This window comes from Aquarana catesbeiana, linkage group LG02, assembly GCF_042186555.1.
Source record: "Aquarana catesbeiana isolate 2022-GZ linkage group LG02, ASM4218655v1, whole genome shotgun sequence".
NCBI classification, from domain to species: domain Eukaryota; kingdom Metazoa; phylum Chordata; class Amphibia; order Anura; family Ranidae; genus Aquarana; species Aquarana catesbeiana.
This window is the reverse complement of record NC_133325.1, coordinates 771528877-771638444: the sequence shown is the minus strand read 5'-3', so window position 1 is coordinate 771638444 and position 109568 is coordinate 771528877. Positions and strand designations below refer to the sequence as shown.

The following is a 109568-nucleotide window of genomic DNA, read 5'->3' as shown; positions in this document are numbered from 1 at the left end:
TCAGATGTCCCCAGTGGAGCCCCCCTTACATCAGGTGTCCCCAACTGAGCCCCCCTTACATCAGGTGTCACTAGCGGAGCCCCCTCTTACATCGGATGTCCCCAGCAGAGCCCCCCTTACATCAGATGTCCCCAGCGGAGCCCCCCTTACATCAGGTGTCCACAGCAGAGCCCCCCTTACATCAGGTGTCCCCAGCGGAGCCCCCCCTTACATCAGGTGTCCCCAGCGGAGCCCTCCCTTACATCAGGTGTCCCCAGCGGAGCCCCCTTACATCAGGTGTCCCCAGCGGAGCCCCCCCTTACATCAGGTGTCCCCAGTGAAGGCCCCTTACGTCAGGTGTCCCCAGCGGAGCCCCCCTTATATCAGGTGTCACCAGCGGAGCCCCCCCTTACATCAGATGTCCCCAGCGGAGCCCCCCTTACATCAGGTGTCCCCAACGGAGCCCCCCTTACATCAGGTGTCACCAGCGGAGCCCCCTCTTACATCGGATGTCCCCAGCAGAGCCCCCCTTACATCAGATGTCCCCAGCGGAGCCCCCCTTACATCAGGTGTCCACAGCAGAGCCCCCTTACATCAGGTGTCCCCAGCGGAGCCCCCCCTTACATCAGGTGTCCCCAGCGGAGCCCTCCCTTACATCAGGTGTCCCCAGCGGAGCCCCCTTACATCAGGTGTCCCCAGCGGAGCCCCCACTTACATCAGGTGTCCCCAGTAAAGGCCCCTTACATCAGATGTCCCCAGCGGAGCCCCCCTTACGTCAGGTGTCCCCAGCGGAGCCCCCCTTATATCAGGTGTCACCAGCGGAGCCCCCCCTTACATCAGATGTCCCCAACGGAGCCCCCCTTACATCAGGTGTCACCAGCGGAGCCCCCTCTTACATCAGATGTCCCCAGCAGTGCCCCCCTTACATCAGATGTTCCCAGCGGAGCCCCCCTTACATCAGGTGTCACCAGCAGTGCCCCCCTTACATCAGGTGTCCCAAGCCAAGCCCCCCTTACATCAGATGTTCCCAGCGGAGCCCCCCTTACTTCAGATGTCCACAGCGGAGTCCCCTTTACATCAGTGTCCCCAACAGAGCCCCCCTTACATCAGGTGTCCCCAGCAGAGCCCCCCCTTACATCAGCGGAGCCCCCTTACATCAGGTGTCCCCAGCGGAGCCCCCCTTACATCAGATGTCCCCAGCGGTGCCCCCTTACATCAGATGTCCCCAGCAGAGCCCCCCTTACATCAGGTGTCCCCAGCGGAGCCTCCCCTTACATCAGGTGTTACCAGCGGAGCCCCCCTTACATCAGCAGTCCCCAGCGGAGCCCCTCCTTACATCAGGTGTCACCAGCGGTGCCCCCCTTACATCAGGTGTCCCAAGCGGAGCCCCCCCTTACATCAGATGTCCCCAGCGGAGCCCCCCTTACATCAGGTGTCCCCAGCGGAGCCCCTCTTACATCAGCGGAGCCCCCTTACATCAGGTGTCCCCAGCAGAGCCCCCCTTACATCAGGTGTCCCCAGCGGAGCCCCCCCTACAGGTGTCCCCAGCGAAGCCCCCTTACATCAGGTGCCCCAGCGGAGCCCCTCCTTACATCAGGTGTCCCCAATGAAGCCCCCTTACATCAGGTGTCCCCAGCGGAGCCCCCCTTACATCAGGTGTCCCCAGCGGAGCCCCCCTTATATCAGGTGTCACCAGCGGAGCCCCCCCTTACATCAGATGTCCCCAGCGGAGCCCCCCTTACATCAGGTGTCACCAGCGGAGCCCCCCCTTACATCAGATGTCCCCAGCGGTGCCCCCCTTACATCAGATGTCCCCAGCGGAGCCCCCCTTACATCAGGTGTCACCAGCGGAGCCCCCCTTACATCAGGTGTCCCCAGCGAAGACCCCCTTACATCAAGCGTCCCCAGCGGAGCCCCCCTTACATCAGCGGAGCCCCCTTACATCAGGTGTCCCCAGCAGAGCCCCCCTTACATCAGGTGTCCCCAGCGGAGCCCCCCTTACATCAGCGGAGCCCCCTTACATCAGGTGTCCCCAGCGGAGCCCCCCTTACATCAGGTGTCCCCAGCGGAGCCCCCCTTATGTCAGGTGTCCCCAGCGGAGCCCCCCTTACATCAGGTGTCACCAGCGGAGCCCCCCTTACATCAGGTGTCCCCAGCGGAGCCCCCTTACATCAGGTGTTACCAGCGGAGCCCCCCTTACATCAGGTGTCACCAGCGGAGCCCCCCCTTACATCAGGTGTCACCAGCGGAGCCCCCCTTACATCAGGTGTCACCAGTGGAGCCCCCCTTACATCAGGTGTCCCCAGCGGAGCCCCCCCTTACATCAGGTGTTACCAGCGGAGCCCCCCTTACATCAGATGTCCCCAGCAGAGCCCCCCCTTACATCAGGTGTCACCAGCAGTGCCCCCCTTACATCAGGTGTCCCAAGCAGAGCCCCCCCTTACATCAGGTGTCCCCAGCGGAGCCCCCCTTACATCAGGTGTCCCTGGCGGAGCCCCCCCTTACATCAGCGGAGCCCCCTTACATCAGGTGTCCCCAGTGGAGCCCCCTTACATCAGGTGTCCCCAGCGGAGCCCCCCTTACATCAGGTGTCATCAGCGGAGCCCCTTTACATCAGATGTCCCCAGCGGAGCCCCCCTTACATCAGGTTTCCCCAACGGAGCCCCCCTTACATCAGGTGTCACCAGCGGAGCCCCCCTTACATCAGATGTCCCCAGCAGAGCCCCCCTTACATCAGATGTCCCCAGCGGAGCCCCCCTTACACCAGGTGTCCACAGCAGAGCCCCCCTTACATCAGGTGTCCTCAGCGGAGCCCTCCCTTACATCAGGTGTCCCCAGCGGAGCCCCCTTACATCAGGTGTACCCAGCGGAGCCCCCCTTACATCAGGTGTCCTCAGTGAAGCCCCCTTACATCAGGTGTTCCCAGCGGAGCCCCCCTTACATCAGGTGTCCCCAACGGAGCCCCCCCTTACATCAGGTGTCACCAGCGGAGCCCCCTCTTACATCAGATGTCCCCAGCGGTGCCCCCCTTACATCACATGTCCCCAGCGGAGCCCCCCTTACATCAGGTGTCACCAGCAGTGCCCCCCTTACATCAGGTGTCCCAAGCCGAGCCCCCCTTACATCAGATGTTCCCAGCAGAGCCCCCCTTACATCAGATGTCCACAGCAGAGCCCCCCTTACATCAGATGTCCCAAGCGGAGTCCCCCTTACATCAGGTGTCCCCAGCAGAGCCCCCTTACATCAGGTGTCCCCAGCAGAGCCCCCCTTACATCAGCGGAGCCCCCCTTACATCAGATGTCCCCAGCGGTGCCCCCTTACATCAGATGTCCCCAGCAGAGCCCCCCTTACCTCAGGTGTCCCCAGCAGAGCCTCCCCTTACATCAGGTGTTACCAGCGGAGCCCCCCTTACATCAGATGTCCCCAGCGGAGCCCCCCTTACATCAGGTGTCACCAGCGGTGCCCCCTTACATCAGGTGTCTCAAGCGGAGCCCCCCTTACATCAGATGTCCCCAGCAGAGTCCCCCTTACATCAGGTGTCCCCAGCGGAGCCCCCCCTTACATCAGGTGTCCCCAGCGGAGCCCCCCTTACATCAGGTGTCCCCAGCGGAGCCCCCCTTACATCAGGTGTCCCCAGCGGAGCCCCCCTTACATCAGCGGAGCCCCCTTACATCAGGTGTCCCCAGCAGAGCCCCCTTACATCAGGTGTCCCCAGCGGAGCCCCCCTTACATCAGGTGTCCCCAGCGGAGCCCCCCTTACATCAGGTGTCCCCAGCGGAACCCCCCTTACATCAGGTGTCACCAGCGGAGCCCCCCTTACATCAGCTGTCCCCAGCGGAGCCCCCCCTTACATCAGGTGTTACCAGCGGAGCCCCCCTTACATCAGATGTCCCCAGCGTAGCCCCCCTTACATCAGGTGTCAACAGCAGAGCCCCCTTACATCAGGTGTCACCAGTGGAGCCCCCTTACATCAGGTGTCCCCAGCGTAGCCCCCCCTTACATCAGGTGTTACCAGCGGAGCCCCCCTTACATCAGATGTCCCCAGCGGAGCCCCCCTTACATCAGATGTTCCCAGCGGAGCCCCCCCTTACATCAGATGTCCCCAGCGGAGCCCCCCTTACATCAGATGTCCCCAGCGGAGTCCCCCTTACATCAGGTGTCCCCAGCGGAGCCCCCCTTACATCAGGTGTCCCCAGCGGAGCCCCCCCTTACCTCAGGTGTCCCTGGCGGAGCCCCCCCTTACATCAGCGGAGCCCCCTTACATCAGGTGTCCCCAGCGGAGCCCCCCTTACATCAGGTGTCCCCAGCGGAGCCCCCTTACATCAGGTGTCACCAGCGGAGCCCCCCTTACATCAGGTGTTACCAGCGGAGCCCCCCTTACATCAGATGTCCCCAGCGGAGCCCCCCCTTACATCAGGTGTCAACAGCGGAGCCCCCCTTACATCAGGTGTCACCAGTGGAGCCCCCCTTACATCAGGTGTCCCCAGCGGAGCCCCCCTTACATCAGGTGTTACCAGCGGAGCCCCCTTACATCAGATGTCCCCAGCGGAGCCCCCCCTTACATCAGGTGTCACCAGCAGTGCCCCCCTTACATCAGGTGTTCCCAGCGGAGCCCCCCTTACATCAGGTGTCCCCAACGGAGCCCCCCCTTACATCAGGTGTCACCAGCGGAGCCCCCTCTTACATCAGATGTCCCCAGCGGTGCCCCCCTTACATCACATGTCCCCAGCGGAGCCCCCCTTACATCAGGTGTCACCAGCAGTGCCCCCCTTACATCAGGTGTCCCAAGCCGAGCCCCCCTTACATCAGATGTTCCCAGCAGAGCCCCTCTTACATCAGATGTCCACAGCAGAGCCCCCCTTACATCAGATGTCCCAAGCGGAGTCCCCCTTACATCAGGTGTCCCCAGCAGAGCCCCCTTACATCAGGTGTCCCCAGCAGAGCCCCCCTTACATCAGCGGAGCCCCCCTTACATCAGATGTCCCCAGCGGTGCCCCCTTACATCAGATGTCCCCAGCAGAGCCCCCCTTACCTCAGGTGTCCCCAGCAGAGCCTCCCCTTACATCAGGTGTTACCAGCGGAGCCCCCCTTACATCAGATGTCCCCAGCGGAGCCCCCCTTACATCAGGTGTCACCAGCGGTGCCCCCTTACATCAGGTGTCTCAAGCGGAGCCCCCCTTACATCAGATGTCCCCAGCAGAGTCCCCCTTACATCAGGTGTCCCCAGCGGAGCCCCCCCTTACATCAGGTGTCCCCAGCGGAGCCCCCCTTACATCAGGTGTCCCCAGCGGAGCCCCCCTTACATCAGGTGTCCCCAGCGGAGCCCCCCTTACATCAGCGGAGCCCCCTTACATCAGGTGTCCCCAGCAGAGCCCCCTTACATCAGGTGTCCCCAGCGGAGCCCCCCTTACATCAGGTGTCCCCAGCGGAGCCCCCCTTACATCAGGTGTCCCCAGCGGAACCCCCCTTACATCAGGTGTCACCAGCGGAGCCCCCCTTACATCAGGTGTCCCCAGCGGAGCCCCCCCTTACATCAGGTGTTACCAGCGGAGCCCCCCTTACATCAGATGTCCCCAGCGTAGCCCCCCTTACATCAGGTGTCAACAGCAGAGCCCCCTTACATCAGGTGTCACCAGTGGAGCCCCCTTACATCAGGTGTCCCCAGCGTAGCCCCCCCTTACATCAGGTGTTACCAGCGGAGCCCCCCTTACATCAGATGTCCCCAGCGGAGCCCCCCTTACATCAGATGTTCCCAGCGGAGCCCCCCCTTACATCAGATGTCCCCAGCGGAGCCCCCCTTACATCAGATGTCCCCAGCGGAGTCCCCCTTACATCAGGTGTCCCCAGCGGAGCCCCCCTTACATCAGGTGTCCCCAGCGGAGCCCCCCCTTACCTCAGGTGTCCCTGGCGGAGCCCCCCCTTACATCAGCGGAGCCCCCTTACATCAGGTGTCCCCAGCAGAGCCCCCCTTACATCAGGTGTCCCCAGCGGAGCCCCCTTACATCAGGTGTCACCAGCGGAGCCCCCCTTACATCAGGTGTTACCAGCGGAGCCCCCCTTACATCAGATGTCCCCAGCGGAGCCCCCCCTTACATCAGGTGTCAACAGCGGAGCCCCCCTTACATCAGGTGTCACCAGTGGAGCCCCCCTTACATCAGGTGTCCCCAGCGGAGCCCCCCTTACATCAGGTGTTACCAGCGGAGCCCCCTTACATCAGATGTCCCCAGCGGAGCCCCCCCTTACATCAGGTGTCACCAGCAGTGCCCCCCTTACATCAGGTGTCCCAAGCGGAGCCCCCCTTACATCAGATGTTCCCAGCGGAGCCCCCCCTTACAGCAGATGTCCCCAGCGGAGCCCCCCCTTACAGCAGATGTCCCCAGCGGAGCCCCCCTTACATCAGATGTCCCCAGCGGAGCCCCCCTTACATCAGGTGTCCCCGGCGGAGCCCCCCCTTACATCAGCGGAGCCCCCTTACATCAGGTGTCCCCAGCGGAGCCCCCCTTACATTAGGTGTCCCCAGCGGAGCCCCCCTTACATCAGGTGTCCCCAGCGGAGCCCCCCTTACATCAGGTGTTACCAGTGGAGCCCCCCTTACATCAGATGTCCCCAGCGGAGCCCCCTTACATCAGGTGTCCCCAGCGGAGCCCCCCTTACATCAGGTGTTACCAGCGGAGCCCCCTTACATCAGATGTCCCCAGCGGAGCCCCCCTTACATCAGGTGTCACCAGCAGTGCCCCCCTTACATCAGGTGTCCCAAGCGGAGCCCCCTTTACATCAGATGTTCCCAGCGGAGCCCCCACTTACATCAGATGTCCCCAGCGGAGCCCCCCTTACATCAGATGTCCCCAGCGGAGCCCCCCCTTACATTAGGTGTCCCCGGCGGAGCCCCCCCTTACATCAGCGGAGCCCCCTTACATCAGGTGTCCCCAGCGGAGCCCCCCTTACATCAGGTGTCCCCAGCGGAGCCCCCCTTACATCAGGTGTCCCCAGTGGAGCCCCCCTTACATCAGGTGTTACCAGCGGAGCCCCCCTTACATCAGATGTCCCCAGCGGAGCCCCCCCTTACATCAGGTGTCACCAGCAGTGCCCCCCTTACATCAGGTGTCCCAAGCGGAGCCCCCCTTACATCAAATGTTCCCAGCGGAGCCCCCCTTACATCAGATGTCCCCAGCGGAGCCCCCCTTACATCAGATGTCCCCAGCGGAGCCCCCCCTTACATTAGGTGTCCCCAGCGGAGCCCTACCTTACATCAGCAGAGCCCCCTTACATCAGGTGTCCCCAGCGGAGCCCCCCTTACATCAGGTGTCCCCAGCGGACCCCCCCTTACATCAGGTGTCCCCAGCGGAGCCCCCCTTACATCAGGTGTTACCAGCGGAGCCCCCCTTACATCAGATGTCCCCAGCGGAGCCCCCCCTTACATCAGGTGTCAACAGCGGAGCCCCCCTTACATCAGGTGTCACCAGTGGAGCCCCCCTTACATCAGGTGTCCCCAGCGGAGCCCCCTTACATCAGGTGTTACCAGCGGAGCCCCCCTTACATCAGATGTCCCCAGCGGAGCCCCTCCTTACATCAGGTGTCACCAGCAGTGCCCCCTTACATCAGGTGTCCCAAGCGGAGCCCCCCTTACATCAGATGTTCCCAGCGGAGCCCCCCCTTACATCAGATGTCCCCAGCGGAACCCCCCCTACATCAGATGTCCCCAGCGGAGTCCCCCTTACATCAGGTGTCCCCAGCAGAGCCCCCCCTTACATCAGGTGTCCCCGGCGGAGCCCCCCTTACATCAGGTGTCCCCAGCGGAGCCCCCTCTTACATAAGCGGAGCCCCCTTACATCAGGTGTCCCCAGCGGAGCCCCCCTTACATCAGGTGTCCCCAGCGGAGCCCCCCTTACATCAGGTGTCCCCAGCGGAGCCCCCCTTATGTCAGGTGTCCCCAGCGGAGCCCCCCCTTACATCAGGTGTCACCAGCGGAGCCCCCCTTACATCAGGTGTCCCCAGTGGTGCCCCCTTACATCAGGTGTCCCCAGTGGTGCCCCCCCTTACCTCAGGTGTTCTAGTAGGAGGGGGTATACAAAATGTCTCCCTCCGCCGGCCGCGTGGTTACAATAGAACCCCCATCCCTTTCTATAACAGACCGGCAGCGGGGTAAAGAGCCTACACAAGCACCTGGCTGCAGGTAGCTATACTGTAGCTGAGACTGTGCGGGGTACACAGTACAGTAACTGGAAATACTTCAAAGACCCTACACAAGCACCTGGCTGCAGGTAGCTATACTGTAGGTGAGACTGTGCAGGGTACACAGTACAGTAACTGGAAATACTTCAAAGAGCCTACACAAGTACCTGGCTGCAGGTAGCTATACTGTAGGTGAGACTGTGCGGGGTACACAGTACAGTAACTGGAAATACTTCAAAGAGCCTACACAAGTACCTGGCTGCAGGTAGCTATACTGTAGGTGAGACTGTGCGGGGTACACAGTACAGTAACTGGAAATACTTCAAAGAGCCTACACAAGCACCTGGCTGCAGGTAGCTATACTGTAGGTGCAACTGTGCGGGGTACACAGTACAGTAACTGGAAATACGTCAAGAGCCTACACAAGCAACTGGCTGCAGGTAGCTATACTGTAGGTGCAACTGTGCGAGGTACAAAGTACAGTAACTGGAAATACTTCAAAGAGCCTACACAAGCACCTGGCTGCAGGTGTAGCTATAGCTATACTGTAGGTGAGACTGTGCAGGGTACACAGTACAGTAACTGGAAATACTTCAGAGAGCCTTCACAAGCACCTGGCTGCAGGTAGCTAAACTGTAGGTGAGACTGTGCAGGGTACACAGTACAGTAACTAGAAATACTTCAAAGAGCCTACACAAGCACCTGGCTGCAGGTAGCTATACTGTAGGTGAGTCTGTGCACGGTACACAGTACAGTAACTGGAAATACTGTAAAAACACCTGCCTGCCTGTCAGTATATTAGGAAGAGAATAACAGGATCTAGCTAAACTGAATACAGTGTATATATATATATATATATATATATATATATGCACAACACCTGGGATGCATATATATACACAATACACTGTAACTGCAGCTAACTGACTCGACCTGCCTACTCTATCTAACTTAAATCAAATGACACTGTCTCTCTCTCTCTCTCTCTCTCTTTCTCTGTCTCAACGCCAGAACACACTACACAGGGCCGACGGGCAGCCTTATATAGTGCGGGGCGTGTACTAAACCCCCTGAGCCATAATTGGCCAAAGCCTCCTTGGCTTTGGCCAATTACGGCTCTCTGTACACACAGCGCTGTGATTGGCCAAGCATGCAGGTCATAGTGCATGCTTGGCCAATCATCAGCCAGCAATGCACTGTGATGCAGCAGTGAATTATGGGCCGTGACGCGCCACTCGATTTGGCGCGAACGGACCATATCGTTCGTAATTCGGCGAACGACCGAACACACGATGTTCGAGTCGAACATGGGTTCAACTCGAACACAAAACTCATCCCTAGTGCCCATCAGTGCAGCTTCATCAGTGCCCATTAGTGCAGCTTCATCAATGCCCATCAGTGCAGCCTCATCAGTGCAGCTTCATCAGCGCACATCAATGAAGGAGAAACATTTCTTGGTTACTAAATTTTCTAACAGAAACAAAAAAAATTTTTTTTAAATGTTTGGAAATTTTTCTTTTTTTTTTTAGCAAAAAATAAAAAAAACAGCGGGTTGAGAGGTATGTTAAGTATTTTGCAGATCTTGCTTTTTGTCACAAATTGAAAAAAGAAAAAAGAAATTTTCGTTTTCTTTCTTCATTTTCCATAAAATTGTGGCAACAAATGAGATCTGCAAAATACTCACCATGCCTCTTAGCAAATACCTTGGGGTGTCCGAAACTGTGATAGATAGTGAGGAAGTGAAGTGGGCAGTCTACACACTCTCACATGAGGTATCCTCATAATCAGGAGAAGCAGCAGAATGTATTTTGAGGTGTAATTCCACAAATAATCGTGGCATGTGTGTTATATATGTAAATAAAGTGACAACTTTGTGCAAAAAAAAAAAAAACAAGTGTAATTTTCCAGAAACTTGTGGCAAACAAAATATTCCATGGACTCAACATGTCTCTCAGCAAATAGCTTGGGGTGTCTACTTTCCAAAAAGGAGTCATTTGGGGGTGTTTGAACCGTCCTGGCATTTTCTACTCTTCTATCCACTTGGAGACCAAGCCTTCTCTGCCACTTTTTGTTTCCATGAAAAAAATTACTTTGAACCCCCAAACCTTATATTTTTTTTTTAAAGCGGAGGCCCTACAGAATAAAATAGTGGGTGCTTTTTTTTTCACACAGCATTTGCGCAGCGATTTTCCAAATGCAATTTTTTTGAACAGAACAACACTTTTTTGAATTTTAGGGCACAAAAACACACTATATTGCCCAATTGTTTGGTAAGATGTAAAAAAGATGATCTTATGCCGAGTACATAGATACCAAACACAACATGCTTTAAAATTGTGTACGCCCGTGCAGCGGCGACAAACTACATACATTTTAAAAGCCTTTACAGGTTACCACTTTAGATTTACAGAGGAGGTCTACTGCTAGAATTACTGCCCTCGATCTGACATTCATGGTGATACCTCACATGCATGGTGCAATTGCTGGAGCCTGATGGGGATTCACAGACATGGTTCTCCATCAGGTGCAGTCCTTTGTGGTTGACAGCAGGCAGAGGGCAGATCCTTAGCCAATGGACAGCCTGCTATTGGCTATAGTATCCGCCCACTGCCTGCAGTTAATCACAGGTGTTTCATCACATATGGCGACCTTTCACATTTGGCTACCCATGACGCCGCCATATGCGTTCCAACACTTTTAGGACAAAAGAGCACACTAAAACTGTCACAGAAGTGACGTTCCGTCGCCGCCATCTTGCTAGACTCCGCACTTCTCCATAGTAAGGATACACTGAGAAGGGGGAAAGCGGACATCTTCTTACACCCACCAGAGTCTTGCATCTTACACTGACTTTTAGCTGTAAAGTGAGTTTATCTAGTGAAATACAATACTTACAATTCCGTCTGACTTGTTAAATGTTGAATTTTAAAAGCAGCGTCAAGCCTGCTTATGTCATAGGTTTGCTAATCTGACAGAAGTTCGCTGCTTTCAAAATTCAACATCTAACCAGTCAGACATAGTTCTAAGTACTGTATTTCACTATATAAAGTCAGTTTACTGTTACAAATAAGTGTAAAATGCTAAACTCCGGTGGGTGTAACAAGATGTCTGCTTTCCCCTTCTCAGTGTATCCTTACTATTGAGGAGTGCAGGATGTAGCAAGATGGCAGCGACGGAACGTCACTTCCGTTACACATTCTGACGGGTCGCCTAATCTGACGAAACAACAGTGTTGGAACGCATATGATGGCGTCGCGCATGCGCACTCCAGTGAATAGCCAAATGTGATGGGTCGCCATATGTGATGAAAGGCCTTGTATCTCAGCTTCCCTATCAGTCTCCTCCCAAGCACTCGGCTTGTCTCTGTACACCAACTTGAAGTAGGTCTTAATTAAATCCAGTTTTGTTATATAAGAAATGGGAGATCATTATTTTTTATTTACCCAATAAATAGCGCTAGTTTGTAAAAATTGTTTTTTAGAAATACCTGAATTTGCCGCATGTGTTGGTAAAGTTACTGAAATGTCGGCATGGATTGGCACAGGCCATTTTAAAGAGCCATACTGCCAGAAAATCATTGTTATTGAATTTCCCCAACCCAAATGTGTGGCCAGCTCAAACAGGAAAATAGGAGGCACTCAACTTTTAGCAGATTAACAAAGATAAAACATAAATAAATACATTGAATGCTCTTTTTTTTTTGCCCTGACATACTCATTTACGTAAATAATTTGCAAATCCTTCTTTCACTCGCTGTTGTGGAGAATTCATACCTGTTTCAGAGACATCACAACTGCACTGATTTAGAATAAGCAAACAACTATTCTCTGTCCTTTATTACAGATCACTAATAACTGTGCAAAGTAGTATGTAGGCTGCCAATGCTGATGCTGGCCTACTTTTGAAAATACCAGTTCCTGTCCAACATTGGCTTCAAGCATTTGTAAACCTGAACAATAAACGTCTCTTATTTGTTCCTTTTTGGTCTGTTAACCACTTTAGCTCTTGCACCTGTACACCCCATATGGACCAGAGCAATATTTATAATTCTACTATGGGCCTGTTAATTCTAGCATAACAACATTGTCATTGGTAAAGATTAGGGATGAACTGATGGTGCAAATCTAGGTTCAGACTGAACTTTAGCTGTTAAGGTATTACAACTTTTGCCCATCTGGCCCCCTGTTTGGCAGGGGCTGATCATCATACTTGTTTTCCCTTTCTGTACATCACCATACCTCCCAACATTTTGAGATGGGAATGAGGGACACCTACTAACAAATGTATGTAGGCATAGGACACGCCCCCTGCCACACCCCCTTAAAGGAGAATTAACCAAAAAAAAGGTTAATTAAATCCACAAGGACTTTTTTTTACCACTACTATTCCTTTAGATTGGCTTTTAAAATGTACAAATGAAGCAATTTAAGAAATTGGATGAAAGGTTTAGTACTGGGAAACACTTTTTGAAAGATAAAAAGTGCATTTTATATACATCTATATAGATCAGACCAAAATGAGGGACAAATGAGGTGGAATGAGGGACAGAGGCTCCAAATCAGGGACAGTCCCTCGAAATCAGGGACAGTTGGGAGCTATGCATCACAGAGATGCATGCCTTCACAGACAGGATTAATACAACACCCTAGACATGTTATTTAACCGTTTGCTGACCACCCGCTGCAGTTTTACTGTGGCAGAATGGCACGACTGGGTGAAACGACGTTACCTTACGTCGCTTCACCTTTTGGCCACTAGACACCCACAGCGTGTGCCCGGCGGGCGCGATGACCGCCGGGCTCCCGCGACTGCTCGTGACAGAGCGAGAACCGGGATCTGTGTGTGTAAACACACAGATCCCGGTTCTTTCAGGCGAGAGGAGACAGATCATGTGTTCATGTATGAACAGCGATCTCTCTCTCCTCCTAGACAGTCCCATCCCCCCACAGTTGGAAACATACATAGTGAACACAGTTAACCCCTTGATCGCCCCCTAGTGTTAACCCCTTCCCTGCCAGTGACATTTATATAGCAATCAGTGCATTTTTATAGCATATTTATAGCATTGATCGCTATATAATTGTCAATGGTTTCAAAAATGTGTCAAAAGTGTCCGATGTGTCAGCCATAATGTCACAGTCCCAATAAAAATCGCAGATCACCGCCATTACTAGTAAAAAAAAAAAAGTGCCATAAATCTATCCCCTATTTTGTAGACGCTATAACTTTTGCTATATATATATATATATAGGTATAGGTATATATACTTTTTAATGAAATTTATAGACAAAAATGTAGCAAAACTAAAAAAGTTTTTTTTTCTATTTTGTTCAACGTTACTGTTAATTTAAAAAGAGTGTTACTGCAGATACTAAATACATACATTTTATGTTTACAATTTTTTGCATGTATAATACGAAGATTCTGGTTCAGAGAAGTGCAAAAGTGCTTGCAGTTGCCATGGATGGCCGCTTGAGACTGTTGCTCTGCATCAACCCCAGCGATTAGTGGCTACACAGCATCCTGAGAGGATTTACCACCCGACCTGCACCCCAAGACACTCAGCTATCACTTGGCTACGATGTTGAAATGGAGGAAGCAGCTAAGACTCCCTCAGAAGTTGTCAAAATTCTTCCCCCCAGCAGGAGCGGGCTGCAGCCAAGATGGCCCCAACAGCTCACACAGGCATGCTGCATGGCTTCTCTCCTCACAGCACGGCCACAGCAGAGCTCAGCAACTGGACCCTGCATCTCACATAACCGCTAACAGTGAGTGCTCTCCTCCCTGTTCACCCTCCATGGCTAGCCCTGTCAAATCTAAACCCAAGAGGGATGGAGCAGCTCCTGACGAGGCTCAAACTCTCCCATTTGTCCTCCCCTCACCTAGTCCACAGCAGTCTTTAGCCATAGACACCTTTCCTGCCTCTGATCAGTCATTGTCAGAGCAGACTTTTCATCACCAACAGCGATCTGGTCGACGCATATACAGAGCATGAGGATGATCTACAGCTCATTAAACTTAAACTGGCAGACCTCGAAGATAGGTCCCGCCGAAACAATATAAAGTTCCGCAATGTCCCCGAATCTATAGAGCAGCCTGAACTGGTACGCTTCTTGAAGTCTCTAATGCATGCCTTAGTGCCGGATTTAACAAATAAAGTGTAAGCTAAACCGGACCTCCACCACTAAAAGGCCAGTGCGGATACTCGCTCATGCTCGTACACATTGCGCTTGTGCTAACAATCATAAGTAGGGATGGGCTTTACGTTCGGGTCGAACAAGAGTTCAACTCGAACATTGGCTGTTCGCCCGTTCGCTGAAAAGCGAACAATTTGGGGTGTTCACGGCAAATTCGAAAGCCGCGGAACACCCTTTAAAAGTCTATGGGAGAAATCAAAAGTGCTAATTTTAAAGGCTTATATGCAAGTTATTGTCATAAAAAGTGTTTTCGGACCTGGGTTCTGCCCCAGGGGACATGTATCAGTGCAAAAAAAAGTTTTAAAAACGGCCGTTTTTTCGGGAGCAGTGATTTTAATAAAGCTTAGAGTGAAACAATAAAAGTGAAATATTCCTTTAAATTTCGTACCTGGGGGGTGTCTATAGTATGCCTGTAAAGTGGCGCTTTTTTCCAGTGTTTAGAAAAGTCTGACAGCAAAATGACATTTCTAGAGGGAAAAAAAAGTCATGAAGTAATAGCGGCTATAGTGAATTGTCGGCTATAGTGAATTGTCTATGGGAGAAATCAAAAGTGTTCATTTTAAGGGTTAATATGCAAGTTATTGTCATAAAAAGTGTTTGGGGACCTGGGTCCTGCCCCAGGGGACATGTATCAGTGCAAAAAAAAAAGTTTTAAAAACTGACGTTTTTTCAGGAGCAATGATTTTAATAATGCTTAAAGTGAAACAATAAAAGTGTAATATTCCTTTAAATTTCATACCTGGGGGGTGTCTATAGTATGCCTGTAAAGTGGCGCATGTTTCCCATGTTTAGAACAGTCCAAGTGCAAAATGACATTTCTAAAGGAAAAAAGTCATTTAAAAGTGCTAGCGCAGGCTATAATGAATTGTCGGTCGGCAATACACATAAAAGTTCATAAAATTGGCAGGTCTGGCATGGATTTTAAGGGAAACCCCGTGCCAAAATTTAAAAAAAATGGCATGGAGGTCCCCCTCAAAATTTATACCAGACCCCGCACCAAATTTTTTTTTTAATTTTGGTGCAGGGTTCCCCTTAAAATCCATACCAGACCTCAAGGATCTGGTATGGATTTTAAGGAAAACCCCGTGCCAAAATTAAAAAAAAAATGGCATGGAGGTCCCCCTCAAAATTTATACCAGACCCCGCACCAAATTTTTTTTTTAATTTTGGTGCAGGGTTCCCCTTAAAATCCATACCAGACCTCAAGGATCTGGTATGGATTTTGAGGGGGACCCCCACGCCATTTTTTTTAAATTTTGGCGCGGGGTTCCCCTTAATATCCATACCAGACCTGAAGGGCCTGGTATGGAATTTGGGGGGACCACCACGCATTTTTTTTTTTTAAATTTTGGTTCGGGGTTCCCCTGTGGGGAAATCCCATGCCGTTTTATCAATGAACTTGTGTATTGCCGGACCGACAACTCATTATAGCCGGTGCTAGCGCTAGTACTTTTAAATTACTTTTTTTCCTTTAGAAATGTCATTTTGCACTCAGACTGTTCTAAACACGGGAAACATGCGCCACTTTACAGGAATACTATAGACACCCCCCAGGTACGAAATTTAAAGGAATATTACACTTTTATTTTTTCACTTTAAGCATTATTAAAATCACTGCTCCCAAAAAAACGGCCATTTTCAAAACTTATTTTTGCACTGATACATGTCCCCTGGGGCAGGACCCAGGTCCCCAAACACTTTTTATGACAATACCATGCATTTACGCTTTTAAAATTAGCACTTTTGATTTCTCCCATAGACATTTAAAGGGTGTTCCACGGCTTTCGAATTTGCCGCAAACACCCCAAATTGTTCGCTATTCGGCGTACAGGCAAACACCCGATGTTCCAGTGGAACGTAACATCGGGCTCATCCCTAGTTTTCACCAACGGTTGGTTATAGTTGTAATTTTAGTCACATGTTCCCCTCCTTTCATTAGTTTCCTTATTTGTTCACACCTCACTTGGTATGGACCCTGACCATCCTTAGTATTACTCATATTTGAGTCACTTTCCATTTCACACTCTCTTTTATAGAGATTATGGACCTCACAATTGGAGAATTCTAATCTCTGGGGATGCTTTGGGGGTGGCCGCCTCATCTGCAGGTTCGCTATCTCAGTTCCCGGGACAGACTATTCCTGGTGGCCTTTGTGTTACTGTACCATATACCTGTAAACTGTAACTCCATGTGAGTAATTAGGACCAGATAATTCATTGTTTGGTTAAATTACCTGTTAATTGATATATGAGTTTTAATAAGAGCTAACTGGTACTCTGTTTAAAAAATTATTATAAATTTTTTTCAGACATATGGATGCATCCGCCCCTGAAGAAGTTGCTTTGCACCACAAAATGCGTAGGGAATTGTAGGATACACCCAATTATCTATTATATCCAATTACTGCATGCACCTGAATAAAGATAATATGCATATATGAAACTTTATAAACTTTCTGCTAAATTATATAGTTCATATGGAGTTTTAATTTATAACTGGTAACTGGAATGCTTTGCTATATCAAATCTATGTATATATGGGAATTGAGGATAATAAAGTGATCTTGCGCAGTCCTATAAAATCACCCAAAAAACAATACACAATACCTCAATGTGTAAATACTAATGCCGCGTACACACGGTCGGACTTTTGGACCGGACTGGTCCGACAGACTCTCCAGCGGACTTTCGATGGACTTTTGACGGACTTCCGACTGACTTTTTAACAAACGGACTTGCCTACACACGATCACACCAAAGTCCGACGGATTCGTACGTGATGACGTACGACCGGACTAAAATAAGGAAGTTGATAGCCAGTAGCCAATAGCTGCCCTAGCATCGGTTTTTGTCCATCAGACTAGCATACAGACGAGCAGATTTCTGGGTCCGGCCCAGTTACTACGTAAAGATTTGAAGCATGTTCCAAATCTAAAGTCTGTCAGATTTGCGACAGGAAAAGTCCGCTGAAGGTCCGGAGAAGCCCACACACAATCAAATTGTCCGCCGGATTTGGTCCGTCGGACCAGTTCGGTCAAAAAGTCCGACCGTGTGTACGCGGCATTAGAGTGCTAATAAAAACACAATGTAAATAGTGCAATATAGAACACAAGAAAAAATATTAAAAAAAAAATATTTAAAAAAAATAAAATAAAAATAACAATTAAGTGCAAAGTGGAATAACTCCAAGGGGATAAGTACTCTAATAAGTCTCTACAGCTATTGTAGTAAACTGTAAAGAGGTGAAATCCGAGGTTAATGGGCGGGAACAGTGAAGAAATAGTCCTTCCTCGAGACTAAAGTTCAAAAAGAGGGGTGTGCAAAAGGTGGCTAAGTGCAGAAATGGTGAAAGAAGAAAAGTTCCTGGGCAACTCCACCGGTGGTCTCCTAGTGGCAGTGGTCTCTTAGAACTCTCACCTCATGTATATGAAGAAATCAGCATCAACAGATACTGTATCTCCCGGTAAGTGGGTCTTTTTGCAGTATCCAGATAGAGCCCAGGCAGATTTTCATACATAGACCATGGCTCTAACGGCTTCTCCTCAATCTCTGTAAATTTCCATATTTCTGTCCTAATAGACTCCGGTATAATACAAGTAATGCAATGATATAGAGAAGAGAGAAAAGATTCCAATAGTGTAGTATGTTAAAATAACCTAGGGTTTCATTTATTAAAATGCTGCAAAATGGACTCCTACATTTAAAAACAATCAAAAAGGCAAATAAACAGAAGGATCGGCGTTCAGAGAGCCTTCTCATGTTGTTTCCGGTATACGTCTGCTTACAGCCATGGTCTATGTATGAAAATCTGCCTGGGCTCTATCTGGATACTGCAAAAAAAAACACTTACCGGGAGATATCTGTTGATGCTGATTTCTTCATATACATGAGGTGAGAGTTCTGAGAGACCACTGCCACTAGGAGACCACCAGTGGAGTTGACCAGGAACTTTTCTTCTTTCACCATTTCTGCACTTAGCCACCTTTTGCACACCCCCCTTTTTGAACTTTAGTCTCGTGGAAGGACTATTTCTTCACTGTTCCCACCCATTAACCTCGGATTTCACCTCTACAGTTTACCACAATAGCTGTAGAAACTTAAATAAAATAGGATAAAATAGATCTGTCACATAGAAGATTCAAATGTAAAGAGATGCACTCTATCGAAGCGGCGTTTCTGTCAAAATAATAACAAATTAACACATCTGCATTCAAATGGATACAATGCAAACATATTAGTTAAGCAGTGAGCTGCAGATCTAACAAGTGAATGGAGATAAAGGTAAAGTCTGTGGTTGGCTTCATGTTTGGATAAGGAGGGAAGATAATCATATAGTGCACCGATCACCCTATTCCACACCCCGTGCTTCACACGTCCCTCTGGGATCAAACTCACCAGAGAAATGCAGATAATAAGCATTCACAATCTCCTACAGGTTAACTGCTCGGCCACCAGAGATTTGCAGATAGTAAACATTCACGATCTCCAACTGGTTAACTGCTCGGCCAACTCGGAAGTCCACAGCGTCAACGAATATAGGGAAAATAAACTTCACATAGAGTAGTTCTATTTTCCAAACGTTTTATTAAAAGCTGTTCATCCAAGATATAAAAATTTTCTACTTCATACAGCTGCCACCAATACTCATTCATCCACTGGCTTGTTGTCAAGTTCAAAGGACCAGAAATGTCAGAAAGCACTGCGGGGGACACTGAAAGTCAATTTACCGCTCGGTGCTGATCTTTTCTGGGACCTGAACTGGGCATTGGAGTGCTGTGTCTGAGTGAAGTGTTCAGTACGCCGTAGAATCACGCCCTGATCGATTTCGTCTTCCCGACTTTCTCAAAGGGGTGTGACACCACGGCGAGGCATGTCTGAATATAAAGTACTGTGTTCAAGTAATTAGTGTTAACTCTTTGCAACACTCTCAGTTTCCATTTTAAATAGGTGCACTCCGGAGACTGAGAGTTCAGAGAGAGAATGCTCGTTATACTGCTGAAAATAAGCCTGATATCAAGTCAAAGGATCATTAACCAACACTTTTACAACACTAGTGACAGTGTCTCTCTCACTTAACACTGATAAGCAAACCGCAAGTTTGATGAGATAGATCATTGCCAATATCTCATCTAATCCTAGAAAAATGTACTAATTAACTAGGAGCAGGCATGATATAAAAATCTAAACTACAAAGTAAGACAACCTTATTATTGTTTGAATTAATTAAAACAAGGAAAGGTATAAAAGAGATGAAAAATCAGCAGCAGATTTGTATATAAATCCCGCTGCATTCAAAACCTCAAAATATAGCTATAACAGCAAAAGAGTATATAGATAAATAAATAGCAGCTAGCAGGTTAACATATTCATAATTAAATGAAAATAAAGTAAGAGGATGGGAGATGGGCGGAGCCTAGCAGAGCAGACATGCATTGTTAGAGCTCCACACCGCTGAGGAGAGAAGAGAAGGACAAAGCGGAGCCTGCAGGCTCAAAAGGTATCCATTTGAACCTTTTTGCCCCAGGGAACAAACTGTGAAAGTTTGGGCAGGAAATATGGTACTGGGAGGAATCCGTGGCAGAAATAAAAATCACCTCACAAAGAGCTCACAGGCACTCACTGCAACTAAAGCAGCTCCAGTAGTCACCTCACAATATACAGCATCAGGGCGCTCTCACAGACAGAAAATGTCACAGCAAGACTCTCCATTTGAGTCAGATACAGAACAAATCCTCTCACAAACTTCTCCACAAGCCTCCTCAGCATCCCCAGTAATATTATTACAATTTGAAAAGATGCTTCATAAGGCTTTAAAACAAACCTCAGACCAAATAACAAAAAGCCTAACCAAAGAAATAAGAGAGCTGGGAAACCACACCGCAGCCTTAGAAATAAAAATAGATGAAATTGAAATTACAACCCAAGAAAATATAACAGAATTGGAACAATTAAAAGAAGAGAATTTAATACTTCAAACTAAGCTCAAAGATTACGAAAATAGAGCCAGACGTTCAAACTTGCGCATAAGGGGAATACCTGAAACTGTGACAGACCTGCAATCTACTATTACTGCTCTATTACAAGAACTAAAGCCAGAAATCCCTATTGAACGTTTAGAACTGGACAGAGTACACAGAGCCCTCACAGCCAAAAAGAAAGATGGACCCCCACGTGATATAATCACAAAATTTCATTATTACAGAACGAAAGAACAAATACTAATTGCTGCAAGAGAAAAAAAGGAACTTAATTTTCAAGGACTTAATTATCAAATTTTTGCTGACCTATCCCAACTTACTATTACTAAAAGACGATCCATGAAACCCCAACTAATGGAACTGCAATGCCACAACATTATGTATCAATGGGGCTTCCCCTTTTCAGTCAGATTTAACTACCAAGGTACAATTTACAGAAGCAGATCAGCAGATGAACTACAACAGACCCTTTTAAAATTAAATCTGACAGAACCCACAAGCAGCAATTCTCCCACACGCAGAAGAATGGCATCATCTTCACCTTCAGGCAGCACCCAGAAAATTTCAGAACAAAATGGGAATCATCATTCTCACAAAAGAGGCCGTTATGCCACATTATCCATGGACCAAGAAGATTCAATGGACTGACATCCTAATTCCTGATATCTCTTCATTTATTATACTAAGAGATGGTTCTCTATAAAAAACCTGTATTTATAACTGAATGCAACTGCATTCTGATAGTCACACACTGTGTGGGATCATGTTACATTCCAGTTATATTTCTTATTACTTCTGATTCATATAGCCTTAGAATATATAAGTGAAATAAGGAAATTCTTGTTCAGTTATATATTATCAGGTAATAACAATAGATTTATTACTTTTTAGGACAAATATGTTCAATAATCCAGAAGTAATGGAAGCTTTTTCTTTCTTTTCTTAAAACAAATATATTATTACCTAACTAGTTCCTAGAATTATGTTTTTGTTTATTCTAATCTGAAGCAGTACAACCTCAATTTTATGAGTTAACATATCTAAACAGTTACATATGAATAAAATATGTAATTGTTTACTCTAAAAGGGTTAAAATCCCAAAATAATTCAAACTATCTTCATCAATACCAAAGTTATTAACAGTATCTTTCTAACTGAATTATTTAGCCTAGGGCAAGACTAACCATATACAACCACCCTGGAATAAATAATTTCAACAAAAACTATATTCTGCACTCCAATTAATGAAACATCATTTTGATGTCTTTTGACATAGCACTTCTCTCCTGTAAGCGGAAGATCCGTGTACCCCCATTAGCCCTCCTCATTCTCCCAACCATATTATGTGGGAGTGTGACGAAGGCACTTATTCCCCTGAGAGAGATATTTATTCTCTTTCACGGGTAAATTGTGATTACTTGCAAAAAATAATTTATACAATGTATCATCTAATCTTATATGTTTTTTGTTTACTCTCTACTCCAGAATTCACTGGTTTCTTTTCTATCTTTTCATCTCTTCAGTCCACACAGGTTCATCTGCGCAGTCAGCTCTGCATAACAAAAAGTAAGTCAAAACTATTTGATCTGTTGCCATGGCACCACTGAATATACTTTCCCTGAATGTTCAGGGAATAAATGTCCCTCAAAAAAGGACCAAAGCCTTCCGTACTTTCCATAACAAGAAGGCTCACATAGTATGCCTCCAAGAAACACACTTCACCAAAGATTCTACTCCAAAATATATTTCTCCTTTTTATCAACAAATTTACACGGCTTCTGCCTGTACCAAACAAAGGGGAACTCTAATTGCATTTCACCGATCCACACCATTCACCTTATCATCAGAAATTAAAGACCCAGAAGGTAGATACCTGATACTCGTGGGTTATATAATGGATACAGCAATCACGGTGATTTCCTACTACGCTCCTAACAAACAACCTACACCATTCCTCTCACATATATTACAAGTGATTAATACACACAAAATAGGAACAGTGATAATGTGCGGGGATTCGAACCAGGTCCTCCTCCCATTTCTAGATAAATCACCTTTTACACCACCCAAAATAACCTCTAGATTACCTTTTTCTCAACTTCTTTCCAAATACAATCTGGTAGATTCGTGGAGAGAAAGTAACCCAATGAAAAAGAAATTCACTTATTTCTCGCACCCTCATCAAACCTTCACCAGAATAGATCATATTTTTCTAACAATAGGAATGATACCAGAAATTATTGCATCAGATATAATTCCGATTCCGTGGTCTGACCATAATGCAGTATACACTACTATAGCCTCAGCCATACCAAAAGCGCATGACCCAACGTGGTACTTACCGGACATAATGCTCAAACACCCACTACATCAGAGGGCCATTGAACAAGCTTTAAAGGAATACATATCAATTAATAATACAACAGACATCTCCCCAATAACACTGTGGGAAGCTCATAAGCCTGTCTTGCGTGGTACAATACAAAGACAAATGGCACTATTTAAACGGGAATGCAAAAATCTAGCAAAAAAACTAGAACTCAATTTTAATGCAGCCTACATATCATTCCAAGATAATCCATCTCAGAGTACAAAATCTCATCTGGAAAAATCTAGATTGGAATACGATCTATTTCTCACTGAGTCAGTTGATAAATCCCTCAAACGCTCCAAACACAATTTCTACATGAATACAAACAAACCAGGTACATATTTGGCTCGGGCATTAAATTCAACTAACAAGTTAGCGGCAGATGTAGACGGTCGCATCTCTCTCCTGCTCCGCCGAGAATCCGGACAAAACATCCTATAGAACATTGTTGCAGGTCCATATTGGACCCCCCTGTGGATCGGAACTGATCAGGCTGCGATCGCGACCCGTACCGCGGATTTACCTGCATGAATCCTGTCATGACAAGGGGGAAAAGTAAAGAATCCAGAGGCCTCATGGAGGAACTCAGCCAAGATGGCGCCTGGGCACAGAGATCTTCCAAAGAGAAATACAAGGAGGCTGCACAGAAACTCCTATATGGAGGTAAATTACCCAAAGACCCTCAGACATCCTCATCGGCACAAGGAGAAGCTGTGGGAGGCCAGTCTGAAACAGATGACACAGCCCCACTGGAAGATGTCGATGGATTATCTCAGGCCTGGGACACAGTGAGTACCCCCAGAAATGTGTTCACAGGGAGTCAGAATGTATCACCGGTTACAGATGAGACAGAACCCACTTTAAGGGATATATTGTCGGCAGTGACATCATGTAATATGTCCATCACTGCTATGGCTGATGAACTTAAGGGGGTGAAAGCTGAAATATCGTTTGTGCGCCATGATATGCAAAAACTGAGGGAACGCACCTCCGCCATAGAGGGCAGAATAAGCACAATGGAAGATGAAATGACCCCCATGAAAAGAGACTTACAATATAATTGTCACCTCACAGATCAGCATGCGGCACGTTTGGACGACCTAGAAAATCGCATGAGACGTAATAATGTACGTGCTATAGGTATTCCTGAGCGGGCTGAAGGCAAGGATCCTGTCTCTTTCATTGAGCAATGGCTGATAACCACCTTTGGCAAAGAGGCCTTCTCTCCACTTTTTGCTGTGGAGAGGGCGCATAGGGTGCCAGCACGTCCCCTGCCACCGGGTAATCACCCACGTCCATTTCTTTTCAAGCTACTTAACTACAAAGATAGAGACGCTATCCTGTCCAAGGCTAGAACCATGAGTGGCAGCCTGGCCATTGACAACTCCAAGATCTCTCTGTTTCCAGATTTCTCTGCAGAGCTGCAGAAACATCGTGCTAAATTTATTGAAGTGAAAAGGAGGCTCCGGGATCTGGGTGTTCAGTATGCCATGTTATATCCTGCGCGCCTTAGGGTAACAGCCCTGGGAACAACACATTTCTTTGACCGCCCGGATATGGCTGCACAGTGGCTGGAACGAGAGGAACGTGCAATTAAGACAGCCAAATCGCAACGTCAAGCACCGGTCTGAACATAAAAATGTCTTTTCTGATGTCAACTGAGAGACTCCCCATTTTTCATTGACTTCTCTTTTTTCAGGAGACACTGATCGCAGGTTTAGAATATCTATTTCTTTTTGTTCGGTTACCCCTAGTTAAGGCGGATTGCAAAAGGAGAACACTGGAAGCATAATCGCACGGTACATCCCACGTAGTATGCAGAGGTGAAACCCCCTCCACTATCTTAACGGGAGTTTCCACTGCCCTCCCCCATCCATGGCTAAGCTATGGAAACTATACACTCGGAGGCCTGTTCGGCCAGGAGTCATGTTGGCTCTAACAGTTTGCTCTTCTCTTTTTTTTTTTGTGTTTCTGCCTCTTACAAGACTTACGCTACACCATTGGATGCTGCTTTAGCCCACCAGGAAATACACGAAGGACCAAACCCATCACGAACTGTAAAGTCACTCTATGCGTATTCACATGTACTTATGGTAAAATTGGCTTAGCAAATGCAGCTCATTTATATCCATATACTGAGTTAACGCGAATGCTGGAGGGGGATTGTGCGGCAAATGTGTGGTTATTATTTTTATTGATGGATAGACTTCCCTATGGCGGCTAAATTTAAATTTAAATTTATGTCCTGGAACGTTCGAGGACTGAGCAACCCAATAAAAAAAGTGGCGGTTCTCAGACACCTTAAATCTGTGGGGGCTGGAATCGTGTGCCTACAGGAGACGCATTTTTCTCCAGATCCGGCGCCCAGTTTCAGCCCTCGCATCTATAATATTCAATTTCATTCGACTTATACAGCATACTCCAGAGGAGTCAGCGTTCTGATCCGCCAGGATGTAGAGTTTAAATGCATACGTAAACTTATAGACCCAGGAGGGAGATATGTGTTCCTATTGTGTAAAATATTTGGTTTTTCGTGTATTATAGCAGGAATATATATACCGCCGCCGTTCACGGCGGGGGTCCTCAGGTGTCTGGCAGGGTTTATGGCTCAATTTCCTGATACCCCGCTACTAGCATTAGGAGACTTTAACAATTACTTACTATATCAATGGGATAAGCTTCCAACTCCCACTAATATACCGATGGGGGGTGGGGGGTTTACACCCTTTGCCAGGTTGCTTGGGGAACTCGGACTGACAGACATATGGCGGCAAGGTCATCCACACACAAAAAAATTCTCATGTCACTCAGCATCACATGGGGGACTGTCCAGAATTGATTTAGGTCTCGGCAATCTCGCAATGCTGCCATTGGTGGTGGAGTCAGACTATAGTGACAGACATATTTCAGACCACTCCTCATTTTGGGTGACTATTTTGCTCCCCGGCACAGAGAAAAGGACAGAGTGGAAGTTAAATCCCTTCTGGCTTTCACTGTTCCCGGAACAGGACCCCATACGGGTCTCACTACAATTTTTTTTTAAGGACAATCTGGGTAGTACTACACGTAGTATAGTGTGGGATGCAGCAAAAGCATATTTACGTGGCCAATTTATCAGAACAATAAATCGTATTAAAACAGACACTAAGGCATGGGAAAAACTGGTAAGAGAAAAGGTCACTGAGACTGAGGATAGATTTATTGCTGACCCTAATGAAGACACAAAAAGTGCGTGGCTGGGAGCTCAGTCCATGTCCGCCCAATTGGCGTTACAGCTGGCCGAAAACAAACGTTTTTTCCTACAACAGAGCCATTTTGAGGAGGGTGAGGCAACTGGGCACATGCTAGCTGTGATGGCGCGTGCGCAGCGGCCCTCTTCTCTGATTTCGGCCGTCTGTGACGAGCAGGGATCCCCTCAATACCAGACCACAAACATATTACAAACTTTTAAGTCATTTTATGCCTCCCTTTACACCTCTCAGGTACAACCCACAGGGGAACAGATAGATGATTTCTTAGGACGGTGTGAACTGCCTCGCTTGTCAGCCTCGGATGCTAATATGCTTAATGCGCAACTGACTGAGGAAGAATTGTCTAATGCTCTAACACAGTCGCATAATAATAAATCTCCAGGAATAGATGGTCTCCCATCCGAGGTATATAAGCGATACGCAGATACATTGCTCCCCGAATTGTTAAAAGTATACAATGAAGGATTGAGGGAAGGTAAACTCCCTGATTCCATGAATGAAGCGATTATTATCGTACTATTGAAACCAAACAAGAATGCAACATCCCCAGACTCATATAGACCTATATCCTTGCTTACAGCGGATGTGAAACTGTTGGCTAGGATATTAGCAACCAGACTCGCTAAGGTTGTACACAAACTGGTGCATAGGGACCAATCAGGATTCATTCCAACTAGATCCACGGCCCAAAATATTAGAAGGCTCTTTCTGAACCTGCAAATTCCTGTGGATAACCCTGGCAATAGAGCAATATTTTCGTTGGACGCAGCTAAGGCCTTCAACAGCGTCGAGTGGCCTTACCTGTGGAAGGTGCTTGAGCATATGGGCTTGGGGGCAACATTCATTAAATGGGTCCAACTGCTATACGCAGCACCCTCAGCTAGGATCAGGATTAATGGAGAATTGTCGGAACCATTTTCCTTGTTTCGAGGCACTAGGCAGGGGTGCCCTTTGTCGCCCCTGCTGTTTGCCTTGGCACTGGAACCTCTGGCAGCAAAGATAAGGGGGGACCCAAATATAACAGGATTCAAACGAAATACGGGTACAGATATTGTCTCCATGTATGCGGATGATACTTTACTGTACTTGGGTGATACACAGGATACATTGAAGCATGTTATGTCCCTTATTAAAGAATTCGGAAACCTGTCAGGCTTTTCCATTAACTGGAACAAGTCAGTGCTAATGCCGGTAGATCCCATAACTGAACCATTGCCACAGGGAGCTGAGATGATACAAATAGTACCAACCTTTCGTTACTTAGGTATACAGATATCCCCAAACCCATCCCAATATATAAATCTCAATCTAGTCCCTTTGCTTAGTAAATTCCGTGAAAAATGCACGTCCTGGTGCAAACTACCACTCTCAGTAGTAGGAAGAATTAATTTGATAAAAATGATATGGGCACCGCAGCTCTTATATATATTTAACAACTCCCCGGTTTGGATCCCTAGAAAGTGGTTTGACAGGATAGACTCCCAATTCAGGGAATTGATTTGGAGCAAAAAGACAGCAAGGATAAGCTTAAAAACACTGCAGTATAGAAAGGATGGAGGCGGGTTGGCGGTTCCTCACTCCAGGGCCTATTACCTAGCATCCCAACTCCAGCAACTTGGGGGCTGGGGGGTGACAGATCTAGCGGACCCTATCCGCAGACTGCTGGCTGTACAGGATGGGAGTGTGACGGCTCTGGAGTGCCTGGAGGCTGGCTACATGCACCTTGACCCTGAGGCCCCTACAGTGAGAATGCTTAAAACATTATGGGCTCACACGAAAAAAATAGTGGGGATCAGAGGTTTCATAGCGCATACACCAATATGGCATAATACCAATTATAAAGAGTTATTAAAATTAAAAGGATTTAGAAACTGGGAACTGTTAGGAATCCGATACCTGTCTCAACTGTTTAATGGTCCAAATTTTAAATCTTTCATGGAAATGCAGGGGGAATTTAATATCCCACGAACCAATTTTTTCAAATATCTACAGTTGCGACATGCGATACAAACACAATCGCAACGTACTCCATTACATCGGACTGACCATACGCTGATACAGGGGATCTTCATGGAAGACGATAAGAAAGGAATGATCTCCAGAGCATATAACATACTTCTTAATGCCATGCAGGACCCATCTGGTCTTCCTTGTCGGCGGGGCTGGGAGGAGGATATTGGGAACATAGATGGAGAGACGTGGAACCTGTGTCTATCCTCTGCACCCTTAGTCTCGGTATCCGCATCCCAAAAGCTATCGCATCTGTATCTGCTGCACAGGGTTTACAGGACTCCGGCTAGGCTGCACAAATGGGGGATTAGAGAGACTCCATTGTGTCCGAAGTGTGAGGGTGCCCATGGGGACCTACTCCATATGATATGGAGATGCCCCAAACTCTTTCGGTACTGGAAGGAAGTCCTAGACATAATATCACAGGTTTATATGTTCAATATTCCACGAGAGCCAGTAGTGTGTTTACTAGGAGCATTGGATGAGGAGGCTCTAACCCCTTCGGCACATACAGCGGTCCTTCGACTATTATACATTGCACGTAAACTCATTGCTCAATTATGGATCACTCCCAGGGTACCCACTGGAAAACAATGGGTGGAACAGGTGAACAAATTACTAATCAGGGAGAAACTAACATATCAACACAGAAAAGCCCCACGTAAGTTCTACTCATTGTGGCAGGCATGGCTAGATGTTCCGGGTTTGGCACCACATCAGCTGATTAAAGACAGGCTATTACAAATGTAAGATTTTAACTGCATTGATAAGGAGGTAATTAATCACTTGGCAAAAAGAAAATGTATGATTCCAGGGGGGGCACCACACCATGGTGGGCTGAGGCAGCTTTTATGTGGATTTGTTGCCCTGTGCCCTTAGGGTATTGGGGAAACTTGGGTGAGAAGGGGGCAAGAAGAGAGGAGGAGGGGGGGGGGAAAGAAAAAAGAGAAGAGCTTTGTTTTGTTTGATTGTTTTCTCTTTGTCTCTGTTTTTACCCATCTATATTCTTCTCTTTGCGCTCTTTTTTTTTTTCTTTCTTTTTTGATATATATGACTATGACAATGTAATATGAAAACGCACTCTTAAGGTCATTGATATCCGGTAATACTCGATGATGTGTTGTTGAAGATGTATGTTCCATATTCCCATGATATTGTAGTACATCAACTGTCATATATTATGTAATGTGAAAGTCAAAAAAAATAAATTTTCTTTTCTGATTTAAAAAAAAAAATTCAACTAACAAATCTTTCAAACCAATACGTTTGAAATTATCAAAAAATGTTTATACTTGTAATCCAGTTAAAATAGTCCATAAATTTCACTCACATCTCGCAACTTTATACAAGACAAACAATGAATTTAATCCTACAGAGGCTGAATCCTTCTTCTCAAAAATAACCTTACCTGAGTTATCTCAGAATCAAAAAAACAGTTTGGATGAGCCTATAACTATAGATGAAGTTGCTAACGCCATAAAAGACCTAAAACTTAACAAAAGACCAGGCCCAGACGGCTATTCGGCTTTATAATATAAAACATTCTCAGAAATACTCTCTCCCATTCTCACTGAAACTTTTAACAAACTTCTAGATGGACATTCTTTTCGGCAAGAAACACTAATGGCAATTGTTTGTATGATCCCAAAACCCCTTTCTGATGATACTTCCTTTGTGAATTATCGGCCTATCTCTCTGTTAAACCTTGATATTAAATTATTAGCAAAAATAATAGCAAAACGCCTCAATAGCATTATAGGAAAATTAATACATAGAGATCAAGTAGGCTTCATGCCAAATAGACAGGCAGGCGATAATATACGCAGGGCAGTGTTATTGGCACATATTGCTAAAAAACGGAAAATCCCTTTATGTTTTCTATCTCTCGATATTAAGAGGGCATTTGACACAGTATCCTGGCAATATATGCAATATTCATTACAAAAATGGGGTTTTGGACCCCACTTTTTAACATGGATCAAAGCATTATATAATAAACCCAAAGCCTATATAAAATATGCTGGATACAAATCTGATGCCTTTAATATCGAAAGAGGTACCCGACAGGGTTGCCCATTATCTCCCTTATTATTTGCCCTTATACTCGAACCCATGGCCCAATACATCAGAACAAACCAAACTATAACTGGCATTGAAGTAGCAGGTATTACACACAAATTATGTATATTTGCAGACGATATATTACTTTTTCTATTATCACCACAGGTCTCTGGTCCTAACTTAATACCAGCTCTTGATGGATTTGCAGCCCTATCCGGCCTTATGATTAATCCTAAGAAATGCCTAGTGCTTAATATTTCACTCACAAACATGGAATTGATCCCGGCTAGGGCTGCAATCCCATTCACATAGGCAGAAAAATCAATCCCATATCTTGGAATTCATTTAACAGCATCTCATTCTGACTTATTCTCAACCAATTATCCTCCTCTATTAAGACAGATCACAAATCTAATAAAACAATGGTCGCAACTTCCTTTATCCTGGATAGGGAAGATTAATGCAATCAAAATGACTATTCTACCCAAATTGCTTTATCTATTCAGAGTCCTCCCTATTCCAATTCCTTCCTATTTTTTGAGAATAGTACAAAAAAGAGCAACTTCGTTTATATGGGGCTCTTCTAAACCACGTATACCTATACACACACTACATCTTCCCAAAAATAAAGGAGGCCTGGGATACCCTAATTTTACTAACTACTACAGAGCAGCACATTTGGCCAGTCTGTCCAAATACCATGCAAAACAGGAAATCCCATTATGGGTATTTATAGAGGCTTCAGAAAATGACCCTCTATTAATATCAAACTTATTATGGCTTGATCCTAAAGACCGCTTTAAAATTCATAATCCCATAACTAAACACTTCTTATCTCTCTGGGATAAACTAAAAACCAAATATCAGTTACAATCTCCACACAATCCTCTCCTTTCTTTTATCAGAAATCCGGCCTTTTATCCGGCATGGATCTACCCAAATTCTTTTAAAGCTTGGACAACATCAGGCATTCAGACACTAAATGACTTCATAGCATCTAAATCATTCCTTTCATTCCCATCGCTTAGAGAAAAATATGATCTACCAAACTCTGAGATATTTAGATATCTCAAAATCAAAAATTTCTATACACCATTCCTAAAGGGGGATACACCATTATCCCAATTATCCATTTTTGAATCAATCTGTACAAAAGATCCATTTGCTAAAGGTACAATTTCATCACTTTATAATCAATTATATGGAGTAGCAAATCTTAATAGACCCTCTTACGTTCAGAGGTGGGAGGAGGACCTGGGACGAACTTTAGAAGACACGGACTGGTCTAACATATGGCTCACATCTAAGTCATCTTCACCCAACAGCTTAGCACTGGAGACAAATTATAAAGTCCTAACTCGCTGGTACCTTGTACCCGCTAGAGTGGCAAAATATTCACCTAATACCTCAGCTCTTTGTTTTCGAGGATGCCCAGAAATAGGCACACATTTACACATATGGTGGACGTGCCCAGTAATCCAAACCTTCTGGAAGGAAGTCTTTGTGATTGCATCTAAAATATTTTAAAAAATAATACAACCAGATCCATATATAACTTTACTTAATCTAAAACCGGAATGGTTAACACTCTCTCAATTCAAACTTATGATCCAACTAATAACGGCTGCAAAACAAACAGTGGCCAAGGCATGGAAATCTCCTACATTGGTACTAGCAGAAACAATTCACAGAATGAATAATACAATGTCCCATGCTAAGATGGTAGCCATCGATCAAAATCAAATTCCAAAATTTGAAAAACTTTGGCATCCTTGGATAAAACAACAGTTCCTGTCAAACTTCAATGACTCTGTCCTGTTGTCATGGTAACAGATTAAATGACTTACAGAGACACCCATTCTAAGGCTTCAAAGAGAACTAAAAAGAATAATAAACTGACGAGCGGGACAACCTTGTGGACCATACCTCTACCTTTCTACCCCTTTTCTTCTTTCTCTTTCCTTTTCTCCACCTTACGATTAAAGCTCATTATCAGAATTTATTTGACCTATATACACTCTACCTGTAAACAATATGTATAGTAGGTATAAATCATTTAAATACCTACAAAAGTGACTAAGGAAATGATATATATCTTTAATTTAGGTTTACGTGAACCCAATGTTTAATATTTGAAATTTCATGATATTTACCTATATAAACCCTACTGTAAAACAATGAGCTTACTTTATAGATCCTTGTAAACTTACTTTATGTATCTTTATAATATTGTATACTCAATAAACTTCTTTTGACAAGTAAAATAAAGTAAGAAAACCAAAAGTCACACAAGAAGGGGGCTAATGATGACCAATAAAAATTATAAAATATATATAAAAAATATATGAAGATCACAGGATCTGATCAGTAATCATCAGTCAAATGAAATAAAATAAAATGGTGAGCTATCCAGGAATAAGCATAATAAATAAAATTGTGTGAATAAAGATAAAAAAATAAAAAATAAATAAAATTAAAATAAGATGAAACTAAATAAATAAAAATAAGAAAAAATAAAAAATAAAAATAAGAATGACTGATAATCACTAATAATCACTGTTGTACAGTGATTTAACCCTTTAGAGGCAAGTTAAATAGATCCACTGCGTTTCCTTTTTAGACAAATCCCTCACCAAATTGGAGCCCCTCCATGATGGTTTAATATGGTCTACACACCAGAATAGTAGACCAGTAGGGTCCTGATTATGATGGATCTTAAAGTGTAGGGATAAATTGTGATCTTTAACGCCAATACGTATGTTATGGATATGCTCAGCTACATGTATTCTTAACAGGCACTTAGTCCTTCCAATATATAATAAACCGCAAGGACAGCTCAGAGCATACACTACATGGGTCGTATTACATGTGATGAAGTGCTTAATATTGAACTCTTTATTGTTGGAAGGGGAGACAAAGGTGTTTATCCCTCTAAGGGGTCTGCTCACATCTCCTGCAGGCAAAAAACCCCTCTTGATCCCAAAAACTGAGGGGATGACTCGGGGGGGTCAAGAACCTTTCTTACAACAGCTTCCCCATAACTCGGACCTCTCCGGTAAATAAACTTAGGTTTAACTGGAGGAACTGAAGCCAACGTTCTGTCCATAGATAAGACATGCCAGTGGGTGTTAAAGATATTTTCAACCTCTGTAAACTGAGAGTGAAATGAGGAAATAAATGTCCACTCATGTTCTATATTTTTATGACCTGAGGTTCCCTCCTTCGAACACTCCTCCCTAGGAATCTGTCCAATTTCTTCTAATACTGCATCCAAGTGGTGTTTTTTATATCCTTTTTCCAAGAATCTATCCCTTAACACCCCAGATTGAATGAGGTAATCCTCAGGTGTTGAACAATTTCTCCTAACCCTCATCATCTGGCCCTTAGGGATATTCCTAATCCATAGAGGGTGGTGTCCACTGTTTGTGGGGAGGCAACTGTTCCTATCGGTGGATTTGAAAAACACTTTGGTCTGCAGTCTATCACCTACACGATAGATAGTCAAATCAAGGAAATTAATTTCTTCCTTACTCCACTGGCTCATAAGTTTTATATTATTCACATTCTTGTTCAAATGTTCCAGGAATGAACATAATGAAGGGTCAGACCCAGACCATATCAATAGGAGATCATCGATATAGCGTCTGTAAAAGAGGAGTTCCCTCCTTCTGTTATAAAAAATGGTTTTATCCTCCTACTCCCCCATAAAAAGGTTGGCAAGACTGGGTGCAATATTTTGCGCCCATAGCCACACATCTTTTCTGGGTATAGAATTTGCTGTCAAACCAAAAATAGTTATGACATAAGCAAAATTCCAATGCATTTCTCAAAAACATTTTTTGGGAGTGTGGGAGATCATCCCTCTTACTCAAGGCCCAATTAAGAGCCAGGAGGGCATCCTCATGTTGAATGATTGTGTACAAACTTGCCACATTAGCTGTTACCAAATACACTTCATCATGTCCTGTTAATGTTATCTCCTGTAATGATTGGAGTAAATTTTTTGTATCCTTAAGGTAGGCCTTGGTATCTACCATGCTTTTCTGTAGAAATATATCCAAATATTCCCCCAATCTCTAAGTAACGGACCCTATCCCATTCACAATAGGTCTGGGGGAGGGTTTTGGGGATCTTTATGAATTTTGGGAAGGGTATAGATGGTAGGTATTGGGCATTAGGTATCTTTTCTCCTTCACATTTAAAACGTGTGATTGATAACCCATTGCAATAAGTGCTTCCAATTCTGTTCTACACTGCATAGTGGGATCACTATTTAATTTCTGATAGGTGTTATCATCCGATAATAATTCGGACAATTGATCATTATAGTGTTGTTTAGCCATAATAACAACACCCCCCCCGTCCGCAGGTCTAATCACTATATCCTTCCTGGACTCAAGGGATTCTATTCCTTCTTTAATGTATCTGGGATTTACATTTTTCTTGGGAACCAGTGTCTCCAGATCACGTAGCACTAGCCCCTTGAAAACATCAAGATGTTGTGTAGCTGTATTTGGTGGGTTAAAGAATTAAACAATGATTTATTTTTTAGTCCACTGACAACCGCAACAAACATATTGCTATTTCTGCTTATTGGATTTGAAATTTTGTTAAGGAAGTATTTTTTAATACTGATTTTTCTGATAAACTTCTGTACATTGATATATACGTCAAATTTACAGAGGTCTCCTTAGACCACATTTCAGACCTTGATGCAAGATATTCATTTCTTTATGAGAGAGTGTAGCTCCACTAATATTAAAAATACCTCCTACTCTATTTCCCGCCTTCTTTTTCTGGACCCGAGATCCTGCCCTACAACCCCTGCCTCTTCTCTCCTTAGGCTTTGAGACTGTAGGTGTTGTCCTGCCCATTGTGAATAGTTTCTCCCTTGGCTTTCTTTGTGTACTATATTCATGGGGGGTAAGTTTGGGGTGGTCTGCCCCTGTATGATGAGGTGCCCCGACCCCTCCGTTGTGTTCCCCTGCCTCTCCCCAAAAAAGGACGAGGGGAATAGGATCCGTTTCCACTGTGATAGTCACTCAAAGGCTCATATCTGTTTGCAGTGGGTATTTGATAAGGAATTTCATAATTCAAGGGGGGAATTTTCCTCATTGTTTCAATCCTGCCTCCAGCTCCTCTATTCTGATTTTTATTTCCTCGATTAGGAGTTCTCAGATTTCCTTGATGTTGAGGATTAATCTTATTAAGAGGAATTTTCCCCTGAGCTTGATGTTGGGGGCCCGCAGAGGTTAAATGAGGAGCTCCTAGTTGAGTAGGAGTTAATCCGCTGTCCATTTGTTCATCGGTGGTGCTACTGGTGTTCATGGAATTCTGCCATAGATAAATACTATTAGATTGGAAATCTTTAAGGTCCCTAGAAAACTTTTTAACTTTTTTCTTTTGGGTCTCCCTATCTACCTTTTCTAATTTTTGGGAAATTCTATTTCTAAAATCTGAATATTTTTGGGATTCCTTAATCGGATCAAGTTGTGACTGTAGCTGCTGAATTTTAACTTCCAATTTAGTCATTTTCTTTTTTTTCCTCTGTAGTATCAAATCCTGAAGTTGGAGTCCTACCCCATTAAAAAACGCCAACCACTCTCACATGGACTCTGGGTCGTCCAACCCGTCAAGAGGTGTAACTTCCCACCTTAAGCTGCGTATAATGATCTTCTTTTTAAGTTAGTGTTCAATAGTATTGATATTCCACCATGTTCGGAGTTGTTTCTCCAAAGCATTGAAAATGGCTATCATAACTTTATCATAATTGTCCTCAGCCGTGGGTTGAATGTCAGCTGAGAACAAACTATCCAAGTCAATGTGTCTATTGTTGATAAATTGGAGTGCATCCATTGCAAGCTAGAGTAACAAAAACAGACAAATAAAACAAAAGGAAAAAGAATGTCGGCTCCCTTATCTCCTTCCCACTCAGCGCAATGTATTCCAAAAATATTCAACAAAAGATCTCAAATACCAATAGAATAAAATAAACTATAGCTGCCACTTACAAAAAAATAGAGAGAGTTACAATTGTGGAAAAATTCCCTAAGATCGGTGAGGGACGTGAGGGCAAGCGAGCAGCACCTACAATCAGGACATCAAATAACAGCACTGTCAGTGCTTGTTAAAAAAGCACGGATAGAAAATATAAAATATATATAAGGATTGATAAATATGGTGTGTGTAATTTTGGTTAGATTTAGCTGTTAGGGAATTCTTCCACAATTGTAACTCTCTGCAAGTCTCGCAGTTGTGCTCGGCTTCCTCCGGTGATGTGTCGGCTAACTGGTGACCCCTGCCGGTACCGAGTAGTAGGAGTTCTAGAGGACCTCAGGTTCAGGTGAAATGGCTACACATATGTGATTGATAACTATGCCTTAAGATGTTTACCAGTTTTTACATTAATTATTCATAACTGTTTATGTATTGTTATATTGATGTGTCTTTATACATGCAATTTCCCTACAGCTCATACATATCCTCTGAAGAAGACCTGATGGGGTCGAAATGCATCAGAATCTATCCAAGCGCTTGAATATTTTGTACAAATGTGTTTAGTTTCCCATATGTGGTTGTTTACATATCTTCTGTACCACAGCTCATATTTTTACTTCACTGTCATTCTTGAAACTATGTCTCATTAAAGTTCATTAATCTCATATCTTGTGATACCATTCTTCTATCGCTTTGCTGCCTAGAAAACCCCTTCCCATTTGGGGGACAATTTCCTTTTTTTTAACTTCACATAGAGTAGTTCTATTTTCCAAACGTTTTATTAAAAGCTGTTCATGCAAGATATAAAACTTTTCTACTTCATACAGCTGCCGTCAATACTCATTCATCCAATGGCTTATTGTCAAGTTCAAACAAAAGACAGAGTGCCGCCAAAGGGCCAGAAATGTCAGAAAGCACTGCGGGGGACATTGAAATCAATTTACCGCTCGGCGCTGATCTTTTCCGGGACCTGAACTGGGCATTGGAGTGCTGTGTCTGAGTGAAGTGTTCAGTACGCCGTAGAATCACGCCCTGATCGATTTCGTCTTCCCAACTTTCTCAAAGGGGTGTGACACCACGGCGAGGCATGTCTGAATATAAAGTACTGTGTTCAAGTAATTAGTGTTACTCTTTGCAACACTCTTAGTTTCCATTTTCAATAGGTGCACTCCGGAGACTGAGAGTTCAGAGAGAGAATGCTGGCTATACCGCTGAAAATAAGCCTGACATCAAGTCAAAGGATCATTAACCAACACTTTTACAACACTAGTGACAGTGTCTCTCTCACTTAACACTGATAAGCATACCGCAAGTTAGATGAGATAGATCATTGCCAATATCTCATCTAATCCTAGAAAAATGTACTAATTAACTAGGAGAGGGCATGATTTAAAAATCTAAACTACAAAGTAAGACAACCTTATTATTGTTTAAATTAATCAAAGCACAGAAAGGTATAAAAGAGATAAAAAATCAGCAGCAGAGTTGTATATAAATCCCGCTGCATTCAAAAACATCAAAATATAGCTATAACAGCAAAAGAGTATATAGATAAATAAATAGCAGCTAGCAGGTTAACATATTCATAATTAAATGAAAATAAAGTAAGAAAACCGAAAGTCACACAAGGAGCTATGGAGACTTATTTGAGTACTTATCCCCTTGGAGTTAGTCCACTTTGCACTTAATTGTTATTTTTATTTTATTTTAATTTGTATTTTATTTTATATATTTTTTAAATATTTTTTGTTGTGTTCTATATTGCACTATTTACATTGTGTTTTTATTAGCACTCTAAGTATTTACACATTGAGGTATTGTGTATTGTTTTGTGGGTGATTTTATAGGACCGCACAAGATCACTTTATTATCCTCTTTTTCAGTTGTGTGTATTGTGAACACTGCTAGGTTTTGCTGCTGGTCTTGCACATTATATTTACATACCCTTGTTATATGACACATTTTTATTTACTCAGATCAGCGTGAAGGACATTTTAACATATATATGGGAATTGGTTCTATCCTTATATGGAGCCTCAGCCAGCCGATGCGCTCCAGCCATGCCCCCTGACATGTTTCACCCCGCCTATCGATGCTTGGTCACACACCTCTGAGACCAAGTCCCCCCCATAGGCAGGGTAAAACATGTCAGGGGGCGTGGCTGGAGCAGCGCTGGCTGAGACCATACACAGCCAAATCCACATCTGAAGCACTGGGTTGGCTTTGAGCGTTGTCTTACCCCACAAAAAAAAAAGATTTCCTGTATAAAGCATTGTGAAAAGATAGCAAGTATTTTAAAAGACAAGCAAACTAAATTAAGATCACTTTCACACTGAGATGCTTTTCAGGTGCTTTCACGCTAAAAAAAAGGGCCTGAAAAGCTCACGAAACCTATTTCCATTAAAATCAATGAATGCTTTCACACTGGGGCAGTGCGCTGGCAGGGCAGTGAAAAAACGCCCCTCTCCATTGAAATGAATGGAAAGCTCTTCAAAAGAGCCTGAAAAGCTCTTCAAAAGCGCTTAAATGTTTTACTGGCAGTTTAGAAGCGCCTCAGTGTGAAAGGGGCCTTAAAGATTTGGAACCCCTGGAAGGAATATACAGTATACAATCCACCATATAGGATCAGGAGTGGAGAGGGGCAGAGGTGGGTTGGGATCTTAGCAAAAAGGAGCAACTTCTCTTCTTTTCTTATTTCTCTTTTTTCATCTTTCTCTTCTAAATCAGCAGTCCCCAACTTTTTTTGGCACCGGGAACTGGCTGCGTGGAAGGAAATTGTGCCAAGGCCCGGGGGTGGCACGCAGGGGGTATGCGATTTTTCGCAGGCAATTTGTCGGGGCAATGGCTGGTGTTAGTGCTTCAGTCATCATGGCACCATGGTTGATATGGTGTCAGGGCGATTGAAGCGCATTATTTCTATTATTACATTGTAGCATAACATGAAATAGTTCAACTCGGCATAATGCAGAATCCGTGGAAGCCCTGAGCATGTCAATTGCCACTGTCACCTGCCACCAGATGCAGCTTGTTTCTTGCCACATCGCTTGCCTTCAGATGCAGCTTGTCATTTGCCACCAGATGCAGCTTGTCACTTGCCACGTCACCTGCCACCAGATGCAGTTTGTCACTTGCCACGTCGCCTACCACCAGATGCTTGTCACTTGCCATGTCGCCTGCCACCAGATGCAACTTGTCACTTGCCACGCTGCCTGCCACCACACCAGATGCAGCTTGCCACATTGCCTGCCACCAGATGCAGCTTGTCACTTGCCACGTTGCTTGCCACCAGATGCAGCTTGTCACTTGCCATGTCGCCTGCCACCAGATGCGTATTGTCACTTGCAACATTGCCTGCCACCAGATGTGGATTGTCACTTCCCACATCACCTGCCTTCATATGTAGCTTGTCACTTGCCACGTCACCTGCCACCAGATGTGGATTGTCACTGTTGCAGCCTGCCACCAGATGTGGATTGTCACTATCCTGTCACTATCGCTGCCTGCCACCACACCAGATGCAGCTTGTCGCTTGCCACATCGCCTGCCACCAGATGCAGCTTGTCACTTGCCACGTCGCCTACCACCAGATGCAGCTTGTCACTTGCCACGCTGCCTGCCACCACACCAGATAAAGCTTGTCACTTGCCACATCGCTTGCCACCAGATGCAGCTTGTCACTTGCCACGTCGCCTGCCACGAGATGCAGCTTGTAACTTTCCACATCACCTGCCACCAGATGTGGATTGTCACTATCCTGTCACTATCGCTGCCTGCCACCACACCAGATGCAGCTTGTCACTTGCCACGTCGCCTATCACCAGGTGCAGCTTGTCACTTGCCATGCCGCCTGCTACCACACCAGATAAAGCTTGTCACTTGCCACATCGCCTGCCACCAGATGCAGCTTGTCACTTGCCACATCGCTTGCCATGAGATGCAGCTTGTAACTTGCCATGCCGCCTGCCACCAGATGCAGCTTGTCACTTGCCACGTCGCCTGCCACCAGATGCAGCTTGTCACTTGCCACATCGCCTGCCACCAGATGCAGCTTGTCACTTGCCACATCGCCTGCCACCAGATGCAGCTTGTAACTTGCCATGTCGCCTGCCACCAGATGCGGATTGTCACTTGCCACATTGCCTGCCACCAGATGCGGATTTTCATTTGCCACCTCGTCTGCCACCAGAAGCGGATTGTCACTTCCCACATCACCTGCCTTCAGATGCAGCTTGTCAATTGCCACGTCGCCTGCCACCAGATGTGGATTGTCACTGTTGCAGCCTGCCACCAGATGTGGATTGTCACTATCCTGCCAACAGGTGTGGATTGTCACTATCCTGCCACCAGATGTGGATTGTCACTATCCTGCCAACAGATGTGGATTGTCACTACCCTGCCAACAGATGTGGATTGTCACTATCCTGCCAACAGATGTGGATTGTCACTATCCTGCCAACAGATGTGGATTGTCACTATCCTGCCAACAGATGTGGATTGTCACTATCCTGCCACCAGATGTGGATTGTTACTATCCTGCCACCAGATGTGGATTGTCACTGTTACCTGCCACCAAAAAAATAGCAGGTTGTCACTAATTAGTTTAAATGAAAAATTCAAGTTTTTTTTCCCCCCAAACATTGCAGAGTACAGTACTTACATAGGGCTCACTGAAAGAGACCCAATACGATTTTCCTAGAGGGTGAAAAAAAATCAATGGTCCTAAAAAAAAAAAAAATCCCTCCAAATTCTTATAATAATATTTATCAGGAAGACAGATGCAATGCATGCCTGGTGTAGTGGTCATCTTACCCCCCCCCAAATGACCATTTTACTCCATCTCACTCCTCCCATTACCATTTGACCCTAATAACAGATAAAACACAATTTTATGATGTTGGAATAATATATATTTTTATTTCATTTATAGCTCATTTCAGGAAGGTGGCAAACTCATTTCAGGGAGGTGGCGCTCCGCACCCCCGCAGCGAAATATGGGCTTGGCTTAAATTGCGCTTCATATTGGGCATGGCTTAAAGGTCTGAGATGACTTACATAGTGCAGAATGCAGTTGAATGTTAAATAGGGAATGTATAATGCAGAGTGTCCAGCGGTGGGTAGTATGTGCAGGAGAGGAGTGTGGGGTGTATGGTGGTAGGTATTATGTGCAGAAGAGGAGTGCAGAGTGTATTTAGGTGGGTATAATGTGCAGATGAGGAGTGAAGTGAAGTGTACAGCAGTGGGTAGTATGTGCAGGATGTCAGCAGGCCAGTGGACGGTGTCAGTAAGTTCTTTATTTTTTTACAATTAAATTTTTAGTATTTTTAATTTTTTTTTCAAAATGCTTTTTGGGGGCCAGTGGACGTTGTCAGTAGAGGAGTGGATGGTGTCACTAGGGCAGAGTACAGTGCCAGTAGAGCAATGGACAGTGTCAGAATTTTATTTTAATTTTTTGTTTTTCACAATGATGGGGGTAGTGTACATTGTCAGGAGAGCAGTGGACAGTGTCAGTGTTTTTTGTTTTTTATTATTTTATCAATTGTTTTTACAGTTTTGTTGTTTATTATTTATTTTTTTTAATCGTTTTTTAATTTTTTTTTTTCACAGTGCTCCTGAGGAAGGGGGTGGGGTGTATGTGGCAGTGGACAGTGTCAGTAAGGCAGTGGATGGTGTCAGTAGTTTTTTATTTTTACGTATTGTTTTTTTTTACAATTTAATTGGTTTTTCATTTTTTTGCAATGCTTTTTGGGGGGAGGGGGTTGGGGCAGTAGACAGTGTTGAGTGGGCAGGGGTGAGTGGGGTCAGTAATTTTTTTTTCTTTTTTTTTTTTTTTTACAATTACATTTTTTATAATTTTTTTACAATTTAATTTTTTAATACTTATTGTTTTTTTTTTCTTATCAGCCCTGTTGGGGGCTTTGGTAATATATCAGGGGTCTAAACAGACCTCTGACATCTCCCCTTTGAGACAGGGAAAAGGACTGAGGACACAGATTACCCAGTCCCTTTATAAGCACTGAAGATGAATGGAGAGGAAACACATTCTCTTGTCCATTCATAAACTGAAGCAGAGTAATCACAGTTTGCTCTGCTCAGTTATTACAGGACACAGAAGCGATATCGTTCACTGTGTCCAATTCAGAAAAGGAAGGGTCCGGTAAATTACATATTTACCGGTCTCTTCCTCCGCTCTCCATCCTGACACATCCCCCACAGGCCGCGGGAGATGAGAGTAGGGAGCCGGCTGCGGGGTGTGAGAGGGGGATGGAGGAGGAGGACAGCGGGCCGGAGGAGAACGGAGGGGAGGCGGAGGAGGACAGCGGGGTGGAGGAGAACAGACAGGGGACACATGGAGGACATCACTGCCACCTAGGTTCAACCCTGCAGCAGGAAGATCGCAGGGCACTCAAGGGTGTCCAGGAGCCCACTACCAAATGTGGGAGACTCGCACACCTCACGGGAGACTTGGGATGTCTGACAGTCTTTGGTGTCAAAATCATACAAATACTAAAAGATCCCTTTTTGGCTGATCTGAGAATTTACAAACAAAATGTGCTCGATTCTACCAAAAATAAAAAACACCAACTTATTTTTGCCTGAAGCCAACACTTCCCCCAACCACTTACTCTGGTTCAAGAGCTTACCAGGTTTCAGTTATTCCAAAAAACCTGCAACAAATGTTAAAAGGCATAAGTGACATATCTAAGAAGACAACCTTTTTGATTCCCTTTAGTGAGCTTGATTTTGCGCCAATTTTCGCCCACAATAATAACCTCCAAGCTGAGCCACACCCTCAGCCTTTTTACTGCCATCTCAGCCAGCCAATGGACACTACTTGCTGTGACAATCACACCCACTACAGGAGTATTCAGAGAAATGTGAAGATTAGATTTTTATTCTATACATACAAATATACACACGGACATATATATGCACATAGACAAATGAATTAAACAAATAGAAAAAAGGAAAACATGGGACTGATGGGGACTTTTCTTCTGCTGTTTCAAAGGGTGGACATAGGTAACTTCCATTGGCAGGAACTCTAAAGTGACTCCTCCCACCGGTGCTCTTTATTGGACCCACTGCTTCATATGTTCCCGCCCACCGCCATGTCACACTGTGCTTAAAGAGGAAGTAAACCCTGATGGGTTTTACTTTCTCTTTTGCTCGCTGCTGCAGCCTGCAAAGAAAAGCATAATGGGCTAGCATGCATCGCATACTAGCCCATTATGTGCCACTTACCTGCAAAAGAATCCAGCGATGTCCCCTGTGTGGGCAGCGTCCATCTTCTGGCCCTATCCCTTCCGGGCCGCGGACCCCGGCTCTGTGATTCGCCGGAGCCGCGTGACGCCACTCCTGCGCATGCGCACAGGAGCCGCGATTAGCGGCATAGGCTAGGGAAGAAACTGCACTTCGTTTCTTAGTTTTTCGGACTACAAGTGAAATATCTCCTAAACGGCGCACGTTTAGGAGATATGTCCACTACCTATAGGTAAGCCTTATTCTAGGCTTACCTATAGGTGGAAGTCCAAAAAGTGGGTTTACAACCACTTTAATGGCACAGCATGACCCATTCCATCTATTACTAATTACTTTAATAATCATATTCCTATTAATTTAAAGAAAAATATCCACAGCTGTAGTTTACTCGAAGTCCAGTCTTTTTACATTGGTAGGTGTTCCAGGTATTTGTCGTTTTCTTTGGTTTAATAAACTGTTCGGGGATTCCTGAGGATAAGAAAGAATAATTTAATGACACAAACATGCAAAAATGGCACAAAGAAATACAGTGTCTTGAAAAAGTATTCATACCCCTTAAAATTTTCCACATTTTGTCATGTTACAACCAAAAACATAAATGTATTTTATTGGGATTTTATGTGATAGACCAACACAAAGTGACACATAATTGTGATGTGGAAGGTAAATGATAAATGGCTTTCAACATTTTTTACAAATATTTGAAAAGTGTGGAGTACATTTGTATTCAGCCCCCCTGAGTCAATACTTTGTAGAACCAACTTTCGCTGCAATTACAGCTGCAAGTCATTTTTGGGGATGTCTCTAAATATAGCATATATATGGCAAACTGCCATATATTTTTGCCATATATATCCTATATTTTTGGAAACTTTCCGGCTACTGCAAATCTGTACAGGAGGCCTAGTCCATTTGAAGGTATCTTTTCTGTTTGGTGTCTCTGTCTCTTCTGGTTTCTCGTGGATTGTTTAGCATATGCTTTTTAATTTAATATGATCCAATATGTCTATGCAATGTTTTTGTTTCTGTCTTTGATTTTAATGGGTATATATCTCATTTCAGATAGTGAGATTTGCTCTTTTCTTGTGTATATTACATCTCTGAACTTTGATTGGGTCCTGAAGAAGTCTCACGGCGAAACATGTAGACGCACAAGGGCTCACTGTACAAATCGTTTCTTCATGTTTTTAACCTTTTTTGAACATTGTGACATACCATGAACTTTTTTCAATAAATAATATTGTGATAATTATTCTTTCTGTTGCCTCTCCATTGTTTCCATGCCTTAAAAGTCAGATTTTTGGTTACCCAACTAGTACCCTCTTCTGGCTGTGATGGGGACACAGGGGGATGTGATAGGCTGAGGGTGACACAAATGTGCAGGGAGATGCTGATGGGGACACAAATGTGCAGAGGGGCTCTGTTGGAGACACCAGTTTGCAGGGATCCTCTGATGGGTGATGGAGACATAAATTTGTGGGGAGACTCTGATGGGGACACAGATTTAAGGCCCTAATGCTCACTGAAAGTTTAACCCCCTGCGTTTAGCTACAGGAGTAGGATACAGGTGCACCATCTAGCACCGCTTCCAGAAGCCTGGTATATTTTATTCTATTCTGCTGCTGCGGATTTATTTATAAATCATTTTTTTTCAGCCTGCAAGTATGTGTAAAATTTCTGATGTGGCCCTCAAAATGAAAAGTTTGGAGACCCCTGAGATAGACGAAAGCATAACATTGGGGGCTCATCTGGGATTTGCACTAAAAGCTCAACTCAAGCAGACCTGTTTTCTGTGGTGTGTTTTGTTGCTTCTGCTGGGGGAAAATGCAGCATACACTGTTTAGGAAGAGTAAGGCTGCAAAGGTTTCTGGTGTCCAGGAGGAGAGGGTGTGCACCTTTCCTACCTGAGATAGTCAATGGATTTCTGTTGCAAAGGAGCTGGCTAGATATGCTTCTCATTTGAACAAAGCTTGGGGGGGGGGGGGGGTCTCTAATTTTTCCTCAAATTTTAGTCTCAAAAGTTTTGGGTTTAGTAAGAGATGCGGGCAGTTGCTGTGTTTGGTTTGCACTTCCTGCATGCTCTATATATTGAATCTGAAAAGAGGGAACAGGCAGAATTAGAAAGAGATTTACTGAAGGAACAGCTTGCAGTGGCATCCAAGTGTTTGGAAGACACTGCAAGCAAGGCAAAAGATTTACAAAATAGGGTAATCAAAGTTAAACCTGCAGTGGCTTCGAAGTGTGTTCAAACCCCTGTAGGCAGAGCTGAAGATTTGAATAAGCAGTGTGCAGCTCTCATAAACAAGTCTAATGATGCCCTAACTAAGACCCTAAGCCTGTAAGCAAAAAGTAGGAAATGTGTCACTGTTGCATCCCATAAGCGGGAAACTGAGGATCTGATCAGCTCATTTATAGATGGCCGAGTTGAGTCAGATTAAAGGAAGGCAAGACCTATGGTCTCCAGGAGACACATGTAGACTGATTTATTTAAGGCTGGGGTCCCTAGAGAGGAAATAGATGGGATTCCTACACCAGCATTGCTTAAGAAGTGGAAGCAAGTGGTTGGGAATGGGAGATTCAGTTACATTAAGTGTTTCTTTTGCAATAAACTGGGGCATTTTGCTAGAATGTGCCATGCTGTAAATACTGGACAACAGCAGACCTGTGTTCCCAGGACAGCACAGAGAGACACGGAAGCTTATTAGTTCCGTTGGAAGTCATTTCCTTTCTGTGAAAGTGTTTCAAGGCAACAGAGGGCACCCTACAATAGTTTTGAAGTTAGAACTGGGGAGAAATGTGAGCAGTGAGCTATGTTTTTGGCACAGTTGGAAGGAACATATAATCTGCTTTTGTCTCTTACTCTTGTCAGGTACTGAGCATCGAGAGGTGGAGCAAGCAGAGCAGATGACCAGGCTAGATGGGCGGAGGCAGACCAGAAGAGAGTGAGAAAGATACGGATGATTTCCTGATGGTGGCTGAATTGGAGTGGACTTTCATCTGAGCATTTCCTTATGACCAAGAGGAGGACAAGAGACTTTCATCATCTGGACTTTCTTTCCACAGACTGCCAAGGACATTGCTAACCCTGCTCAAAGGAATGTTGCAGCCTTCTGAGACAAAAAAAGTCTGACCGCCAAGGGAATTTTTTCCTCCCATTTACACAGGGCCGCTGATAGAAATCATGGGGCCCCGTACAACCTACCTGACGGGGCCCCCTTCAGCTCACCCCTGGTCCCGCCCCTATACAGAAAGGCTAGGGTATACATAAAGGCTAAATTGTGGGCGTGGCTAATTTAAAAATATGCGCCACACGAAGCTGGAAAATGGATGTGGTTTAAATTACGCTTAATTATTGTGCATGGCTTAAAGGGTGTGGTTAGAGTCTAAGATGACTGTGTGTAGGATGCAGATGATACTGTGCTGCGTTCAAAACTGCACTGTCCAATTTCTCACAGTCAAACAGTTCTACATGAAAAAGAAGAAGATGCCATTTATGTCAGCTAAGCCCGCTTTTTAAAATAAAACATTTTTTCTAAACTTTTAATGAGAAGTAATATTATGTCTAAGGGCTGGTTCACACCATGCCTGCATCTGAATTGCGAAGGAATGTGCTGTGGATTCATGTACAATTCAACCTGCATACAAAACACACTGCTTTCGCGATATGCAGCAGGTGTGAAAAAGTTAATGACACCTCAAGCGCAGGTTGCAAATGTAGTGTGTTTGCCCTGCACCTGCCAGCCCTGGATCACCATGTGATCTGGTTGCAGTGCATGTTAAAAAGTAGTGCATACACTCCTTTGATGCATTGCAATTTTAGCCCATTCAAAATGAATGAACTTGAAATTGCACTGCACAGACCCACATGTGAATTGCACAGGAACGCACAGTGCGTTCCTGTGTGATTCAGCTCCAGGCATGCGGTGATCCAGTGATCTAAAAAATTTAGATAGAAGTAATAAAAAGTGGGGTTTGCTGACACTGATGGCATCTCCTTTTACATGTAGCACTTTTGTGAGAAATTGGGCAGTGCATTTTAAAACCCAATTCTTGCAGTCGGGACAGCTGTGCTACATGAAAAACATTAGACTTTACATTGCAGTTAATGTGACTGGGCTAACCTGGAGTCCCCTGAGAATCCAGATCTACTGCCACCATAAGGCAGCTCATGTGTGCACACCAGAATAACCTGGGAGCGATCATACTCGAAACCGGCCACACCCCCTCCCGCCCACTCAAACTACAGTATCTCACAGTCAGGCTCCGTCTCTCTGCCTCTGCGATGTTTAGCCCGGAGTGAGTGCTCATTGAGAGCAGCTGAACAGCTGCTGAGGGAGGAGCGGAGGAGGGGGGAGTTGGAGAAAGACTTTTTTTTTTCTTCTGCAATCTGTTCAGATTGCTCGGGACCCCCTTGGTGGCCAGGCCCGGTACAACAGGGCCAGTTGTACTGGCTTATCAGCAGCACTGCATTTACAATACGGTGGTTTATTTTGCCCTTTCCTGGACAAAGGCTTTACGAGCTGTTGAAGTTTCAAATTTTTCCTATATTATGCTATAAAGCCAAGAGGTGGTATGTATTGTCATTTCTATTTGTAGTGACTTTATAGCCATAATATGGAATTTGATTTTTAGCCCATATGTTGTTACAAGCTAAGGCTCCCCAGTTTAATGCGCAAATGTAGCAGTTGGACTGGTAGCGGAGGATGTTCTCTGCAGGATATGATGCAACAGGAAGTAGGGGGAGGAGATTGGGTTTTTTGAAACAAGCATGTGGAGAGGCAAAGGGAGTTGATTTGGAAGAGAGAGAGCAAGACATGGCTGCCAGAAGCTGGAGAACTTTGGAGACGTTTTGCGTTGGAGAAGAGAACTATGAAGGATATTACCTTGATTAAGTTGAGTAACTGTTTAGTTTACTTATTACATACATTTTGTACATGCTTATTTTGCTAGAAAGGATAATTAGCTTGTGCATGTTTTAGGCATATTTTGTTAATAGTTATGAATTGTGTTGTATTGCATATTCTACAGTTCTTTGTGCAGCTTTTCTGTGTATTAAAGTATTGATACACTAAAGAAGTCTAAGCTTCTTTGGTTTTACCGCAAGAACCTTTAATAGATAGGCGAAAGCATAACAATCAGGAAAACTTGTCAGAATTGATTCATGCTGATAGAGGAAGGAGGCAGCAGACAGAAATGACACTTAGTGCTTTGGTTTAAGACAATTACATACTATGGAGAGATGTGTATTGTTCAGATTTCAAGTCTGAGGTTTACAACCACTTTAACCATGACAAATGGCACTAGAATTTTATCCCCATGTGGGGCTTTAACTGAACAAGCTGAAGGAACAAGCTGATTGATTACTATGCACAGCTGCTCCAGATTTTTTCTGCTCCAGGTTTGGGCCGGTTCACACTGGTCCGACATACACTCCAACTTCCAGAGCACAAGTCACATGACATGTCAAAATCAATGATTCCCTATGAGAGCTGCCTTAACTGGTCCAACTCGTGTCGGTCTGATTTTGAAAATGCTCCCTGCACTACTTTGGTCCAACTTGGGCATGATTTCAGCCCATTGATTTAAATGTAAGTCGCATCCAAAGCAGATCATCATCTTAACTGATCTGACTTGTGGCATGTGACTTGTACATAAGAAAGGAAACGGAAAGCTGCGCTGCAAAAAATATTAATTTAAACAAACATATTGTGACAGTCTAAGTGCCGTGTGATATTGTGGTGAGTCCCCACATAAAAATGATGGATAAAAACACCAGTGACAGTGAACCTCCACCTTAAAAAATGCACGCTTACCAAAAGGCAAGCAATAGCAAGCCTGTGAATTGGGATCAATAACCTGACATCAGACCAGCGCCAGCAGTGGATCACTTGATGGTAATAAGGATATGCCAGATATTATAATAAGGATAATAAGGATTGGGACTCACAGAATGCACCAGCGATCCGCATTTTATGAACAAAAAGAGAAACACTTACATCAAACAGGAGTAAAACAAACTCGTAGGAGAATGCCAGCCGGCTCGCAGACACCCATCCACCAGTACATAGTACACCGCGATGACGTCAGCATGGCTACCACCCAACGTACATTTCGTCAAAGATTGACTTAGTCATGGGGAACGGGCGACGTGCTGACTCATCGCTGTAAATAGACAACCAAGCCTCGCTGTGAATCTTGAGCGGCTAAGCTGAATTGCCTGATTCCATAAAAGGAAAACATATAATTGTATTGATGTCTCAATGATGGCAAATAATAAAAAAATGTATTAAAGTACAATAAATAAAAATTGGAAAATGAGAGGACAAAACATATATATATATAAAAAACATGAAACACTCCATGTGAATCTGAAACACATGTTGTGTGTTCAAAACTAAGGTTTGATCTGTCAGCGGAGATTACAAAGACCAATAGAATAAATTTTATAAAACATTGTTTAAAACTAAAAAAAAATGTGTATATATATATATATATATATATATATATATATATATATATATATATATATACAAAACTGGAACAATCTGAAATAAAAAGTAATGAAATTGTTAAATGATATAATATTTAAAAATAAGATTGAAAAATCTATAATGGTGTTCATAGAGATTCATGTGAAAAATGACCAAAGGTAGTCAGAGTTGACCTTCCAACCAACATTGGTCAAAAACACACTAATCTCTAGGGAAATAATCGTTAAGGGGTGTAAACCATAAGGACAGGTGGGCTATAACAATAGCCCCACCACAATTTCCCAAAGGTATCGCTAAACATAGGCGATAAGCCAAATGGATAAATAAGCCACTGAGGGTTCACAGCAAGTTTACAATAAAAAGTTTACAATAAAAAAATTTATTAAGAATTGTCAATAAAAGCATTGAGGTCAACATCCACATTGAGTCCAAAGGGAGAATAACATTTGATTTTATGGATCCAGGACATCTCCAGTCTCAAGACACCATGTACTAAAGAACCACCTCTCCAGTGGGGAATATATCTATCGATTCCAAGAAAGATGGTTTTAGCCGGTTTTTTGTTATGAACCTCCAAGTAGTGTCGCGAGACTGGATGCTTGGGAAAACCATAAATAATGTTAGTTATGTGCTCGTTGAGCCTGACTGAAAGTGCCCGCTTGGTCCTGCCCACATATTGCAGCCCACATGGGCATTGAAGCAGGTACACAACACTCTTAGTGGAGCATGTAATAAAGGGCTTGATTTCAAATTCTCTAAGAGTGTTGGATGAAACAAACTTATGGGTTCTCCTATGTTAACAGCCACTCATAGAGCAGACCCTACATCTCCTGCATTAATAAAACCCAGTAAGGTTTTCAAAGAAACCCTTTAGAATAGGAGGGGGGTCAAGAACATTGGGAGCTAGTCTAGTCCTAAGGGAAGAGGCTCCCTTGTAGATGACCTGTGGCTTATTGGGAAGAACAGTATTGAAAACAACATCATTAGTTAAAATATACCAGTGTTTTTTAATAAGTCTGCCCACATTTTTATGTTGGATGGAATAAGTGCTGATAAAATGGACAGAAGGTATCCTGTCCCCAATGGGTGGTCTTTCTTTAAGTAGGTCAGCCCTATCTAGTGACGACACCTCTTCTAGGGTTTTAACTAGAGAGGCCTCAGGATAGCCCTTTTCAAGAAATCTTTTAGTTAGAACATTGGCCTGTAGGAGAAACTCGCCAAATTCGGAGCAGTTTCTCCTCAATCGTATGTATTGGCTTCTGGGCACTGATTTTAGCCACGATTCATGGTGGCAACTATCGGTAGGAATATATGAATTATGGTCAGTGCTCTTAAAGTAGGTGGATGTTATTAATCGATTGTGGGATATCCCGATTTTGAGGTCCAAAAAATTGATCCCAGTCTGGCTAGCCTCATATTTGAGGGAGATACCCCTGGAGTTGATGTTTAAATCGCCCATTAACAAATCCAGATCAGCTCGGCTACCATCCCACAGGAGGAGGAAGTCGTCTATATACCTGGCCCACAACACCACCTGAGGTTTATTGTTGGCATAGATGACATCTTCCTCCCAGAGGGCCATAAAGAGGTTCGCCAGACTGAGGGCATATTTAGCCCCCATAGCAACCCCAAGATCTTGCCTATAAAACTGACCACCGAACCAAAAATAACTCCTAGATGCCGCAAACCGCAGTAGTTCCATGATGTATTTTGTTTAGCTATTAGCGCAGTATTTCTTCTTTGTAAAATGTTGTTATTTGATATACATTTACCGCTGCTTTTGTACTAATTAGTTAGCACCCATCGTGGTTTCACATCCACCTAATTTTTTCACCACTGTAGTTTCTATTACTGTTGTTATAGAGGTAATATATATTTATTTTGTGATATCCCTTTCACCAAATTATATTTTTACCATATTAATTTATGTCCGGTGACATGGACATTTTTGATTATAGAGCTGCCAGGGTGGTCAACACCGAGGGTGTGTTTGAGACTTATAAGGAGAATGAGGGGGATCTTAGTGGTCTGTTCATGAGACTCAAAAATTTTACCCTCTCGGAAACCCACACACAGTGGGACATTGCCTTTCTTGAGACTTATGTCAGGAATGGGATGGTCCCCAGGAGTCTCAGGTGGGATGACTCCCACCTGAGTCACTCTGGTTCAAATATTTTAATACTGCTGGAGTGAATTTTCTTAAATTCCTCATAGAAAGAAAGAACACTAAGCTTACCCGGTTGGATGAGGAAATAAAAACTATTAAAGAGAAACTCTATCCTTTGAGGGAGGGGAGTGAATACAAAGATAGATCACAATCACTACTTAAGGTATTGGAAAAAGAGGACAGGGAACAGAAAATTAAAAAGAAGAAAAACTACAACAGAGATTTGACTGACTATCAGGGTGGAGTAGTTTTCAAATGGCAGAAAAAAATTCTGGCTGAGCAGGCCATTCCAACCACCAATAGTATGAAGGTTGTGACACCTGCTGTTAGCAATACAGTTGTTGCTCCGACAGGTTTGCAGCCTAATTCAAAGAACCCCCCTGTTGGTTATCTTAGGCCGCCTATGCGTGGCCAACAGGGCTCTTATCAATCTCCCCACAGATCTAGTGGAGGTACAATGGGTGGGCCACCACCTTATCCCATACCATTACCTCAACGTCGGCCCCGTGGGTCTGTGAGCAACCCTGGTGGGGGCCGTGGTCGTGGTGGTACCTATGGGAATAGTGGGCCCAACCAGGGCTGTCCCCCCCTCCTTCTGTCAGGACACAGGGATAATATGATTACCATCATGGTGGGAGATCATTACCCCCTCGGGGTCCTGATTATGGGACGAACTCTCATTGAAGTTACAATCCCAATTTTGAACCTAGGTACAATTCCAACTTTGAACCCAGGTATAACCTGGTCGATAGACCCAGATTTGAGCATTATCATCCTGACCCTTCAGGTTCACCTGAAGGAGGGAATGATTTTGAGTATAATGTTAATACTCGTAATAGCTTCTATCCCTTACGTGACATTGAGAGCCCTTCGGGTGAACCCAGTTGTCGAGTTGGTAATGGGCCAATCAGTCCGCCCCAGTACCCTGTGCCTGAGAATTCTAGTGATTTTGGCAACCCGGGTCCATCCAACCAAGATCACCAGCAGTGGGGTTTTTACAAACCCAGTCAGGGCACAAAGAGGTCAGGAGACCAAAGAGAGGATCCAGAGGTGGAAAACGGCTACAAGTTAAAAAGAAAAAACCTTAACAGAAGAAGGTATTTTCAATCTGAGTTTGGTAGTTCTTAATGACTCTGAAAAACTTGTTTTGAACAAAGGGCTAAAATTCGCACCTCACCATGGGTTGAATACATTTCAAACTTACATGGACGTTCACAGATTTATACGGAAATTGAACATTAAGAGATATATGGCTTCCAACCCTGCTCAAAACAGTAGAGCCATGTCTACTGACTTCCAACATTCAGGACTCTCTAACGCCTCCTTATTTAATCCTCCAGGGGCGTTGCCCCCTGCCCTTAAAGTGTTTAGAGATGTGGTCCTTAGGGACCTAGATTAAATGCCCGTCAAAAGGGTGAGATCCAATAAAGAAATGGTTGCTGGCCTTGACTCCCTTTGTGAAAATAAGGGGTTAGTCATTAGGCCCGCTGATAAAGGGGGTGGCATCGTCATTCTTAACAGGGAAGATTATTTGACAGAAATGCACAAGATCTTGGATGATCCCGAAACCTATACCCCACTTCCCTCCAACCCTAAAGCTAAATATCAAAGGGAATTGGAGGCTTTGGTGGAAAGGGGTCATCAACTTGGCGTTCTTGGTAAAAAAGAAAAGGTGTATTTGGTGCCTAAGGCACCGCGCACCCCGGTGATATACTACTAACCTAAAATACACAAGCATCCTACCTGCCCCCCGGGACACCCTATTGTGAGCGGCATAGATTCCATCACTTCCCGGGTGGGCAGGTATGTTGATATTTTCTTACAACCACTAGTGACCAAGATGCCCTCATATATCAAAAGATTCACGTCATGTGATTAATTTGTTTGCTGAACAAATCCCCAGAGCAGGATCATGGCTCGTGACGGTGGATGTCGCATCCCTTTATACGGTGATACCACATGATATGGTTTTTTTTGCCGTCGAGTACTTTTTGAGGCGTGACTCAGATCTATTCGATGAGCAAATCTCTTTCATCATGGAACTACTGTGGTTTGCGGCATCTAGGAGTTATTTTTGGTTCGGTGGTCAGTTTTATAGGCAAGATCGTGGGGTTGCTATGGGGGCTAAATATGCCCCCAGTCTGGCGAACCTCTTTATGGCCCTCTGAGAGGAGGAGGTCGTCTATGCCCACAATAAACCTCAGGTGGTGTTGTGGGCCAGGTATGTAGACGACATCCTCCTCCTGTGGGATAGTAGCTGAGCTGATCTGGATTTGTTTATGGGCGATTTAAACATCAACTCCAGAGGTATCTCCCTCAAATATGAGGCCAGCCAGACTGAGATCAATTTTTTGGACCTCAAAATCGGGATATCCCACAATCGATTTATAACATCCACCTACTTTAAGAGCACTGACCGTAATTCATATATTCCTACCGATAGTTGCCACCATGAAACGTGGCTAAAATCAGTGCCCAAAAGCCAATACATACGATTGAGGAGAAACTGCTCTGAATTTGGCAAGTTTCTCCTACAGGCCAATGTTCTAACTAAAAGATTTATTGAAAAGGGCTATACTGAGGCCTCTCTAGTTAAAACCCTAGAAGAGGTGTCGTCACTAGATAGGGCTGACCTACCTAAAGAAACACCACCCATTGGGGACAGGATACCTTCTGTCCATTTTATCACCACTTATTCCATCCAACATAGGAATGTGGGCAGACTTATTAAAAAACACTGGCATATTTTAACTAATGATGTTGTTTTCAATACTGTTCTTCCCAATAAGCCACAGGTCATCTACAAGGGAGCTTCTTCCCTTAGGACTAGACTAGCTCCCAATGTTCTTGACCCCCCTCCTATTCTAAAGGGTTTCTTTGAAAACCTTACTGGGTTTTATTAATACAGGAGATGTAGGGTCTGCTCTATGAGTGGCTGTTAACATAGGAGAACCCATAAGTTTGTTTCATCCAACACTCTTAGAGAATTTGAAATCAAGCCCTTTATTACATGCTCCACTAAGAGTGTTGTGTACCTGCTTCAATGCCCATGTGGGCTGCAATATGTGGGCAGGACCAAGCGGGCACTTTCGGTCAGGCTCAACGAGCACATAACTAACATTATTTATGGTTTTCCCAAGCATCCAGTCTCGCGACACTACTTGGAGGTTCATAACAAAAATCTGGCTAAAACCATCTTTCTTGGAATCGATAGATATATTCCCCACTGGAGAGGTGGTTATTTAGTACGTGGTGTCTCGAGACTGGAGATGCCCTGGATCCATAAAATCAAATGTTATGCTCCCTTTGGACTCAATGTGGATGTTGACCTCAATGCTTTTATTGACAATTCTTAATTAATTTTTTTATTGCAAACTTTTTATTGTAAACTTGCTGTGAACCCTCAGTGGCTTATTTATCCATTTGGCTTATCGCCTATGTTTAGCGATACCTTTGGGAAATTATGGTGGGGCTATTGTTATAGCCCACCTGTCCCTATGGTTTACACCCCTTAACGATTATTGACTTAGAGATTGGTGTGTTTTTGACCAATGTTGGTTGGGAGGTCAACTCCGACTACCTTTAGTCATTTTTCACATGAATTTCTATGAACACCATTATAGATTTTTCAATCTTATTTTTAAATATTATATCATTTAACAATTTCATTACTTTTTATTTCAGATTGTTCTAGTTATATATATATATATATATATATATATATATATATATATATATATATATTTCGTTTTAAACAATATTTTATTACATTTATTCTATTGGTCCTTGTAATCTCCGCTGACAGATCACACTTATACACAGTGGCGTAACTAGAACCTTCAGGGCCCCAATGCAAGAAACCATGGAGGGCCCCTGACCCACGGACAGGGCTCTTTCCTCCGAGCCTGATGGCAGAGCACCAGGGCCCGGTCACAAGTGGGTGGCTGCATATAAATTAACCGATTTGTCTATTCCCCCCGCTTCTCCTCCTCTCCCTCCCCCAGGCATTCAGCGGCCGCAGGAGGAAAATGGAGAGATGGGTTCCTCTATGTAGGTGTTTCTCAATCTTTTTCCAGTCAGGGCACCCTTGAAGTATACCCCTAGGTGAATGGGGCTGCACTGCAACCACCCTGCAACTGTGTGCATTGCATGTAGTTGCGGGATAGTGATGATACATTTAAGGGGTTAAAACAGGCGGTCAGTAGGCAACATATTGCCTTTTTACCGGCTGTCAAATGCCTCTGAAAAGCGATCTGAGCATGGATCGCTTTTCAGAGGAACAGCATTTTTTTGCTGGTACTATGAACAAGCAAAAAAAATTTAAAAATCGGTCCTGATTGTACAGGTATAGGGGGTCAGGATTAAAAGCGTATACCTAAAATGTGCATACATACATGTAAACACACACACGTATAAAAACACACACACATATATATAAAAACACACACACATATATATATATATATATATATATATATATATATATATATATATATATATAAATGCACATATGCACGCACATATAAACCAGTGGCGGCTGGTGCTCAAAATTTTTAGGCGGGAGCAAGCAAACTGAAAAATTCAGAAAAAAAAACATCAATTGCAGCCACCATGCCCATCAAATTGCAGCCACTAAGCTCATCAAACGCTGCCACTGTGCCATCAAACGCCACCACTGTGCCCATAAAATGCTGCCACTGTGCCCATCAAACTCTGCCACCGTGCCATCAAATGCCGCCAGTGTGCCCATCAGTCTGCCACTGTGCCATCAAATGCCGCCACTGTGCCATCAAAAGTCGCCACTGTGCCCATTAAATGCTGCCAGTGTGTCATCAAATGCTGCAACTGTGCCATCGAATGACGCCAGTGTGCCCATTAAATGCCGCCAGTGTGCCCATGAAATGCTGCAACTGTGCCATTGAATGCTGCCACCGTGAATCCCCCACTCCCCATGCCCACTCGCCGTCTGCCCGGCACTTACCCTGTCTCGGTGGTGCAGCGGGTGACAGCCACGAGCGGGGTCCTCCATGCGTCTCCCGCCGTCCTCACCTCCCGTCCTTTCCTCCTGATAGGCGTCCAATAGCCGCGCCTATCGTTTCAGCCAATCAGGTGACGGGTAACAGACCAGCACACCTGATTGGTGGAGAGGCGGTTCAGGGTTAGGAAAGTGAATATTAATTCGCTTTCTAACACACCTGGGTGGACTGTGAGCGCCAAGCATGGCACTTGCAGTTCACCTATTTTGAAGCCTATTAGAGCCTATGGCTCTAATTAGGTGCTTCAAAAACACCCCCCCCCCCCCCCCGCTGTAATTCAGATGCCCGAAAAGGGGCATCTGAATTATACCTAAATATGGGGGTGGCAGCAGTGGCCATGGATAGATTCATGCTATGCATGAATCTATCCATTGGCCATAGAGGGGGTGGCTGGAGAGAGGGGGTGGCGCCCATGTGCCCTTATGGACACGCCGCCACTGATAAACACATGCACATACACATACATGCACACTCACATACATACATATGCACACACACATGCATATATACATACATGCACACACACATATACATACATGCACACACATATACATACACACACATACACATACATGCACACACATATACATACATGCACACACATACAGTAGATAGATATTCTTATAAAAAACTGCAGACCTTTACCTTAGCTCTTCCTGCCGGGTACTGCACTGTAGGGGGAGACAAAGCGCATAGCACACACTGTGCTTTCACTTTAATGAGCTCCCTGCACAGTCAGTGCCGATTACAGTTCAGCTGACAAATGAGGAGCTGAGTCTCAGCCGTCCCTGCCGTTCCTCCTATCGAAGAGTGCAGGGGGCCCAAGGGCCCCCTGCAGCAAGGGGCCCAGTCGCCATGGCGATCTCAGCGACCCCTATAATTCTGCCACTACTTATACAGTGTTTTCTTTTCTTTTGTGTGTTGCTAATGTGAATACACTTGCGTCACTAGAGGTCAGTGTTGGACTTTTTTTTTTAGTTTTGTACACACGACATGTGTTTCAGATTCACATGGAGTGTTTCATGTTTTTTATATATATTTTTTTTGTCCTCTCATTTTCCAATTTTTATTTATTGTACTTTAATACATTTTTTTATTATTTGCCATCATTGAGACATCAATACAATTATATGTTTTCCTATTATGGAATCAGGCAATTCAGCTTAGCCGCTCAAGATTCACAGCGAGGCTTGGTTGTCTATTTATAGCGATGAGTCAGCGCGTCGCCCGTTCCCCATGACTAAGTCAATCTTTGACGAAACGTACGTCGGGGTGGTAGGCATGCTGATGTCATCGCGGTGTACTGTGTACTGGTGGACGGGTGTCTGCGAGCCGGCCGCGCATTCTCCTACGAGTTTGTTTTACTCCTGTTTGATGTAAGTGCAATACTTCCTTTTTATAATAAATGATATATGCGGATTCACACTATGGAGTTTCTCTTTTTGTTCCTAAAATGCGGATCGCTGGTGCATTCTGTGAGTCCCAATCCTCTGGCATATCCTTATTACCATCAAGTGATCCATTGCTGGCGCTGATCTGATGTCAGGTTATTGATCCCAATTTACAGGCTTGCTATTGCTTGCCTTTTGGTACACGTGCATTTTTTAAGGTGGAGGTTCACTGTCACTGGTGTTTAAATTCATCATTTTTCTTTGCACAAAAAGCATCGCTTATCAAGATTCACTACACAGAACGTTATTTCTTTATGGGACTTTTTTTAATGGTATCCCCTTTTATGTGGGGACTCACCACCATATCACATGGCACTTAGACTGTCACAATATGTTTGTTTAAATTAATATTTTTTGCAGCGCAGCTTTCCTTTTCCTTTCTTATGTACTGTGTTTGCACATATCATGCAAAATTGAGCTGCAGCTTTTTTATTTTTATTTTATTTTGTTTAGCTATTAGCGCAGTATTTCTTCTTTGTTGCATGTGACTTGTACTCTGCGAATCTTGAGGGGAAACCCCCCTTCTGGACCATACCAGGCCACATGCCCTCAACATGGGTGCACCCCCCACCCCAAAGCACCTTGTTGATAGGGACAAGGGCCTCTTCCCGACAACCCTGGCCGGTGGTTGTTGGGGTCTGCGGGCAGGGGGCTTATCAGAATCTTGAAGCCCCCTTTAACAAGGGGGGCCAACAGATTCTGCCCCCCTCCTTTATGGATGAGTATGGGGTACATGTTACCCCTACCCATTCACCCAAAAAAGTGTAGTGTTACAAAAAAACACAAGACACATTTTTGGAAAAGTCAGAGGATAGCACAGGAAACAAGTTGTAAATTGCAGCTAAACCAGGCAAGTGATTTTTTTTTGTTTTCTGAAGTTGGCGGTAATTGAACAAAATGTCACATTCTTTTAGATAAAACTAATGACATATTGTATATATGTTTAAACTGTTATCTTAGAGAAGAATATATAGTAAGTTACCTTGTGAATACTTCTATCACTGGATGATAAAACACTGGATGGTGTTACTTCTGATGATGATGGTGTTTCTATTCCAGAGTCATTCATTGGTGAGTTCAATGGAGAATTGACCACTTTTGTTGATCCATTGTTCACCTCGTCTGACCTGTTTTTGGAGAGTATCGGTGTTGCTTGTCCAGTTTCAGCCTTGTTCAATTTCTTTGGTGTCACGGGCTCTGTCCTATATTTATACGAAACATTTACAAACAGTTGATTTTTATTTGATTGGGAATAGGTAATGTAAGCTTCATGTTTTTGCATTTATTTTTCAAGATGCAATAAAAACAAGACTGTTGATATCTGATTGGCTGCTATGGGCAATACATGCATTCAGTTTTGATCAATTTAATAAATAAAATAGAATACAGTAATTTAAGCATTCAAAATGGTGTTGAATGACACCTTCCTACAGATACCTATAATAATTAGACTTCAAAATTTCAACTCGAGTGCAGTTAAATAAAAGTTCAGTTGGCTGCCATGGATTGCTGTACACGGATTGCTGTACATGAATTGCTGTACATGGATCGCTGCAGATAATTGGTGATAAGCCGAACGTAGCTAGGTTTGGCTCAGATCCAGTTTGGCAAATTTTGTCAAAGTTCGGATGCCAAATATGAACCTCACGGAAGTCCATAGGAGCCAAATCTTAGATGTTAGTAACAGACACTTTCTAGGCTAAAAGGCAAAGGATTGTCAAATAGCATTGGGGGCAGGCCCGGACTGGGACAAAAAATAGACCTGCGCATTTTAGACTGAGCGGCCAATTTTTGCAGGGACTCATGGGTGTGGGGAGGGGGGGGGGGGGGTTGAGAGGCATTAGCAGTTGACTGCACTGTAAAGGGACACTGTAATGATTACAGTGCAGTCCCTTTTATATCACAGGGTCCCTTTACATTACAGTAGCCATAGCAATCACAGCCCCCCATCACAGTGCAGTCATGCCCCCCCCCCTTATCTCTCTACATCAGAATCCACAGAGCCCCCTTTACATCAGAGTCAACATAAGGGAAGTGAAGGGTTAATATACAGGTCACATGCAGGGACAAAATTTAGATCAGATGTATAGGAGGGGAGGGGTGCGGGAATGGGTTCCAGCTGCTGCTTGTTCATTTATTAGTTCCTCTTTATTCCTCTTCCTCTGTTGTAACAGGAAGGGGCAGGGTCACGGATGTAAACACTGCTGGTCTCTCTACTACCAATCACAGTAATTTCAAGGCACAGAGCCACTCAGATCAGCTCTGTACACCGTGTCTGTGAACTCCGCTGCCTAAAGATTGCTCATTCCAAACCATCCACCACCTTGCCATTTAAAAACATAAATCGGTAGTGGAAATGTTAAAATTTATTTAAAGCAAATTTTTTTTCTTTTGGGTAGAGCTGGGAAGGTTTTTGTTTTAATGTCTATGCCCCTTAAGTCACCAAATCCAACTTTAAAATCGCACGACTTCACTTGAAATCGTGCAACTTCAAAGCTGCATGTCAGTGCAACTTCAGGTGCGACAAGGCTGACATCTGTGCTATTTCATGCACAGATGTCTATGCAAGTTCACCTGAAATCGGCAAAGCTAATGCAAGAACTTTTTTAAATTGGTGCAGCACCGCAAAGTTGGTGTAGCACCAATTTGAACAGTTCCATTGCCAACAATAGGGTGCAAATTGTCATGCGATTTGGACCTGTCAAATCACATGACAATTCACACCTGTGTGACAAAAAGTCCCCTATGTGATACTACTCTGCTGTGACAGGTTCTCTTTAATATCAGGGATCTGCAGATGGAAGCACGGAGCCCAAGAAGCATGAAGGGGGCATGTGGTGGGGGGTAGACAAATGTTCCAAGGGTGTGTGGAAGTGATCAAACCTTCTCAGTATTGACATTAAAAGGGGGAGGAGTGGCTTCTGATTTAAATCCTTCCACTTGTGTATGATTTTTATAGACTGCTGACGAAACTATTACATTGTCAAAAGTATTGCTTTTTCCTTTACACGCACATGAACTTTATTGGCATCCCAGTATTAGTCCGTAGGGTTCAATATTGAGTTGGCCCACCCTTTGCAGCTATAACAGCTTCAACTCTTTTGGGAAGGCTGTCCACAAGGTTTAGGAGTGTGTCTATGGGAATGTTTGACCATTCTTCCAGAAGAACATTTGTGAGATCAGGCACTGATGTAGACGAGAAGGCCTGGCTCGCAGTCTCCGCCCTAAATCATCCCAAAGGTGTTCTATTGGGTTGAGGTCAGGACTCTGTGCAGACCAGTCAAGTTCCTCCACCTCAAACTCACTCATCCATGTCTTTATGGACCTTGCTTTGTGCCGTGGTGCGCAGTCATGTTGGAACAAGAAGAGGCCATCCCCGAACTGTTCCCACAAAGTTGGGAGCATGAAATTGTCCAAAATGTCTTGGTATGCTGACGCCTTAAGAGTTCCCTTCACTGGAACTAAGGGGCCAAGCCCAACCCCTGAAAAACAACCCCACACCATAATCCCCCCTCCACCAAATGATTTGGACCAGTGCACAAAGCAAGGTCCGTAAAGAAATGGATGAGCGAGTTTGGGGTGGAGGAACTCTACTGGCCTGCACAGAGTCTTGACCTCAATCCGATAGAACACCTTTGGGATGAATTAGAGAGGAGACTGCGAGCCAGGCCTTCTCATCCAACATCAGTGCCTGACCTCACAAATGCGCTTCTGGAGGAATGGTCAAACATTCCCATAGACACACTCCTAAACCTTGTGGACAGCCTTCCCAGAAGAGTTGAAGCTGTTATAACTGCAAAAGGTGGGCCAACTCAATATTGAACCCTACGGACTAAGACTGGGATGTCATTAAAGTTCATGTGCGTGTAAAGGCAGTTGTCCCAATACTTTTGACATTATATTATATTATATATATAGTGATAGTTATACATAAACAGCGTCAACTCTTCTGGGAAGGCTGTCCACAAGGTTTAGGAGTGTGTCTATGGGAATGTTTGACCATTCTTCCAGAAGAGCATTTGTGAGGTCAGGCACTGATGTGAATGAGATGTGGATTATAGTAGGTTATTTTATTAGTTAATACAAATATTTCCTGGTAGAGTTCCTCTTTTATCAATGTGCACTGAAAATCACATTTATTTAGAGTAATCATATCACAGCTACATTAGGGGCATCACAGAAAGACAAAAATCATAAAAACATCAAATAACTTTCAGCTCATTTAGTAAATGATCAGACACTCACACCCCGTACGTTTATTTAACTTACTTTCTCCATGCTTTATAATAGAACACGATCAAAGTCACTATCACCAATATTACTGCAGCAAGAACTATTGGATACCGAACCCAGGAACAGTGCTGTTGGGTTTGATGTATTTTTTGGTCACCTACAAGAATACAAACATAACATACATAGGAGGACATGCCAATAAAACAATAACCCTACATGGATAGGAGTGTGCAAAGGTCACTACATCTAAACTCATTCTACTTACTGACAAAAGTAGACTCTTCATTTTTTTACAGAGGTTTATCACCTTATACCCTCCGCACTCCTCTCCAGCACACCCTGCTTGCTGTTGTTCCCTACGCACTCCTCTCTGGCACATGCCTCCTCCTTCATTACAAAATTGTACACATTATATTTCTTACTACTGTATGTTAAATAGTTTTGTCTAGTGTATTACTAGATAGTGGGATCCTGAGGCCTTGTTTCTTGGACCTACATCCCTTTATTTTCATTAAACATTCCAACCAACAACATACATGGGATTTTTTTTGGTGCTACAATAACAAAAACCTCTTTAAAAACATTTTTATTATTTCATATATATTAAAAACATGTTAAAAAACAATATACAATATACAACATCATTCATATACAGCAGAAATCATTTTCCATATACAGCAATTACAGCTACTTATTTCTTTCCTGTTCTTTCCTCTACATGTTTCGCCAACAACGGCTTCTTCAGGAGAATGTTGCCAAAAGGTAATAAGCTATATCCATATCTTTCAAAGGATTTTATTCTAGTCAATGATATTCATAGTAACGTCTTTATCGCTGGATCCCAGAGAGGCGCTAAAATGGCCATAGAAGGGGCAACATATTCCCAGTGTCTGCTGTATAGTTACTCAGTTCTGAAAAAGGGGGGGAGACACCAAGCTTGCTCAACACAGTGTTCAATGGGTGGTTTACCATGCATAGAGATAGCAGGCACAGTGGTTGGGCAGTCTCAAAGGGGTCCCCGTTGCTCCAGCCAGTATACTTACTGTATATTAAACACTACTTTGTTTATAACATCCCTAACATTTTGCTTTTCATATATATATATAGCACCCTGATGTTTAGGCAGGGTGGCTATTACATTTACCTGCCAAGTGATAGTTGCCTTGGCCACTTGATAGGAGGTCAATTGATTTCACCCTTATTCTGGAATTGCTGCACTTCTCTCTTTTTTCACTAGATGGCCGGGTATTTCGTGGCATCAGATAAGACAAGGGCATTGCAAGGACAGATTACGAATGAATGGGGTGTCTCAGCCAATGGGCAGGGATTTTCTTGGGTCCCTTGGCCTGCTGAGAGAGCCTATTTATTTGGGTGGAGTCAGGTGATCAGTGTTCTGTGCCACCTAGACGTCTGTTTGGGTGGACGTGTGTTGTTTTCCCCCGGGCTGCTAGGCCAGAGACCTGAGGCCTATTCCGGGGACATCTGACTGTTAGGCCATCTGAGGGACTATCCAGAAGCAAGAGAGCAGTGAAGGGTTGGGATTGCTGCTTGCAGTCCAAACAGAAGTAACGCTCCTGCCGGCCGGAGAAATGGCCATGGTCGGAGGTAGAGGGGAAGCTGTCGCCACTAAGGGACCATGCACCTTATTACCAGGGACCACTGTGAGTAGCTGAAGCAAGTACCAGAGCAGTATTCTCACCAACTGGGGACGGTGAAGAATTGGGAAACTTCAGCAGATGTCAAGCCAGGGACTCAGCTAGAGGAAGTGACGCTTGCAGAGCATTATTGTGTGCCAAGCCAGGGGCCAAGCAGGCCAGTGGGGTGAAGCTTGAAGAGTATCTGTGAGTGCCAAGCTAGGGACCCAGCAGGGACATGGGGGGGGTGGGGGGGTGACACTTGAGGAAGATATTCAGTGAGAAGATTAAAAGAGCTCAGGAGATCCAGTGGCAGTGGATCAGTAGGTCTAGGTGATAGACTGGGAGCTCAGTTGAGTGAAGACCTACAATAGGAGATTGCAGAAAAAGTGAAGAAGTTAATTACAACCTTGAAACTGTTCAGATTGTTGCCATAGGAGATAGCGTTCCTACTCATGCAGATTTGGCTGGATGCCTTTCCTGCATGGCTTTCTGCCTATAGAAGTCTCGGAGTCTGCTAATTAACATTGCAACTACTTAAGGGTGTCCTGGTCCCAACCCTCTCTCCCACAGTTCTGTTCAAGAGACAATAAATCTCTTTGCATTCAAGAAGTGTCTGGTGCCCATTAATCCACCTTGCATCAAACCCACCATGCCTTGTAACCCACTCTACATATGTAGGATGTCAGCTGTTCCTAACCCGAAGTTCACCATTAGGCCTCAGGGGCCCCGGGTCCTCGATATATATATATATATATATATATATATATATATATATATACACACAAAGTGAAATTTCTTTTCTGGGAAACACGTTAAGTCAAGTCGCCACCCCTCCACCTGATTTGTTGTATTACAATACTCATTGTGTCAATCAATAGCAGGGATGGCCAAATCTGCGTCACTACTAGGGATGAGCCAAACACCCCTCTGGTTCAGTTCGCAGCAGAACATGCAAAAAGTTTGTTGGAACACGCGAACACCGTTAAAGGCTATGGGACACAAACGTGAAAAAACAAAAGTGCTAATTTTAAAGGCTTGGGACCCCGGTCCTGCCCCAGGGGACAATCAATGCAAATAAAAGTTTTAAAAACGGTCGTTTTTTCGGGAGCAATGATTTTAAAGATGCTGAAAGTGAAACAATAAAAATGAAATATTTCTTTCAATATCGTGCGTGGGGGGTGTCTATAGTATGCCTGAAAATTGGCACAGTTTTCCCATGTTTAGAACAATACCACAGCAAAATGACATTTCTAAAGGAAAAAAATTCATGTAATGTATTGTCGGGTCCCGGCAATATACATGAAAATCATTGAGAAAAACGGCATGGGTCCGTCCCCCCCCGCCAGCCCATTACTAGGCCCTTTGGGTCTGTTATGGATATTAAGGGGAACCTCGCACCCAAATTTTTTTAAAAATGGCGTGGGGGGCCCCGAGGCACTATATACTCTGAACAGAAGTATATATACCAGGGATATGCAATTAGCGGACTTCCAGCTGTTGCAGAACTACAAGTCCCATGAGGCATAGCAATACTCTGACAGCCAAAAGCATGACACCCAGAGGCAGAAGCATGATGGGACTTGTAGTTTTGCAACAGCTGGAGGTCCGCTAATTGCAGATCCCTGATATGTACTATACAGCCTGCCCTATATACTCTGCAAAAAATTGGGCCTTATGTGTTGGTGGTACCAGAACTCTGTAAGCCCTTACAGTTACTCTTGGTGAGCGCAGGAACAGGCCCTGCTGTGAAATACTATATCAAAAATTGTAATTACATGCCCTGTTAAACAGGGGCAGAAAAATTGGGCCTTTGGTAGTGGTGGTGGTGGTGGTGCCACAACACTGTAAGCCCTCACAGTTACTCTTGGTGGGCACAGGAACGGGCCCTGCTATGAAATATTAGATCATGAATTGTAATTACATGCCCCTGTTAAACAGAGGCAGAAAAATTGGGCCTTTGGTGGTGGTGCCACAACACTGTAAGCCCTCACAGTTACTCATGGTGGGCGCAGGAACGGGCCCTGCTGTGAAATATTAGATCAAGAATTATAATTACATGCCCCTGTTAAACAGAGGCAGAAAAATTGGGCCTTTGGTGGTGGTGGTGGTGCCACAACACTGTAAGCCCTCACAGTTACTCTTGGTGGGCGCAGAAACGGGCCTTGCTGTGAAATATTAGATCACGAATTGTAATTACATGCCCCTGTTAAACAGGGACAGAAAAATTGGGCCTTAGGCAGTGGTGGTGGTGCCCTAAACCAAAAATATTGTTGGAAGCTAGCATCATCAAGATTGAGGAGGAATAGGATAGTCACTCAGCATAGGCAGTCTTCAAGGGATCCCACATTCATAGAAAAATCAATCAGTTACATCAGCATCAGGTGCTTGATAGCTGCTGATCCAAGACTGATTCATTTTTATGAATGTGAGCCTATCAAAGGAGTCTGTGGACAGGCGCACTCTATGATCTGTTACAAACCCTCCAGCAGCACTAAATGTGCGTCTGGAAAGAACGCTGGATGCAGGACAGGCCAGTAGCTAAATTGCATATTGAGCAAGTTCTGGCCAGTGGTCTATCCTCAAGACCAGTAACCCAGTGGATGGTCTGTTGGAAAGGTCTCCAAGTCTGCTCCTGCCCCTAGATATCCCTGCACCATGTAATGCAGACACTTGATGGTTACTTGAACCGATAAGACCTTGGCGCTGAGAACTGAAAAATTGTCTAGAGGCTCTTCCTCTGACTGAACGAATCCTCAGTAACACGTTGTCCAGCACCAGGAAACTGTAACCTCCCAGGGTCTGGAAACACATTGCACAAACCTTTCTTCAAGGCCTCCTGAAGATGTTTCATCCTCTGCTCCCTCTGCGAAGGCAGGATGAGTTCTACAACCTTACCCTTGTAACGTAGATCAAGAAGGGTTGCCAGCCAGTAATGATCCCTCTCCTTGATACCACAAATCCTAGGGTCCTTTCGCAGGCTTTTCAGAACCAGGGAGGCCATGCAGCGTAAGTTTGCAGAGGCATTTGATTCTGAGTCCTCTGGGTCACTAAGGATCACATGATCCGTAACAACCTCCTCCCAGCCACGTACAACTCCTTGGGTTTCTGGGGACTGAAAACCATCTCTTGAAGACTGCTGCTGAGTGTTATCCTGCACGTCCATCCTGACACAATCCTCCTCCTCCTCTTCTTCCTGTGTGTTTGGTGGGCCCGCAGGAATACTATCTGGATAAAGGGGGCCTTGAGAGGTAAGGAAGTCCTTCTCTTCCTCCCACTGTTCTGCCTCAAGTGCCCTGTCCATTATTCCATGAAGCGTGTGCTCCAACAGGAAGACAAGAGGGACAGTATCACTGATGCATGCATTGTCGCTGCTCACCATCCTCCTGGCCTCCTCAAATGATGACAGGACAGTGCATGCATCCTTGATCAGTAGCCACTGTCGTGGCGAAAAAAAGCCAAGCTCCCCTGACCCTGTCCTTGTGCCATACTTACACAGGTACTCATTGATGGCCCTCTGCTGTGAGTGCAGCTGCTGCAGCATTGCCAACGTTGAGTTCCACCTGGTGGGCATGTCACAAATGAGGCGGTTGGTGGGCAGGTTGCATTCCCTTTGAATGTCAGCCAGCCGAGCACTGGCATTGTATGACTGGCGGAAATGACCACAGACTTTTCTGGCCTGCCTCTGGAGATCCTGTAAGCCTGGGTACTTGCTCAAGAACAGCTGCACCACCAAATTCAGGACGTGTGCCAAACACGGGACATGAGTCAAGTGTCCCTGTGGGAGGGCGGAGAGAAGGTTGGTGCCATTGTGGCATACAACCATTCCTGGCTGAAGCTGGCGTGGCGTCAACCACCTCTGAGCCTGCCCTTGCAGAGCTGACAGAATCTCTGCCCCAGTGTGGCTCCTGTCCCCTAAGCAGACCAACTCAAGCATCGCATGGCATCTTTTTGCCTGAGTGCATGCGTAGGCCCCTGAACGCTTATGAAGCATCGCTGGTTCAGACAACAAATTTGCAGAAGAGGCCATAGAGGAAGAAGAAGAGGAGGTGATGGAGGAGAGAGCTGTGGCAGAATCACCACTAGCATTTTGGAGGCGTGGTGGCGGAACAAGCTCCAACAATACTGAACCCTGCCCTGCATCCTTCCCAGCTGCCAGCGTAGTTACCCAGTGCGGCGTGAAGGAAAGGTAACATCCCTGCCCATGCCTGCTAGACCATGAGTCAGCGGTAATATGCAACTTATTGCTGGTGGCCCCTGTCCAACGAGGCCAAAACATTGCCTTCCACATGCCAGTACAGAGCCGGAATGGCCTTCCGTGAAAAGAAATGGCGTTTTGGAACCTGCCATTGAGGTACAGAACATTCCACAAATTCACGAAAGGGGCAGAGCCTACCAGCTGAAAAGGCAGCAGTTGCAGTGCTGGCAATTTGGCCAAGCTAGCATTAAGACGCTGAGCATGTGGATGGCTGGGACTGAATTTCTTTTTACGCACATGGGGTAGGGAAATTTTCCTGCTAAATCAGATGGAGGTGTACTGATAGCAGATTGGCAGCAAGTACTTGGGACACCTATTGCTATACCTTACATAGTTACATAGTAGGCGAGGCTGAAAAAAGACACAAGTCCATCAAGTCCAACCTATGTGTGATAATGTGTCAGTATTACATTGTATATCCCTGTATGTTGCGGTCATTCAGGTGCTTATCTAATAGTTTCTTGAAGCTATCGATGCTCCCCGCTGAGACCACCGCCTGTGGAAGGGAATTCCACATCCTTGCCGCTCTTACAGTAAAGAACCCTCTATGTAGTTTAAGGTTAAACCTCTTTTCTTCTAATTTTAATGAGTGGCCACGAGTCTTGTTAAACTCTCTTCTGCAAAAAAGTTTAATTTCTATTGTAGGGTCACCAGTACGGTATTTGTATATTGAAATTATATCCCCTCTCAAGCGTCTCTTCTCCAGAGAGAATAAGTTCAGTGCTCGCAACCTTTCCTCATAACTAAGATCCTCCAGACCCTTTATTAGCTTTGTTGCCCTTCTTTGTACTCGCTCCATTTCCAGTACATCCTTCCTGAAGACTGGTGCCCAGAACTGGACAGCATACCCTAGGTGCGGCCAGACCAGAGTCTTGTAGAGCGGGAGAATTATCGTTTTATCTCTGGAGTTGATCCCCTTTTTAATGCATGCCAATATTCTGTTTGCTTTGTTAGCAGCAGCTTGGCATTGCATGCCATTGCTGAGCCTATCATCTACTAGGACCCCCAGGTCCTTTTAGATCCTAGATTCCCCCACAGGTTCTCCCCCCAGTGTATAGATTGCATTCATATTTTTGCCACCCTAATGCATTATTTTACATTTTTCTACATTGAACCTCATCTGCCATGTAGTTGCCCACCCCATAAATTTGTTCAGATCTTTTTGCAAGGTTTCCACATCCTGCGCAGAAGTTCTTGCCCTGCTTAGCTTAGTATCGTCTGCAAATACAGAGATTGAACTGTTTATCCCATCCTCCAGGTCGTTAATGAACAAATTAAATAGGATTGGTCCCAGCACAGAACCCTGGGGAACCCCGCTACCCACCCCTGACCATTCCGAGTACTCCCCATTTATCACCACCCTCTGAACTCGCCCTTGTAGCCAGTTTTCAACCATATACTCACCCTATGGTCCATGCCAATGGACCTTATTTTGTACAGTAAACGTTTATGGGGAACTGTGTCAAATGCTTTTGCAAAATCCAGATACACCACGTCTACGGGCCTTCCTTTATCTAGATGGCAACTCACCTCCTCATAGAAGGTTAGTAGCTTGGTTTGGCAAGAACGATTCTTCATGAATCCATGCTGATTACTGCTAATGATATCGTTCTCATTACTAAAATCTTGTATATAGTCCCTTATCATCCCCTCCAAGAGTTTACATACTATTGATGTTAGGCTAACTGGTCTGTAATTCCCAGGGATGTATTTTGGGCCCTTTTTAAATATTGGTGCTACATTGGCTTTTTTCCAATCAGCTGGTACCATTCCAGTCAGTAGACTGTAAAAATTAGGAACAACGGTCTGGCAATCACTTGGCTGAGTTCCCTAAGTACCCTCGGATGCAAGCCATCTGGTCCCGGTGATTTATTAATGTTAAGTTTCTCAAGTCTAATTTTAATTCTGTCCTCTGTTAACCATGGAGGTGCTTCCTGTGTTGTGTCATGAGGATAAACACTGCAGCTTTGGTTACTGAAGCCCCCCGATTCACTCGTGAAGACTGAGGAGAAGAATAAATTTAATACCTTCATTATCTCCCCATCCTTTGTAACCAGATGTCCTTCCTCATTCTTTATGGGGCCAATATGGTCTGTCCTCCCTTTTTTACTGTTTACATACTTAAAGAATTTCTTGGGATTTTTTTTGCTCTCCTCCGCTATGTGTCTTTCATGTTCTATCTTAGCCGTCCAAATTGCACCCTTACATTTCTTGTTGCATTCTTTATAAAGTCTGAATGCTGAGGATGATCCCTCAACCTTGTATTTTTTGAAGGCCTTCTCCTTTGCTTTTATATGCATTTTTACATTGGAGTTAAGCCATCCAGGACTTTTGTTCGCTCTTTTAAATGTATTACCCAATGGGATACATTGGCTAATGCCCTTATTTAATATACTCTTAAAGCAAACCCATTTCTCCTCCGTATTCTTTGTTCCTAATATTTTATTCCAATTTATGCCTTTTAGCAAGGTTTGTAGTTTAGGGAAGTTGGCTCTTTTGAAATTCAGTGTCTTTGTATTCCCTTTATGTTTCCTATTTGTGTGATTTACACTTAAACTAATTGACCTGTGATCGCTGTTACTTAAATTGCCCCGTATTTCCACATCCGTGATCAGGTCTGTATTGTTGGTAATCAGTGGATCCAGTAATGTTTTATTTCTAATAGGTGCGTCTACCATCTGACCCATAAAATTGTCCTGCAAGACATTAAGGAACTGGCGAGCCTTAAATGAATATGCAGTTCCTTCCGCCCAGTCTATGTCTGGATAATTAAAATCCCCCATTATGATAACACTTCCCATCCTTGCTGCTAATCCAAATTGTGATAGGAGATCTGTCTCCACTTCCTCCCTCAGGTTAGGGGGCCTATAGCATACTCTCAGTATTATTTTCCCCTTAGCTTCATCCCTTTGGAGCTCTACCCATAAGCATTCCACCTCCTCCCTAGCTCCCTCAGTGATGTCATCTCTCACATTCACTTGTACATTATTCTTGATATATAGGCATACCCCTCCCCCCTTTTTACCCTCTCTATCCTTGCGGTAAAGGGTATACCCTTGAATGTTTGCCAGCCAATCATGAGAGCTGTTGAACCAGGTCTCTGAAATTCCCACAAAATCCAAATCCTCCTCGTACAACAGTATCTCTAGTTCACCCATCTTGTCCGCCATGCTCCTGGCATTGGTGAACATGCCACATAGTTTAGACCGGTCACATATTGTCCTCGTATTGGGTGTTTTGAGATTGCAACTAGGACTTGCTACTATACTTACCTTGTGTTTTTGTGCTTTGGTCAACCTAGCACTAATGCCCCCAATACTACCCTCTGGAATATCTTCCGTGCTGACTATCTCTACCTCTGCCTCATTCCTCTCAGTGCAGGTTTTTGAGAGGACTGGAGGTATAGTGGGGTTGGAGATCCCAGATGAGGAGCAAGGAGAAGTCCGCCTTTTTCTTTGATGTGGATCTTTCAAGTGCTATTGCCAACGGACTGCATGGATTGCTTGATCCGCTTCAGACATAGGTTGCAAACAGCAACGGTGCGATCTGCTGCATATGTGTCAAAAAAGGCCTACACCAAAGAACTTTTCAAAATCAGCGGGGAGTCAGCGGCGCCCTGCACCTGCGGAGCTCTGCGGTGTGATGCAGTAGGGTGGCTGCCCTTAAGCTGCCCCCTAGAGGACATCCTGCCTCGTTGGAGTTGTGCCTCTTCCTCTCTTCTATCAGGCACCCAAGTAGAGTCAGTGACCTCATCATCCCCTCCCTCCTCGTGACTGGAGCAATTTTGGCAGTATGCTGCGGCTGGGGGAACATGAATGCCAGTTTCTTGTCCTTGGGCACCCCCTCTCTCTAGGCTCATGTTACTCCCTTTCTCAACCTGGAGCCAACATCGGAGCCTTCTAATTGCTGCGCATCCTCAATTAGAATGTACCGACACTGTGGTTGAATATTCCGGGGACTCCTCCGTGCATGATGGTGGGGCTACGAAAGGAGTGACTGTGGAATAGGCCGCTTTGGCAGCTGCATTGGAACGCACACTATTCTCTGAGCCTGGGTGACAGAGGATGAGGAGGATGAGGACGGCTTTGTTATCCACTCCACCAACTCTTCTGCATGTTCTGGCTCAATAACAGCAGCAAAAAAAAAATGGACAAGCGTGCCCCACGGCCACCTAAAGAGGATGCACCATGTCCACGACCAGCACTGTTGACTGTAGACACAGAGCCTGCTTGCCCTCTTTTAGTGGCCTGTGAGCATCTGCCTCTCCTTGGTGGCCTTCCGGACATGATGTATATTTTGTTTTGCAACACTACACTGCACTGTATTGTGTACTGTGTACACCACCAGAAAAGTAGTAGCAACTGCACTAAGGTTGCACTGTATTGTGTACTGTGTACACCACCAGAAAAGTAGTAGCAACTGCACTACGGTTGCACTGTATTGTGTACTGTGTACATCACCAGAAAAGTAGTAGCAACTGCACTATGGTTGCACTGTACTGTGTACTGTGTACACCACCAGAAAAGTAGTAGCAACTGCACTACAGCTGCACTGTATTGTGTACACCACCAGAAGTGTAGTAGCAACTGCAGTACGGCTGTACTGTATTGTGTAATGTGTACACCACCAGAAAAGTAGTAGCAACTGCACTACGGGTGAACTGTATTGTGTACTGTGTACACCACCAGAAGTGTAGTAGCAACTGCACTACGGCTGCACTGTATTGTATACTGTGTACACCACCAGAAATGTAGCAGCAACTGCACTACGGCTGCATATATATATATATATATATATATATATATATATATACTCAGCAGCATCCAGTATATGTATGTATATATATATATATATATATATATATATATATATATATATATATATATATATATATTATATTACACCGGCTGAAGTATATTAGAAATAGTACACCACGGAATGCACTGTAGATATAGGCTACACTGGATGCTGCAGAGTATATAAATATATATACAGTATACAGACAGTGAAACTAGGAACCTTCACCTCGGAAACCCGGGCAGTCTCCTGTGGAGTCCCTCAAGGCTCACCCTTGTCACCAATACTATTCAACATCTACATCCGCCCACTTCTCAATATCATCAGGAAAACCGATCTCTGCTTCCACTCATACGCTGACGACACCCAACTCTACCTTCGCATCAACGGACAAAAAGACCTTCATCAGCAATTACAGAAATGCCTCACTTTAATAGATGACTGGATGACAAGTAGCTCCCTCAAACTCAACGGTTCAAAAGCAGAACTTCTTCTCCTTCAAGCTAACAAAAATTCCACAACAAAGACTCCGTGGACACCTCCCACCATCCTCGGACAGACCATCTCTCCAAGCACCAAAGCCAAGAGCCTCGGAGTCATTTTCGACTCAGGAATGACAATGGATGCACAAATAGGATCAGTGGTGAGCGGATCCCACCATCTCCTCCGCCAGCTACGCAGACTAATCCCCTTCATCCCAGAAGAGGACAAAGCGGCAGTTGTGGGAACAATCATCAATTCCCGACTCGACTACGCAAATTCCCTCTACGTAGGACTTCCCCAATATCAGCTTGCGCGCTTACAACTCATCCAAAACACGGCGGCAAGACTGTTAACAGGAAAAAAACCCTGGGAATCCATCTCCCCATCCCTAAAGAGCCTACACTGGCTAACCGTGAAGAATCGGATCACATTCAAGACCCTCTGCCTCACCCACAAATGTATACAAGGAAATGCTCCGCTATATCTCCGGGAGAAAATAAAACACTACACACCGAATCGCAGTCTTCGATCAGCCAACCAAAACCTCCTTATCATTCCCAAATACCGCTACAAAGCAAAGGGAGAACGAAGATTCGCAGTCCAAGGACCCCGACTATGGAATGCTCTTCCTACCAACATCCGCATGGAAGAAAACCACCAGGCCTTCAGGAAAAAACTAAAGACCTTCCTCTTCTAACAAGCTGACAACAGAGAATGTTTCTCAGCGCCTTGAGGCGATTCAGTTCGCATTTGCTGCGCTTTACAAATCATTCATTCATTCATTCATTCATATACTAGACTATCTGTATGTATATATATATATATATATATTACCAGATATTAAGGGGAACCCTGCACCAATTTAAAAAAATGGCGTAGGGGTCCCCCCCAAAATTCATACCAGACCCTTATCCGAGCATGCAACCTGGCAGGCCGCAGGAAAAGGGGGGGGGACGAGAGAGTGCCCCCCCTTCTGAACTGTACCAGGCCACATGCCCTCAACATGGTTAGGGTGCTTTGGGGTCCCCAAAGCAGCTTGTCCCCATGTTAATGGGGACAAGGGCCTCATCCCCACAACCCTTGCCCGGTGGCTGTAAGGGTCTACGGGCCGGAGGCTTATCAGAATCTGGAAGCCCCCTTTAACAAGGGGACCCCCAGATCCCGCCCCCCCTATTTGAATTGGTAACGGGTACTTTGTACCCCTGCCAGTTCACAAAAAAAGTGTCAAAAGTACTAAAAAAGACACTTTGGGACAAGGACTTTATTAGAAAAAATTAAAAATGTCCTGCGATGTAAATAAATCTCACGTCGCCCGATGAACTGAAAAAAGAAAGAGGGAAAAAAATGCAATAGCTCCGCCTCCATGGGAGGCTCCCGTCGAGTGACGCTTCTTCTTGATAACAGCTGTTATATAGCTAAGGGCGGTGCCACCCGGTGATGCAAATGGGTGACCCCGCCCCCCTCTGACACCACGTGACATCAGAGAAAGGCGGAGTCACTAATTTACATCACCAGGTGGCACCGCCCTCAGCTATATAACAGCTGTCATTGAGAAAGAGCGTCTCTCGACAGGAGCCTCCCATGGAGGCGTAGCTGTTGCGTTTTTTTCTTTTTTCAGTTCGTCGGGCGGCGTGAGATGGATTTACATCACAGGACATTTTTATTTTTTTATTTTTTAATAAAAGACTTGTCCCAAAGTGTCTCCTGTCTTTTTTACTATTTTTGTCACTTTTTTTGTGAATTGGTAGGGGTACAATGTACCCGTTACCAATTCACATGGGGGGGGCGGGATCTGGGGGACCCCTTGTTAAAGCGGGCTTCCAGATTCTGATAAGTAGCGTGGTGATCGGGGATCCGGTGTGTCCCTCGGGACACAGCTGTTCCCCGATGGGGGTAATGAGTGGTTAGTGGAGCGTGGGCAGCAGCATGACTGGCTGTATCCAGTCTCGGGGGCGCGCAGCATGGCGATTGGGGCTGAGGCTTTTCCCTTGGATACAGCCCAGCTCCGATCAGGGTAAAGAGCCACTGAGGCTCTTTATCACGTGACCGGCTGTGTCCAATCACAGATGGTCACTAAATGTGTGTAACTGCTCTTGCTGGGTTCAGTGTGAGGAGGAGATCAGCTAACAGTGAGTTACACATCACTGTACCCTACCGTATATGTACTACTGTGCCCAGATTGCCCCCCCTAAAAAAGAGGACCTGTCATCAGGAGTACCTGTCATCTAGTACCTGTCCATCATGAGTACCTGTCATCAGGAGTACCTGTCATCAGGAGTACCCGGCACCAGAGTACCCATCACCAGAGTACCCGCCACCTCACCAGAGTACCCGCCACCTCACCAGAGTACCTGCCACCAGAGTACCCGCCACCTCACCAGAGTACCCGCTACCAGAGTACCCGCCTCCAGAGTACCCGCCACCTCACCAGAGTACCTGCCAGAGTACCCGCCACCTTACCAGAGTACCCGCCACCAGAGTACCCGCCACCAGAGTACCGCCACCAGAGTACCCGCCACCTCACCAAAGTACCCGCCACCAGAGCAACTGCCACCAGAGTACCCACCACCTCATCAGAGTACCTGCCACCAGAGTACCTGCCACCTCATCAGAGTACCTGCCACCTCATCAGAGTACCTGCCACCAGAGTACCCACCACCAGAGTACCCGCCACCTCATCAGAGTACCCACCACCAGAGTACCTGTCACCAGAGTACCCACCATACAGCTACTATGTCCAGAAAGGTATACACTCCAGTAGAGGCATATCATATTCTGAGTATGACCGATGAGAGCAACGGTGAGCTCTCACTGCCCAGTTCTAATTCCGATTCTGGTTCGGAATAAGAGCCCCCCGAAGGCAGCACATCAGGATCTGAATCAGAGGAGGAAGCAGTCTGTCCAAAAAGAAGACGTTCTGAACACCAGGCAGCTACCAGCAGTGCCAACGGCGCTAGACCCAAGGAGGACAGGCCCAGTACAAGCGCTGCTAGACCCTAAGAGGAAAGGCCCAGTACAAGTGCACGCTAAAGAATTAGGGCCCAAACCCAGCTTCCAGATGCCTTGGCAAACCCATTGTGGCTGCCTTCTAGCACAGAGTCAGCCACGATCCCCCTTTCACAGCACAGCCAGGTGTGCAGGTCAACACTGCAGGTCTTTCCCAAATAGATTTTTTACATTTATTTTTCCCTGACGAATTAGTTCAAGGCATCATGGACCCAACCAATCTTTTTGCCCAACAATTTATTGCAAACAACCCCAGCTTAAGCTATGCCCGCCCTTTTGAATGGAGACCCCTAACAGTGGAGGAGCTTAAATTGTTTTTAGGCCTAATGCTCAACATGGGGCTTACAAAAAAAAGCTGAGTTAGACTTACCGGTAACTCCTTTTCTGAGAGTCTTCCAGGACAGCCCATGAGACCTTGGGCTCCTCCTACCAGGACAGGAAACACGTTACCCCCACCAGATAAAAGGGCGGTCCTCCAGGCCCATGTCAGTCTTCTCAAGAACCGTAGGACCCTGCAAAACATATGCATAATACACATAACTTCAGACATAACCGGGTGGGAATCCGGCTGTCCTGGAAGACTCTCAGAAAAGGAGTTACCGGTAAGTCTAACTCAGCTTTTCTCCAAGCTTCTTCCAGGACAGCCCATGAGACGATGAGCCAGAACGTACCAGAACTTACCAGGCTAGGGAGGGACAACTGGCTGAAGGACCTTACGACCAAACGCCTGCTCCTGAGCTGATAGGAGATCCAGGCAATATTTAATGAAGGTCGAGTAACTGGACCATGTGGCAGCCCTGCAAATTTGTTCCGGTGAGGCACCAGCCCTCTCAGCGCAAGACGTAGACAAGGCTCTAGTTGAGTGCGCAGTAACAAAAGGTGTAGAAACCTCCCTAATTTTGTAAGCTTCAGAGATGACTTGCTTTATCCATCTAGCCAATGTGGCTTTAGATGCACTATTCCCCTTGTGAACTCCAGAAAAGAGGACAAATAAGCCATCAGTTTTCCTAAAGGTCTTGGTGACTTCAAGATAGACTAAGAGAATCCTTTTTACATCTAGAAAACTAAATTTTCTTTCTAGGTCGCCCTGTGGCGAACTACAGAAGGTTGGCAGTACAATGTCCTGAGATCGGTGGAATGCACTTGCCACCTTGGGCAAAAAACCTGGATCGGTTCGTAAAACAACTCGATCCTCAAAAATCGTGAGGAAGGGCTCCCTTACTGATAGGGCCTGTAGCTCACTTACCCTACGAGCTGAGGTAACAGCTATAAGGAACACAGTCTTTAATGTAAGTAACTTAACTGACATACTTCCCAGGGGCTCAAACGGAAATTCTACCAGAGTTTGAAGTACTAGGGCAGGTCCCAAGTTGGACAATTTCTCACCACTACTGGTCTGGCCCTAGAGATAGATTTGAAAAATCTGGCTATAGTGGGATTTTCCAGGAGAGAAAACTGGAGGAACACACTAATAGCTGCAGCCTGTACCTTTAAGGTACTAACTGAAAGACCTTTGTCGACACCCTCTTGGAAAAATTCCAAAATAGACGGAATATCATGAGTTAATCTTTCATTTTCAGATAACCATAAATTAAACTTTTTCCAAACTTTGGAATAAATGGCTCTAGTGACCGGCTTCCTACAATTTATGAGAGTCTTGACTACCTTGTCAGAGAACCCCTGGGCGCTCAGTATCTTTTCTTCAGATACCAGGCCGTCAAGTTTAAGGAAACCACCTGCAGGTGTGATACTGGACCCTGCAATAATAAGTCTTCTCTTTTCGGGAAGACTCCACGGAGTCTCCGAAACCAGAGATTGTAGCAGGGAAAACCATGGCCTCTTGGGCCAAAATGGGGCAATTAGAATGAGATCCGTCTCCTCTAGCAAAAACTTCCGGAGGACTTCTGGAATCGGTCTGATTGGCGGGAAGGCATAGCATAGGCCTGGAGGCCACGGGCTTGCCAGAGCATCAATCCCCAAGGCTTGGTCTGCCGGGTTCATGGAAAAGAATGTCTTCGTCTTGCGGTTGTTTCGGTTTGCGAACAAATCCACTACGGGATAACCCCATCTCCTGGTGAGGTCTGCAAAGACTACGGGATGAAGGGATCAGTTGTCTCAGTCTATCCTGTGAGGGCTGAGATAATCTGCCAGGCAATTGTTTGTCCCCTTCAGGTGTACAGCCGAAATTGAAGCTAGATTCCCCTCTGCCCATGAAGGGAGCTCCTGGGCAATGGACTGAAGCATCCGGCTTCTCGTGCCTCCCTGCTTGTTGATATACGTGACTGTCGCGATATTGTCTGAGAATTTGGAGGTTGTGACCTTTGATCTCCATCTGAAAAGACTGCAGTGCTCTCTGGACTGCTAGCAGCTCTCTTTGATTGGATGAGGCCCTTGCCTCCCTCGAGGACCACTCTCCCTGTGCTACTGAATTGCTGAGGTGGGCCCCCCATCCCCAGGAACTCGCATCCGTGGTAATTCTTCGGGATATGGGAAAGGACCATGGGAGACCTCCTGCTAGGTGCTGGCAAGCTCTCCACCACCACAGGCTTCTTTTTATCCTGCCGGATCCTTGACTCCAGGGACCTTACGTCCCCGTCCCAGTTTCTTAATAGAAACATTTGAAACGGACGCTGACGGAGTTTCGCCCATGGTACCGCGGGAAAACATGAGGTTTAAAAGACCCACTGCCCTCGACACCTGTCTCAGAGAGACCGACTGGTTGGTCTGCAATGCTGACATAGTCTGGAACACTTTGGTAATCTTCTCCTGAGGAAGAAAAACTCTTTGGTTCACTGAGCAGAAATCGTAACCCAGACAAGTTACTTTCTGGGCCGGGATCAAGGACGATTTTTCTTTGTTTATCAGCCAGCCTAGGGACTGTAAGAAGTCCTGTACAGCCTGGAGATCCTCCAACAGCCTCTGGAATGATTTTGCCACTATTAGGAGGTCGTCCAAGTAAGGGATAACAGTTATCGCCTTTAACCTTAGGGGAGCCAGCGCTTCCCCCAAAACCTTCGTAAAGATGCGTGGGGCTGAGGAAAAAGACCGAAAGGGAGGGCCTGAAATTGAAAATGTCGGGTCCCCATACTTGTCTTCACTGCCAATCTCAAAAACTTTTGGAAGGCTGGATGGATAGGGATATGAAGATAGGCATCCCTTAAGTCCAACGTGGCCATAGAGCAGTTTGGGTATAGTAGGTTTTTGATTGTAAAAACCGTCTCCATACAGAAATGCTTGTATCTAATGGACTTGTTTAAGGTCCGGAGATTCAGGATAAGTCGAAACTTTCCCGACGGCTTTTTAACCACAAACACATGGGAATAGAATCCCTTGCCCTGCTCTGACTGTGGAACAGGAATCAGGACTTTTTGATCCAATAAGTCTCCGATCTGGAGACCCAGAGCCCTCGCTTTCTCTCGATCTTGTGAAGGAAAGGTGACCAACCATCGTTCTGATGGTTGGTGAACAAACTCCAGCCTGTACCCGTTGGTCACTAGGTCCAGGATGAAGGGGCTCGAAGTGACTGCTGCCCACTGTGGGATGAAGGCCCTCAATCTTCCTCCCACTGGGGAACACAAGTCACCTTGGCTTGGCGGGCTGTTGAGGAGGGTTAAACAGCACTCCCCCTTTGCCTCTGCCTTTGTGCCCAGTCCAGTGTTTTTTTGGCCTGCTGTCCTTTTCTCTAGGACTCTGTTGCCTGCCTTGGCCACGAAAAAAATTTCTGGCTGTCGGGATTCTCTTTTTCTCTGGAAACGCCTTTTTCTTATCAGCCAATGCGTTCCAGAGCCTCCTGCAGTCCTGGGCCAAATTAATGATCGCCTGTTAAGGGAAGCCCACAAAGGCGTAATTTGGAGGCTGGGTCCCCTGACCAGGTTTTAAGCCAGATGCTTCTCCTAGCCGAGTTCACTAAAGCCGAAGTCCTGGCCGACATTCTTACCGACTCTGCGGAAGAATCTGCCAAAAAGCTACAGCCTGAAAGAGGAGAGGAAAGGACTTCAAAATGTGCTCTCTCGAGGTACCCGCTGACAGGTGTGACTGAATCTGAGTCAACCAAACCTCCAGATTCCTGGACACACAAGTGGAGGCTAGAGCTGGCTTCAAGGTTCCCAACAGTTGAGTCCCAAGCTCTGTGGAGAAGGATATCCCCCCTCTTGTCCATCGGATCCTTAAGCATGCCCATATCATCGAACGCTAGGTCCGAATTTTTTGAAACCTTTGAAAGTGGTGCGTCCAGCTTCGGTTTTTTACTCCACAGCTGCGCAGTGTCCTCATCAAAAGGGAACCTTCTTTTTAGGTTACTAGAGAAGAAAGGTTTTCTCTACGGGTTATCCCATTCCAGTTTAACAGTATCACCCAATGAACTATGGACTGGAAAAACTCTAGGTTTTTTCTCATGCAATCCCTTATACATAAGATCATGTTTGGATAACTGAACCTCCTCCTCTTTCAATTCAAGGGTGGTATAGATAGCCTTTAACAAGTCATCCACATCCTCTACAGATAACTTAAATCTCGAACCTCAAGTGGATTCTCTATCCCTGGGCTCTATATCTGAGCCTGATTCTTCAGGGGAAGAACGGGAAAATCTGACCTCAGCCTCAGAGTCTTCACTCTCTGCCTGCTGCGGAGTGCTGACTGAAGCTCTCTGTGTGGACGGACCCTCTGCTGGGGTCTGGAGCTTGTCAATAAGTGTTCTAAAAGAACTAAAGGTGGACACAAGCTCGTCCCTAACAGAGGTTAGCATTTTCTGACAAGAGGCAACCGGGTCATCCTTTACAAGGCCATATATACAGCTGCGACAAACGGCTTTGCTCCATGAGGAGCTCAATTTGTTTGCGCACACCACACATTTCTTTTTAGGTGGCTGCGATTGAGTCTTGTGTTGGGTCTTGGTCTGTAAGACAAAAAGATAAGTGACCCCTAATGAGACTACAGCCACCGCGCCACTCTGAACCACCATGTGCAGGAGGGAGGAAATGTGTCCCCTTAACCCACTACTACAGAGAGGGGAGGGGGAGGGAACACTCACAGGGAAAGCAAGAGAGTGACATAACACTTCAGGCTTACCTGTGAGGTGCTGGTGTTGGGCGCATCGACTGCCTGTGTAGGAGTTGCAGATTGATCCATCCTGCCCCTTTTTGGCTTTCCACAGCCTGGCTGCTTTTACCAGAAAGACACCAGCGGCCAGTGTCTCCTGTTCGCGCCGTTTAAGGAGACTGGAACCGGCGTCTCCGGCGCCCGGCGATGACATCATATGCCCCAGACGTGACCTGCTCTCAGTACTTCCTGTGGGCCAGCTTGGAGCGCAGAAGCCCCGCCCCCTACTCGAGCGCCGCAGCTTCCTGCTTCTCCTCACACAACTAGCCACGCTGCCTGTGAGGAGAGGAACCGCTGCTTTCATAAGAAAAGCGCTATGGGAGCTGACACCATGCCAGTCCTGGCCCTCTCCAGGCACCGAGACACAGGAGACCGCAGCACAGCCAACCTCTCCAGCGGAGTGCTGCTACTGGCAGAGGAGAGGTTAGTGAAATGCCCCAAATAGCCCTATAGAGCCCCTGCTCATGAGACCTAGGACCAGGTTCCAGGAACATGTTACCCCCTGTCCGGAGGAAACACAAATAACTGACATGGGCCTGGAAGACCGCCCTTTTATCTGGTGGGGGTAACGTGTTTCCTGTCCTGGTAGGAGGAGCCCAAGGTCTCATGGGCTGTCCTAGAAGACGCTTGGAGAAAAATGAAGTGCATAAATATTGGTCGACCAACCCTATCCACCACATGTCAATTTTTTCATCGGTCATGACCAGGTCCCGATATGAAATTATAATGCGGTTCCTGCATTTTAGTGATAACTCACAGTGCCCCCCCCCCCCCCCCCGAAATCACCCAAACTTTGATAAACTATATAAAATTCGCCCCCTAATTGATTTTTCTGCAAGAGGTTTGCCAAACTTTATATTCCTGACAAAAACATCTCTGTGGACGAATCCCTGGTCCATTTCACAGGCCGGCTGGGAATCAAGCAATATATCCACAGTAAGAGGGCGAGGTACGGGTTGAAGCTCAACAAGCTCTGTGAAAGCTCCACTGGATATGTACACTCATTCTGCGTTTACGAAGGCAAAGACTCCCAGCTCCAGCCCCCTGAGTGTCCATCGTACATGGGAATAAGCAAAAAAATTGTTTGGGAGTTGGCATTCCCACTCCTTCAAAAGGGGTATCATATTTACATGGGCAACTACTACACCAGTTTGCCGCTTTTCCACCACCTATACCTGAAAAATACTCGGTACAGCAAGGAAAAACAGAAAGGGCTTCCCACAGAGTCTAATCACCACAACGCTACAAAGGGGGGAATCGGCAAGCTTGAGGAACGAGGAAGTGTTGGCTGTGAAGTGGAGGGATAGGAAAGATGTGTACATCATGTCCACCATCCATGATGACGCCTCGGTGGAACTTCGCAGAAGACGCGGTCCCATTCGAAAGCCTTCCTGTATTATTGAGTACAATAAATTCATGGGGGGGGGTGGATTTAAATGATCAAATGTTGCAGCCCTATTTATCAACACGAAAATCCTTCTTCTGGTACAAAAAAGTCACAATTTACTTTTTTCATTTGGACCTTTTAAATTCTTTCATCATCTACCAAAAATCGACGGAAACACCCAACACCTTAATAAAGTTTATTGAAGACATTGTCACTGCCCTGATCTATCAACACGTATCCCCTGCAGAAAGCATTCGCTCCGATTGTGTCAGCAGACTACATGAGCGTCATTTTCCGGACCATATTCCACCATCAGGATCCGGAAGACGATGCCCAAAAAAATGTCGGGTGTGCACCAAAAGAGAAGTTAGGAAAGACACCAGTTTCCATTGTCCCCAATGTCCCTCCCAACCTGGTCTTTGCATCGGAGAATGCTTCAGACACTATCACACTCTTGTAAACTATTAGCCCATATTTCTAATAGACTGCCATTTCCCAGTTTTCAATTTCTGTCCTGAATATTTCCCTGATGCCTCAACCAACCATATCATTGTCTTCCATTTGAACTGACCCTGGCCTGTTTCTCGACTATGCCTCTGCCTGCTGTCTGCATTGTTTATCCGCCATGTTTCTGTTTCTTTCACGTGAACTGACCCTGGACTGTATCAACTATGCATCTCCCTACCGTATATTTCTGACTTTTACCTGCACTGACCTCGGCCTGTTGACCATGTTTTTGCCTGCCCCTTGGACTGATCTTTCACCCTGCTACACTGGGGTCTCACATATGTGAGAGGCTCCAGAATAGTGTTCTGAGTTGAGAAAAACAGTTTTGTTTTTCTGTGTTCCCAGAACAGGGTCTGGTTGCCCGGAGGCTTCAAAGCAATTTGGGTGGGAGAAGCCTCTACCCCTGTCCCCTATCTTTCCTGACCGATGCCCTAAGCTTGATGGTCCTGCCTGCTCCCTGGACAAATACTCTGGCTGTGCTGACCATATCTCTGCCTGCTGCATGTACTAACTATGGACAGTATTCCTGCCTGCTGCATGGACGATCCTTTTGCTACTGGTCACCACATCCCTGCTTGCTATCTGGACCAATGCTTTGGCTGTACTGACTATTCCTGCCTGCTGCCTGGACCGATGCTCTCCTCTGTGTACCACGGCACTACTAAAACCGCAGGATAATCTTTTCTTTACCCTTTGCTCAGCACAATGTATTTTGGTTTGTAATTAGTATGTATAGTACATGCTATGTGTTAGGAATATGAAGGGCCTTCAACAATGTGATAGGCTGGCAGGAATTTGTGTGTGTAATTTATGCTCCTAGAACGCCTGACGGTGCTACTTGGATGTTGGGACTCTGTATGTGGCCAGCCTATGTAAAAGTCTCACACATGTGGTATCGCCATACTCAGGAGGAGTAGCAGAATGTATTTTGGGGTGTCCTTTTTGCTATGTACATGCTGTGTGTTGGAAATATCATAAATGGACAACTTTGTGTAAAAAAAATGCGTTTTCATTTTTTTTGCACATTTTCCAAAAACTTCTGGAAAAAAATGAACCGTCCAAAAGACAAATTTTGCCTAAAAGAATAAACGTTGGGGCGTTAGCTTTCCAAAATGGGGTCATTTGGTGGGAGTTTCCATTGTCCTGGTGCTCCAGCGTCTTCAAAACTGTAATGCCCCGTACACACGGTCGGACTTTGTTCGGACATTCCGACAACAAAATCCTAGGATTTTTTCCGACGGATGTTGGCTCAAACTTGTCTTGCATACACACGGTCACACAAAGGTGTCGGAAAATCCGATCGTTTTAAACGCGGTGACGTAAAACATGTACGTCGGGACTATAAACGGGGCAGTGGCCAATAGCTTTCATCTCTTTATTTATTCTGAGCATGCGTGGCACTTTGTCCGTCGGATTTGTGTACACACGATCGGAATATCCGACAACGGATTTTGTTGTCGGAAAATTTTATCTCCTGCTCTCCAACTTTGTGTGTCGGAAAATCCGATGGAAAATGTCCGATGGAGCCCACACATGGTCGGAATTTCCGACAACACGCTCCGATCGGACATTTTCCATCGGAAAATCCGACCGTGTGTACGGGGCATAATAGGTGGTTGAGAAATGAGATGTGTAATTTATGCTTGTAGAACGCCTGATGGTGCTACTTGGATGTTGGGACTCTGTATGTGGCCAGGCTATGCAAAAGTCTCACACATGTGGTATTGTCACACTCAGGAGGAGTAGCAGAATGTATTTTGGGGTGTCCTTTTTGCTATGTACATGCTGTGTGTTGGAAATATCTGATAAATGGACAACTTTGTGTAAAAAAAATGCGTTTTCATTTTTTCTCCACATTTTCCAAAAACTTCTGGAAAAAAATGAACCGTTCAAAAGACTCATTATGCCTCCTAGATTATACGTTGGGGTGTTAGCTTTCCAAAATTGGGTCATTTTGTGGGCGTTTCTATTGTCCTGGTGCTCCAGGGTCTTCAAAAGTGTAATAGGTGGTTGAGAAATGAGATGTGTAATTTATGCTTGTAAAAAGCCTGAAGGTGCTACTTCAATGTTGACCTCTGTATGTGACCAGGCTGTGTAAAAGTCCCACACATGTGGTATCGTTATACTCAGGAGGAGTGGCAGAATGTATTTTGGGGTGTCATTGCAAGTATGCATGTGCTGTGTAAGAGAAATAACTTGTTATTATGACAATTTTGTGTAAAAGAAAAATAAAAAAATTAATTTTCCCAAGAATTGTGGGAAAAAATTACAACTTCAAAAAACTCACCATGCCTCTTACTAAATACCTTGGAATGTCTTCTTTCCAAAAAGGGGTAATTTGGGGGGTATTTGTACTTTCCTGGCTTGTTAGGGTCTCAAGAAATGAGATAGGCCTTCAGTACATCAGGTGTGATCAGGTATGATCAATTTTCAATGATTTGCACCATAGCTTGTAGACTCTATAACTTTCACAGAGACCAAATAATATACACTAATTTGGGTTATTTTTACTAAAGATATGTAGCAGTATACATTTTGGCCCAAATTTATGAAGAAAAATTACTTATTTGCAAAATTTTACGATAGAAACTAAAAAAAAGTGTTTTTTTTTTCAAAAATGTCTCTCTTTTTTTGCTTATATTGCAAAAAATAAAAAACCCAGTGGTGATTAAATACCACCAAAAGAAAGCTCTGTTTGTAAGAAAAAAATGAAAAAAATGTTGTTTGGGTACAGTGTAGCATGACTGAGTAATTGTCATTCAAAGTGTGAGAGCGCTGAAAGCTAAAAATTGGTCTGGGAAGGAAGGGTGTATAAAAGCCCTGTATTAAAGTGGTTAACGGTTTTCCACGGCTTTTCGAATTTGCCGTGAACACCACATAATGTTCACTGTTCGGCGAAGACCCAATGTTCGAGTCGAACATCTGGCTCATTTCTAATCCTGGAGAAAGTATGGAACTGTACTATTTCCTGGCTATCAGTTAATTGCGTGTTCATAGCAACAAATCCTACACCTTTACTCATTTCTTTCCCCAGAATACTTTTAGGCTGTCCATTTTGGCGCACTACTTTGTGTTTTTTACCACTACTTGGGCCCCCATGTCTCAGGGGGGGCTTGTGAGTACCCGCCTCGCCAGCACTGACCCCAACATGGAAATGTAAAGCCCTCGCGCTACTATGATAAATACGTGAATAAATTAAATTAGTGAAAACTTATATTAATGTGATCGAACCCCAAAGTGCCTAGAGTGCATGAAGGTGTGACCATAAAATAAATAGTAACTGCCTGCAGCAGAACCTATAGTGTATCACAATCCACTCACAATAATGATTAAAAGTGATTCCGCGCTACAGTGTAAAAAATCAAATAAAATAATCATTCAATACATAAAATCAATGAAGTGTCAAAAACTTGCTAAATGGTTAAATTAGTGTACAAAGTGTAAAAAATAGATTCATATATTCCAACAAAGCCAGGGCAGATGATTAAGAGTTTGTTCAGTCTCTTGACCACATTAGCAATAAGATAAAAAATAAATAAAGTTCTTGTCCTCTAATAATATTAAAAGACGGGATTTGAATGTCTGATAAGATGCACAAGTAGGGGTTAAAAAACTCTACAAATAATGGTCACAGAACCCTCACCTTCATATATTGTCCAAGAACTAAATGTATTGGTGATCTAGAGTAAGTTGTCTGACGTTATTCAAACTTCCACCACTAGGGGGTTCTCCATGCCAGCATAAATGAAATAGCAATTATCCAAAGTGTCAGCATATAGCCATATATAAAATGTCATCCGTTATAATTATTTCCACCACCAGGGGGTCCTCTCCTTCATCCATCAACTCTCCCAGACATCACTGCACATCCAAAACGTCTTCTTATACCTCGTATCCTCCGCAAAACGGGGGGGGGGGGGGGGGGGGGCGGCAGCAAACAAGGGTGGGAGAGAGAGAGAAAAAAGCCCCAATAGTGTAGTAAGGTTAAAGTACACAGGTTTTATTAAAGGTATAAAACTGGACTCTTACAATGAAAATTATAGAAATAGGCATAAACAGTTGCTAAGGCGTCTGAGCGCCGCTCTCACATCACTTCCTGGTATCGCTCAGTCTCTCCGGCCACTTCCTACGCGTTACGTCATCACGTGACTTCTTCAGGGAATCATGAAGAAGTCAAGATCCCCTGAAGAAGTCACGTGATGACGTAACGCGTAGGGAGTGGCCGGAGAGACTGAGCGATACCAGGAAGTGATGTGAGAGCGGCGCTCAGACGCCTTAGCAACTGTTTATGCCTATTTCTATAATTTTCATTGTAAGAGTCCATTTTTATACCTTTAATAAAACCTGTGTACTTTAACCTTACTACACTATTGGGGCTTTTTTCTCTCTCTCTCTCTCTCCCACCCTTGTTTGCTGCCGCCCCCCCCCCCCATTTTGCGGAGGATACGAGGTATAAGAAGACGTTTTGGATGTGCAGTGCTGTCTGGGAGAGTTGGTGGATGAAGGAGAGGACCCCCTGGTGGTGGAAATAATTATAACGGATGACATTTTATCTATGGCTATATGCTGACACTTTGGATAATTGCTATTTCATTTATGCTGGCATGGAGGACCCCCTAGTGGTGGAAGTTTGAATAACGTCAGACAACTTACTCTAGATCACCAATACATTTAGTTCTTGGACAATATATGAAAGTGAGGGTTCTGTGACCATTATTTGTAGAGTTTTTTAACCCCTACTTGTGCATCTTATCAGACATTCAAATCCCGTCTTTTAATATTATTTGAGGACAAGAACTTTATTTATTTTTTATCTTATTGCTAATTTGGTTAAGAGACTGAACAAACTCTTAATCATCTGCCCTGGCTTTGTTGGAATATATGAATCTATTTTTTACACTTTGTACACTAATTTAACCATTTGGCAAGTTTTTGACACTTCATTGATTTTATGTATTGAATGATTATTTTATTTGATTTTTTACACTGACCCCAACATACCTCAGCTCCCAGGACAAGTGCACATGTTTTGCCCTGGCCCCATACCGGCCACACTTTAATGTACGGACTTCATGTAAGTATTTAGGGTGCTTCCCACCCTTCCTTGCTCGTCCGGTTCAATCATCAGCAGACTCACCATAGATTTAATTTATGCTTTAGATATCCCCTGAATACCTGCCCCCGATGAGTGTCTTCTACACGAAACGCGTCGGTCATATGGGATCTAGACACATCTACAACACACTTTTAATTCAGAACATCTTTCATTGCTCTATTATATGTTTACTGTTTTTTATCTGTACTCCCTTCACCAGTGCTGCTGTATTTTTAAATGTATATATATGAAAAGTTTGTATGTATTATCTATCAAATGAGACCACAATGTGATGCCAAGTCTGATATTTTCTTGTCGCTTATTGCATATGCACATATTCATGTCTTTGCAATTCACTATGAAATGATGTTCACTATAATGTCTTTCTTCATGTGGCCTCTTTTTTGACATGGTTTTTATGCATCTCATTTTTTTCAATAAACATGTACTTTTACTTTAGTTGCCTTCACTTTGTCCATGACCTCATCTAAAGTCCCACAATTTCCAGTAAATTCCGCAATAGGTATGGAGGCACATTTCAATATGTGCCTCATTTAAAGTCCCAAAATTCCCCCCCTCTTTTTTCTTTGTATAGGGATGGAGGTTCATGGACAGGTTTGGCAGTGTTCCCCTGCCACCTTTGTGTTAGGTTTCAATGACTAGGGTGGTCTTGTACCGTATCCTGGTCTTGCATATTCCGGACACTTTTTCTTGTGCCCATGAGATCATGCAGCACAGCTGTGTTATGTTCATTTTGGGATTACGAGTTCAGTGACCTGTTTATATCCAGGACCGCTTTTGTACCTGACTTCCGGGAGCTGCGATGCGCTCAGCGTGCCCCCTTCCCTCCATCTTGTCTGGCGCGGGGGGTGGGCAGGCTCTCACAGTGCATCGGCACCACCCATCCTGCTCCACTAGTGACGTCACAGCCGGCGTCATGACGTGGAGCGTGAGTTTTCCCATCTGTTGCCGGCTAGATGGGGAATATGGGCGTTCTCCACAGACGTAATTGACAGTCTGTGTTGAGGCCCCTCCCCATTCCCGCCGTGCCAGGGTGACGCTGGTTGTTGGGTCAACGTGCACGTGTGCGGGTCGGGTCTATATCTTGCCTCCTCTGACACAAACGGGTGCCATTTACCAGAGACGCCATACTGCATCCTAGCGCTATTTTGGACTATGCAAGGTACTACCAGTTTAGTTTTGTTTTTACCATTTTGTCCGCTAGTTATCCCTCAGTGATCGGCCTGATGGAACCGGATATGTTTCTGCTGTGCATTTCGTGACATTCTGTACATACCACACTCCACTGTGCTCTGGATGTGGCTGTACACTGTTTTATACCATCAAAAGATGGTACGGACATCCCTTTTTCCACCATCCTCATCAGACGAACATTACCTTATTCATATATCTTTTTTCACTGTATCAGCATCACCTTGATACATTGTTTATGTTACTCCTTTTAGGCTGTCCATTTTGGCGCACTACTTTGTGTTTTTTACCACTACTTGGGCCTCCATGTCTCAGGGGGGGCTTGTGGGTACCCGCCTCGCCAGCACTGACCCCAACATACCTCAGCAACCGGGACGGATGCACATGTTTGGCCCTGGCCCCGTACCGGCCACACTTTACTGTATGGACTTCATGTAAGTATTTAGGGTGCTTCCCACCCTTCCTTGCCACATTCAATCATCAGTAGACTCACCATAGATTTCATTTATGCTTTAGATATCCCCTGAATACCTGCCCCTGATGAGTGTCTTCTACACGAAAAGCGTCGGCCATATGAGATCTAGACACATGTCTACAACACACTTTCAATTCAGAACATCTTTCATTGCTCTATTATATGTTTACTGTTTTTTATCTGTACTCCCTTCACCAGTGCTGCTGTATTTTTACATGTATATATATGAAATGTTTGTATGTATTATCTATCAAATGAGACCACAATGTGACTCCATGTCTGATATTTTCTTGTCGCTTATTGCATATGCACATATTCATGTCTTTGCAATTCACTATGAAATGATGTTCACTATAATGTCTTTCTTCATGTGGCCTCTTTTTTGACATGGTTTTTATGCATCTCATTTTTTTCAATAAACATGTACTTTTTCTTTAGTTGCCTTCACTTTGTCCATGACCTCATCTAAAGTCCCACAATTTCCAGTAAATTCCGCAATAGGGATGGAGGCACATTTCAATATGTGCCTCATTTAAAGTCCCAAAATTCCCCCCTCTTTTTTCAGAATACTTTGGGTTGATGGCTGTGATCAGCTTGTGTAGATTTCTGACAGCATTGCATCTTAGTTAAGCCAATAGAATGGATATACACCACGTGTGTTGTGTTAAGTGTGTTGATCCACATCAAAAGCACCTATCTAGTTTTATTAACCTTTTATTAACCTATTGCTGACCGTATGCTGTATATATACAGCTCTCCTGCACAGGATCACGTACCTAGTAGATGATCCTGCACTTCCGGGTTTGGGGCATGCGTGCGCCCGGTGGCCCACTCCCGCTGTGTCTAATCACAGCGGGGGCTGTTTGGCAGATACGGCAGACTTGATGTCTGCCAGCACCCGCTGATGCTTTGGTACAGTGAGAGAACGGCAGTCTGCCTATGTAAACAAGGCAGATTGCCGTTCTGTCACTACAGAGGACATGGATCCTGTGTCTCTGCTAAGCAGAGGCACCGATCCATGCCTCCTTCTAGTACACTTTGTCCACAGTATTAAAGCATGCATCAGGCACACATTTGATCGCCCCTGATGTTAACCCCTTCCCAGCCAGTGTCATTAGTACAGTGACAGTGCATATTTTTTAGCACTGATCACTGTATTAGTGTCACTGTTCTCCAAAAAGCATCAAAAGTGTCAGTTAGTGTCCTGACTGTCTGCCGCAAAATCGCAGTCCCACTAAAAGTTGCCGATCGCCGCCATTACTAGTAAAACAATAAATAAATATATCCCATAGTTTGTAGACACCATAAATTTTGCGCAAACCAATATATATATATATATATATATATATATATATATATATTTTTTTTTTTTTTTTTACCAAAAATGTTTACATTTTTTTATTGTATATGTTTTACAGCAAAAAGTAAAAAATATTGTGGTTTGTTTTTCAAAATTGTCTGTCTTTTTTTGTTTATCAAGCAAAAAATAAATACCACCAAAAAAAAAGCCCTATTTGTGGGAAAAAAAGGAAATCAATTTTATTTAAGTACAGCGTTGCATGACTGCGCAATTGTCAGTTAAAGTAACACAGTGCTGTTTTTTTCACATCAGGATCCAAAATATGTTATTTTATATTCCCCTTATGTGCACTGTGATGTGTTGTAGTGCATTGCATGACGTTGCGCTATGTTTGAATGCAGCATGGCCTATTTTCACATTGCACATCAAAGCAAAAGCAACATGTTGGTGTGAATTGGACCAATTGAAAACAATGTACTTTTACCTGTTATTGGGCCTGTGCTGAGCGATGCTGGCCAATGCACATAGCGTGAATGAGCTTGTACATTTTGATATAATTCAATCTATACTCCCTAGAAAGTACAGATTTCTCTTCATCAAACCTTCCAATTTCAAAGCTTCAAAAATCCAAAATTATCTCCAAATCCAAAGTAATCTGAAATCACTAGTTGGTATGACCTTATCAAGAAACTGGCACATATTTTCTAGTTATTAGAATATGTTCTCCTGACAGCAATTGTAAAAATCTAGTTATTACTGTATTAATAACTATATTTCAATAATTCATATTGATGAGGAAAGTTCCAAGAAAATCCGTTCAGTTCCCGTGTAAAAACTCAAAAATTTATTTAATAATAAAATAGCAAAATGTTACAAAAACAATGTCAAAATGTAGAATATAAAAATAGATTATTCTTAAAATGAAGCATCAATGTCTTAAGATGTATGTGTGTGAGTGTGTCCTCATGGAGAGCTGGAATAAATGTCTGCTGCAGCATCTGCCGGAGTGCGTGTCTGCTCCCAGAATCAGCCTATCTGTACTTTTTACTAACTTACTACTCCTACAACTAACCCCCACCTTTTCCCATAAAGGCTGGTATAAAGGTTTGTTTTTGTCTTTTAGTTCCACAGAAAACACGGGCTTTCAATGAGCATTTTCCCTCCCACCTTTCTAAAAAGGTGGGAGTCACTCAGTCCAACACAGGATGTTGGAATACAAAACCGTCTCTAATCAAAACATTCCATGGGGATGGATAAGTCTGTTATGTGTATGTGTAAAGTTAAACATATACAATATAAGTTTCTTTTTACATCTAAAATCCTACTACATATCAGTATATATACAAATTATTTAATTGAATACGCAATGTTCTTGTTAATATCCTAATCAAGAAATATTGTAATGTAAAGAACTTATGATCTTTAACTGAAACTTTGTAACCTTAACAACTTAAGTAATATGAAACTTTTCTTCTCATGAGATGGGGGAGGTGAGACTAATTGATACCACATGAGAGTTCTACATAGAACTGCTTTTGAAGCTTCAAATAAAATATATACTTTCACAAATATATATAAAGATCTTATATAAAACTTCACTTTTTCTATACATAGAAGAGTAATAAATTATATAAATGTATCCATGTCCATTGTTCTCAGAGACCCAAACCATTCATAAACATTGATTTCTAACAGCAATGGATTTTCCTTCCAGCTCAGCATATGGTTGGATGCAGCGGGCTTGTGGTAAAATTCACAATCAATTTTCTAAATAGGCAAGACACTGACGAATGACCACTCTGTTGGGTATGACTGTCCTGTCATTGGTTCTCAAGTAGGCAAGAAAAAGTCACATCATGTGACCTGACCAATGTCAGGCTACCGCAAGGAATCACGCTCACCTTTATTGGCACCCTCCATGTCCAGTTCCTCTTCAACACATGCAACTTTATTGGGATGTTCCTCCAGAGGCGGACCTACCCAGACAAGTTAAAAATCTTCCATTAACATCTAGAATAGTAATTGCACCCAGAAAATTCTGCTCCACCACCCATAAGTATGAAACAACTTATCTATTGCATTGGAATCAATCATTGGACCATTTGCAGTCTATTAATATTATTTATTATTATCGGGAGTGGCCGGTCCATAAGGGGTGCAGCCCACCTAGTTTGCATGTGGGAATGCATGCGGGGCGCCAAACTCATAGGTTCCTATGAGTTTTTGTTTTTTTTCAAGCCACAGCCTGAGGCTCTAATTGGCTTGAAAAAGGTTGGACTCTGGGAGCAGAGGACTGCGCCCCAAACCCACCCACTTCTGACACCAGTGAATCAATATTCACTATTGTCTTCTAGCTTCTCCTCCCGGCCAATCAGGATAGGGGGTGGATCGAGTTGACCGGGAGGAGAAGCCGAAGAAGCCGTGGCGCCACGACTGGGGGGGGGGTGAGTGCGGACCTGGGGGGTTTGTTTGCCATTTCCCACCCCCCAAAAAGTTAAGCATCAGGAACCTATGTACAGTGCCTTGCAAAAGTATTCACCCCCCCACCCCCTGGCTTTTTACCTATTTTGTTACTGTCATGGTTATCTTACCTCTCCATGTGTTCAGATTAAAAGGCCAGCCACTCTCATCTGGCTGTTTAAGTAACCTCTCCTCAAAGCATGGCTCTACCCCAGCCCCTATCAGGGAACTCTATAATAACCTGTGCACTGCAAGTCAGCCCTGCTGATCAATATTGTCTTATTTGGCTTCCGTGTGCTCATTGCTCTGTGTCCTACGTCTGATCCTGTTTACCAATTTTGGCTTGTTCTTGACTATCCCTGCTTACTTGTGACCCTGACCTTTTGGCGTGTTCTCTGTCTATCCTTGTCTGCTAGTCGCCCTGACCTTTTGGCTTATCTCCTTATTATCCCTTGCTGTCCTGGGCTGCTGCTTCCTCTTTGTCCTCCTGTAGCCTACCGTGACCTGGAAGACCCTGGGGGCCGCGACCGGAGTCAGTTGCAGCGCAGTCCATCCTCCCCACTATAGGCTCTGGCTCTTAGACTCCGCGCCCTGGGGAATCTTATGCTCTAGCTCCCAGTGGGATCAGTGTTGGTGCTCCAGTGGACCTGCCTTCCTGAACCACCCAGAGTTCCATCCGCAGCTGTCAGCCGTAGGGTCCACTACCATAGCGGTGCACTCCTGACTCCAACGGTGTGCATCTGTCACCTGGACTCAGGTGACCTGACAGTTACATTACAGCCTTTAGTTCAACGTTTTTTTGAATCTGAATTATATGTGATGGATCAGAACACAATAGTCTAAGTTGGTGAAGTAAAATTAGAAAAATATATACATAAAACTGTTTTTCAGAAATAAAAAACTGATAATTGGCATGTGCGTATGTATTCACCCCCTTTGTTATGAAGCCCATAAAAAGCTCTGGTGCAACCAATTACCTTCAGAAGTCACATAATTAGTGAAATGATGTTCACCTGTGTCACATGATCTGTCATTAAATATTACACGCCTTTTGAAAGGCCCCAGAGGCTGCAACACCTAAGCAAGAGGCTCCACTAACCAAACACTGCCATGAAGACCAAGGAACTCTCCAAACAAGTAAGGGACAATGTTGTTGAGAAGTACAAGTCAGGGTTAGGTTATAAAAAAAATATCCAAATCTTTGATGATCCCTAGCAGCACCATCAAATCTATCATTATCAAATGGAAAGAACATGGCACAACAGCAAACCTGCCAAGAGACGGCTGCACACCAAAACTCACGGACCGGACAAGGATTGCATTAATCAGAGAGGCAGCACAGAGACCTAAGGTAACCCTGGAGGAGCAGCAGAGTTCCACAGCAGAGACTGGAGTATCTGTACATAGGACGACAATATGCCGTACGCTCCATAGAGTTGGGCTTTATGGCAGAGTGGCCAGAAGAAAGCCATTACTTTCAGGAAAAAAACAAAATGGTACATTTTGAGTTTGCGAAAAGGCATGTGGGAGACTCACAAAATGTATGGAGGAAGGTGCTCTGGTCTGATGAGACTAAAATTGAACTTTTTGGCCATCAAAGGAAACGCTATGTCTGATGCAAACCCAACATATCACATCACCCAAAGAACACCATCCCCACAGTGAAACATGGTGGTGGCAGCATCATGCTGTGGGGATGTTTTTCAGCAGTCGGGACTAGGAAACTGGTCGGAGTTGAGGTAAAGATGGATTGTGCTAAATACAGGGATATTCTTGAGCAAAACCTGTACCACTCTGTGATTTGAGGCTAGGTCAGCGTTTCACCTTCCAGCAGGACAATGACCGCAAACACACTGCTAAAGCAACACTTGAGTGGTTTATGGGGAAACATGTAAATGTGTTGGAATGGCCTAGTCAAAGCCCAGACTTCAATCCAACAGAAAATCTGTTGTCAGACTTAAAGATTTCTGTTCACAAGCGCAAACCATCCAACTTCAAGGAGCTGGAGCAGTTTTGCAAGGAGGAATGGGCAAAAATCCCAGTGGTAAGATGTGGCAAGCTCATAGAGACTTATCCAAAGTTGACTTGGAGCTGTGATAGCCGCAACAGGTGGCTCTACAAAGTATTGACTTTAGGGGGATGAATAGTTATGCACATTGGCTTTTTCTGTTATTTTGTCCTATTTGTTGTTTGCTTCACAATAAAAAAAAAAATCTTCAAAGTTAAATGATGCAAATCCTCAAACAATCCATGCTAATTCCAGGTTGAGAGGCAACAAAACACGAAAAATGCCAAGGGGGGTGAATACTTTTGCAAGGCACTGTAAATGTAGCGCTACCCCGTGGGCGCTACTAAAAGATGACTGCCCTCAAAGGTTGCCATTGCAGCACAAGAGGACAAGCACAATCCAGTGAACCTGGCGGGGGTACTGCTACAGTTATAGAGTTCATACTTCCCAACTTTTGGACTTGAGAATGAGGGACACAGTAGAGAAATGGAAACAGCAAACAGTGGGTGTGGTTAAATTATGGTTAATACTGGGCAAGTATTTATATTTTGATTAGAAACAACAAATAAACACATCCTGGGATTTATCCCAAAATAGATTCACCCACTGTACACACTGACCCCCTTTTCTCCTGTACACAAGGCTCCTACTTGATTTTTACACTATCCCCCTCCCTGTACATGCTGCCTCCCTTTCATAAATTCCTCTCCTACCCTGTCAACAGTAAGGTAATATGAGCCTTGCATACACATCTCAGACCACATTTAGGGCACCCACTCGCAATTGCAGGAGTAACCTCATTATGGCATGACCATTCGAACGGCTAGCGAGAAAACCCGGAAGAAAGATGGGAGAAGATGGAAGCGCCTGGAGCAGTGACAGCTCATCGCTGGAGGACTCCATTTAGTGATTGTAAAGTCTTGTTTAAAAAAAAAAAAAATGACAAATATGTTATGCTTACCTCGTCTGTGCAGTAGGTTTTGAACAGAGCAGCCCGGGTCTTCTCGGGTCCCTCTTTGTTGCCCCTACTTCTTCTGTAGGTCACAGGAGTGCACTGCAGTCTTGTGACCTATATTCAGCCGACAGCTTAAGCCATTGTCAGCTGACATCACTCAGCCAGTCCAGACTTTGGAGAGACCCAAACTTTAATGTCAGGATCCACTCAGACGCATGACCGGCAGCTGTCTCACCCTTTCTGTATGCTGCCCCACTGAAATCAATAGAAGCCAAATCTGTGGAATTAAAAATGTCTATTTTCTGGGCTTATAGGCAAGGGGGTGTCAAAAGTATTGCTTCTATATATGATCTTCAGCTTCTGAAAAACAGATAGCTGAATGGGCTGAAGTTCGGTTCCACCATGCAGTAAGTTTGAACCTTTACGTCATATAATGCCGCGTACACACGAGCGGACTTTACGGCAGACTTTGCCCGGCGGACGGGATTTCGTCGGACAATTCGATCGTGTGTGGGCTCCAGCGGACTTTGTTTGTTAAAAAGTTGGACGGACTTAGATTTGAAACATGTTTTAAATCTATCCGTTGAACTCGAGTCCGGTCGAAAAGTCCGCTCGTCTGTATGCTAGTTCGATGGACAAAAAGCCACGCTAGGGCAGCTATTGGCTACTGGCTATGAACTTCCTTGTTTTAGTCCGGTCGTACGTCATCACGTACGAATTCGACGGACTTTGGTGGATTGTGTGTAGGCAAATCCGTTCATTCGGAAAGTCCGTCATAAAGTCCGGCGTAAAGTCCGCCGAGCAAAGTCTGCCGTAAAGTCCGCTCGTGTGTACGCGGCATAAGGCTTCTGAAAGCACAAAATCTAGCCTCCCAGGTTCTAGTGAAATGTCTCCGGGCACTTCATTACAGAGAACATAAGTTGGGGAGCAGGTATTAACTTTGTATTACTGTGTCCTAAATGGGTAAAGTGAGAGATTCCTATTGATGTGCTGGAGGCCTGTAAGAACTATCCCTGCTCTCTGTAGATCAGCATAATGATTTTTTTTCCCCCCTGGCTGGGGTCCTGTGACCTGTTCTCCTTGATACCTTCTCTCTCACACCTTTTAGTCCATGACTTGGCTCTGTACATTACAATCTTGAACCTACCCTTTTCCCCCCATCTATGATCTAGTCTAGCTGACACTCTATCAATGTGCATCTTTGTGTAATCCTAAGGATCCTTTCTCCTATGCTATTCTTCTCCTTTGTCCTGTCCTCCTCCTTGACTTAGCTGGTTCCTCAATAAAAAGTCCCTCTATCCTCTCCACCATCAACTATTATTTTTTACCTCCCTTCTTCCTGCTTCACTTTTATCATCACAGACAAGCACTCTTGTGTCTAAGTGGGCATGTTTTTGCTACCTACAGTATCTCACAAAAGTGAGTACACACCTCACATTTTTGTAAATATTTTATTATATCTTTTCATGTGACGACACTGAAGAAATGACACTTTGCTACAATGTAAAGTAGTGAGTGTACAGCTTGTATAACAGTGTAAATTTGCTGTCCCCTCAAAATAACTCAACACACAGCCATTAATGTCTAAACTGCTGACAACAAAAGTGAGTACAACCCTAAGTAAAAATGTCCAAATTGGGCCCAATTAGCCATTTTCCCTCCCCAGTGTCATGTGACTCGTTAGTGTTACAAGGTCTCAGGTGTGAATGGGGAGCAGGTGTGTTAAATTTGGTGTTATCGCTCTCACTCTCTCATACTTGTCACTGGAAGTTCAACATGGCACCTCATGAAAAAGAACTCTCTGAGGATCTGAAAAAAAGAATTGTTGCTCTACATAAAGATGGCCTAGGCTATAAGAAGATTGCCAAGACCCTGAAACTGAGCTGCAGCACGGTGGCCAAGACCATACAGCAGTTTAACAGGACAGGTTCCACTCAGAACAGGCCTCGCCATGGTCGACCTAAGAAGTTGAGTGTACATGCTCACGGTCATATCCAGAGGTTGTCTTTGGGAAATAGACATATGAGTACTGCCAGCATTGCTGCAGAGGTTGAATGGGTGGGGGGTTAGCCTGCCAGTGCTCAGACCATATGCTGCATACTGCATCAAATTGGTCTACATGGCTGTCGTTCCAGAAGGAAGGAAGACAAGCAGACTAAGGACATGGATTGCTGGAACCATGTCCTGTGGTCTGATGAGACTAAGATAAACTTATTTGGTTCAGGTGGTGTTAAGCATGTGTGGCGGCAACCAGGTGAAGAGTACAAAGCCTACAGCCAAGCATGGTGGTGGGAGTGTCATTGTCTGGGGCTGCCGACACTGGGGAGCTACAGTTCATTGAGGGAACCATAAATGCCAACATGTACTGTGACATACTGAAGCAGAGCATGATCCTCTCCCTTCAGGGACTGGGCCGCAGGGAAGTATTCCAACATGATAACAACCCCAAACACACCTCCAAGACGACCACTGCCTTGCTAAAGAAGCTGAGGGTAAAGACGATGGACTGGCCAAGCATGTCTCCAGACCTAAACCCTATTGAGCACCTGTGGGACATCCTCAAATGGAAGGTGGAGGATCGCAAGGTCTCTAATATTCACCAGTTCTGTGATGTCATCATGGAGGAGTGGAAGAGGACTCCAGTGGCAACCTGTGAAGCTCTGGTGAACTCCATGCACAAGAGGGTTAAGGCAGTGCTGGAAAATAATGGAGGCCACATAAAATATTGACACTTTGGGCCCAATTTGGACATTTTCACTTAGGGGTGTACTCACTTTTGTTGCCAGCGGTTTAGACATTAATGGCTGTGTGTTGAGTTATTTTGAGGGGACAGCAAATTTACACTGTTATACAAGCTGTACACTCACTACTTTACATTGTAGTAAAATGTAATTTCTTCAGTGTTGTCACATGAAAAGATAGAATAAAATATTTACAAAACAGCGAGGGGTGTACTCACTTTTGTTAGATACTGTATTTCTAAAATAATTTTCTCTTGACAGTTTACTTTTAATCTGACTTACTGATGTTGTTCAGGGAAACTTCTCCTTCGAAGGCACCATCTGGATGTGAAATAAAGAGGCAAACATAAAAAGCTTCATCTTCCTTCTCCAGCTTAGAAAGCTTTATAGAAAAGTTTCTTGAACTGGCACTTAGAATGGAGACACGCTCCTGAAATGGTACAGCGATGTTGCTGCCATACATCTCACTGTAGGTTGCCATGTTCTCAGTGTTCTTCCCCTTCTTCTTTTGCCAGGTAATTTGTAGAACATCTAGATCAGCTTGGAACTCACATGACAGAGTAACATCTCCTCCCAGTACAGCAAGGCTTGATTTTTTACATAGTACTTGAGGTCTTGATGCTGAAAAGAAGAAAATGGTTATTGTGACATAGAAAATAAGGCCTCATGCACACTGGACATTTTTGGAAGTTTTTACAGCTGCTGTGTTTGGCTTCAGATGTTTTTTTCTACAGTCAATAAACTCTCCAGCATGTTATCCTATGTGTCCATGCACACATAGGCTGTTATCAACTGTTTTTGGCTGGGGCGTTTTTTGGCTGTAAAAAAAACCCCCAAACTAGTGGGTTCTGAGAGGCGCTTTTCAGCTGTAAAAATGCTCTAACGTCAAAAAACGCCGATCAACGCTAGAAAACATGGCTCACCAGTGATGTTTAAAGTTTTTGATTCATTGGAAAAAAAACCCGCTAAAAAACGCTATTGCTGAAAAATGCTAAAAAAAAAAAATCGCTAAACACGCTATTGCAAAAACATTGAAAAACTCACTGCAAAGCTACTGGCATTTTTATAATGTTATTATATCGTCCCGTGTAATATCAAAACATGACAATAATATACCATGTGGGGGAAAAATCTTGGAGTTCAGTCCGTGCAAAAAAATCTGAAGTCTAATCAACCCCAATATCTTTTATATTAGTCTGGGTCAGTGGTGGCCCATCTATTAGGGGCGAATGGGCGCTGCCACCCCTATCCATGCGTCCGGCCCCCTGATCTACATGCAGGGCACTGGACGCATAGATTCCAATGGGGGGGGGGGGTTTGAGGCACGTGATTAGAGACAGAGGCTCTAATAGGCTTCAAAAAAGGGTGGCTTGGGGCGCAGAGCACTGCGCTTCGAGCCCACCCAGTTGTGTGACATTAGCAAATGAATATTCGCTATTGTACCACTGATTCTTCTCCCATCCAATCAGGAAGTGGGTCATGAGACCCATCACCCAACTGGCCGAAAGTAGACCCAATCGTATTGGCCCCCAGGAGGAGGAGGAGGGAGGAGACGCAAGGGCAGCGAGGAACCAGCTGGAGAGAGCAAGAAGGATAGCAGCTGACGCCGCCCTGAGCAGGGCCCGTGTGATGTGGTAAGTGCGGGGCCCGACCTACTGACTGACCAGCCCGGGGAGTGCCGCCCGTGACCCCTGTGATCCCACCCACCCCCTCCGAAAAAAAACCCACCAGCCGCCACTGGTCTGGGTCAATGGTGATAAGATCTCTGCAACCAGTTCTCAGATCCTCCATCACTTGTTGTGGCCTTTACAGGGTGTTAGGGTCAAGTGTAAGGTTTTAGGTTAGTTTTAGGCTTACCAGAGGTAGGATAGGTGGTAATGCTCGAAAGTTTGTGAAACTGGAGTTTTCCCATACTTGGCAAAAAACAGATTTGCCTTAATGGCAGGGTCAGAAGGCGCTAGTACTTCCCTTTTAACTAATTTTCCTGCTAAGACCCCTAGTCTGAGAAATAGTATACTTCTGGGTCTAAAGAACTTGTGACACTTTCCCTACATCCCCTTCAAAGCTACGTTTAGCAAAAGTACGCAGAAATATTAGGGGGGCTGGTGACAGGTTTGTAGCTCTTAACTGTCCCTAATTTTGGGGGACTGTCCCTGATTTAGAACAAAGTCCCTCTGTCCCTCTTTCCTCCTCATTTGTCCCTCATTTTGGTCTGATCTATAAAGTTGTATATAAAATGCACTATTTATCTTTCAAAAAGTGTTTCCCAGTGCTAAACCTTTCATCCAATTTCTAAATTGCTGCATTTGTAAATTTGAAAAGTCAGTATAAAGGAATAGTGGTGGTAAAAAAAAAAGCATTTGTGGGTTTAACTAATCTTTTTTTGTATAATTCTCCTTAAGGGGGCATGTCAGGGGGTGTGTCCTATGCCTACATACTTTTGCTAATAGGTGTCCCTCGTTTCCTTCTCAAAAAGTTGGGAGGTATGCTATACCTCCCAACAGTCCCGGATTTTGCATGATAGCCCTGGGTTCTGACATATGTCCCGCTCAGCTAAGCATTGTCCCGCATGAGCTCCACTGGGGCTTTTTTTGTTTTGCTATTTTTCGGGTCCGTCGGGCGGTGTGATTGACAGTGTATGTACACTTTTTTTTTTTTAATAAAGTAATTGTCAAAAACTCTTGTGGTTTTTACTTTTTGAAACTTTTTGTTGGTGAATGGATAGGGGTACAATGTACCTGATACCCATTCACATGGGGGGGGCAGAATCTGGGAGCCCCCTTGTGAAAGGGGGCTTCCAGATTCTGATAAGCTCCCCGCCTGCAGACACCGACAACCAGTGGCCAGGGTTGTCGGAAAGAGGCCCTTGTCCCCATCAACATGGGGACAGGGTGCTTTGGGTTGCCATGTGACATCAAAGGAAGGCGGAGTCACCCGTTTACATCACCGGGTGGCATCGCCCTCAGCTATATAACAGCTGTCATCGAGAAGAAGCGTCACTTGGCGGGAGCCTCCCATGGAGGCGGAGCTTTTGCATATTTTTTCTTTTTTCGGTTCGTCGGGCGGCGTGAGATGGATTTGCATCATGGGACATTATTATTTTTTTATTTACTTTTTAATAAAGGACTTGTCCCAAAGTGTCTCCTGTCTTTTTTACTATTTTTGACACTTTTTTTTATGAATTGGTACAATGTACCCATTACCAATTCACATGGGGGGGGGCGGGATCTGGAGGACCCCTTGTTATAGGGGACTTCCAGATTCTGATAAGCCCCCCACCCGCAGACCCCCACAACCACCGGCAAGGATTGTGGGGATGAGGCCCTCAACAAGGGGACCCCAAAGCACCCTCCCCATGTTGGGGCAAGCGGCCTGGTATGGTGCGGGGGGGGGCGCTTGCTCACCCCCCTTTCCTGGCCTGCCAGGCTGCTTGCTCGGATAAGGGTCTGGTATGGATTTTGGGGGACCCATGCCAATTTTGTTTTACATTTTGGCGTGGAGTTCCCCTTAATATTTATACCAGACCCAAAGGACTGGTTTGGATTTTGGGGAGACCCCATGCAGTTTTTTTTTATTAATTCTGTCATAGGGTTCCCCTTAATACACTGCACTGCACTATATACTCTGCACTGTGTTATATAAACTACATTGACTGCACTATATACTCTGCACTGCGTTATATACACTACACTCCATACTCTGCACTGCGTTATATACACTACACTGACTGCACTATATAATCTGCACTGTGTTATATATTCTATACTGCACGCTCCATCCACTAACTAACCTGCCTAATCTCTCTTCATTCATAACACTCAACACAGCTGCCGTGTGTCCCGAACATCGGGACCATCCCTAATCCCAGGCACCAGTGTTGTTTTGACACAGAATTTTTAAAGAGGAAGTAAACCCTGATGGGTTTTACTTCCTCTTTTGCTCCCTGTATAGCCTGCAAATTAAAAGCATAATGGGCTAGTATGCATCGCATACTAGCCCATTATGTGACACTAACCTGCAAAAGAATCCAGCGATGCCCCCTGTGTAGGCAGCGTCCATCTTCGCCCCTCTTCCTTCCCGGTCGCGGACTCCGGCTCTGTGATGCGCCGGAGCCGCGTGACGTCACTCCCACGCATGCGCACAGTAACGGCACACGCTAGGGAAGAAACGGCACGGAGTTTTATTTTTTCGCCCGCGCATGCACCATTCACTTTATCGGCGGACTAGTGAAATATCTCCTAAACGGCGCACGTTTAGGAGATATTTCCACTACCTATAGGTAAGCCTTATTCTAGGCTTACCTATTGGTAAAAGTCCCAAAAAAGGGTTTACAACCACTTTAAAGGTGAACAGTTTTTAAGGTTCTTTCACACTGGCTTGTCCGCTCTGCAGACTCCACTTTGCTCAGCGGGGGATCGATCTGCTGATCCCCGCTGAGCAGGCGGATGACAGGTCCGTCTCCGCTCACTGTGCAGGGACAGACCTGTCAGAGGGAGCCCCGTTCTCCTCTATGGGGAGATCGGATAAAAACAGACCGCTTGTCCGTTTTCAAACGATCCCATCCACCAGATGGATGGAAAATAAGGTCTCCATCCATCTGGATTTCACAGAGAGGATCGGATCAGATAGCAGTGGGTGTCAGCGGACATGTCAACATCTGCTGCCCCAAAGGGGTGAATGGAAGCTGCGATCAGGTCCACCTGAAAAACTGACAGGTGGACCTGATCAGAAAGCCCCCGTGAAAAGGGCCGAAGAAATACAGGGCATGGAAAGCAAGTACACATCATACAGATACAGAAGGATTATCCACTAAAGAAGTAGAGCTTGTTCACTTTAAAAATACACTTTTACCTAGCTTAGTGAAGAAAGTGAAATTTTACTTTGCAAAGAATGACCGATTATATGCACAGAGAAATAAAAGAATCATTTTATGATACATTTGTGTTAGTACTGAAAAATCTGAGGTCATATGCATACAAAGTGACTTTGCTATCCAAAGTACGTAATACAGGCTGTAATAAATGTGTTACATTATTCAATGAGAAGACATACTGAAGGCTATACAGTATAGAAAAACACACCTAACAATAAATAATTGTACTCACCCGCTATGGACAATAAAGACAGAATCAGAATTGCACAGAAGAACATGTTCTGCACGAGGTTCATCTGTTCATTCAAACTCCCTTTGGCGCTCTAATTCAAATCTTATCTTATTCAGCTTTGCAGAGACTCTTGCTAGATTACTTTCACTTTCGCCTCTTCATTCCAAAGCATTTAAAGTTTAATCATTTACAGACCCGAAGACTTTCCCCCTAATGACCATTTTTTGCGATACGGCACTGCGTAACTTTAACTGACAATTGCGTGGTCGTGAGACGTTGTACCCGAACAAAATCTATGTCCTTTTTTTCTCCACAAATAGAGCTTTCTTTGGTGGTATTTGATCACTTGCCATTTTAATTTTCTGTGCTATAAACAAAAAAAGAGCGACAATCTTGAAAAAAAAAACAATATTTTAAAATTTTTGTTATAATAAATATACAAAAAAATGTAAAAAAATGTAATTTCTTGCATTATTGCATAATGCATTATTTTTTACTTTTTGCTATAATCAATATACCCAAAAAATATATAAAAAAACATTTTTTTTTTCTTAAGTTTAGGCCAATACGTACTCTTCTACATATTTTTGGTAAAAAAAAAATCGCAATAAGCGTATATTGATTTGTTTGCGCAAAAGTTATAGCGTCTACAAAATAGGAGATAGTTTTATGCCATTTTTATTAATATTTTTTTTTTTTACTAGTAATGGCGGCGATCGGTGATTTTTATCGAGACTACGAAATTATGGCGAACACATTGGACAATTCTGACACATTTTTGGGACCATTGGCATTAATACAGCGATCAGTGCGATTAAAAATGCATTGATTACTGTAAAAATGTCACTGGTAGTGAAGGGGTTAACACTAGGGGGCAGTGAAGGGGTTAATGTGTGTCCTAGGGAGTGTTCTAACTGAAGGGGGATGTGGACTGTGCAGGGAAACTAACAAATCCTCTGTTCATACTCTGTATAAACAGACGATCTGTTAGTTCTCCCCTCAGAGAACCGGAAACCGTGTGTTTACACACACAGATCCCGGTTTTCCGTGTGCCCTGAGCGATCGCAGGAGCCTGGCGGTGATCGAGACCGCCGGGCACTCGCATCAGCTCCGTGGGCAAGCAGGGGGCGCGTGCATGCCTCTGGCGGCGCGCACACGCCCCCTAGTGGCCGTCTATGGTACCGACGTACTATGGCGGCAATTCGCCTGCCTGTGCCATTCTGCCGCAGTGTAACTGCGGCAGACGGTCGGCAAGCGGTTAAAGGTGCTGACGTACACCACAGTATAATGACGGCAGTCCGTCATTATTGCTTTTTAGTATACACATACCTTTGTGTGCTCCCGCTTGACCCAGCTGCTATCTTCTCTGATCTACACTATATTGCCAAAAGTATTGGGACGCCTGCCTTTACACGCACATGAACTTTAATGACATCCCAGTCTTAGGCTGGCCATACAGTAAACAATTTTCTTGTACAACTTTCCTTTAGATTTACCAAAACCATACAATAGAAGGTAAAACCTAAACACTTTTAATTTGTATGCAATCAGGCAAGCCCTTGCACTACATAGTTGAAGGTAAATCTAAAGAAAATTGAACAGGAAAATTGTATGGTGTATGGCCAGCTTAAGTCCGTAGGGTTCAATATTGAGTTGGCCCATCCTTTGCACCTATAACAGCTTCAACTCTTCTGGGAAGGCTGTCCAGGATTAGGAGTGTTCCTATGGGAATGTTTGACCATTCTTCTAGAAACGCATTTGTGAGGTCAGCCATTGATGTTGGATGAGAAGTCCTGGCTGTCTCCGCTCTAATTCATCCCAAAGGTGTTCTATCAGGTTCAGGTCAGGACTCTGTGCAGGCCAGTCAAGTTCCTCCACCCCTAACTCGCTCATCCATATAAACTACGTTTACTATGCTTCGGTTTGTGAATGAACAGGAAGCCACTTAGCACAGAGCACCTCCCATTCATTCACTGTCAAGTGCAGCTGAGGCTGCAGAGAAAGGCATATGTGTTAGAGCTTTGGAGTGCACACCCTAATGCAATGGGCTGTGCACACTTATGTATACAAGTAAGGTGTATATATAGCCAGTGGCGGCTGGTGCCAAACCCCCCCAGGTCCGCACTCAGCCCATCCACGGTCCCCGCACTCAGCCCATCCACGGTCACCCCCGTACCCATCTCTCTATGGTCCCCCGCACTCAGCCCATCCACGGTCCCCCCGCAGTCAGCCCGTCCACGGACCCCCCGCACAGCCCATCCACGGTGCCCTTTGCACTCAGCCCATCCATGGTCTCCCCGCACTCAGCCCATTCACAGTCCCCCCGCACAGCCCATCCACGGTGCCCCTTGCACTCAGCCCATCCATGGTCTCCCCGCACTCAGCCCATCTCCATGGTCTCCCCGCACTCAGCCCATCCATGGTCTCCCCGCACTCAGCCCATCTCCATGGTCTCCCCGCACTCAGCCCATCCATGGTCTCCCCGCACTCAGCCCATCTCCATGGTCTCCCCGCACTCAGTCCATCCATGGTCTCCCCGCACTTAGCCCATCCATGTTGCCCCCATACCCAACCCCTCCATGGTCCCCCACACTCAGCCCATCCACGGTCCCCCCCGCACTCAGCCCATCCACGGTGCCCCCCGCACTCAGCCCATCCAGGGTCCCCCCGCACTCAGCCCATCCACAGTGCCCCCCGCACTCAGCCCATCCTTGGTCCCCCCGCACTCAGCCCATCCACGGTGCCCCCCGCACTCAGCCCATCCAGGTTCCCCCCGCACTCAGCCCATCCACGGTGCCCCCCGCACTCAGCCCATCCACCGTCCCCCCGCACTCAGCCCATCCACCGTCCCCCCGCACTCAGCCCATCCACCGTCCCCCCGCACTCAGCCCATCCACGGTGCCCCCCGCACTCAGCCCATCCACGGTCCCCCCGCACTCAGCCCATCCACGGTCCCCCCGCACTCAGCCCATCCACGTTCCCCCCGTACCCAACCCACCACGGTCCCCCCCCCCGTACTCACCCCGTCCACAGTTCCCCTGCACTTAGCCCATCCACATTCCACCACACTCAGCCCCTCTGCGGCTTCCTCGGCTTCTTCTCTCGGCCAACCCGATCTGCCTCCTGTCCTAATTGGCTGGGAGGTGAAGACAGTGGACAATAGCGAATATTGATTCACTACTGTCACAAGTTGGTGGGTTCGGGGAGTAGTGCTCTGCGCCCCAAGCTCAACCATTTTCAAGCCAATTAGAGGCTCAGGCCCTGAACATGTGGCTTAAAAAAAAAACCTCATATGAGTCCGTCGCACCACATGCATCCCTGCATGCAAAGTAGGGGGGTGACCCCTAATGGACCTGCCACTCTAGAATGTCCCGGAGCAAAGGGAACCTAAGTGGAGGGGCCACATGACTGGGGGGACACTGAGGAAGATGCACCAGGAAGTTGGGTGCAAGAAGAGGTAAGGGATAGTTGTGGGCACAGGGCGGTGCTAGCCAGCTCGTCCTGTGTCTATTAGCAGGGGCGGGGGCGGAGCCTGGCATTTGGGTGCGAGACAAGGAAGGGGTAACACACAAGCAGAGTGATTTTTTGCTGTTACCTCTTCATGGCCTGGACCGCCTTCTCAAGCAGCTGCGCTCAGCGGCCGTGGCTCACGGGCCTCAATGGTTCTCGGAACAGCTGGCTGAGATGCTACCGGGGTCGGGGGAAGGTATGTCTGCTCCCCCCCACACTGCATGCGCGGAGGTCGTTGCCTCCGAGGTGTTTTATCCCAGAGCCGTCTCCCAGGGTGAGCCGCCGCTTAGGGAGCCCGATCCTGGACCCTCCAGCTCCCCGGGCAAAGCGGCATGCCCCTGCTTCAGTTGCGGGGGAGGAATCCCCAAACTAGACGGGACCCGGCCAGGAGGGTGGCATCTCCTTCTCCCTCGCGGCCTGCAGCCGCGGTGGATCAGGATTTGGCGGCCCTGCATGCGGGGCCTTCCACCCTGCACGGCGTGGCCCGGCGTGGTAGAACTACCGGAGCTGGTGCGGGCCCCTCCCCCAGGGCGGCCGGGGCCATTGCGGGAGGAAGCAGAGGTCCTGGTGGTGATGGCAACGGTTCCAGAGCAGCATCTGCTGGCAAGCAGAGGGCTCCGGGTGGGAAGAATGTGGTGGAGAGCCGCGTGGACCGCCGGGCCCCCGGTTGATGACGTCCCTTCAGCTTCCACAGGGTCCCATGTTGGCCAGGAGGACCAGCGTTCGGAAGGCAAACTCTCTGACATGGACTGGGATGTGGCAGGTGTGGCGACGGGCCTGTCAGGGCCTCTACGGGGATCTGGAGTGGCAGTTGGTCGGTCGGTTTCCCCTGGGCAGCCTGGTAAGTCCTCTTCTGTTTCTTTGCCTGTCGCTTCACCTGTGTCC

General features: G+C 45.0%; 1 protein-coding gene across 1 annotated transcript; it reads right to left on the bottom strand.

The window, feature by feature from the left end:
• Positions 1–42889: 42889 nt before the first annotated feature.
• On the bottom strand, positions 42890–105329 carry LOC141129349 (uncharacterized). Its single transcript, XM_073617323.1, has 6 exons — positions 105174–105329; positions 100351–100689; positions 93806–93880; positions 62690–62810; positions 59403–59622; positions 42890–43743 (listed from the first exon to the last, which is right to left on the bottom strand). The coding sequence occupies exons 1-6, from the start codon at positions 105235–105237 to the stop codon at positions 43660–43662; spliced, it is 903 nt and encodes a 300-aa protein (XP_073473424.1). The 5' UTR covers positions 105238–105329; the 3' UTR covers positions 42890–43659.
• Positions 105330–109568: the final 4239 nt, after the last annotated feature.

Excerpts from the sequence above, each read along its gene's own strand:
- LOC141129349 (XM_073617323.1), bottom strand. The coding sequence starts at position 105,237 with ATGAACCTCGTGCAGAACATGTTCTTCTGTGCAATTCTGATTCTGTCT. Across the intron at positions 93,881-100,350 it reads AGTTTCCCTGAACAACATCA|GTCCGCCTCTGGAGGAACAT; the intron begins GTAAGTCAGATT and ends TTGTCTGGGTAG. Across the intron at positions 62,811-93,805 it reads CATGGAGGGTGCCAATAAAG|GTGACCAAAAAATACATCAA; the intron begins GTGAGCGTGATT and ends GTATTCTTGTAG.